Here is a 144179-nt window from a genome sequence, read left to right on the forward strand (position 1 = left end):
AAGATGCTCCTACGAGGATCGGAGGAAACTGCCAAAGCTCACCAGATATCACCATTGTGACACCAGGTCTGATAAATGACGTATCCTGGCAATCCGTCATTTCCCTTAGTTCGGACCACCTCCCTATCGTCGTCTCCCTAAACAGACCACCCGACTTCATAACTTCTGAACGCCGTACTTTCCTGAACCATAGGAAAGTTAATTGGAAAGGTTTCAGAGAATCTACCAATCACCGCTTCAGACAATTGCCCATCCCCTCAGATCCTCGGGTAGCTGAGAGAACTTTCCGAGACATCATCACTAAAGCAGCCGCTCGCTACATACCTGCTTGTCGAATACCCGAAATAAGACCAAATTTCCCAGCAGAGGCGACGGAACTAGCAAATGAATGTGATGAGCTTCGTCGTACGAACCCCGAAGACCCAAGAGTTAGAGAACTTACTCTTGAAGTCAACAGGCTAGTGGGCGAACATAAGCGGAAAAAGTGGCTAGACCTACTGAAGCAATGCAACATTGGTGCAGGAATAAGTAAATTGTGGGCAACGGTTAAATCACTCTCGAGTCCGGAAAAGAAGGATGACAGAACAGCTGTTACTTTCAACGGCGTGACAGTAACTGACCCAAAGAGGTGCGCGTGTTAATTTAACCGGCAGTTCATAGAGCACCCCGAGAGTGATAGGGCGAAGAGAAGTGTGCTACGCCGTATAAGAAGAACTCTTCCAGCCGAGGAGGTACCACCACAATTTACGATGAGCGATGTTGCAGATGCCACCCGTAACGCTAAATCATCCAAAGCGTTGGGCCCGCACCGAATATCGATGGTAATGCTTAAGCAGCTGGATGAACCTGGAGTTGAGTATTTAACAAGTGTTCTCAACCTATCTTTAGCCACCCATGTTGTACCGGATGCCTGGAAAGTTGGCAGGGTGGTCCCGCTACTGAAGCCTGGCAAGGATGCCAGCAGAGGTGAATCCTACAGGCCGATTTCACTCCTGTCGCCAGTAGCAAAGTTTCTAGAGGCGCTACTCCTCCCCAAGATGAGAAGATGTTTTCCAGTTGCCCAACATCAACATGGATTTCGGAAAATACATAGTACTACAACAGCATTAGACGCCATATCCACACATATCAGTAGAGGACTGAACCAGAAAAGGCCGTGCGACCGAACAGTCATGGTGGCTCTTGACCTATCGAAGGCCTTCGATACCGTCAACCATGCCAAGCTGTTCGAGGATATAGAGAAAACTAATCTCCAGCCATGTTTGAAACGTTGGGTAATCAACTATATGTGTGGACGCCAGTCGTTTGTAGAATTCAGAAACAAGAAATTCAAAACCCGTAGAGTGAAACAGGGAGTTCCCCAAGGAGGGGTGATATCTCCGGAACTGTTTAACCTCTACCTTTCTGAGATTCCACACCCTCCAGACGGCATAGAGATCGTGATGTATGCGGATGATTGTACGATCTTGGCGTCGGGTCCTATCGTCGATGACATATGTGATAGGTTAAATGTCTACATAGCTGACCTAGTGCAGTTCTTCCATCTGAGGAATATGAAAATATCCGCCGCTAAATCCACAGCCACGCTGTTCACCACTTGGACGGCTGAGATGAGGCTCCCACTGAACATATTGGTCTATGGTGCACTGATTCCGACCACTAACTACCCTAAAATACTGGGTGTAACGTTCGATAGCATGTTCAAGTCGTCCGCGCATGCCACAGCTATTTGCAATAAGATCAGAAGTAGGAACAAGGTTCTCAAGTCGCTGGCCGGCAGCACTTGGGATGCTGATAAAGAAACCTTGTTGACCACCTACAATGCAATAGGCCGGTCTGTGGTAAGCTATGCGGCGCCAGCGTGGGCCGCAAAGGTTAGCGCATCACAGTGGAAGAAGATTCAAACCTGCCAGAATGCCGTCCTGAGGACTGCAACAGGGTGCCTCCTCATGACACCAGTGGACCATCTTCATGAGGAGGCAAAGGTTTTACCGGTGCGTCAGCACAATAAGATGTTGTCGATACAGTACCTGCTTGGGTGTTACCGCAGTGAGCATCCCTGTCACGATTTAATGGACAGGCGCCCCCCACCCAGGCACGTCAGGAGAGACATTCATGATCTAGAGAGGTATAAAAGAGAACCGCTAGATCAACGAGCCTATCAGGCAGGCTTGAATCGCATTCACACCAACATGGTTGCGCAAGTAGTACGAAGATACAGTGTGAATGCCGTACTTGGAAACCATCCCCCATCCATCGCAGCAGAAGAACGACAGCTGCCAAGGCAAACACGAGTGGTTTTAGCTCAGTTAAGATCCGGACGATGCAGCCGCCTCAATTCGTATTGGGCCAGAATTGACGCCACGATACCCAACATATGCCCAGCATGTGGATTGGGACCACACGATACTCTGCATTTATTCAACTGCCCAGCTAACCCCACTCACCTGTCTCCTCATTCTTTATGGACGCAACCAGTCCAGGTTGCAGAATTCTTGAGTCTGGATACAGAGGAACTTGATAACTGAAATAATACACGAACGAACATATATGCGTTGCTACAACAACAACAACGAAAGAACCCGCTGCAATCCCACACCAATTTTTTGTCGTCACCGATTGTTAATTTCTACATGGGATTCGATAGTAAAAATATTGAAACTAAGGCGATCTCCTAAAGAGACATTTCTTTGTTAGATAGGTAGGATCGCTGGCTTTATGAACCGTTTATTAAATTACCGTAGCCTTTACACAAAGCGAGTAACTTTATTTTTCCTCAGGTACTAAATTTTAGTGAAATTCCAAATATAGTGGACTAGAACTTTTACGGAACAGATTAGAACAAAGCTCCGTTTTCACAGAAGGATGCCCAAAATGTCCTCTTTCAGCCCATATACACTTTTGTAACAGTCCCGTACCGTCCGTTTAACACTTTTTAAATTTTTTGAAATTACGTGGGTAAAAAAGTTTTTTTTTCCAAACCGTTAAATTATAGCTTTTTTACGCAAATTAACATTTTTAATATTTGAGTTTTTATAAGAGTTATAGAGTATTTTTTATTTTGGAAAAAAATTAAATTTTTTGAAAAAACATTTTTGAATTTTTTTTTAATTTTTTCCATTTTTTTGTAATTTTGTATTATTATTTTTTGTTTATTGGTGTTTGACCCTTTTTAAATAGTTAGAACATATGAAGAATTCAAAAACACTCATATTTTGACGCAAAATACGAAAAAACTACAATTTTTAACTTCGACCTTGAATTCCTCTGGCCGAATTCGAATTGTTTTCATGCATCTACTATCTGTCGAACAAAAATTATGAAAATATCTATATCCGTTCAAATGTTACAGAATTTTGACCAGGAAAAAACGATTCTGAACCACTGTGTGGCGGTCATAGGTTATTACGTCGGGTGGTATGTTAACGGAGACGATGACAGGAGGGATGTGGTCTGAGCCAAGAGAAATGACGGGTAGCCAGAACACGTCATTTATCAGACCGGGTGCCTTCTTATAGGAGCATCTTCACTTTGTTATGACGTCGGTTTATCTGTTAACGGAGATGATGATCGCAAGATGGTTTGAGGCAGGAGAAACGACGAGTTGCCAGGACAAGTAATTTATCAGACGGGGTGACCCAATGATGATGTCTGGCCTTTAAAAAAATATGGATATGTTGCAGCCCTTTAAGATCTGTAAAATATTAAAAAGAAACTATCATTAATTGAGGAACTTGAAATCTCCCAAAATCTCTAAAAATCACATTTACTGTAGACTGCTGCTTCCCCTATTAATCTTAAAAATTAACTTTTTATGAGCACTCCCAAAAAAAAAATAACCTCAATTTTACAAAAAGGAAAATGTTATGCTCATTTGCTATTATTGCAAAATTACCTTAACTTTTTCGTCTGGCATCTCTACTGCACATATCCCAGAAAACCACAAAGAACAAAACAAAGAGAAAAACATCCTCCACAAACTATTAAAAATAGTAATAAAAATATTTACGATCATTCTTAAAATATATTTATTCTTCTCCACAAAGTACAATAGAATTTGTTGGCCCAAAATGTAAAGAAATTATTTTGGGAAAATGACTAAGACTAAGTGTATAAGAACATTTTGGAGGCATGTAAGCGGACAATGGAAGAGACATTTTACAATGTATGTGCAAATATACTCAATAGTGGGATTTGTTCCCGTTGGCGTATAAAGAACAAGATTTGGTACATCACAATATAACTTATACGCCACAATATGTGAAAGCTAACATTCACCACACATGGCGTATGATTAATAAAAATACAAAAATGCTAAATTAATTACAGTAAATTGGGACTTTAACTCAACTTAATAAAAATTGTTCCACAGACATCGCAGAAGGCACGATTTATCGTCATTTTGACGATTTTTGGGCCCCAAATTGGAACATGACGATTTGACGATTTCATGCCCTGAAATAGCGATTTTTCTCGTAAGCGAAAATTACATGAAATAAGACAGGATATCTTTATTTCCACCAAAAACATATCTGGAATACAAGTAGTTTAAGCTTTTTGAACTTTTTCGTTTAAGATAGCAATAAAATATATATTTCCGAAATATTAAAAGCCACAAAGTTCGGTCTAGTGGTTGCAGAGAAATTCACGGTCAAAGTTGAAAATAAAATAAAAAACACATTTGCATTTGAAAAACCAAAAGTTCTAGGACAGAGAAGCCATCCCACAGTCGATACGTCTGAAGAGCTGCTCAACTAACAGCGAAACCAGGCCACGTACTTTGGTGACTGTGTGGGTTCGAGTCCTTGGCTTTCCCTTTTCACTTGCAAACATAATAAAAATCATTAAAAATGATCTTCGCCCTAACAGGCAAAATTTCAAAAAATAAAAATCAAAGTAAAAGTACAACAAATTTTAAAAAATTTGTAAACAAATTTTTTACAAAATTTTTTGTCCGAAATCGAAAAAATACTCCTTGGGTTTTCATAAAACTCTTATAAAAAGTCATACATTAAAGAAAATGTCCATTTGTGTAAAAAATCTATAATGTATACGAGGGTTACTCGAAAACCTAGGCCACACGCAGTGCCAACAGATGTCATTTGACATTTTTTTTAAGTTTGACTGTTTTTAGCCTAAGCGTACTCAGGACAGAATCGTTTTTTTTTCTAGTCAAAACTCTGTAACTTTTGAAAGGATAGAGATGTTTTCATAATTAAAAACCACAAAATTAGGTCTAGCGGTTGCAGAGGAATTCAAGGTTAAATTTAAAAATTTTAATGTTTTTATATTTTGCATCAAAATATGAGTGTTTTTGAGTTTTTCATATGCTCTAACTATTTAGAAAAGCTCAAACCCAAATAAACAAACCATACAAATACAAAAAATTAAAAAAAAAAATGGCAAATTTTTTTTACAAAATTTATTTTCAAAAAATTTGATTTTTTCCGAAATTGAAAAAATACTCCTCGGGTTTTCATACAACTCTTATAACTCTTATAAAAACTCATACATTAAAGAAAATATCCATTTGTGTAAAAATCTATCATTTATACGAGGGTTACTCGAAAACCTTCTGGCCTAGGCAACACGCAGTGTCACCAGGTGTCATTTGATTTTTGGTTTGGTTTTTGAAATCTTTTGCAGCATTTTCTGGCGATTGCTGCTATTTTTCAGGTTTGTACGCATAGTTCCATGATTCGTCACCTGTATAACGTCTTCCAAAGCACCGCGATAGTATTTTTTCCAAATTTCTTGCACCGATCAACATGGGATCCAACGAGAAAACCCACATTTTTGCCGGCAAGTGTTCATGCAATATCGAATGTAAGTTGGTGGAATAAATTCCCAAGGATGTCTCTATCTCACGGTATTTTACATGGCGATCTTGGATTATCCACACACGCACGGCTTAATATTTTTCTGACACAACGGCCATTTTCGGACGACCCTCACAATCTTCGTTTTTTAGTGAGTGTCCACCACGATTGAATTCATTGCACCAGTTTTTCATAGAGATATAGGATGGTCCTTTATACAAAGATTTAGTTTGATCGATGTACTCTTAGCGTGATTATCCACGTCGAATGTTATGAAAAATTATCGAAAGAAAATGTTCACATGTAAATTCCATTTTTTTTTTACAAAGTGTCGTTGTAAACAACTCAACACACGGTCATATGTCAAACTGACCTGAATACACCTAGGTTAAAAACTGTCAAACTTTTCCAAAACATGTAAAATGACACCTGCCGACACTGCAAGTTGCCTAGGCCAGAAGGTTTTCGAGTCACCCTTGTATGGGAAACGATGTGGAAAAAAACACACACATTTTTACTCATGTAATTTCAAAAAAATTAAAAAAGTGTTAAACGCACTAAACGGCACGGCTAAAAAAAAGTATATATGCGCTGAAAGAGGACACTCTGGTGCATCACTCTTTGAAAACGAAACTTTGTTTCAAACTGTTGCACAAAAAGTTCTAGTCCACTAAACTTGGAATTTCACTAAAATTTAGTACCTGAGGAAAAATAAAATAGCTCACTTCGTGTAAACGCCACAGTCATTTATTAAAATGACTCTTAAAGGAAACAATCTGAACTACCTAACTGAAAAACAATGAACACAATATCTGTTATAGTTTATGAGAAATAGCTGTTTCTTTATCCAGAAATTGGCAAAAATTACATATTTTCCAAAATTGGAAAAGATTTTTCGTCTTTAGGAGCACGCCACACCAGAATTTTAAACGAAGCATATATCCAGCAGTGGATAGTATGTGAATTTATAGAAAGATGAATCCAAGTCTAATCCTTTGAATTGGTTTATGTTCCCCCATTGTATATGACGAGAACTTTGCATGCAATACTTATCTGACCACAACAACATCAAAGAAATATGGCGTATGATTTATACGGCGTACAGAAATTAGAGTTGGGCAATCTCGTTCAATTGAAAGATCCGGATCACTAACTCGTTCAATGGACACCGGTAATTTCTTTGAAAAAAAACTGCGTATACTTAATTTCACACGTTGTTTTTTATAATGTAACTCATTCGTCTTTGAACGAAGACACTGTTCCGGATCGTTCAATTGAACGTGATTGCCCAACTCTAACAGAAATAAGGCCCCATGAAAGAACACGCCAAATTGAAAATGAAAATAGGCCCCAAACAGGTATATGTTTAGGGTCCAAATGCAATCCAGTGTTTAACAGAAAAAATTAATTGGGGTGAATTTTTAGGATGTAATTTTATAAATTTTATTAAGAACAAAAAAACGGTGCCCGGACGTAACTCCCCAAATTCGTTGGGATTTATGTCCGTGAAGCAAAGCGGACATAACTACAAAAAAACGCGGACATAACTCCCAACGATTTTTTCTTACAGTCAGAGTTATTTTTTTTTTCTTTTCGAAATTTTCCATTATTTTCTATTGATTAGAATATAAAAGTATTTGAAAATGAAATTATATTTGAATTTGTCAGTAGCAGTTCGGAGAAATTTACCAGACTACGGTATTCCACGAAGACATTTCGTATATAGAGTATATTAATTATTAAAATTAAAAAAAATAAAATAACATAAGTCGGGAAATTTTTATGAGCTTGCATTTTTACATAAACTCTGTTTTTTTTTAAATAGCAAAAATATTATTGTAAAAACTCGGGCTTTTTTTTTTAAAAATATTTTTTCCTGAGGCGTTTTTCGGTTTTATAAAATTATTTACAATTTTTTTAGAAAAACTTTATATTTTATAAAACGTTGAAAATATTTTTGCGCGATTTTGTCAAAAATATTTTCGCTTGTGGCGCTTGTCGGTTTTATAAAAGTATTTACAATTTTTTAGAAAAACTTTGTTTTAAGTAAAACTGTGAAAATATTTTGTAAAAAATCGCCCGATTTTGTCAAAAATATTTTCGCCCGTGGCGCTTGTCGGTTTTATAAAAGTATTTGCAATTTCTTCGAAAAAACTTTGTATTAAGTAAAACTGTGAAAATATTTTTGTAAAGAAATCGTGCAATTTTTTCATAAAAATATTTTCGCCTGCGACTATTTTCGATTTTATAAAAGTATTTGCAATTTAAAAAAAAAACACTTTGTATTTTCTAAAATTGTGAAAATATTTATGTGAACAATAGCCCGATTTTGTCAAAAATATTTTTGGCTGCAGCGCTTTTCTGTTTTATAATACAGTTTTAAAATATTTTTATAAAAACTTTGTATTTTCTAAAATTTTTTTTAATATATATTTAGAATATATATAGAAGTGTTTTAAATAGTAGTCGGAGATTCTAACTCATTTTTTTGGTTACTGAAAAAAATCGGTGTAATTAAAATGCTTAAAATTTGTATAATTAGTGAAATTTCTTGGGAAGTTACCGACCAAAATAAAGTTGTCGCAAAGTCCCACCGGTAGCAACGATGTTGTCAACACTTATTGGTACCTTTTATACCCTCAGCATTTATGCTAACGAGGGCATATACACTTTCATACGGGCAAAATGTGCCTCATCGAAATAATGTTTTTGGACCCCAACTATGTTTGGACGAAATCCATTTCAAACAATTTGGACAATTTGGCTGGCTGGAGCGCACGATAACTCTCGAACAGATCAACCGATTCGGTCCAAAATTTGGCTTTCATAATATTTTGTCCAAACTTAGTTTAAGTTCGAAGATGGGTTATATCAGCCCATTCTTTCCGATACCTCCCCCACAAAAGTTCGAAAATGTTCGAAAAATTTGTGCACTCGATAACTTTTCAATGGGGTAACCGACTTGGTCCACACTTTGCACATTGTGAAATTTCTACCAGACTTAGATGAGGCTCCAATATGGACTCAATCGGTCCACTGCTTCGGGTAACTCCCACACAGAATTTCGGATAAGTTCGGTTTAGGACCTGCTCTCGAATCGCTTTGATTTTTGTTGTAACAACTTGTATTCACTGCCCCTCATACGGCAGTACAATTTTCATCAGGGACAAGTCTATACTTCCTGAGAAAATAGCCTGAAATGTGTAAAAAAAAACCCTATTATACTGTGTGTAGTGGTTGGAGCGCAAGATAACTCTCGAACGGATCTGCCGATTCGGTCCAAAATTTGGCCTTCGTAATATTCTGTTCAAACTTAGTTTCAGTTCGAAGATAAGCCCTATCTGCCTACTCCTTCAGGTACCTCCCCCACAAAAGATCAAAAATGTTCGGAAAAATTGTGCGCACGATAACTCTTGATGGGAGTTACCGATTTGGACCACACTTTACACATCTTAATATATATATATAAGGTTCGAATATGGACTATATTTGTCCACCCCTTCGGGTACCTCCCACACAAAATTGTGTGGGACCTGCTCTTGAATTACTTTAGTTTTTGTTGAAGCAACATGCATTCGCTGCCTCTATTACGACAGTAAATTTTTTTTCAGGGGTAAATCCACACTTCTTAAGAAAACAGCCTGAAAGTAGTAAAAAATCCCTATGGCAACCTACATATGTAGTGGCTAGAGAGCTCGAACCCATACTTTGGATATTGTAATATTTCTTCGAATAGTAGATGAACTTTGATGGTGGTGCTTATAGGTCCACTCCTTCCGGTACCTCCCCCACAAAAGTTTGAAACTATTCTCTAAAATGGTACGCGCTATTTTTCATAGACGTAGCAACCGATTTGGTTCAAACTTTTGATCTCTAAATGTTGTCTAAACTAAGTTTATGTTCATATTTGGGCCCTATCTGTCCCATCGTTGTAGTATTTCCTACACAAATCTTCAAAATTTTTGTGTGGTTAAGGGTTCGAGGATCCTTTGGACATTTTTACCGAAGGCTTTCCTAGTGTCCGTGTTTACAGCGATATTATATTTTTCGTAGGCTAGTGTGATAAAAAATCTATATCTATCGATATCCCCGCAAATTTTTGAGCTTTAATCCTATCCATACTTTTGTCGGTTCATACGCCCAACATTTTGAAAACCCCCCCTAAATACATAATTTTTTTGGGAAAAAAGTATTTCAATCCACACAGGCTGAGGGTATATCTCTGTCGGCAAAGCCGACTGATACTTTTTTACTTGTTTTAGGGACAAGTTCATACTTCTTGAGAAAACAGCCCGAAATTTGTAAAAAACCCCTATATATGTATATATGTAGTGGCTGGAGAGCGCGATAACTTTCGAACTGATCAACCGATTTGATCCAAAAATTTGCCTTCGTCATATTTTGTCCAAACGTCAGTTTCCGATCGAAGATGGGCAATACCGGTCCACAGCTTCCGGTACTTCCCCCAATATTTAAAAATGTCACTAAAATGGTATGCACGATGTCTCTTGAACGGGTCAACCAATTTGGTCTAAACTTGGGATCTTAACATTTTGTCCAAATTTAGTTAAACTTCTAAAATGGCCCATACGGTCCTCTCCTAAGGATACCTCCCCTACAAAAGGTTAACTTTTGTGTCTAAGTGCAGCTTAGGGACTGTTCGAATCGATTTTTTCTATAGAAAAACACAATCCAGCGAAGTTTTTCTACAGAAAAACGCTATTCAGTGAAGCTATTCTATAGAAGAATACTATTCAGCGAAGTTTTTCTACAAAAGAAATCTATTCAGCAAAGTTCTCCTATGTAAACACGCTAATCAACCATGTTTTCTTTTACAGAAAAACGCTATTCAGCGAAGTTTTTCTATGGAAAAAAGCTTTTCAGCGAAGTTTCTCTGTAAAAAAACGTTATTCAGCGAAGTTTTTCTATAGAAAAACATTATTCAACAAAGTTTTTCTAAGAAAAGCGAAAAACGCTATTTTGCCAAGTTTTTCTATAGAAAAACGCTATTCAGGGAGGTTTTTCTATAGAAAAACACTATTTAGCGAAGTTTTTTTATAGAAAAACTCAATTCGGCGAAGTTTTTCTAAAGACAAACGCAATTCAGGTACGTTTTTTATAGAAAAAAGCTATTCAGCGACGTTTTTCTATAGACAAACGCAATTCAGCTACGTTTTTCTGTAGAAAAACGACATTCAGTGAAGTTTTTCTATAGAAAAGCGCTATTCAGCGAAGATCTTCTGTATAGAAACGCTATTCAGCGAAGTTTTTCTATAGGAAAACGATTTTCAGCGAAGTTTTTTATAGAAAAACGCTATTCAGCAAAGTTTTTTGTTTTGTAAAAACGCTATTCATCGAAGTTTTTCTATAGAAAAACGTATTCAGCGACGTTTTTCTATAGAAATACGCCATTCAGGGACGTTTTTTCTATAGAAAAACTCTATTCAACGAAATTTTTCTTTAGAAAACGCTATTCAGAGAGGTTTTTGTATAAAAGAACTCTATTCAACGTAGCTTTTCTATAAAAAACAATTCAGATAAGTTTTTCGATGAAAAAACTATTCAGAGAAGTTTTTCACAAAAAATGCTATTTATTGAAGGTTTTCTATTGAAAACCACCACCAAAAAATTCTATTTAAGAAACCCGTATTCAGCTAATTGTTTCTCTTTTAAAAATATCTGTTTCAGCATCATCTACCTGCAAGGTAAGTAAAAAAATTACGATAAGGTTTCATTATGAATAATTCCAAAGTCCCACTGGTGACTCAGAATTCCCATCGTCACCTCAAAATACAAAACAACACAACACCTAAACTCAACTAATCTGAAATTAAATAAATAATTACTTCATAATTCTTGCGTTTAGTCACCTTGTTTCTGCATAAATCACAACAGCATTTGTTATTTAATTTATTACCAACTTTTTTGTATTTGGTCTCTATATTTCTAATTGTTATTCATTGTTGGTAGTGGTGGTGGTGGGCCGAGAAATTGTTGTTGTTGTGTGTTTTTTTATAAATTATTCAAGTGTACGGCTGGCTGACATACCGGTATAATGTTGTTGCTCTTGTTGTTGTAATAGATACAACATTTCTTTCTAATTCAAGGCAAAATATTTGAGATGCAATTCTGTTTTGTTTGAATTTGTTGTTTATTTTTGCATTTTTCGAAACACGAGAATGATTTTGAAACAAAACACTTAACCAGTGATTTGCGGATAACTCACAATTCCCCAATATTATGTTTGTGCGATTATTAATAGCCAAACAAGTAAGGAAGGGGGGATTTTAATTAATAGTAACAAATTTGACTCACTTAAGAAGATAATTGGCGTTGAAATGCGTTGTTGAGATAATAAAATTTTTTACAATCTGAGACAATGTGATAAGTCAAAATCACACTTCAAGGCGACGGGTAAAAACACACACCGTTGACAGATAAGGAAGTTGCTGTTGAAGCAATGTTAGTCAGTCGTCGTCTGTCTACGATAAGGTCGTCTTCATGTGAAAATTTTACCCTAACATTTTGATTTGAACATAAAGAAAAACTTACTTGAATGGACTTTTTCTATAAAAAACTTTGCTGAGTAGAGATTTTCTATAGAAAAACTTTGCTGAATAGTGTTTTTCTATAGAAAAACTTTCCTACATAATGTGTTTTCTATAGAAAATCTTAGCTGAATTGGGTTTTTCTACAATAAAACTTTGCTGAATAGAGTTTTTCTATAGAAAACCTTTGCTGGATAACGTTTTTCTATAGAAAAACTTCGCTGAATAGCGTTTTTCAAAAGAAAAACTTCGCTGAATATCGTTTTACTATAGAAAAACTTCGCTGAATAGCGACTTCCGCTCTTCTATAGAAAAGAATCGCAGAATAGCTTTTTTATAGAAAAACTTCTCTGAATAGCTTTTCCTATGGAAGATTTCGCAGAGTTGGGGTTTTCTTTAAAAAAAACTCCGCTGAATAGCATGTTTCTTTAGAAAAACTTTGCTGAATGGCGTATTTTCATAAAAAAACTTGGCTGAATAGAGTCTTTCTATAGAAACAATATAGCTGAATAGTTCTTTTCTACAGAAAAACATTGCTGAATAGCATTTTCTATTCAAAAAAATTGGCTAAGTAAAACTTTTCCATAAAAACTTTGTTGAATAGTGTTTCTGTATAACACTTTGCTGAATAGTGATTTGAAAAAAAAAACTAGTTGAATAATGTTTTTCTATAGGAAAACTTTGCTACATAATGTGTTTTCTTTAGAAAATCTTAGCTGAATTGGGGTTTTCTATAACAAAACCTTTGCTGAAAAGAGTTTTTCTATAGAAAAACTTCGCTGAATAGCGTTTTTCTATAGAAAAACTTCGCTGAATGGCGTTTTTCTATAGAAAATCTTCGCTGATTAGCGTTTTTCTATAGAAAAACTTCGCTGAATAGCGACATGCGCTCTTCTATAGAAAAAATCGCAGAATAGTATTTTTATAGAAAAACTTCTCTGAATAGCTTTTCCTATGGAAGATTTCGCTGAGTTGGGGGTTTCTTTAAAAAAACTCCGCTGAATAGCATGTTTCTTTAGAAAAACTTTGCTGAATAGCGTATTTCCATAATAAAAACTTGGCTGAATAGAGTCTTTCTATAGAAACAACAACAAACTTTGCTGAATGACGATTTTCTATAGAAAACTTCGCTGAATAGCGTTTTTCTATAGAAAAACTTCGCTGCATATCGTTTTCCTACAGAAAAACTTCGCTGAATAGCGTTTTTCTATAGAAAAACTTCACTTTGCTGAATTTTGTTTTATAGAAAATCTTAGCTGAATTGTTTTATTCTATAGAATAACATTTTCTATAAAAAAAAACTTCGTTTAATAGGGCTTTTTTTATAGAAAAACTTCACTGTTTCTGTATAAAAACTTCGCTGAATAGTGTTTTCTATTGAAAAAACTTAGCTGAATAATGTTTTTCTATAGAAAAACGTTGCTAGATAATGTTTTTTCTATAGAAAATCCTCCGTGAATAGTGTGTTTAATAGCCTTTTCCTTTCGCTGAATAGCGTTTTCCTATTGAAAACCGTCGCTGAATAGCGTTTTTCTATAGAAAAACTTTGCTGAATAGCGTATTTCCATAATAAAAACTTATCTGAATAGAGTCTTTCTATAGAAACAACATAGCTAAATAGTGCTTTTCTACAGAAAAGCTTTGCTGAATAGCATTTTCTATTGAAAAAACTTTGCTGAGTAAAGCTTTGCTATAAAAAAAACTTTGTTGAATAGTGTTTCTGTATAATACTTTGCTGAATAGTGCTTTCTATAAAAAAACTAGTTGAATAATGTTTTTCTATAGAAAAACGTTGCTAAATAATGTGTTTTCTATAGAAAATCTTAGCTGAGTTGGGTTTTTCTATAACAAAACTTGGCTGAATAGAGTTTTTCTATAAAAAAAACTTCGCTGAATAGAATTTTTCTATAAAAAAAAACTTGGCTGAATAGGGTTTTCTATAGAAAAACTTCACTGAATAATGGGTTTCTATAGAAAAACTTTGCTAAATAGCGTTTTTTATAGAAAAACTCCGCTGAATAGAGATTTTCTATAGAAAAACTTCGCTGAATAGCGTTTTTCTATAGAAAGAATTCACTGAATATCGTTTTTCTATAAAAAAAACTTCGATGAATACGATTTTTCTATAGAAAAATTTTGTTCAGTTTCGTATTTCCATAAAAAAAACTTGGCTGAATAGAGTTTTCTATAGAAACATTTTAGCTGAATAGTGCTTTTCTACAGAAAAACTTTACTGAATAGTGTTTATGTATAAAAACTTCGCTGAATAGTGCTTTTCTACCGAAAAGCTTTGCTGAATAGTTCTTTTCTACCGAAAAACTTTGCTGAATAGTGTTTCTGTATAAAAACTTCGCTGAACAACTTTCTAGCTTAACTGAATACTACTTTTCTCTTGCAAACTTTCGATGAATAGATTTTTTACATAAGCACTTTGCTGAATTTTTTTATAGAAAACCTTAGCTGAATTGTGTTGTTCTATAGAATAATGTTTTTTATAGAAAAAATTCGCTGAATCGGGTTTTCAGTGCAAACAATCCTCTGAATATTGCTTTTCTACCGAAAAAAAAATTTGCTGAAAAACTTTCTTAAAAAAACTCAGCTGAATAGCATTTTTCTTTAGAAAAACTTTGCTGAATAACGTATTTCCATTACAAAAACTTGGCTGAATAGAGTCTTTTTATAGAAACAACAACAAACTTTGCTATTCGGTAGAAAAACTTTGCTGAATAGCGTTTTTCTATAGAAAAACTTCGCTGAACAGCGTTTTTCTATAGAAAGACTTCACTGAATATTGTTTTTCTATAGCAAAACTTCGCTGAACAGCGTTTGTCTATAGAAAGACTTCACTGAATATCGTTTTTCTATAGAAAAACTTCGCTGAATAGGCTTTTTCTATGGAAAAATTTTGCTGAGTTTTTTTATTTCCATAATAGAGTTTTCTATAGAAACATTTTAGCTGAATAGTGTTTTCCTAAAGAAAAACTTTGCTGAATAGTGTTTTTGTATAAAAGCTTCGCTGAATAGTGCTTTTCTACCAAAAAACTTTGCTGAATAGTGTTTCTGTATAATTGGAAAACTTCGACGAATAGTGTTTTCTCTAAAAAAAACTTCTTTAAATATCGATTTTCTATAGAAAAACTTCGTTGAATAGCGGTTTTCCATAGAAAGACTTCGCTGAATAGAGATGTCTTCTATAGTAAAACTTTGTCTAATAAAGTTTTTTAATGCTTAATATTGATTTTCTATAGAAAACTTCGCTAGATAGAAGGCTTCTATAAAATAACTTCGCGAATAACGTTTAAATAGATATTTACGTTAAACAGCTATTTTCGTTCTCAGATTACATCTGCAACAATAAAGAGTACGTACAACAGCAATTAAATTTTATATAAAACTATCAAAAAACATAAATAATAAATATTTTTCTATATTTTTGCATTCAACAATTATAAAGAACTGTGTCTAAAAGTTACAATAACCACCAAGCAGAGAAAATAGCAATCGTGACAAAACCCTTTCTTTGCCGAACGGAGATCTTAAACAAGGCACCAGCGAAACAATTAGTCGTAGCTTTGTAACAAAAAAAAAACACACACACAGAACTACAGCAACAACAAATATTTGCTTAAATTAAAACAAGAACTAACAACGACTTGAATGTTTACTCTCGTTTGTTGTCGTCAGCATTTTATTTGCCATTGTTGTTGTTCTTCTTGTTGTTGTCAATGGGTGCTAATGATTAATTTTTATTTTTTGATACGAAATCACCATCAACGCGCTCTGAGTCATATCATTTGTAAGTAATGCCGTCACAGCTTTCAACTTTCGAAGCCACACCGAGCGACCTGTTTGCTGCAAAACGATCCGAGAGACAAGCTAATGTTATTTGATATTCGTCGTTGTAGTTGTATTTATTCCACCATTGACGGCAATCAAGCAAAAGTGAAATAAAATACAACAAATTCTCTCAATTCCAAAACGAAGATCGAGCCAAAATCAAACAATCAAAAATAGAATGAAACAAGTATGTAATCGATATGATTCGACAGAGAAATGGAATTTACACATACAGTGAGGGGCAAGAGTATCATAATACTTAGTATGGTATTGCGAATTGAGAGAACAACAAAAAATCCATCTTCAGAAGTTGATGATAACTTCAATCAATTTTGACAATTAAAAAATCATTAAAAGGAGTTTGTTATAGAATAACTTTATTCTGCAAAATTATTTTATGGAAAATTCCTGTTCGAAAAGGGTATTTATTTTTTAGAAAACGCCTACTCAGACAAGTTTTTCTATAGAAAGTCGTTATTCAGCTAAGGGTTTCTATAGAAAAACGCTATTCAGCGAAGTTTTTCTATAGAAAAACGCCACTCAGCGAAGTTTTTTCTATAGAAAATGCTACTCAGCGAAGTATTTCTATACAAAAAACGCTATTCAGCTAAGTTTTTTTTATAGAAAAACGGTATTCAGCGAAGTTTGTCTATAAAAAAACAATATTGAGCAAAGTTTTTCTATACAAAAAACGCTATTCAGCTAAGTTTTTCTATAGAAAAACGCTATTCAGCGAAGTTTTTCTATAGAATAACTTTATTCAGCGAAGTGCTATTCAGTGAAGTTTTTCTATAGAAAACCGCTACTCAGCAAAGTTTTTCTATAGAAACCCGTTATTCAGCGAAGTTTTTCTGGAGAAAAATGCTACTCAGCGAAGTGCTATTCAGAGAAGTTTTTCTATAGAAACCCGCTACTCAGCGACGTTTTTTATAGAAGAACGCTATTCAGCGAAGTTTTTCTATAGAAAAACGCTATTCAGCGAAGTTTGTCTATAGAAAAAAACTCTATTCAGCGAAGTTTTCCATAGAAAAGCAAAATTCAGTGAAGTTTTTTTTTGTAGGAAAACTATATTTAGCAAAGATTTCTACAGAAAAATGCTATTCAGCGAAGTTTTTCTATAGAAAAACGCTATTCAGCGAAGTTTTTCTATAGGAAAGCGCTATTCAGCGAAGTTTTTATATAGAGAAACGCTATTCATCGAAGTTTTTCTGTAGAAGAACACTATTCAGCGAAGTTTTTCTATAGAAAAACCCTATTCAGCGAAGTTTTTCTATAAAAAACGCTACACAGCAAATTTTTTCCATAGAAAAGCTGAAAAACGCTATTCAGCGAAGTTTTTTAACAGAAAAACACCGCTACTCAGCAAAGTTTTTCTATAGAGGGCCGTTATTCAGCGAAGTTTTTCTAAAGAAAAGTGCTACTCAGCGAAGGTTTTCTGTAGAAAACCCCTATTCAGCAAAGTTTTTCTATAGAAAAACTCTATTCAGCGAAGTGCTATTCAGAGAAGTTTTTCTATAGAAACCCGCTACTCAGCGTAGTTTTTCTATAGAAAAACGCTATTCAGCGTAGTTTTTCTATAGAAAGCAATATTCAGGGAAGTTTTTCTATAGAGAAACGCTATTCAGCGTAGTTTTTCTATAGAGAAACGCTATTCATCGAAGTTTTTCTATAGAAAAACGCTATTCAGCGAAGTTTTTATATAGAGAAACGCTATTCAGCGAAGTTTTTCTGTAGAAGAACACTATTCAGCGAAGTTTTTCTAAAGAAAAACACTATTCAGCGAAGTTTTTCTATAAAAAAACGCTATTTATCGAAGTTTTTCTATAAAAAACGCTATTCAGCGAAGTTTTTCTATAAAAAAAACGCTATTCAGCGAAGTTTTTCTATAGAAAAAACGCTATTCAGCGAAGTTTTTCTATAGAAAAAACGCTATTCAGCGAAGTTTTTCTATAAAAAACGCTACACAGCAAAGTTTTTCCATAGGAAAGCTGAAAAACGCTATTCAGCGAAGTTTTTTACCAGAAAAACACTATTCAGCGAAGTTTTTCTATAAAAAAACGCTATTCAGCGAAGTTTTTCTATAAAAAACGCTACACAGCAAAGTTTTTCCATAGAAAAGCTGAAAACGCTATTCAGCGAAGTTTTTTTACCAGAAAAACACTATTCAGCGAAGTTTTTAACAGAAAAACACTATTCAGCGAAGTTTTTCTATGGAAAACCGCTACTCAGCAAAGTTTTTCTATAGAGAGCCGTTATTCAGCGAAGTTTTTCTAAAGATAAGTGCTGCTCAGCGAAGGTTTTCTATAGAAAAACGCTATTCAGCGAACGTTTTCTATAGAAAAACGCTATTCAGCGAAGTTTTTCTATAGAATTCATCGAAGTTTTTCTATAGAAAAACGCTATTCAGCGAAGTTTTTCTATAGAAAAAAACTCTATTCAGCGAAGTTTTCCATAGAAAAGCAAAATTCAGTGAAGTTTTTTTTTTGTAGGAAAACTATATTTAGCGAAGATTTCTACAGAAAAATGCTATTCAGCGAAGTTTTTCTCTAGAGAAACGCTATTTATCGAAGTTTTTCTATAGAAAAACGCTATTCAGCGAAGTTTTTCTATAGGAAAACGCTATTCAGCGAAGTTTTTATATAGAGAAACGCTATTCATCGAAGTTTTTCTGTAGAAGAACACTATTCAGCGAAGTTTTTTTTAGAGAAAAACGCTATTCAGCGAAGTTTTTCTATAGAAAAACGCTATTCAGCGAAGTTTTTCTATAGAAAAACGCTATTCAGCGAAGTTTTTCTATAAAAAAAACGGTACACAGCAAAGTTTTTCCATAGAAAAGCTGGAAAACGCTATTCAGCGAAGTTTTTTAACAGAAAAACACTAATCAGCGAAGTTTTTAACAGAAAAACACTATTCAGCGAAGTTTTTCTATGGAAAACCGCTACTCAGCAAAGTTTTTCTATAGAGAGCCGTTATTCAGTATTTCTAAAGAAAAGTGCTGCTTAGCGAAGGTTTTCTATAGAAAACCCCTATTCAGCGAAGTTTTTCTATAAAAAACGCTATACAGCAAAGTTTTTCCATAGAAAAAAACTGAAAAACGCTATTCAGCGAAGTTTATCAACAGAAAAGCACTATTCAGAGAAGTTTCTCTATGGAAACCCGATACTCAGCAAAGTTTTTCTATAGAAAGCCGTTAATCAGCGAAGTTTTTCTAAAGAAAATGCTGCTCAACGAAGGTTTCTATAGAAAGACGCTACTCAGAGAAGTTTTTTCTATAACAACACTATTCAGCGAAGTTTTGCTATAGAAAAACTCTATTCAGCGAAATTATTTCTATAGAAAAATCCTATCCGGCTAAGTTTTTCAATAGAAAACCTCTAGTCAGCGAAGTTTTTCTATAGAAAAACCCTATCCGGCTAAGTTTTTCAATAGAAAACCTCTAGTCAGTTTTTCTGCAGAAGAACTCTATTCGGCGAAGTTGTTCTATAGAAAAACTCTGTTCAGCGAAGTTTTTTCTATAGAAAAACTCTTTTCAGCGAAGTTTTTCTATAAAAAACTCTATTCAGCGAAGTTTTTCTATAGAAAAACGATATTCAGTGAAGTATTTCTATAGAAAAAATCTGTTCAGCGAAGTTTTTTCTATAGAAAAACTCTTTTCAGCGAAGTTTTTCTATAAAAAAACTCTAGTCAGCGAAGTTTTTCTATAGAAAAACTCTATTTAGCGAAGTTTTTTCTGTAGAAAAACTCGTTTCAGCGAAGTTTTTCTATAAAAAAACTCTATTCATTATAGAAATACTCCATTCAGCGAATTTTATATAGGAGAACGGTATTCAGCTTTTTCTACATAAAAACAAGGTTCAGCTAAGTTTTTCTATAGAATAAGGCTATTTATCGAAGTTTTTTATATAAAAAAGCTATCCAGTGAAGTTTTTCGATAGAAATACATAGTTCAGCGATGTTTTTTACAGAAAAAACGGATTTTAGAAAAAATTTTGTATAGAGCTTTCAATAAAAAAAAACTATTCAGATATGTTTTTTCTACAGAAAACTATAATTTAGTTATGTTTTCCTATATAAAAAACCCAATTCAGCAATGTTTTTCCACAGGAAAAAAAAAATTCAATAAATATTTCTAGAGATAAAACCTATTCAGCAAGGTTTTTCTATAAAATGCGAAGACAAATTATGGCGCCCAACGTTAATATACCCCAGAATGAAGGCAAAGAACTATGCAATTTTGCTTTGGCCCTCACGGCAAGTCATTTTTAGGATAAAGTCATTGACATAAAAATTACGAGAATATACACCGGAAATAGAATCGAAGCAAACTATCTTCGAATAACTTCACCACTATATAATTGTTGGATTAATGACAAATCGAACACAACCATTGTCAAGGCATTCAACTTAACGAACATGTTCATGATTGCGACCTTTTGATCCAATCCGTTACCATAGAACTGTAGCCATAAATATTTGTAGATTATGGCGCCCAACATTAGCAAACCTCAGAATCAAGAATATGAGACTATACAATCCAGCTATGACCCTCATGATCAAAATGTTGAGGATAAAGGCCGGGTCATCATCAAATAAAAATGTGAAAAATAACAAATTCACGAAGGCATTTTGTATGTCATATGTATATGTTTAAATTATAGCGCCCAACGTTATTAAGTTAAAGAATCAAGCCAAAGTGACTGGGTAATCCGTCGGAAGATCAGTTTACAGTTTACCTTGATTAATTGTCCAAAAATTCTATGACTTTTTTATCAAAGAACGTTTCAAATTGTTGAAAAAAACGGCATATACATAGGTGCTTTGTTGGACTCAGTGGTTGCTGAACTTGTTGTTTGGGATCTGCCCTTTCGATTCCCATAAGGACATCCTCAGATTTCATTATAAAGGATATAATGGCTTTAATAGACGTTTGACTATCCATAAAGTTATTCACCGGTTCAAAGATCTCAGCATGCAGATTTTTTACCAATTCTGCTGTTTTCCTGATAGCGAAGATCTTCTTCTTCAAACCTCAAGACAGGTCGCTGGATTTCCATCGATGATCCAATTTAAAGTATGCTCATAATTCCTTAGGATACATCCATTTTCATTGATATTTCCCTGACATTTAATGTTGAGTCCTATAGTCTCTAGCTGAGATTTTGGTAGTTCTGTGTTGGTAGTTTCAGTTGATTCTTCTCGGATTTATATGAGAAATTTGGCAAACTCCATTAAAAGAAACTTTGAAAAGTGTTTCCATATACTCCGAAATAGAACGACGTTACATATCCGCATCTTTTATTTCAGCATCTTGCGACCACTCAGTTTCGGTGGAGTAGATTCAAAACTGGAGTGTGACTTTCACAGTATCATGCTGCAGTCTTACCGTACACATGTCTCCATTACTGTAATTAGATACAAAAAATAAATTTAAGCTCTTCATACCTACTACCCAAGACCTCACCTTGTCCAACTGGGACGAACCGAAGACGTCACAGTTGACATTTCATAGTCCAGAAATTATATTCTTGAGCAATATATCTGATTCCTGTTCTACGCAATGTCTACTTCATAATTCGGAAGGAACAAGAGTAGTTCGGCTGTAACGGCTTTACAACTGTCCACGAAGTGAAACGCTTGCCGCTTTCCTCTTATTAATAAATTGTTTAAGGTGGATTCAGACAAAACAGAATCCATACAACCCGTAATTCAAATTTCCCTCCCGCTTCCTTAAACACTCCTATATAGAGTCCACACCAACCTTGATATCTATACCATCATTCCTCTTGAAGAATTTTAGGCTAGCACTAGTCCAGCCAAATATAAGAAGATCTGGATCCTAAAGCTCCGGTATTTTCTGTATGAGCTCCTTGTCCACGGTAGGTGAAATAATCGCAGAAATAACAAGCAACCAGTGACTGTCCCTGATTTTCATCTGGGTCAGCGGGCATCAAGAAGGCGATGGTTTATCAGGTAGTGGATCGATCCGTCGAACTCCTATGCGGATGTCCTTGACCAAAGAGCCAAGCAGTAAAAGCCAGTCCAGTTAACCCATCGACCTTCTATGATCAAAAAGCCAAGCAGTAAAAGCCCAGTACTGAGAAAACTGCTACCTCCTTGGGAAAAGCGACCTCCAATTCGAATGAAAAAATACTCAACAACCGTCGTCACTGGTTCATTTGGGGCCTGCACCGTAACTTTTTCCCTTTTATTTTTCTTTCCTATCGTAGTTGTTTATTTTAAGGGAGCTATTACGATATCCCAGATTTGCCGTATTCAGAGGAAAGAATATCGAACATTCTTTAGAGATTACTCTCTGTTCGATGCGACTTTTCTAACCGCAGCATATCCAATGTCCAAGAGATCCCCAAGGTTAACGGAACATGTTGTATCAGCTTTGTCGAAGGCTGCTCTCAGACAGCTTTGATTCAACATATCACAAAAACTGCCACCCGCCAACCGGAAAGACGAGCGCAGCAGGAGAATGACAACTCCCTTGTGCCGCCCAACGTTAAAAAACCGCATAATAAAGGCTTAGAGGCCAGGATTAAGGATCAAGACAGTTTCGAATATCAATTCATTGGAAACTACTTCACAAATATAGACGCCGAAATCCAGGGCTGCGAAGGAATTGTCTAATATAGCCAATATTTGAACGTGATTGAAGTTTGAGGAAATATTACGATGTGTAAAATTTGGACCAATATCAGTCGCATATTTCGATAGTTATTAAGACCACCTGTCATTTTAGTTGGTCATCGTAGGATATTTTAGAGCTTTTGAACTGGACCAAACAGCACCACAGGAGTATCTCTGGTTAACAAAAAAAATCAAAACAATCCTCGAAGAGCCTTTAAACTCCACTTAAGACAACAAGTAAGAAAGGCCGAACTTGTTATTCCCTCCACGACGAGTTGTATTGAAGTAAAATGGAACAATTAAGTTCCCTTCGTTTATGAAGAAGACTAAAGACCAAATTTCTGCAATTTGAAAATACCAAAAATTGGAAAGTACCTTTCTATGTAGTTATAGCCGATCTATACCGAAAAAATTCTGGCGGAAAGTTTTTAGACTCAAAGGAGACTACATACCAAACTTCCGATATTTCGGTAAGATAATGTGGCTAAAACTTTCAAAATACCGAAAATCAAGAGGTACGCTTCTATGGGGGATATAGGAAGACGTGGACCTGTACTGATAATTCTCTTCTGGAATATTTTATAACCCGATGGAAGACTAAATACCTAATTTGAGTCATTTCGGTGGGATATTGACCGCACAACCCTATAAATTACGAAAATCGGAAGGTACCGCCCTATGGGGTCTATATCGAAACTTGGCCTATACTGAGAATTTCAGTCGGAAAAGTTTTTACCTCCAACGTAGACTAAATACCAAATTTCAGCCATTTCGGTGCCCGATTTTTGGTATTTTGAAGGTTTTAGCCACAAATCTTCAAAATTCCGAAAATCGGGATGTACCGCTCTATAAGGGCAATCTGAAGGCGTCGACCTATACCTAAAAATTGCAAGTGGACAATTTTGTACCCCCAACGAAGACTAAATACCAAATTTCAGCAATTTCAGTTGAATATTGAGACCACAACCTTCAAAATATCAAAAATTGGGATATACCGTTCTATGGAACTATATAAAGGCGTGGACCTATACCGACAAATTTAGAGGGGAAAGTTGATAAGACTAAAACCAAATTTCAGACATTTCGGAGGAATATTGAGGCCACTTTAATTACTGATTTTTGTTATTTTGAAGGTTGTGGTCACAAACCTCCAAAATTCTAAAAATCCGGAGGTACCATTCTATGGGGGCTATATGAAGGCGTGGACCTATACCGACAAATTTAGAGGGGAAAGTTGGGGGTATTCAACGAAGACTAAATACCAAATTTCAGCCATTTCGATGGATTATTGTGGTCAAAACCTTCAAAATACCGAAAATCCGGAGGTACCATTCTATGGGGCCTATACCGACAAATTTAGAGGGGAAAATTTGAATACCCCTAACGAAGACTAAATAACAAATTTCAACCCTTTCAATGGATTATTGTGGTCACAATCTTCAAAATACCAGAAATCAGGAGGTACCATTTTATGGGGGCTATATGAAAGCGTGGACCTATACCGACAAATTTCTGGGGGAAAGTTTTGTACCCCCAACGAAGACTAAATACCAAATTTTATCCATTTTGGAGGAATATTGAGGCCACAACCTTCAAAATACCGGAAATCTGGGGGAAAGTTTAATACTCCCAACGAAGACTAAGTACCAAATTTCAGCCATTTCGGTGGAATATTGAGGCCACAACCTTCAAAATACCGAAAATCGGTAGGTATTTTTCTATGGGGACTATATGAGGGCATGGACCTATACCGACAAATTTCATATGGAAAGTTTTGTACCCCAAATGAAACCTAATTACTAAAATTCAGCCATTTCAGTGGAATATTGAGGCCACAACCTACAAAATACCGAAAATCGGGAGGTACCGTTCTATGAGAGCTATATGAAGGCGTGGCGCTATACCAACAAAATTCTGGGGGAAAGTTTTATACCCCCAACGAAAACTAAATACCAACTTTCAGCCATTTCGGTGTGATAATGAAGCTAAAAGCATCAAAATACCGAAAATCGGTTGGTACCGTTCTATGGGGGCAATATCAAAACGTGGACCGATATAGCCCATTTGCAATACCAAAAATCCTAGTAGTAATAGAAATTTCTATACCAAGTTTTATTTCAACAGACGGCAGACAGACGGATAGACGGACATGTTCATATCGACGTACAATTTTACCCTGATCAAGAATATAAACAGTTTATAGGGTCTTTGATTTAATTATACCCTCCATATTAAGGTGGAGGTTATAAAAAAGTATTTAAAAGAAATTTTACGATGTTCAAAGTTTCTGCCAAATAGGATACTCAATTTTCAAGTTGTCGTGTTTATCAATCATTTTAGTTATTATCGGCAGGGTTTTCAGCTTTTGGCTATTATCATGGGAAATTTGTCCTTGCTCCCGAAAAAAAGTAATTTTGTAATAGGGATAGCGAAGAAAACCTTGTGCAAAAAATGTCAAAACGGTCAGAGGCATTATTGCCAAAAAAATTTGATGTTTTACGACCGATATGGTCCATATTCGAATCTAATCTGTGTCCGGAAAAAATATTACGTTGTGAAAAGTTTGGTAGAAATCGATGTTTGTCTTCCAGAGTTATCGTGCACGGCATTTTAACGAAAAAAATGAACTTTATAGGAGACGTTCTTGATCTAAGTTTGGACAAAATATTGGACCAAATCGGCTGACAGACATCAAACTCCATATTATCTGAAACAGATTTTGTCCAAACGTACTTGAGGCCCACAACCATTATTTCGATAAGGCACATTTTTGATCGTATCTAAGTGATTATAACCATATTAGCCTGAAGGCTGAGGATACAATAATCCTAGTTTTGCTGATCGCTATTCTTCTTGAAAATATTTCTAGAGTAAAATTTAATCAGAAATTTTCAATATCATCAAAAGCACTTAACACGTGTTTATATAGCGTGCAAATATGGCGCCCAACGTTAATTAGCCCTAAAAATCGAAGCTAGAAGTCCTGACAATACACTGTGACTGCCTCTGCAAAACTATTTTAAGGACCAAGGCGGTTTTGGGCATTACTTAAAACAAATACAAGAATTTACGAATATTGGCGCCCAACGCAAACACTGCAAAAACTGCGAGACCAACTATTTTATAACACGACCACGAGACACACTCTCGCGTCATGGGCAATAACTCTGGGGTGTTGGCAAATTTTAATTTCGGCTATTCTTTGCGAAAATATTTTAAACAGTTCTCAGAGGATAAATTTTCCTATAGTAAAATTCCTGAGGACCCTTAAGATAAATTCACTCACATTCCTTACTCACTTTTGCTCCTCACTGTCAATAACATCAAGCGCACTTGATGCGTTTTATCAGCAACAGCATTTGTTTGAAGCTTTCAAGTGACAGTTGTGTTTGCTTGATTGCTTGAACAGAAAAACAATAGCAGTGGCAGCAGCAACAACAACTACAACAACAGGGCATATGTATGATGCCATAAATATTGTAGATGGCTTAGGCCAAATGTTTGTTACACCTTTTACCAAATGTTTTTCGGTGTTTTTGTTTTCCGATTTTTGTTGGTGGGGGGAAAGTCCTTTGCTCATGGTTAGCTCTTTTTTTTGTTGTTGTTGTTATCATGCTGCTTTTTTTTTGTTTGGGGTGTACATAATTTGTCTATGTCAAACACATACACGCACTCTGCTTGGCAAACACTCACACGCACACACATACCCCCCTCCTTACATATTTATTGGGGGGTTTCTAAAATTAAACCATGCAAGCGTTTTCTTGCAAGCTTTTTTGGCGATTTTCTTTGCCTTCACCATATTGGCAACTCTGACCAAAATACTTGTGAACGCCAATGAGTGTTGTGTTGGATAGATATGTGTGTAAGTTTGTATGTGCGATTGTTTCAATAAGTTATTTGTACTGCTCCGCCGTCCGTCGTATGTACGAACGAATGTGTGCCACACTGAATGCTGAGTATTTGGTGTACTACTGCTGAGCTCCGTTCGCTGGCTGGTGTCGCTGGTGTCTATATCTAGTATCGTGAACTAAGTACAAGCGAGACGTCGTTTCGTGCGGAGAGCGCTGTGAATTGAATTTGAAGCGAGCAAAAAAAGAAGCAAATTTAGCAAAGGAAAAAAATTAGAAGAAATATTCAAAGAGCAAAATAAGGTTGTGAAACAGAAAAATAAAAATAATTTTGCAGTGTAAAGTTTTCGAAGACGTCCGACGAAAGTTGAAAAAAATTTAGTTTTTTTTTCGTAGAAAAAGTGCCGTTCACGGAATAAAACGGAAAACGTCAAATATGCAATAACTTGAAACTTCCCAAACGAATTTTGTTTTGGTGGAAAAACCCCTCCAAGGTGTTTTTTCCTTTGGCCGATTTTTACTCTTCTTCTTCTTTCTATATGAACCAGTGACGACAAAACAAAAAAAAACAAAATCGGCGACCGCGGTAACGACATCAGATATAACAGACGGGGCAGCACATACCAAATATCCCCCAATATTACATTTGTACAAAAAAAAAACACACACACACTCCTACATACATAGATCCAAATAAGAAAAATAAAAAATAAAGTGAAAAAAGAGAACCCACAACAACAAAAATAAATAGTAGCAAACGGGAGCGTGTGTCTCAGAGCCCAGCACACACACACAGCACTTAGTCAGCTGTGTGTGTTTGGCTCTCCAACAACATAAACAGCTGATTGGAGGAGTAACAACAGCAGCCCCCCCAAACAACGGGAGTATTATAACGTGAGAGAGTGGTGAGAGCATACAACAAAAGGTAATTCTTCAAAGCAAAATCAAAATGAAAACCAGAGCCATCTGGTGGTGAATAGTGTTAATAAAAAGAGGAAATACAAGTGTGGTGTGAAGCCAATAAAACAACAACAAAAACAGCATCAACAAAAAAAGCAAACACAAGAAGCAAAAAATACATAACACAATAAAATGGAAAAAGTGAAACGATAACACAACAACAGTAATAACAAAAAAAAAGTAAAAACGTGTAAAATAAACACAGCCAAAGAGAGGCAAAAATAACAAAAACAACAACAATTAAATAACGTGCTAAGTTTATTAAATGCCTGAGTGCTATTTTAAATAGAGTAAAGCAATTCCCATTAGGTTTGCTGTTTTGCTCAGTTTTCTTTTTTTAAAGAGCGGAAAAAGAGTTGATAACATCATCGGTATGTGTGTATGTGGGAGCTGCTTATTTAGAACACCCACAACAACACCATTGTAGGCAGTGAAACAATGAATGTGAAATCCGAATATGATGACATCCACCCACACTAAATAAAGCATTGGGAGAAACCTGCACACATTGAGAGCGAGCAGAGAGCAGCGATATGCAATGCTATCTTTGCATATGCTCCCCTTTTTCTCGGTGTGTGTGTGTTTTAGAGTAGAAAATGTGTAAATTCTGATAATATTTACAATGTTTGCAACTGTTAATTTTTTCTTTAATTTTTTTGTGGTATTTTGGAGGGAAAGTTTTTGACGTCAATTTTGATAAAAAAAAAATTATTTTTTATATAAAACAAATGTCGTTTAGGGGCACCTCTCGGATGGGATTGAAATTTGTTATCATATATAGTTATCCGGATCACAACAATATATATTTCTCCTCCGGGAGGAAGCACATAGTTCCCAAAATACGGATCTTGACTTTTTTTTGCTTTTATCACCATTATTACGATAACATATGCAATATGGGTATAGTTTTAAAACCCATGGAGAGTACTTACTAATGCTGTAATTCGATTTTTTACAGTGTTTTATTTAACTTGCTTTGGTGTCCGTTTATTTCAAATCTGGTAAATCATCGAACTAAAACTTTGCACACTTTTCAGATTTGGATGACAATATATGAATATGAAATCAAAACAAGTAAAAAAGTATCAGTCGGCTTTGCCGACAGAGATAAACCCTCAGCCTATGTATATTGAAACAATTTTTTTCCCAAAAAACGCATGTATTTAGGGAGTTTTAAAAATTTTGGGCGTTTGAACTGACAAAAATGTTGATTAGGATTAGAGATCAAAAGTTTTGCGGAGGAGATACCATAAAGAATGGATCTCCAGCCACTGCATATGGTACCATAGGGGTTTTTTACAACTTCAGGAATGTTTGCTCAAGATGTATGGACTTGCCCCTGAAACAACTTTTACCATCGCAATTGAGGCAGCGAATGCAAGTTGCTTCAACAAACATCAAAGCGATTCCAAAGCAGGTGTTAAAGTGAACATGTTTCCGAAATTTTGTGTGGGAGGTACCGGATGGAGTGGACAAATATAGTCCATATTTGAACCTGATCTATATCTGGTAGATATATTAGGATGTGTAAAGTATGGACCAATTCGGCCACTCTCTTCAAGAGTTATCGTACGCACAATTGTTCCGAACATTTTTGAACTTTTGTGTGGGAGGTACCTGAAGGAGTGGACCGATATGGCTTATCTTCGAACTTAAACTATGTTTGGACAAAATATTACTAAGGTCAAACTTTGGACCGAATCGGCAGACCTGTTCGAGAGTTATTCTGCCCTTCAACCTCCTCACACGGTGTCATAGGGGTCTTTTGCAACTTTCAGGCTATTTTCTCAGGAAGTATAGACTTGCCCTTGATGAAACTTATACCGGCGTATGGAGGGCAGCGAATACAAGTTGCTAAAGCAAAAATCAAAGCGATTCGAGAGATGGTCCTAAGCTGAACTTATCCAAAATTTTGTGTGAAAGGTACCCGAAGGAGTGGGCCGATTGAGTCCATATTGGAACCTCATCTAAGTCTGGTATAAATTTCACGATGTGCAAAGTATGGGCCAAATCGGTTACTCCCTTCAAGAGTTATCGTGCCCACAAATTTTCCGAACATTTTGGAACTTTTGTGGGGGTGGTACCGGAAGGAGTGGACCGATATAGCTCATCTTCGAACTTAAACCAAGTTTGGACAAAATATTACGAAAGCCAAAATTTGAACCGAATCGGTTTATCCGTTCGAGAGTTATCGTGCGCACCAGCCAGCCAGGCAGACAGACGGACAGACAGAGAGACGGACGGACATAGCTAAATCAACTCAAAATTGTCTGAAACACATTTCGTCCAAACATACTTGGGGTCTAAAACCATTATTTCGATGAGGCACATTTTGCCCGTATGAAAGTGTATATACCCTCGTTAGCATAAATGCTGAGGGTATAAATATAAAAATATAAGTTACAGTGTTTTATTTATAAATGCACTGAAAACTAAAAAATAATTTTTCACTTATAGTACGTTTATGTATAACCAGATTTAACAAACCCACTGGGTTTCAAATGTCAATTCCATTTGGTATATGTCAAATAAATCCTCATAAAGAGGGTTAACCATGCAAAAAGGTATAATATAAACAGGCTGTTAGTTTCAATATGTATATTCTTATTCATGATGGAATCTCTCAAATTAAACGCAACCCCGACTAAGATAAAATATATATGTATATATGTGTGATATTTAATTACATTAATTATTATACCCTCCACCATAATATGGAGTTTGTAACACATCGAAATATTCATCAGAGACCCTATAAAGTATATATATTCTTCATCAGGGTAAAATTTGTCAGTATTGGCCCACGCCTTCATATAGCCCCCATAGAAAGGTACCTCCCGATTTTCGGTATTTTGTAGGTTGTGACCTCAATATTCCACCGAAATAGCAGAAATTTGGTACTTAGTCTTCGTTGGTGGTATTAAACTTTCCCCCATAAATTTGTCGGTACAGGTCCATGCCTTAATATAGCCCCCATAGAACGGTACCTCCCGATTTTCGGTATTTTGAAGGCTTTAGCATCATTATCACACCGCGTTAGCCAAATTTAGTATTTAGTCTTCGTTGGGGGTATAAAAATTTCCATATGAAATTTGTCGGTATGGGTCCACCTCTGCATATAGCCCACATAGGACGGTACCTCCCAATTTTCGGTATTTTGAAGATTGTGGCCACAATAGCCCACCGAAATGGCAGAAATTTGGTATTTAGTCTTCGTCGGTGGTATAAAATTTTCCCCCAGAAATTTGTCGCTACAGGTCGAAGCCTGCATTTAGCCCCCATAGAACGGTACCTCCCGATTTTCGTTATTTTGTAGATTGTGACCTCAATATTCCACCGAAATAGCTGAAATTTGGTACTTAGTCTTCGTTGGTGGTATTAAACTTTCCCCCATAAATTTGTCGGTACAGGCCCACCTCTGCATATAGCCCACATAGAACGGTACCTCCCAATTTTCGGTATTTTGAAGATTGTGGCCACAATAGCCCACCGTAATGACAGAAATTTGGTATTTAGTCTTCGATAGTGGTATAAAATTTTCCCCCATAATATTGTCGGTACAGGTCGAAGCCTGCATTTAGCCCCCATAGAACGGTACCTCCCGATTTTCGGTATTTTGAAAGCTTTAGCATCATTATCACACCGCATTGGCTAAAATTTGGTATTTAGTCTTCGTTGGGGGTATAGAAATTTACATATGAAATTTTTAGGTATGGGTTCACGCCTTCATATAGCCCCCATAGAAAGGTACCTCCCGATTTTCGGTATTTTGAAGATTGTGGCCACAATAGCCCACCGAAATGGCAGAAATTTGGTACTTAGTCTTCGTCGGTGGTATAAAATTTTCCCCCAGAAATTTGTCGCTACAGGTCGAAGCCTGCATTTAGCCCCCATAGAACGGTACCTCCCGATTTTCGTTATTTTGTAGATTGTGACCTCAATATTCCACCGAAATAGCTGAAATTTGGTACTTAGTCTTCGTTGGTGGTATTAAACTTTCCCTCATAAATTTTTCGGTACATGTCCACGCCTGCATATAGCCCACATAGAACGGTACCTCCCGATTTTCGGTATTTTGAAGATTGTGGCCACAATAGCCCACCAAAATGGCAGAAATTTGGTATTTAGTCTTCGTTGGTGGTATAAAATTTTCCCCCAGAAATTTGTCGGTACAGGTCGAAGCCTGCATTTAGCCCCCATAGAACGGTACCTCCCGATTTTCGGTATTTTGAAGGTTGTGGCCACAACAACCTATCGAAATGGCTGTAATTCATCGGTATAGGCCCACGCTTATATAATAGGCCCTATAGAACGGTTCCTCCCGATTTTTGTAATTCTGAATGTTGTGACGTCAATATCCCACCGAAAGACTGAAATTTGTTATTTAGTCTTCCATGGGGTTATAAAATATTCCAGAAGAGAATTATCAGTATAGGTCTACGTTTTCCTATATCCCTATAGAAGCATACCTCTTAATTTTCGGTATTTTGAAGGTTTATCTTACCGAAATATGACTTGGTATTTAGTCTACTGTGAGTCTAAAAACTTTTCGCCAGAAATGTGTAGGTATACAGCTATATAGGGCTATACAGAGTGAAGGCGGACGTGCTTACCATTGCATCACGGTGGCAACCTTTTAAGGGGAAGCTTCTCAACTTAGTTAAAATTTATTTGTGTACGAGTATATCAACTTGTTAACTACACCTTTTTCAGATGTTATTCGAAACATTCCAGTGGTAATTCGTAACATTTTAATTGTAATTCGATTATTCCATTTGTAATTCGAAACAATTTAATTGTTATTCGAGAATTCCATTTGTAACTCGAATTATTCCATTTGTAACTCGAATTATTCCATTTGTAATTCGAATTATTCCATTTGTAATTCGAATTATTTCATTTGTAATTCGAATTATTTCATTTGAAATTCATATGTTTCTATTTGTAATTTGAATTATTTAATTTGAAATTTGAAAATTTTCGAATTACATATGAAATGTTTCGAATTACAAATGGAATAATTTGAATTACAAATGGAATAATTCGAATTACAAATAAAACAATTCGAATTGCAAATAAAACAATTCGAATTGCAAATAAAATAATTCGAATTACAAATGGAATAATTCGAATTACAAATGGAATTCTCGAATTACAAATAAAATATTACGAATCACATATGAAATTCTAGAATTACAACCAAAATGATTCGAATTACATTTGAAAAAGGTGAATGTTGAGAAGTCTCCAATTGACCCTTGCGAGAGGTGTTTGGAATGATGAGGATATGCCTTATACCTAAAGAGGGTGTATACCCTTTGATACGATAAAAACGTTGGCTCATCATAATAATGATTTTAGATCCCACAAAAAATTTAATATTTTAGTGTAGTTTAAGGAATGTTCGAGGATCGTTTTTAAAATGTTAGACCAATCTCAGTCTATGGAAAGTAGAGACTGATAATAGTCTATCCTGAGCACATCGTAAATCACCGAAGCTTAAATCAAAGTCGAAGATATCCTATATTGGTACGTTCTAACAAATGTTCAAAATTATCGCTTATGTATAGTTTAAGGACTGTTTGTAGATTCTTTTGGAATTTTTACCGAAGGTAGTTATTGTAGTTTTGATTGCAATCATGTAATTTTTTTGTATAGTCTAAGGACTGTTCGTAGATTCTGCTGGAATTTTTACCGAAGGTAGTTATTGTAGTTGTGATTACAATCATGTAATTTTTTTCACGGCAAGCCTCAGATAATGGCCCAAAAGCTCCAAAATCCCTACGATCGCCAATTAAAATTGGTCTAAACTTTGCACATCGTAATATATCTTCCAACTTAACATCGAATTCAAGATGGTCTATATCGGTTCACTGCTTCTGGTACGACCCCCACAAAAGCTCAAAATGTTCGCAAAAGTGCAGTTTAAAAATATTTACCGAAGATAGTCCTTGCGGTTCTGATTACAACGATACAAAAATGGCTTGTGAGCGCAATAAAGAGGATACGCATTGTTACAGCCGTTGCACATTGTAATATTCTTCTCAATCTTAAATCAAATTCGAAAATATACTACATACATATATCAGGCAACTTTGTCCGGTAGAAGCAAGTCCATCTGATTCTGATTGTAACGACATAATTTCTTCGCAGGCAAGTCCATGTATCCAAGAGCTCTAAAAAATCCACAGTAATCAACTAAAATGGCTGGTTAGCACGAAAATTATCGAAACAAATGTGTCCCAAAATTAGATCCACTTCCAACATGGACTATGTCCGTTCATTTCCTTCAGGTATTCCTCCGAAAAAATCCAAATCGAAATTATTGGCAAAATATCCCCATTTATTTAGAACGTCCACAAGAGTTAAAATTAAGGTTCCAAAAGTTTTAATATTTTTGTCGGCAAGTTCATAGACCCAAAAATGTCACATAATTCTGAAAACCTCCTAAATACATACTGTTTGGAAAGAAGGATTTCAGTTGTGTTACAGTCCACCGTCCATTGATGAATGTCTGAATTTACACAGGCTGGCATTATATCTCTGCTGGTAAAACTTTGCGAGAAATTGGTCCCGAAATGTCCCCAAACCTTCTGGCATCATGTCAAGATTGTGTTTTTTGTTAAATATTAGGGAACTTAAAATTTAAAAAACCCTCCTGGTTTTTAAAATTATTTGAAGGGCACTCAACCCTCCTGGTTTTTATACCCTCAGCATTTATGCTAACGAGGGTATATACACTTTCATACGGGCAAAATGTGCCTCATCGAAATAATGGTTTTAGACCCCAAGTATGTTTGGACGAAATGTGTTTCAGAAAATTTGGAGTTGATTTCGCCATGTCCGTCCGTCTGTCTGGCTGGCCGGATCGCACGATAACTCTGGAACGGAGCAAACTATTCGGTTCAAAATTTGGCTTTCGTAATATTTTGCCCAAACTTAGTTTAAGTTCGAAGATGGGTTATATCGGTCCACTCCTTCCGGTACCTCCCCCACTAAAGTTCGAAAATGTTCGGAAAATTTGTGCGCACGATAACTCTTGAAGAGAGTAACCGATTTATCCCACACTTTGTACATCGTGAAAGTTCTACCAGACTTAGATGAAGTTTAAATATGGACTCAATCGGTCCACTCCTTCGGGTACCTCCCACACAAAATTTCGGAAATGTTTAGTTTAGGACCTGCTCTCGAATCGCTTTGATTTTTGTTGTAGCAACTTGTATTCGCTGTCCCCCATACGACGGTACAAGTCTCATAAGGGGCAAGTCCATACTTCCTGAGAAAATAGCCTGAAAGGTGCAAAAAAAAAAACCCCTATGACACCGTGTGTAGTGGTTGGAGCGCAAGATAAATCTCGAACGGATCTGCCAATTCGGTCCAAAACTTGGCCTTCGTAATATTTTGTCCAAACATAGTTTAAGTTCGAAGATAAGCCATGTCGGTCCACTCCTTCAGGTACCTCCCTCACAAAAATTCAAAAATCTTCGGAAAAAATATGCGCACGATAACTCTTGAAGGGAGTGACTGATGTAATCCATACTCTGCACGTCCTAATATATCTACCAGATATAGGTGAGGTTCGAATATGGACCATATTTGTCCACTCCTTCGGGTACCTCTCACACAAAATTTCGGATAAGTTAACTTTAAGACCTGCTCTCGAATCACTTTGATTTTTGTTGAAGCGATTTGCATTCGCTACCTCCATTACGACGGTAAAAGTTTTTACAGGAGCAGGTTTATATTTCTTGGGAAAACTTCCCGAAAGGCTCTCGGTGAAACATTTGGTCTTCGTCATATTTTATCCAAACTTAGCTTCGTGGGGCAATACCGGTCCCCAAACTCCGGTACTTCTCCCGAATATTTAAAAAATTTCACTAAAATGTTAGGACGATATCACTTGAATGGTGCAACCAGTTTGGTCCAAACTTTGCATCTCCTAATATTTTGTCAAAATTTAGTTTAACTTTTAAATTGGCCCATATCGCTCCTCCCTAAGGGTACCTCCCCCACAAAAATTCAACATTTGTGTTAATTCCTTATCTACATCCATTCTGATCCATTCCACAAAATTCTGAAGAGACGCTAAATACATTCTATCTGTCCGTAGATGAAAGTTTCAATTCACATTGGCTGAGGGTATACCTCTGTCGGCAAAGCCGACTGACACTTTTTTACTTGTTAATGCAGGTAATCACTGCGGTCTTTATTGCAGCGGTCTAATTTTATTATCCGTCCCTGGATAATGTTCCGAACGTTCCAAAAACCCCAATCAGTTGCTGCTCTTTACTAAAACGGGCCGAACGACGCCCACTCTCCTCAGATTAAAATTATGTAATCCCTACTTAAGGCCGTCCGAAATCCTATGGGCCGCTAAAGCAAGACATCGAAACCAGTCATTTGAAAACATATATGGCTCTCACGCCTAACAATTTTAAAGACCGAAAACGCTACGGTTATCATTCCAATCAAAATGTCAAAGATGTAGTAGTAATGGCGCCCAACGTAAGCGGATTCAACACTACGAGGTCAGACATTTAAATGTTGATATTTAAGTAAAGTACAAAAAAGGGGATATATGGAGTTTCCTGGATCAAAATTCTTGGGTCTATTCCAGAACTTGTAACAAGGCGATGGTTAGATCAATGTTGGATTTATAAGATATCCCTACGGTTGTTTGATATGGCTTTAGTCATTCATACAATGTGCTGGAAACTATTTTAGAAGGGAGAAAACCTGTGCACTTGTAATTCAAGAAAACCGTCTCATCTCCTCTGGGGTATGAGTTCCTCTAACCAGTTCTCGCTAATAAGCTAATGCATACCCTTTATTAATTTGTCGTCGTCGGCCTTGGAAAGTTCAGCTGGTTCTTCCTTGCATGTCCTTCTGTGGAATACAAGCAATACTGCTGTTGAGAATTTGTTATTGGGCATTCAGAACGGCTTCAATATTTAGTACCAAAGGCTTTTTGTAAGCCTTCAAACTTTTCCCCCTTCCAAGTGTCTAATTAGGCACCAAGATAAGTCCAGATTAACTTCCTTTCTCTAAATCACCAAGTTTTTTCTTTTTTGTTGGTCACTGATGATTATAATGTCAACTCATTTCTCACTTTTTGAAATGAAGAGACCATTAAACTGACCTAGGATACCCAACTTACATCAAACTCCCAACCATGATCTCAAAGTGTTACAATTTTGTTTAATACATCATACATACATAATATTAATTTATTTATAAACCCCGTGCGATTCTAGGGTATAAACAAAACACACAAGTTGTCATCATTCAGAACCAAACCCCAAGTGAGTGACTGACTTGCTGTTTAGCTGGCTGACAGATTGGCGAGTTGGCTCGCTGGCTCACTGAGTGACAACAATGACTGGATCTCTTTCTGGCCAGTATTGTGTTTGAATATTAATAGAAATACAATGAAACCAACAAAAAAATGACAAATCACAAATACACTCAATTCGCATTCCGAGAATGAAATCATCAGCGGCAGCAGCAATAACAAAAAAAGCAACAACGACAACAAGAACAACATCATCATCATCATCATAATAAATGTTACCGTCAACAACATCAACGCCACACCATTGTATTAAAAAACAACAACAATAAAAAGTACATAAATAAGTTTGAGGTTCTCCGAGGTTCGTCATTATTGTTGGTTGGTGGGTTAGTTGTTGGTTGGTTGGTCATACATTCCACTCCACTGACTTGACTGGCTATGGTGAGTGATGATGATGGCCTTAATGCCAACCAAAACAAAAAAACAACAAACTTCTATAAATCTCCTCCCTCACCGCTACCACTACCGCCCGCACTCTCTTCCAATTACATGTATTACAATTTTATCGTTGTTATTTTTTGTCACACTCCACAAAATTCTTGCTGGCTAGCTAACTGGCGTTGTTAATACATCCACATGGTTGACTAAATGGGGTAGGGGTGGGTGGTGGCAGGGAGAAGCAACTGCAACAATTTCACGTTTCAATGTGAAAGCCGAACCGAATCATTATGTGAGGTAGGACATAAAAATTACAGAAATTTGCAGATTAGTCACAATAATTGCATCAACGTCAATGGAAACAACGTTAAGTTGAACAAATAAAAAACAGAAATAAACGTGCCTAAGATTTTATTAAAAAGCAAATCAATTAACCACGGAGAAATTAGGTAAATATGAGTAAAAGATACGGAGATTTAGAGGGAAGGGCAGCTATATAGCATCAGCTTATGATCATAAGAAAAAAAAAACAATACAAAAGTGGAGGACCTAAATTTTAAAAATAATGTTAATTTAACAACAATTAAAAATCATTAAGGGGTGACCCCCTCCCACTTGTAAGGCCCAGTTAAAGCCATTTTTCGTGAATTTTTTCTAAGAAAACTATGAAAAATTTTTAGTAGATCTTTTTTTTATCTGAAAGAGCACATCTTAGTCTACGTTCTGAATTTTTCTTGTTGAAAAATATTACTTGGTTTTGTGGCAATTGGCCGTCTTACAAACCCTGTTGTTATTAAAGCGTTTTTCGGTGCCAACTCTAGCTCGAAAACTATTGAACCGATCCACAGCGTCCAATTTTACGAAAAACCTGGCCAAAAATCGAAAAATGAATGCATTTTGACCTAACCTTGGGTTCTTATGTTTTTCCTTCTCCTAAAAAAATGTGATCGTATCAGATCAAAATATTCTACAAATTTGTTCGCCATCAATTTTTACTATAGGTCCTAGAATACACCAAAACTCTATATCTTACCGGAACTCAAGAAATATGCAAAATAAAAAAAAAAACACATTTTAGGGTTAAGGTCGTACGTCATGTAAGTTTTGGCAAAATCGACATAGAAATCATTATTCTAGAAGAATGGCGCCAAAGACAAAAATGTTTTTCGCTAAATTTCACTATAAGTCACCAAAGAAATGAAATCTCTATTTGCATTACTCACCAAGGAAATGCCGGTATCAATTTGTCGAAAAATCCAAGAAACTAAACAATTTCTACAGTTTTGGAAATATTTGAGTTAAGATTAATTGGAATCCTTGCACTTTCGGTATATGGTGTCTTCGGCAACTTTACTGACTAAAATGCGAGGAATATTTTTCTTAAAAAAAATTAACCCTCGTGGGTCTTTTTGGTTCCTTTTTCCACTAATCGTTAAAATCTCCTATAAAATGTGATCGTATCCAATCAAAATATTCTAGAAATTTGTTCGCCATAAAATTTTACCTTAGGTCCTAGAATACATCTAAACTCTACATTTTACCTAAATGCCAGGAAGTTACCCTATACTATATTCTGACATTCTGAATCAACGAAAATATGTACAGTATCGGCCAAAACTAAAGCACCCCCTCAGTACATATTTTTAAAATGAAATTTTTTTTAAGAAAACAAAGTTGTAATTTGTATTTGTATTTTTCGTTTTCTTTATTTATATCCATATTAATAGAAAACACAATCAGAATGTATTCAGAATGTAATAAACAAAAGTTAAAATTCAAAAATCATTTTAGGTCGAAAATGTAATCGGACAAAACTAAAGCACCCCCCTATTTGAAGTATAACAAAAACCATTGAAATCATATTTCGTTGGGCCTCCTCTATTCTGGATGACACAATCACATCTTTTAGACATAAAGGATTCTAAATAATTAATTATTGCAGGCGAAATAATTGATTTTCGGAAAATTTAGCTTAAATCCTCAAAATACTGAAAATCGGAACTTATCGCTATATGGGGGCTATACCCAAACGTGGACCTAGGACAACGATCTTTGGTGGATAGGTTTTGTGACCACTAGGAACCCTAAGTACCAAATTACAGCTAATTTAGTGGGGAAATATGGCTTAAAAATTCAAAATACCGAAGATCGGAAGGTACCGCTATATGGATGCTATACCAAAACATTACCCGATATTGTTTATATCCATTTAAAAAAGATACTACAGCCTCTTCTGTTCAAATACAAAATCGCTTAAGTTTAAAAATTAGCAAAAGAACGATTCACAAAAGAACGGTAGACGTCGGCTTATTCAGTCGACGACGACCAACAAGCAATATTTAGGATTTAACAGTTGCCCACTTGGTACACGTCTTTTACCATCTGAATACATTAAATTAAATATAGCTTCATCGGAAAATAGCAGTATCCTCCATTTTCTAATCCAATTCACTTTTAGTCGATATTAAAGGTTTCTTGCTGGTCGTCGACTGAATAAGTCGACGTCTACCGTTCTTTTGTGAATCGTTCTTTTTCTAATTTTTAAACTTAAGCGATTTTGTATTTCACCAGAGGAGGCTGTAGTATCATTTTCGGATGGATATGAACAATATCGGGTAATGTTTTGGTATAGCATCGTTATAGCGGTACCTTCCGATCTTCGGAATTTTGAATTTTTAAGCCATATTTCCCCACTAAATTAGCTGTAATTTGGTACTTAGGGTTCCTAGTGGTCACAAAACATATCCACTAAAGATCGTTGTCCTAGGTCCACGTTTGGGTATAGCCCCCATATAGCGATAAGTTCGGATTTTCAGTATTTTGAGGATTTAAGCTAAATTTTCCGAAAATCAATTATTTCGCCTGCAATAATTAATTATTTAGAATCCTTTATGTCTAAAAGATGTGATTGTGTCATCCAGAATAGAGGAGGCCCAACGAAATATTGATTTCAATGGTTTTTGTTATACTTCAAATAGGGGGGTGCTTTAGTTTTGTCCGGTTACATTTACGACCTAAAATGATTTTTGAATTTTAACTTTTGTTTATTACATTCTGAATACATTCTGATTGTGTTTTCTATTAATATGGATATAAATAAAGAAAATGAAAAATACAAATAAAAATTACAACTTTGTTTTCTTAAAAAAATTTTCATTTTAAAAATATGTACTGAGGGGGTGCTTTAGTTTTGGCCGATACTGTATATATATATATACCTGCAAGACAAAATATCACATAAAATCGAAAAGTGCAAATATGTGCGGGATGTTTTCATGGAAATTGGTAAACAACTCTTCCCTTTTAATGAAATGATAAGGTACACAGTCCAACTCGATCTTACTCACAACTATTTTCATCATTTATTGTGAAAATGAATCTTGAAAAAAATCAACAAGTACGGACTTAAATTTTTAAAGAAACGCACACTTCATTGCCGAAACAGGACATCATAAATACGTTTCACAAACCTTTCATTACCATTACAAAAAAAAATATTTAAAACCCGTTGTTTATTTTGGATATTGTTTTATGAACAACCTAAACATTGAGACAAAAAATGCCAAATAGGGTCACTTTGACCAGTGTTTATACCCACTTATTAAACAAAAAACGTATATATTTTTTTCCATTTGCATTGGGATCTTTTAAACAATATCTGACCTTAATTGGTGTGAATCGATAAAAATGTTTTCCCGATTTTTGGCCAGGTTTTTCGGAAAATTGGACACTGTGTGATCGTCATATATTTGTGTATGCCTATTTAGAACATAAAGATCTAGTCCTTTATCTATCGATTTTAAAAAAAAATACTACTTTTACCGAAATGGTGGAACCAAAAAGTCAAAATTTCAATTTTTGGCTTAAACAACCGTAGTTTTTTTTGACATAAAACGGGCAAAACAATTTTTAAAAATTAATCGATTGATGAATGGCTAGTATATACCCTTTCTAGCCTAAAGGCTGAAATAATGGTTAAGGGTCTGTTCGAGAATCCTTTGGACATTTTTACCGAAGGTTTTCCTAATGACCTGTTTACAGCGATATTATATTTTTCGTAGGCTAGTGTGATAAAAAAAAACCCTATCTATCGATATCCCCGCAAATTTTTGAGGTTTAAGCCTATCCATACTTTTGTCTGTTCATACGCCCAAAATTTTGAAACCCCCCTAAATCCATGTTTTTATACCCTACACCACTATGTGGTAAGGGGTATTATGTGTTAGTGCATTTGTATGAAACATACAAAAGGAAGCGAGATAGACCCATAGTTCCTTCTAGGGATATACATAGAATCACTTTCTGAGTCGATTTATGCATGTCCGTCCATCCGTCCGTTCGCAACATACAGGTCGCATTTGTTGACCGATTTCGCTTAAAATTGGGGAATACCATTTTTTTAGCCGTCGGAAGATCAAGTTCGAAGATGGGCTATATCGGTACCAAGTTTTGGTATAGCCCCCATATAACGGTACCTCCCGATTTAAGGTCTTTTAAGGATCTTAGCCGCATTTGTTGCCCAAACTAGCTGAAATTTTACATTTGAGTTTCTCAGTGGCCGCGAAATTGCTCCACTAAAAATTGTCAAGATAGGTCCACGGTTCGGTATAGTCCCCATATAACGATACCTCCCGATTTAAGGTATTTTAGGGATCTTAGCCACATTTTTTGCTTGAACTAGCTGAAATTTTACATATGTGGTTCCCAGTGGCCACGAAATTTCGCCACTTAAAATTGTTAAGATAGGTCCATGTTTACATATTTCGACTGGTGTAGGGTATTACATAGTCGGCCCCGCCCGACTTTGGTCTTTTCCTACTGGTTTTTTTTGGGAGGGGGAAGTACTTCAACCCACACAGATTTTGATCTAAATCTAGTTCTTCATCGATCGATTTTTAAAAAATACTATGTTTTACCGAAATGGTGGAACCAAATAATCAAAATTTCAATTTGTGGCTTAAAAAATTGCAGTTTTTTTTTTTGTCATAAAACGGGCAAAAAAACATTTACAAAATATGTTCTTGGTTTTCTGAAATTTACAAGTGGGGGTCACCCCACGACCTAGTTCATTGTCCTAGTTCAAAAACGTATGAGTAACGTCATAAAAACTAGCGTGTGATATTAAGTATACACAGTTTGTTCGTACAAACGACCGGTGTCCACTGAACTAGATATTGAACTAGATCGTTCAATATAGTTCAGTTGGCACAACTCTACCCTTAAGTTCGGTCAAGCCGAATTTTTATAGTCTCCATCAATAACATAAAATATTTTGGTGGGGAAGTTTTGTGGCCACTGGGAACCTCTAATGTAAAATTTTATATAGTTCGGTCAACAAATGTCGCTAAATTTCTCAAAATACCGAAAATCGGGTGATACCGTTATATAAGGGCCATACTTAAACATGGACCTACATATGTCGACAATTTTTAATCGAAAATTTTTGTGGCCACTGAGAAGTTCAAACGTCAAATTACAGCTAGTTCGGACACAAGATGCAGCTAAAACAGTAAAAATACCTAAAATCGGTAGGTTTCGTAATATGCGGGCTATACCAAAACATGGACCTATGTTGCCAATTTTTTGTGGAGAAGTGTTGTGACTACTAAGAACCTTAAATCTCAAATTACAACCAGTTAGGTTAAACATTTTAGCTAAAATCCTCAAAATACCAAAACTCGGGAGATACCGTTATATGGGGACTGTATCAAAACATGGACCTATGTTGACTATTTTCGGTGGAGAAGTTTCAAGGCCACTGAGAACATAATACACAATAATAATAATGGTTCCACAAACATCCCAGACGGGACAGGGGAGACTTCTCTCATATCAATGAGTGCACCCCGATTCATATTAGCTCAATGATATGGGACCTACTGTTTATCGCCGAGTCCGAACGGCGTGTCTTACGACACCACTTTATAGAGAAGTTTTACATAGCCGAAATACAGGAAATGTCGCCAACATTACTGAGGAGTATTTTGCCATCGTTCAAAATTTCGATGGCCTGGCCTGGCCTGGGAATCGAACCCACGACCTTCTGCGTGCAAGGCGGGTGTACATACCATTACAGCACGGTGGCACCCGAGAACATCAATTGCCACTGAGAACATCAATTGTGAAACTACAGCTAGTTCGGTTAAAAATTGTAGCGAAAACCCTGAAAATACCCTGGAGGTACCGCTATATGGGGGCTATACCGAAACATATACATATGTGCACAATTTTCGGTGGAGCCGTTTTGTGAACTCAAAACACCTAAGATCGGAAGGTACCCTTATATGGGTGCTATACCAAAACGTGTACCAATATAGCCCTTAGGGACCCTCTATAGCTAAGAAGACTCCCAATGCGGCCTTTATAGGGCCTTATATTGCAAAGAAGGTCTTTATAAAAAATCCTTAGCAACAAATATCTCGGAAGTGGTATTCTATAAATTGAATATCTACATAGGCGTAACAAAGAAGGCCTCAGTAGGTGTTTTCAATAGCAAAGAGGTATGATATAGAATATAAGACCTTCAAAGAGGTCTATACAGAATATCTTTTTAAGAATAGATGAATAACAACGCGGCCTTTTATATAATAGAAGACCTCCGAAGGTCTTAGAGAAACTCCAACGGGGTCTTCTATGGAATAGAAAAATACCTTTCAAGAGGTCTACTTTGAAATAGAACGCGTCCAAAAGACTATACTAAAGAATAGAAGACCTTTGAATGGGTCTTGTTTAAAGTAGAGGACCTTCGAAGGGGGGATTTTATATAATGGAAGACCTCCGAAGAGAAACTACAAAGGGGTATTCTATGGAATAGAAAAATACCTTTCAAGAGGTCTACTTTGAAATAGAACGCGTCCAAAAGACTCTACTAAAGAATAGAAGACCTTTGAAGGGGTCTAGTTTAAAGTAGAGGACCTTCGAAGGGGGTTTCTGGGTGCACAACAGAATACAACAATTTCGAAGGGGCCTTCGTTATACTAAAAGACCTTCGGTCTTCTTTAGAATAGAGGAACTTTAAAGGGGTCTTCCATATAATAAAAAAAACCTCCGAAGGGGTCTTCGCTATGATAAAATACCTCCAAAGGGGTTTTCTGTGTAATGGATGAACTCCAAAGGGGTTTTCTAAAGAATACAAAACTTCCCAAGGAGTTTTTTAATAGAGAGGTCTATTTTAGACCTTCGAATTTAACTTCTTTAGTATAAAAGAACTCCATAGGAGTTTACTACAGAGTAAATGGCCGTCTATGTAGTGGTCCTTAGAATAGAAGACCTCCGAAGGATCTTGTTTAGAATAGAATATCCCTAATAGACTTTCAGGGGATTTTTTTAAGCTAAGATATCTCTAAATGGGTTTTAAGATAAGGTTTTTTAAGATAAGATATCTCTAAATGGGTCTAATGTATAACAAAGACCTCTGAAAATGTCTACTTTAGAGCTGAACACCTAGGAAGAGATCTACTTTAGAATAGGAGCCCCCTGAAGGCATTTTCTTTAGAGTAGAAGATTAATATCGTGGTCTTCTAGAAAATAGAAGATCTCCGAAATGCTCTGCATAGAAAAAAAGACTTCAAAGGCCGTCAACGTGGTGGTCCTTAGTATAGAAGACTTCCGAAGGATCATGTTTAGAATAGAATAACCTTAATAGACTTCCCAGGGGTTGTTTTTAGGACAAGAATGGGTCTAATGTATGACAAAGACCTCTGAAAAAGTCTACTTTAGAGTTGAACACCTCGGAAGGGATCTACTTAAGAATAGGAGCCCCCTGAAAGCATCTTCTTTAGAGTAGAAGATTAATATCGTGGTCTTCTAGAGAACAGAAGATCTCCGAAATGATCTCTATAGAAAAAAGACTTCAAAAGGGGTATTCTACAGAATGGAAGCCCTCCGAAAGGGTCTCTTTAGAAAAAAAGACATCCGAAGGGATCTTCTATAGAATAATAAACTACCAATTGGGTCTACTATAGAACACAAGACTTTCGAAAGGGTCTTCTATACAATAAAATAGTTACGAACTGGTCTTCTTTATAATAGAATAACTCCGAAGGGTTCATCTGTATAACACTGTGCAACATTTTTAAGGCGATCTTGTGCAAACAATTCGAACTGAGGATTTTTTTAAAGTACGGACCCAAACGACAAGAAACCCTAGTTGGGTTTTGTTGTGTCAGATCCAGCTCGGATTTTATGGTCCCATCTAAACATGGTTAAATATTGAGTTTTTAAAGAAATTCGGGGCTATATCTCTGAAACCAATGTTAATCTCCTTCTGACCTCTGAAGCAAATTTGTAGATAAGGACAAGAATAAAATATTTGGAGAAATAATGAACTCGAAAAATACATTTATTGCCTCAAATTTCAAAATATATACAAAAATTCCACAATTTTTATAAATTTCGCACCGTATCTCCAAAACCGTTAATTTTTTCTGAATATATTCTTTAGGAAAAATATTCCCTGGAATGTAATACACAACTATTCAGAACATGTCATTGTTGTAAAATGCCTCTATCCCGTTGTTTTCAGTACATTTTTAACGACGATTTAATAAAAACGTCAATAATGTGGTGAAATCCGAAATGCGAGAATTAACTGTTGGTGTGAACTGTGTTTGAAATACGTGTTGTAAAAGATATGATGCAAAATACCGCTGAACCAACATGAAGAAATCATTTTATAGTTTCAGAATGTTCTAAAGAACTGTTGTGAACTTTATTTGGAAGATTTTTGCAAAAGGTTACTTGGTTCAACTCCCAATAGTTTAGTCGATACTGACCAGAATTTCAGCAATTATGTAAAATTTTCTATATATTATAGATTTTGATGCCCTAGGTGGAGTTTTTCTTATGTGGTTATTTCAAAAGATAAGTTCTACTAGTTTTGGGCTACAATATTGCTAAAGACAGCAAGGCCAAATTCGTATTCGTTTCTGAGATAAAGCCCTGATAAATGCAAAAAAGTGTAGATTTAGCCTGGTTTAGTTACTAGGGCTTTTATAGTCTAAATATGTACTTTCAAAAAATGCATACTAGAAGTTGTTTGCATTTTCAGTGTTGCATAGTGTAATAGAATACCTTCGAAGGGGTTTTCTGTGTAAGTGGAGACCTTCTTCGAGGTCTTCTGTATAAGTAAAGACCTTCGAAGGGGAATTGTTTAGAATGGAGGAATTTCAAAGGAGTCTTCTATAGAATGGAAAACCTCCCAAGGATTTTTTGCAGATTGAATGCCTTTGAATTGTTATACCATAGATGAAGGGCCTCTGAAGATTTATTTTATAGAGTAGAAGACCCTCAAAGGGATCTTCTCTAGAATAGAGGAACTCTATTTGGGTCTTCTACAGAGTAAAAGGCCGCCAATGTGGTTTTCTATAGAATAGAATACATTCGAAGGTGTTTCTATAGAGTAGAAGACTTTTCAAGGGTCTTTTTTAAAATAGAACAACTCGAATCGATTTCCCCATGCGTTTTTTAATTGATAAGATATTTCGAAAAGGCTCTAACACAGAAAAATTACCTCTGAAGATGTCTACTTTAGAGTAAAACACCTCCGAAGGTGTCTATTTTGGAAAAGGAGCTCCCTGAAAAGATCTTCTTTATAGTAGAAGAATACTATTGTTGTCTTCTATAGAAGACAAGTGCTCTCTATAGAAAACAAGAGTACCAAAGCGGTCTTCTACAGGATGAAAGACCTTCGAAGGGAGCTCCTTTAGAAAAGAAAACCTTCGAAGGTATCTTCTATAGAACAGAAGAACTCCGAAGGGGTCTTCTATTGAATAGAACTCTTTCGAAGGGATCTTCTCACCGAAGGACGACAAATTCCAAGCTCCATCATATATTCAACTTCCTTCTTTACAAAGTTCAGCTTTTCAGGAAACAATTTTCTGGACTTGCTATGGACGGGCAATCCTTTTGTTTCATTATGATGTGTCACGGAATGTTTGACAGGACACAATTTATTAGACGGTTTAGTTATAACTTTGAATTCTCCTATTAGAAAGTGGAAAGATCTCCGAAGGGGAGAATAGAACTCTTTCGAAGGGATCTTCTCATCGAAGGACGACAAATTCCAAGTTCCATCATATATTCAACTTCCTTCTTTGCAATGTTCAGCTTTTCAGGAGACAATCTTCTGGTTTTCATGTTCGTTTTCTTGTCAATTAGGCAGTGTATTCTAACATCAACTAGCAAATCGAAATGCTTCAGAATATCGGACCCAATATTTGGTTGTTCAGCTTTTCAGGAGACAATCTTCTGGTTTTCATGTTTGTTTTCTTGTCAATTAGGCAGTGTCTTCTAACATCAACTAGCAAATCGAAATGCTTGAGAATATAGGACCCAATAATTGGTTGTGGTACGTCAGCAATAATAAATGACCAAACAAAATTTCTTCGCAAACCAAGATTCCGCTCAAGGATTTTTCACAATAAGTTCTTATAGTAGTGTTATTGGCGGATTGGAGCTCAATGTCATGAGGGGTTGAACGTTTTTGCAAAATTGAAGCGGGTATCACAGACACATCCGCGCTGGTATCCACGAGGAAATGCTGATTATAATGTGTGTCTCTTAAAATTAGGCGACATAGCTTCAAGCCCCCTTCATCCGTCTCCATAGACGAAGGAGTTTTTAGTTTAGCCAGCTTATATGTACACTAGGGTAGGGCGCCCACCACGGGCGCCTGGATTTTCTGATTATTTTGATTGTACTGAGCAAAAAAGCCCACTAGACCATATGTCTACGGTGAAAATTGGGGCCCGGATTTTTACTTGAAGTTTCTTTTCAAGGCTTTTTGGATGTTTTGGCATGTATGTAACAGCCAAACCACTGAGATTTTCGATCCAACACAAAGACAAAAATTGTAGCCAAGGCAATAATTATGAACTCTCTAGTACATCGCAAAAGCATTGAAACACTCCTTCAGGCAGTTATGGCCCCGAGAAAGTGCACATTTTTCGGAATATATCGATTAATTACACTGTGCTACAAAATTTGACTCAAAGTCAGTGGGTGGAAATTTCCGTTTGGAGATCAAAGCCCTTGGTGAGTGTACTAAGAACGCAAAAGGAAATTTTCAGGATAGGTCAAGTTTCTGCGATATGGTTTGGCCAAAATATCCTTGAAAAAAATTCCGGGGCTCGATTTTGACCGTAGACATATGGTCTAGTGGACTTTTTTGCTCAGTACAATCCCAAGAATCAGAAACTCCAGGCGCCCACTATCACTTTTTTCCTTCCATACAATTCGCCCCGGCCTAATGTACACGGTGGACGACACTTGGTTGCCTTACTTCCAAACATGAGCATAGACGTCCAGAAGCATCACGAGATTGAGTGGAATTTCGATTTCTGCTACTGCTTTTTGTACGAAGTCCAGCGTTCATTGACAGCTTATCATTTCGTGATATCGATGAATTGCCGAGTTGATCATTAATTTTATCCGCCATGACTGCAAGTTTGTCTAGGCTGTCGGTACTTACGGATAAAACTGTTTTTGTCATGGTTGGTAGACGTTGAAACCTCAAAGATTTGAGCATTTCGTCTGATACTTTCCCTGATGATAGCTGGCGCATCTCCCTTAGTACGGCGGATGGTTTTCTATCGCCCATTTCGCCGTTTTCTAACAATTTCTGTAATCTCCTTTCTTCGAAATCTTGCTAGCATTGCCGTCTTTAATGCTTTATACTTATTGCTAGATGGGGGATTCTCGATGATATGACTTACAGCGTTGAGAATATTCCTCTCAATTAATCCAAGCAATGTATGGTATTTCGTCTCATCCTGCGTAATTTCAGCGTTAAAAAATTGGCATTCAATTTTCTGGAACCAAAGCTTAGGATTTGTTTTCCAAAATGGTGGGATTTTTACACCAACACGAGATATTCCAATCGGTGGAGATGAAGAAGCACAGAAAAATTGTTCATCGTCAGAATTCGCCATTACTAATCAAATTGGGTGCCACCGTGGTGCAATGGTATGCACACCCGCCTTGCACACATAAGGTCGTGGGTTCGATTCCCCGGCCAGGCAACATCAAAACACTTTTCAACGGTGGCAAAATACCCCTCAGTAATGTTGGCGACATTTCCTGAGTATTTCAGCCATGTAAAACTTCTCTATAAAGTGGTGTCGTAAGACACGCCGTTCGGACTCGGCGATAAGCTGTAGGTCCCATATCATTGAGCTAATATGAATCGGGGTGCGCTCATTGATATGAGAGAAGTCTCCCTTGTCCCTTATGGGATGTTTGTGGAACAATTATATATAATCAAATTGTCGCGATTCACCAATGTAGAAAACGAGGGTTTAATATTTTCTTACAAAATTTATTTCATTTATTTGATAAAAATTCCGAATTACATGAACGAATGTTTCCAACACACTAAAATTATTTTGGAAAATTTCATAACATTGGCAAACAAAAATAAATATCAATGCCTATGTGAATGAAAATATTTTTCAACTTAAAGTGGAAAATTGAAAAGTAATATTCCCATAGTTTCCTATTCCACCAAAGTTAACTTATACTAAGGGCTCACAATTATGTCTCTGTGATCTGTCTGCTCAATCGACAATTTTAGAGAAATATTTATACAAAACTTAGTGGGATGAATTGAATTAACCTATTTTAATTTTTTTTTTTTTTGCTCCATAGAATTAGTCCAGATTTAAAGACATCAGGTTATTTTTTTGCGGCAATTCTAAGTTTTGTGGAGAGAGCGAGAGAGAAGTGAGGGTCCTCTCTCACTCCAATGTGACAATTGCCGTAATTTCTTTGCGATACTTAAAAATAAAATAAATACTTTTGGAAGTCAAAAAAATATTTTTTTCGCAGACGACTTATAGGGAAATTTCATACTAAAAAAATTTTACAAATTAGAAATAGGCGCAAAAAATATTCATTATTTTAAAAAAGTCTCTTGAGATTCCTAGAATTTATTTTTATAGACTATAAGGGTTTCTTTTACTTAGAGTTCGTTTACACTGGCGCTCATTATAATGATAAAGGGTCTATTTTGAGTTGATTGATCGACGTTTTTAGACATTTCACATCAAATGAAATCGAGATAGACCAGTTACTAGATTTAACATGTCATTAACTTCTCCTTGAGAAATCAATCACCTTACAAACGTGTAATCTGAAATACTCTCCAAAAGATTCATATTTCGTGTGTAAGATTTTACGACAATAAATATTTAAACTTGTTTACAATTTTTTTCTACTTTTATTTAACAAAATTTGAAGGGAGGTGATATTTATCATTTTAAATTCTTTTCTAAGTAACCAAACCAGCTTTTAGTCTCCGAGACAAGATGATCATCAATGAATAACGAAAATACACAATAAAATACAATAAACAGAATAATCGATCACAGTGAAGTGGGTAGAAATGTTTTTTTATGACTATACATTTTTAGTATATTAACCTAAAATGAATGCATGCATGATTGGAAATACATGTATACATGTATGTGTGTGTATGTACTTATACAATTAATTAAAGTGAGTGACGAAATCAGATGAACGAGCTTCCATATTGGTATTTAAAACGTAATATTTTTTCGTATGAAGTTACATATAAAGTTAATGAGAATTATTTGCAGGTACATTAACTTATAAAACATTCCCCTCCATCAGATAGTAAAGGAAAATATTTGGTGACTAAAGTATTTCATATTTTTTGTAAATTTACAATAAATGAATTCGTTATGTTTTCTTTCTAAATCTAAAAAAAAAATATTTTGTGGCTTAGCCACAAATGACCTCTGTTATGTTTTTAATCCTAAACAAGTAGATAAATGTGGTTTTATCGGAAACAAAAACAAAATTTTGACATTGATCTTTTTATACCCTCCACCATAGTATGGAGGGTTTATTTAGCTTGTTTTTCCGTTTGTAACGCATTGAAATAATCATTTGCAACCCTATAAAGTATATATATTCTTGATCAGGGTTAAATTCTGAGTCGATCTATGCATGTCGGTCCTTCCGTCCGTCTGTGGTAATCTCTCTAGCATCCACAAAAATGGAGATAGGACGCTGAAATTTTGGTTAGATGCGTCTTTTGTTTGCAGGTAGGTAAAGTTCATTGATGGGCTATATCGGTCCACTTTTAGGTATAGCCCTCATATAACGATACAGCCCAATTTCAGGTATTTTGGCGTTTTTAGTCACATTTTCAAACCGAATTAGCTACAATTTGACATTTAGGGTTCCTAGTGATCATCAAACTTATACATATTCCAAAAATTATGAGTATAGGTCCATATTTTGGTATAGCCCCCATAAAATACCGCCGGATTTCAGGTATTTTTACGTTTTTAATCACATTTTCATACCGAATTAGTTGACATTTAATTTGACATTTAGGGCAACTATCAATCAAAAAACTTATATTGCAAAAATTATGGGCATAGGTCCATATTTTGGTATAGCCCCCATATAACGGTACCTCACGATTTTTAATATTTTAAGGATTTTTGCTACAATTTTTAACCGAGCTATCTGTAATTTGACAAGAGGTTCTTGGTGGCCACGAAACTTCTCCGCCAAAAATCGTCAATATAGGACCATGTTTTGGTATAGCGCCCATATAAAGGTACCTCCCGATTTTGGGTATTTGGAGGATTTTAGCTACAATCTAATTATTTTCCAACAAAAAAACCTTTAAATATTTCCGAGTGCTTCGGATGCTGATAAGATGGAACATAAAAAAAATATGAAAGTCGTCCAAAATTCTTATATGAATATAATAAATAAGTCTGCGTTTAAAGGTTTTGGAAAACACTCGCCTTGTGACTTCATACCCTTACTGAATATCTAAGGCGCAATCAAACAAAATTGTTGTTGTTGTAACAGTGTTTTTGTTATGTTTATTTGTTCGTTCCTCTGTTCAATCTGGCTCTGGGTCCATCTCCAGTTCCAGAAAAGTGGCTGCTTCGATGGGATGTAGCCACAGATCCACTGGAGTTAGATGGGTAGGTTTGGCGGTGCAGTTAAAAAGGTGTTGTGTGTCGTGCGGGCCCATGCCGCATACTGGGCAGATGTCTTGCACGGCGCGATCGATTTCCGCCCAATAAGAATTTAGGCGACTGCAATATCCCGAGCGTAGTTGAGCCGAAACTACTCTAGTTTGTCGTGGCAGCTGACGCTCCTCAGCTGCGATAGATGGAGGATGTACTCCGAGTACTTTATTCACACTATAATTGCTTAAGGCCTTGGCAACTGCGTCCGTGTGAATGCTATTCAATCCTGCTTGATATGCTTGTTGATCTAGTGGTTCTCTCCTGTATCGTTGGACCTCTCCCTCTAGAGCATGGATATCCTTCCTGATCTCCCTGAAAGGGCCGGGCCTACCCACATCCAAGCAGGTACTGCAACGAGATTTGAGGAGGCACCCTGTCGCTGTTCTCAGGGCGGCATTCTGGCAAGTTTGAATCTTTCTCCAGTTCGAATCACACAATCTCGGGGACCAGACTGGAGCCGCATAGCTTACCACAGACCGACCTATCGCGTTATATGTGGTCAACAAGGTTTCTTTATATGCACCCCAAGTGCTGCCGGCCAGGGACTTGAGGAACTTGTTCCTACTTTTCAACTTGTCGCAGATAGCTGTGGCGTGTGCGCACGACGTGAATGTAGTGTCGAATGTTACCCCTAAAATGTTAGGGCAGTTTGTGGTCGGAATTCTGTTACCGTCGACCACGACATTCAACTCACGTCCAAACTGCGCTGTCCATGTGGTGAACAGAGTGGCTGTAGATTTTGTGGGGGAAATCTGCATATTCCTCGAATGAAAAAAGGTGGTAAGATCAGTTAAATAGTTGTTCAGTCTCTCACAGATGTCATCAGGATAGGTACCCGACGCCACGATCGTGCAATCATCCGCATACGTCACGATCTCAATGCCGTCTGGAGGGGGTGGAATACAGGAGAGGTAGAGGTTAAACAGTTCCGGAGATATCACCCCACCTTGGGGAACTCCCTGTTTCACTCTACGGGGTTTGGACTTCTTGTTTCTGGATTCCACGTACGACTGGCGTCCACACATATAGTTGACTATCCAACGTTTCAAGCTTGGCCGGAGGGTTGTCTGCTCAATATCATCAAACAGCGTGGAGTGCCTGACTGTATCAAAGGCATTTGATAAGTCAAGCGCCACCATCACTGTTCTATCGCACGGCCGTCTCTGGTTGAGTCCTTTACAGATATATGTGGTAATGGCGTGCAGCGCTGTTGTCGTGCTGTGCTGCTTACGGAATATAGCTATTTCTGATACTGGGGAGGATCAAGGCCTCAAGTGTCTCTGCTACGGGCGACAAAAGCGAATTCGGTCTGTACGATTCACTTTTGCTGGCATCCTTGCCTGGCTTCCGTAGTGGGGCCACCCTGCCCATTTTCCAGACTTCGGGAACAACGAGGGTGGCTAGCGACAAGTTGAAGACTTTGGTGAGATACTCGACTCCCGGCTCATCCAGCTGCTTCAACATTACCATGGAGATTCCATCAGGGCCCAACGCTTTGGATGATTTAGCGTTCCTGGTGGCATTGGCAACATCATCCATTGTAAATTGTGGTGGTTCATCCTCGACAGGAGGAGATCTGATGCGACGTAATACTCTTCTCTTCGCCCTGTCACTTTCGGGGTGCTCGACAAACTGTCGATTGAAATTACTTGCGCACCTCTTCGGGTCAGTCAACGTAACGTCGCCAAGCGTGACTAAGGTCCTATCTTCCCTTCTTCCAGGGTTCGAGAGTGACTTAACCGTTGCCCACAATTCACCTATACCGGCTCCAATGTTGCAGCTCTTCAGATGATTTAACCATTTGTTCCGCTTATGCTCGCCGACCAGCCTGTTAACTTCCAGTGTCAGCTCCCTGACTCTGGGGTCATTAGGGTTGATACGACGAAGCTCATCACGCTCGTTTGCCAATCCCGTCGCCTCTGCTGGGAAATTTGGTCTTACTTCGGGTATTCGACCAGCAGGTATATGGCGAGCGGCTGCAGCTGTGATGATGTCCCGGAACGTCCTTTCCGCTACCCCAACATCAGAAGGATTGGGCAATTCTCTGAAGCGGTGATTGGTGAACTCTCTGAAACTCGGCCAATCAGCTTTTTTATGATTGACGAACGTGCGGCGTTCAGAGGTGATGAAATCGGGTGGTCTGCTAATGGAGACAATTATGGGGAGATGGTCTGATCCAAGGGAAATGACGGGTTGCCAGGTAACGTCATTTGTCAGACCAGACACGATGGTTATGTCAGGCGAACTGTGACACTCTCCTCTAATTCTGGTAGGGGCGTCCTCATTGACCGTGCAAAACGTAGAGTTATCAATCTGCTCAGCCAGCGCCGTACCTCTCTGGTCGTTTCCAAGGGCCGAATGCCACATCTCATGATGCGCATTAAAATCCCCCAGGACCAGACGATTATGACCTTGCAAGAGCGGGCTAATGTCAGGCCTATAATCAGGGATACAGCTATTTCTCGGCGGGATGTATACATTCAGCAATTCTATCTCGGCAGCTCCACACCTGACTGCTACCCCCATACATTCCATGTATGGGTCATTAGAGACAGGCTCAAGCGAGATAGGTCTGTATTGGACAGACTGGTGCAATAGGAAAGCCAATCCCCCACCTCCACTTCTGGTGCGATCTTTCCTCAGAACATTGAAACCATCACAATGCTCTAAGCTGTGGTTGTTGTTCAGCTTAGTTTCCTGCACCGCCGCGACCTTGATGTTCTTCCGACTCATAAAATCTACTATCTCCTCGATCTTACCTCGGAGTCCATTGCTCGGACCAATAGAATTCGGAGCAGGCATTCCGGGATATGCTGCTCCCAACACAGAAAAACGAAACAAATACGAACATGTACACACTGAGGTGGCAGCCGCTGGCCGGAACATGGTTTTGTGTTGTTCCGGGTCAATGCGGTACGAAAGAACCCGCTGCCGTGGGATTGAACAAAATTGTTTGTGAGGTGCTAGTTTGTGTAGTCCTTATTGTCGTTTTTGATATACAGTTAAAAATATCTTCTCTGGTCCCGGTAATGTCGCCTAGTCTTCCAACTGCTTCCAACGTTAACAACTCTAGAGAGAAACAGATTCTCGGTCAAGTCCCTGTACTAATTTTTATGGTTTATTCCTTTACCCCAGGATTTTTACAGTCCAAGATTCCATGATTAAGGCAATATGTATATTACCTCTATTAATTTTCTTCATCAGTGCTTTGTTTTATGTCGTTTGGGGGTTTAATCTGATGACTGTCATATTAGGCATCCCCAGCCTCGCCGATTCTTGCCCTAACTACTTTGAAATTATTAAACCTGAAGCAGAGTTCCATCCTCCTTCTACGCCCAGTACAACACCTCCCATATTTTCACTTTCACGTCACTCCATGCTTGCAAAAGGCTTCGAATCTGCATTCCGTGCCGCGATTGTCTTAATGTAGCCCTCTACTGGTGTCGATCACCGCAGAACACAGTAACTTCTTCAACCGCTTCAATTTGCCACCTTCCTAAGGAGTTATAATACTGCTAATTAGCTCCATCTTCTGTGGGCCCAAGTGCAACATTAATAGGCACACTGCAGATGTAGGATATGGTCCAAAAGATTATCGATTACCATTTTTTAACGGTTTTCTGATGTCTGCCAAACCCTCTACTGGTATTGATCACCGCATAACACAGTTCGTCCCTGTATAGCCTTTTGCCTACTAAGACGGCTCCTTTCCTGTCTCCCTCATCCGAAAGCTCCGGAATTTCCTTTCATATCCCCTAGGATATGAAAAGGATTGTCGGGACAATCTCCTCTGCGTGGTTCTTGACGAGGTTTACTCGGAGCATTTGAAGACAGTAAGCTATTTTTTTCTTCTTCGCTGGTTGCACAGTGTTTTGTGTGACATTCGGAAAACCTTTTCCTCTTCGATGCTTCCGAGGAAGTCGAGGGAGTGTTTTTCATCCCCTCGAGAATATCCTGCTGTTTTCTATTTGTCTGCTTCCGGTTCTTCTTGCTTCCCTTTCGTAGTTAGTTTTGCGACACTCTCGCTTATTTCATTTACCATCTTGTGGACATTCTCTTTAGTGGGGTTTTCCACGACAATGGTATTTATTTTGTTGTTGTTGTGAGATTCGAAGTCAGGGTGGCCTCCAGTCTCTGATGGTTGTGTCAAAATGAAATTCTCCCTAAGCTTCCCTGTCTCGTCTTTCCTTTTTACCAGAAGGTTGTGAGCTTGTAGGAGTACCTTCGACCACAGGAACACAGGGGAACACTTGTGAAATGATCTGCATACTGTTCTGATCACCTGCCTCTTGAAACCTGACTATGGGAGTTTTTTGTCTGCGGGTTTCAAGAGGCCGGTTATCATATTATTCTAATCCAAGCAAATCATTTCAGAAGTGATTTCTTCGATTTTATTTTTTCGGAAAATGTACAGGTAATATTATTATTTATCAAAGTTTCATTGTTTGTTAATCACTCAAAAAAATGTTTATATTTTTTTTGTCGCCAATTTTCTTAAATAGTAACGAATTTTTGTAATATATTTTATATTTTTTTAATAGTTACGATTTTTTGTAATATATTTTATCACAGATTTTCTTATAAAAATATGCATGCATTTGTCTAATAGCCCTTGACACACTATTATTAAAAATCATTCAAAAAAACAATATTTCGGCTATAAGATAACTTCTAGTTCAGTGGACCAGTTGGCGTATGACTAATATCAATTTTTGTCAACATTGGGAAAAGCTGAGATTTGAAGAAAATACGAATTGATGTGGGCGTGCAGATAATGCAGTTTTCTTATCTGGGTTTGCCTTTATCGAAAACATTTCGAACTGTCTAAGTGTGCACAAAAATCAGGCACTTTTTTGCCCTACATACTCATGAAAAAAAGGAATGTTCCATATATAAAGGAATTGATCTACCCTCGTATAATCTAAAGTTTTTTATTTCCACAAATCTTAGCCTCTCTTGAGGTTTCCTTTGGAGGGAAAACTTGCCCAACGTATTGGCCTCACATGGTATGCATAAATAAATAGGGGATGAAAGATAACAAGCAACGGTCCTGACCGGTTTTAACGTGGCAAAGCCCAGGATTTATCTTGGTCCCTCTTTCATCTCAAGTGGACACTGACCTCCCCGTGGTGTCACCTGGGGAACTGCCTTTAACACCCGTTAAAGGTAGTGAGCTAACATGTGCCGCGCGTTCTCCCATAAAAACGTTAAAAACTTGGGTTTGGGCGTCGGGTTAGTAACCCTCCCCTAGAAAAAACAGCATACTATGAAAAAACGAAAGAAAAGAAAAACAACCCCCTCTAAAGTTGACGAACCCCGCAAACGTTTTAAGGACCATGATCTGCGAATCTGCAACTGGAATGTTCGCACTCTTTATAGAGAAGGTGCAGTCTTCGCATTGGCAGACGTACTTGAAAAGTACAAGGCCGATATTACTGCCATACAGGAAATACGATGGATTGGGAAAGGCGTCACAACAACACCTAAAGGTGACGCACTGTATTATAGCTGCCATGACGTAAAGCATGAGTTTGGTTGCGGATTTGTGGTTCGTCAGAGACTAAAACATCTGGTATCCAGCTTCACCCCAGTAAATGAAAGACTTGCTGCAATTCGAATAAAAGCTAAATTCTTCAACATCAGCTTTATTTGCGCTCATGCTCCCACTGAAGAAAAGGACGAACAGACCAAAGATATATTTTACGAGCGCTTAGAAGAAACATATGACCGTTGCCCTGCCCATGACATTAAAATCATTCTAGGCGATTTTAATGCCAAAATTGGAAAGGAGAATATCTTTGGCCCAACAGTCGGAAAATTCGGCCTCCACAGTGAAACATCTGACAATGGTATTAGGCTGATAAACTTTGCAGCTGCAAAAAACTTGGTAGTTAGCAGTATCAGATTTAATCATCTCGATATTCATAAGGGCACCTGGCTGTCTCCAGATCAAAGAACAAGTAATCAAATTGATCATGTTGTGATAGATGGAAGACATTCATCGAGCGTGTTGGATGCATATTCCACTCAACTAGCCCAATTGCTTAATCAAAGCACTCCTCATCCCGATAACATATCAGCGCAATGGCAAAGCATTGCCCACTCCATGCAAACAGTCGCAAAATCCATACTTGGATACCAGAGGCCTCCACCAAGGAATCCATGGTATGATCAGAAGTGTCGTGCTGCCACCGAAGAGAAAAATGCGGCATACAGGGCTACTTTACAATCCGTAGCAACGCGTAGCGCACGAGAGAGATACAGGGAGAAAAGGAGAGAGGAGAAACGTCTTTTGCGTAGGAAAAAGAGAGAGAGATGGAAAAGAGGGAGGGTAAAAAAATAGAGAAGCCAGAATGAAGTCCGAAAATTCTACCAAAGAGTCAAGCATCAAACTGATGGCTTTCAAAACTGTTGGTATCCAATAGCAGCGAAGACGACGAAGATACCACAATCCCAATCCCAGAAGATGGTATTGAATGTATACCGCCCAGCCAAGATGAGGTAAAGACAGCAATAAATCGGCTGAAGAATAATAAGGCAGCAGGAGTCGATGGCTTACCAGCCGAGCTGTTCAAAACCGGAGGCGACACGCTGATAAGGTGTATTCATCAGCTAGTTAGCACCATCTGGCAGGAAGAACGAGTACCCGACGATTGGAACCTGAGTATCCTGTACCCCGTCCACAAGAAGAGAGATAAGACTGTATGCTCTAACTATAGGGACATAATTCTACTCCCTATTGCCTACAAGATCGTGTCAGGGATATTGTGCGAACGACTAAAGCCTATGGTCAACGAGAAAATTGGACCATACCAATGCGGCTTTAGACCTGGCAAGTCCACCATTGACCAGATATTTACCCTGCGGCAAATCCTGGAGAAGAACCAAGAGATGCAGATCGACACCTACCACCTTTTTGTCGATTATAAAGCCGCCTTCGACAGCCCGCTGCGTTCAAAGGTATTCCAAGTCATGTCTGAATTTAGTATCCCCGCAAAGCTCATCCGTCTTTGCAAAATGACTTTAACTGACACGAGGTCCTCAGTTAAAATAGGAAAGAACCTCTCCGAAGAGTTTGGTACCAAAAGAGGTTTCAGATCGTGTGATTTCGTGTGATCTCTTTAACATCCTGCTGGAAAAGGTTATACGAGAGGCAAACGTCAAAAGAAGTGGCACAATCTACACCAATAGCCACATGTTACTTGCTTATGCTGATGATATAGACATCATGGGACGATCAGTAAAAGAAGTAACCGATACCTTTATGAAGGTCGAAGAAGAATCAGGAAAGTGGGTCTGGCGGTAAACGGTGAGAAGACCAAGTTGATGGTGTCGACGCGCAATGCGTCCATTGAGCTCGGACCGACTGTGGAAGTTGGTTCCTATAATATTGAGGTAGTAAAAGACTTCGTCTACCTCGGCACCTGCGTAAACACAACAAACGACATCAGTTGTGAAATAAAAAGAAGAATTGTATTGGCCAACAGATGCTACTTTGGTTTAAGTAAGCAGTTTAAAAACAAAGCCACATCTCGTCAAACAAAAATAACGCTCTATAAAACACTGATACTACCCGTGCTGATGTATGGCTCCGAAGCCTGGGTACTTGCGCAAGCAGACATGGCAGTGCTTGGTGTGTTTGAGAGAAAAATTCTTCGAATGATCTACGGACCAATCTGCGTTGACGGTGAATATCGACGTCGCATGAACCTCGAGCTGTATCTGCTATACAACGACATCAATGTAGTTAAACGTATCGAGATGCAGCGATTGCGTTGGCTAAGCCATATCATAAGAATGAGCGATGATGACCCAGAATTGGCACGCACGCAGAATTGGCAGGCCAAGGAATAGATGGCGCAAACAAGTGGATGATGAGATGAAAAGGCGCGGACAAATAGAGAGAATTGGAGATCTTTTCTTAGTTCGGCCTATAGAACAAATGTTCTATAATGGGCGAGCTAAGTAAGTAAGTAATTGCTTATTTAGTTTAGTGGACACCTTTGCGTATGAATAATATTAATTTTTGCCAACATTGAGAAAAGCTGAGATTTTAAGAAAACATGAATTGATATGGGCATGCTGGTAATGCAATTTTCTTGCCTAGGCTTGACTTTATCGGAAACAATTGGAACTGTCTAAGTACGCAAAGAAAATTAAGCATTTTAGCTGTCACTATCACGTGAATTAAGAAAAATTTTAAATATATAGAGGTCAAATATTTTATTATTCCTATATAGCCCTTGAAAACTATTATGAAATCCTCTGAGCTAAAACCATCAGATAAAAATATCCGTAAAATAATTTTTAAATTTAAAAAAAAAATCCAAAATTTCTGCTATAGAATAAATTTAGTTCAGTGGACCAGTGGGCGTATGGCTAATATAAATTTTTGACAACTTTGGGAAAAGCTGAAAATTTAAGAAAACACGAATTGATATGGTCATCCTGATAATGCAGTCTTCTTGTCTAGTCATACCGTTAACAAACCCCATTTCCACTAATCAAGTGTGTAAAGAGAATCAGGTACTTGTGGACCCTACTTTCTCATGAAATAGGAAAAAATGCATATTCTAAAAGAATTGGTCTACCTAAATACAATTTAAATTATTTTATTTCCACAATTCTTAGTGCCACTTGAGTTTCCTTTGGAAGGAAAACTTGCACCACATATTGGCCACACATGGTATGAATGAATAAATCGACATCATTGCTTTAATGTGTACTGTAAAATAATTTTTAGTTCTGTGGACCAGTTGGCGTATGACTAATTTTAATTTTTGCCATCTTTGAGAATAGTGGAGATTTTAAGAAAATACTAATTGATATGGGTTTGCTGGTAATGTAATTTTCTTGCCTAGGCTTACCTTTATCGTACACCATTAGTACCGTTCAAGTGTGCAAAGAAAATCAGGCCTTTGTGGACCCTACATTCTCATAAAATAGCAGAAAAATTGCATATTCAAAAGAATTGGTCTATCCCAATACAATCTTAAATATATTATTTCAAGATTTCTTAAGCCTCCTTGAATTTTCTGTTGAAAGAAAAATTTTGCTTCCCATGGACATGGACATGATTTCTTTGCTTTGTGCCATAAAATAATTTTTGGTTCAGTGGACCAATGGGCGTATGACAAATTTTAATTTCTGTCAACTTTAAGAAAAGTGGAGATTTTAAGAAAACACGAATTGATATGAACGCGCTGCTAACAGCATTTTCTCGCCTAGGCTTACCTTTATCGAAAACAAATACAAATTTTCAGGTGTGCAAAGAAAATCAGGTCGTTTTGGGCTCCTCATTATCATGAAATAGGAGAAAAATTGTATATTTAAAATAATTTGTCTACCCTAATACAATCTAAAGTGTTTTATTTTAAATGTTCTTCTTTTCAAGGGGGGCTAGAGTTTTGTACTGACCTCACAAGACTTGAAGAAATAAGTCGATAAAGTAATTACTTTGCTTTGTGCTATAAAATAATTTTTAGTTCATGGGTCACCATGGCGTATAACTAATATTAAATGTTGCTAACATTGAGAAAAGCTGAGATTTTAAGAAAACACGAATTGATATGGACATGCTGGTAAAGCAATTTCCTTGCCGAGGCTTCCCTTTATCGAAAACCATTAATACTGTTCAAGTGTGCAAAGGAAATCAGGTATTTTTGGGACCTACATTCTCATGAAATAAAACAAATGTTGCTTATTTAAAAAAAGAATTGATCTACCCTAATACAATCTATAGCATTTTATTTCCACATTTCTTAGTGTGCAAAGGAAATCAGGTATTTTTGGGACCTACATTATCATGAAATGAGAAAAATTTTGCTTATTTAAAAAAAGAATTGATCTACCCTAATACAATCTATTTCTTAGCCCTCCTTGAGTTTTCCTTTGGAGGGAAAACTTGGCCAACGTATTGGCCTCACATGGCATGAATAAATAAATCGACATAATTGCTTTGGTTGTGTGCTTCGTTTGGGTTTGAATTTCATGTACTCAGTCATTCGAACATTGGATACTTTGTGAATGAACTTTAGATATAGAAAGGAAAACAAAAACAACATGTACAGATAGTTGTTGTGACTAAAAATAGAATAGAGTGCCGTGGAAACCTTTTCCATTTGTATAGTGCTACTGGGGTATGGGAAGAAGGGGGAAAGACATTTGCCGGGTTAATGAACTACAAAACGTTTTAGAAATTCTTTGGTGTTTAAAGAAACGATTTTTTCCCCAAATTCTGCCAATAAATTCTTATAAAAGGTGAAGTGAAATTTGGCGGGGCAAAATATTTTTAAGTATTGCCTATGAACAGCAGCAGTAGTTCATTCAATGATGGCCAAATGGAATTATAAACAACAACAACAGAAAATTTAAAATAAAAAATACAAATTCAATGACCAAGAAATATTCAGTCAAGCAAATGAACCCCACCACCACCACAGCCACTCAATGATCAGCTATGACGATGTGGCATCGCCAATTATTGCCAAACAACAAATTGCGTTAACAGAATAGTTAATAACTTTGCATTGTGTTGTGATATGCATACATACATACTGTGCATAGAAGATACTTTGGCGGCTAAGTCAGCTAGACAGACAGACTTTAAGACACACAGACAAATGGACAAACTGCCGGCATACAAAAACACACACATGGTGTTTATTATTCTTGGCCATAAGCCAACAAAAAAAAAGAAATATATTTTTTGTTGGTATAACAGCACTACATTATGAGTTAGCCAACAAAACAGTCAGCCAGCCATTATTTTTGCCCCCAATACTTTGCTCCTAGCCTTCTCTCTGCTCTATTCTTTCTCTCACGCGCCCAAAATGTTTGTGTGTAGTTTTGCACATGCTCCTATTAAACAAAGATGGGAGATTAAGGGAGCTCCAGAAATCCAAAAACTTAGTAGGAGTAAATTATACTACACGAGAGAGGAAATGATGGGCAAGCCAACAAATGGGCTTTCTGTTTTGGCCAAAAGCAAATTAAACGAAAACTAAAAGAAAAGGAAATGCTAAAGGCAAATTGTGGGTCACATGCGGGTCAATTGAATTTCTTCTTTTGTAGATTTTTTTGCCAACTGCACGCAAACGTCAAGGTAATTTAACCACATGGAGAAGACCAAACTATTCCACTACAGGATGAGCTAAGTTTATTTAATCTAAATATCGAATTTCCATCTCCGCCCACCCATGGCTCTAGTTAATTGTGGAAAGTAAATGTTTTCTCTGCTTGGACTTAATTGAATTAAAATCTATTAGCAGCCAGGCGCAAGGTGTGGTAACCAAGATTATGACAAATTTGCATGAAAGTATCAAATGTTTGGCAAGTAGGTAGCCTTTATTGGTAATTGATATTGTTGGAGGCATCATGACGGGGGACAGGAACGAGGTAGAAAGTGAAGAAAGCTAACACCATGGCATATGTCATCATAGAAGTTTTAAGGTGGCAAAACATTGAATTCATTAAAAGACAATTTGAGAAAAACTTCGGATATTTAATAAGAACTACTTTTTACTTCAGCGTACACCAGTGCGTATTAGTATTATTATTTATTTGATAACTTCAATAAATTGCTATTTTTATACAAAAATGTAATTGATATTGTGAATCTAGGAACGATGAATTATACCTAAGGAAACTGAAAACATGGTCCAAGCGAATACTATCAAGTATGCAAAAGATTTTGCAATATTTTGGTGGTAAATCTGGGGGAAATATGCAACAACGATCAATGAAATTCTAATATTATGGGTTTTAATTTAAAAATTTAGTCTGAAATTAACACAAAATATTCTCTTTGAGAACAACTCTCTATAGACCGAACATCTTCTAGAAGATCTAGAAGGTCTTTTAAATGTCATATATCTAAATAAGAAGGGATTCTATTTGTAGAAGATATTTTAAAGATCTGGCGAAGGTCTAAGAAATATGGTCTAAACTCTACCATATTTAAAAGAAAATAATATAGTATACAAGAGAAAATAATATACATTTAACTTCCGAACTTTTGGCAAGCTAGAGAGGACTACAGATGATTTATAACAGAAACTATTTAAAAATGTTCCTTGGTAATTGGGTGCGTATAAGTAATATTATTTTATTTCAATTTTTAATAAGCCAAGATTTTACGATCAATCGCATTAATACGATTAGACTGGGAATGGAAAATGTCAGCTAAGAGACCTCCTAATACAGATCTATAAAGGAGGTCAAAGTGTGCACGCAATAAGAGGCATTTAATAGGATGGCAGGTAGGCATCTCATTTCTTTCTTTGATGCTAGCCATAATTTTCATATAATTTCCAAAACATTTTATGAGAAATTTCCTACAGAAGACCATCGTAGGTTTTTTCTAAAGAATAGAAGGCCTTTGTAGGGAAATTTTTAGAAAAGAAGACCATCGAAAAGTTCGTCTATAGAACGGGAGATCTTCTTCTACAGCATATAAGTCGTACATATGGCTCTCTTAAAAAATGCGATGCTCGTAAAGGTGTTTTGTAGAATAGGAGACCTCGGGAGTGGCCTTCTATAAAATAGAGACATCGAAAGGGGTCTTCAGTAAATGTCAGACCCCGTAGGGGCCTTCAATAGAATAGAAGACCTACGTAGGAATCTTCTATAAATTAGGAGACATCCATTGGAATCTGTTATAGGATAATAGACTTACTTAAGAGACTTCTATAGAATATAAAGCCTCTGTAGTGGTCTTTTATAGTATAGAAGACCTCCGTAAGGGTCTTCCATAGAATTTCAGACACCCGTAGCGGTGTTCTCAAGAAAGGAAGACCTCAGTAGGGGTCTTTTACAGGATATAATACTTCCGTACAAAATGGAAGACTACCGCAGGGGTGTTCATAGCATAGAAAACCTCAGTAGTAGACTTCTATAGAATAGGAAAACCTTGAAGAGGTCTTCTATTAAATAGACCCCTACTTCTATAGAATAAAAGACCTCCGTAGAGTTCTTTTTATAGAACAGAAGACCCTTACGGAGGTTGAGTATAGAATAGAAGACCTGTGTAGGGGTCTTATATAGAATAAGAGATCTGCGTAGGTGCCGTTTATAAAAATTAAGACCTTCGCAATGTCTTCTGTAGGAAAATACCTAGGTAGACATTTTATAGATTCGGAGACATCCATTGGGGTCTTCTATAGCAAATATTCGTAGGGGTCCGTAGATAGAAGATATTCCTTATGGCTTTCCTGTAGAATGAGGCTCGTCTATAGAATAGAAAACCTCTTTAAGGGTCTTCTTCAGAATAGAAGACATCCGTAGCCGCATTTTATACAATAAAAGGTATTCGTATGAGTATTCTTTAAAATAGAAGGGTAGGGGTCTTCTATAGAAGGATAGGGGTCTTCTATAGAAGAGTAGGGATCTTCTATAGAAGGGACGGGGTTTTCTATAGAAGGTAAGGGGACTTCTATGGAGCAGAAGACCTCCGTAGGGGTCCTCTATAAAGTTCAAGACTCCGCACGGATTTCTATAGAATAGAAGACCTCCGTAAAAGTATTCTTCGCAGGGGTCTTATATAGAATAAAAGAGGAGACTTCCGTATCGGTCTTTTACAGAATAGAAGACCTCCGTAGGGGTCTTCTATAGAATAGAAGGCCTCCATTGGGGTCTTCTATAGAATAGAAGGCCTCCATTGGGGTCTTCTAAAGAGTAGAAGACTTTCGTGGGGGTCTTCTACAGAATGGAAGACATCCGTTGGGGTCTTATTTTAGAATAAAATACATCCGCATGGGTTTTATGTAAATAGCAGACCACCTTAGGGGTCATCGAGAGAAATGCTGGTACATGCAACGGTGTACTCTAGAATAGAAGACCTCCGTAAGTGTCTTCTATAGAATAGAAGAGCTCCGTAGGAGTCTTGTATAGAATAGAAGAGCTCCGTAGGGGTCTTCTATAGAATAGAAGAGCTCCGTAGGGGTCTTCTATAGAATAGAAGAGCTCCGTAGGAGTCTTCTATAGAATAGAAGAGCTCCATAGGAGTCTTCTATAGAATAGAAGAGCTCCGTAGGAATCTTCTATAGAATAGAAGAGCTCCGTAGGAGTCTTCTATAGAATAGAAGAGCTCCGTAGGAGTCTTGTATAGAATAGAAAAGCTCAGTAGGAGTCTGCTATAGAAAAGAAGAGCTCCGTAAGAGCTCCGTAGGGGTCTTCTATAGAAAAGAAGAACTTCGTAGGAGTCTTCTGTAGAATAGAAGAGCTCCGTAGGAGTCTTCTATAGAATAGAAGAGCTCCGTAGGAGTCTTCTATAGAATAGAAGAGCTCCGTAGGAGTCTTCTATAGAATAGAAGAGCTCCGTAGGAGTCTTCTATAGAATAGAAGAGCTCCGTAGGAGTCTTCTATAGAATAGAAGAGCTCCGTAGGAGTCTTCTATAGAATAGAAGAGCTCCGTAGGAGTCTTCTATAGAATAGAAGAACTTCGTAGGAGTCTTCTATAGAATAGAAGAGCTCCGTAGGAGTCTTCTATAGAACAGAAGAGCCCAGTAGGAGTCTTCTATAGAATAGAAGAGCTCCGTAGAAGTCTTCTATAGAACTGAAGAGCTCCGTAGGAGTCTTCTATAGAATAGAAGAGCTCCGTAGGAGTCTTCTATAGAATAGAAGAGCTCCGTAGGAGTCTTCTATAGAATAGAAGAGCTCCGTAGGAGTCTTCTATAGAATAGAAGAGCTCCGTAGGAGTCTTCTATAGAATAGAAGAGCTCCGTAGGAGTCTTCTATAGAATAGAAGAGCTCCGTAGGAGTCTTCTATAGAGTAGAAGAACTCCGTAGGAGTCTTCTATAGAATAGAAGAGCTCCGTAGGAGTCTTCTGTAGAATAGAAGAGCTCCGTAGGAGTCTTCTGTAGAATAGAAGAGCTCCGTAGGAGTCTTCTATAGAATAGAAGAGCTCCGTAGGAGTCTTCTATAGAATAGAAGAGCTCCGTAGGAGTCTTCTATAGAATAGTAGAGTTCCGTAGGAGTCTTCTATAGAATAGAAGAGTTCCGTATGAGTCTTTCAGAGAAGAGCTCCGTATGAGTCTTCTATAGATTAGAAGAGCTCCGTAGTAGTCTTCTATAGATTAGGAGAGCTCCATAGGAGTCTTCTATAGAATAAAAGAGCTCCGTAGGAGTCTTCTATAGAATAGAAGAGTTCCGTATGAGTCTTCCAGAGAAGAGAAGAGATCCGTATGAGTCTTCCAGAGAAGAGAAGAGATCCGTATGAGTCTTCTATAGATTAGAAGAGCTCCGTAGGAGAGGTTTTCTATTGAACAGTAGTGTGATTCTCCAACACATTTTTGGAGTTACCGATAAAAATCGGTAAAATTAAAATGCTTATAATTTCGCTAATTAACGATATTTTTCTGTAAGTTAGCGACGAATAAAATGTAATCGTAAAGTTCTACCGATAGCAAGAGTGTTGCCAACTTTTATTTGAACTTTTCATTCATAATTTTGCGTTTTAATTTTTACGACTTTTGTCGTTAACTCAAAAAATGAGTTAGAGAATCGCACTACAGGTCTTCTACAAAATTGAAGACCTCCGTAGGGGTCTTTTGTAGAACAGTAGATTTCCGTAAGCGTTTTCCACAGGGAAGAAGACATCCTTTGGAGTCTTTTGTAGAACAGAATAGAACTCACTAGGGGTCTTCTATATAATCGACGGCCTCCGTAGGGGTCTTCTATATAATAGACGTAGCCGGGATAGCCGGTCAAAAATATTCTCTAAAAAATCCAAGTTTCTTGGTAGGATATGCGGTCAAAAACATTCTTTAAAAAAAATCCACGAATCTTAGTAGGATAGGCGATCCAAAATATTCCTTAAAAATCCACGTTTTTTTAGTATAGGCGGTCAAAAATATTCCTTAAAAATCCACGTTTCTGGCTAGGATAGGCGGTCAGAAATATTCCTTAAAATTCTAAGTTTCTTGGTAGGATAGGCGGTCAAAAATATCCCTTAAAAATCCATGTTTTTTTTTTTTGGTACGATATCCGGTCAAAAATATTCCTAAAAAATCCCTATTTCTTGGTAGGTTCAAAAATATTCTCTAAAAATCCACGATGCTTGGTCTGATAGCCGGTCAAAAATATTCTTGAAAAAATCCACGTTTCTTGGTAGGATGACCGGTCAACAATATTCCATACAAATTTACGTTTCTTGGTCTAATAGCCGTTCAAAAAATATTCTTTAAAAAAATCCACGTTTCTTGTTCTGATAGCCGGTCAAAAATATTAATTAAAAAATCGACGTTTCTTAGTAGGATAGCCGATCAAAAATATTCCATAAAAATTTACGTTTCATGGTCTGATAGCCGGTCAAAAAATATTTTTCAATTGTTGGTCTGATATAAGGTAACGAATAACCTTTAAAAAAGCCACTAATCTTGATTTAATACAAGGTGAAGAGATGTTTTTTATGATCCACATAAGTCAGATCCAAAAGGTCAACAAATATTCTAAAAAATAAAATATTGTGTAAGATTCTACATTCTCAAAACTAGAGAATAAACTCTAAATTTTTTGGCAATTCATCCAATAAGTTTCCGTAAAACAACATTTTTATTTGTGGTGCCTTAGTGCGTATAAATAATAATAATTATTTGGTAAATTCAATAAAAACGTATTTATATCAACAAAATAATTGATACTATCAAACTGCGAATGGCAGGTGACAGTTGAGAATAAGGAGAGAAGGACCCAAACAAAGCTCTGCAAGTGTGCATTAGAGTTTGTGATATTTTGAATTGAAAATTAGGAGCCTATTTATAGAGAACGTATGAACGTTGTATGTAATATATTTTGAAATGTTGTTAATAAAATCCATTTTTTTGTTCCTACATGGACATGATAAGTCTGTAAAATCCTCGCTTCACTTCTTTACACATTCCACACATCTTGATTTATTTTACCTTTCAAATTCTTTATATCATTAAAATGAAAAAAAAAAAACTGTGAGGAATGTCTGTGCAAACTTCAAATTGTTTATTTTTTATTCGTTCTCTTCCTATTTATTTATTTTAGTTTATTATGTTCTAATGTTTTTCTTTTAGAGCTTTGATATTGAAATCCATACACCAAAGCAGAAAAAATAAATAAATCTCATTGACCACAATGATGTAAACACTTTAACATAACATCTTTTAAATACACAGATGGTCTTCTAAAAGTTTATTTTTTTATTTAATTTAGTTTCTTCTTCACAATTGCTAAATTCATTGCTTCAGCTTCTTTTACCCAAAAAGTCATGTTAATATTTACACCATTGTGTTAACTCGTCGTCGTCGTTTTGTTGCACTTTACATGTGCCGACCAACAAGGCAATACACATTGAGACATTCATTTAGAAAAACGTTTTTGTTGAGATTTTTGTTTTTTGCTTCTTTCGATTTTGTTGTTGTTGTTCGAATCACATGCTCGCCCCCTTCACGTGGCGAGCGTAAATGCAATAAATTGAAAGAACATCAACAGCAGCAATAACAACAACAAATGCCGAAATGTGTTAAATCATCGATTGCACAACAACGATGCAGACCATGCAACAACAGCAAAAACAATATTCCAATATACGTCATAATGTTAGTTGTGCCAATGCATTACACTGTGCCACAAATTCTTTAAAATAGGAGCATTATAGGCTTGAAAGACTGAGTTGTAAAATGAAATTTTCATTTGGAAATTCAATCTACTTCCGCGGTACTTGTGAATTACTTCAAATTGTGTTGCTCAAGGATGTGAAATCATTTCTTATCGCCGAGTTTGAAAAGTGTCTCAAACAAATAAAACATAAGAAATTTCAAAAGATGGCACTGTGCCGTATACCTTGTGGCAACACTTATACGCCTAAACCAAAAACAACTAATAAATTCATTTGGAAATTGAATCTACCTCCGCACTACTTGTGAATTACCTCATCGCCGAGTGTGAAAAGTGTCTCAAACAATTAAAACATACGAAATTTCAAAAGAGGACACTGTGCCGTATACATTATGGCAACACTTATACGCCTATAGGAACTCTTGAAATGTGTAGTGAATTGCCCAAAAACAACTAAGAAATTCATTTGGAAATTCAATCTACCTCCGCACTACTTGTGAATTACTTCAAATTGTGCTGATCAAGGATATGTAATCATTTCATATCGCCGAGTTTGAAAAATGTTTCAAACAAATAAAACATACGACATTTCAAAAGAGAACACTGTGCCGTATACATTGTGGCAACGCTTATACTACACTCTTGAAATGTGTAGCGAATTAACCAAAAACAACTATAAATATATTTGGAAATTCAATATACCTCCGCACTAATTGTGAATTAATTCAAATTGTGCTGCCCAAAGAAGTGGAATCTTATTTTTTATCGCCGAGTTTAAAAGGTGTCTCAAACAAATAAAACAGAAGAGATTTCAAATGTGTTCACTGTGCCGTATACGTTGTGACAACACTTATACGCCTATAAGTACCCTTGAAATGAGTAGTGAATTGACCAAAAACAACTAAGAAATTCATTTGGAAATTGAATCTACCTCCGCACTACTTGTGAAGACTACTACGGAGGTCTTCCATTGTATAGAATACGCATACATCCATGAACAATTTCTATAAGACCTTTACGGATGTCTCCTCTACGGAGACCTAGAGCCTTATATTGTATTGTAAACCACGGCAAGGTATTCTGTTAATTCGAATACCCTACAAGGTTTTTTCTTTCTCTATAAAACCCCTAAGGAGGTCTTCTAGCCTATAGCAGATTCCTACGGAGCTACTCTATTTTAAAGGAGGCTCACATTTTCTCTATAGGAGAACACTATGGAGATATTCTATTCTATTAAAGACCCCTACGGAGGTATTTTTTTCTATAGAAGACCCCTATGGAGGTCTTCTATTATATAAAAGATCCATAGGCAGGTCATTTCACAAAAGCAAAAACCCAAGTGGATATATTATACACTATAGAAGACCTTTGGTCTACTATTTCGCAGAAAACTATACGGAAAAGAACTTCTTTTCAATAGAATACCCCATCTTACATTTTATGTTCTATAGAGGCCACCTACGGAAGTCTTCCATTTATGCAATACCCCTACGGATATATTCTATTCTATTGAAGACTCCTAGGGATTTCTTCTAGTCAATAAATGAGCCGAACGGATGTCTTCTATTCAATAGGAAAACCAAACGGATGTCTCTTCTCAAGAATTCTATTCAATATAAGACCCCTACGGACGCATTATTTTCTAAAAAAGACCTTTACTGAGGTATTCTATTCTGAAGAAGAGCTCTACTGAGTTCTCCTATTCTAAAGAAGACCTCCACGGATGTTTTTTGTTCTATAGAAGGACCCTAAGTACATCTTCTATTCTATAAAAGAGAATTACGGAGGTCTCCTATTCTGTAGAAGAACCCTAAGAAAGAATTCTAGTCTATAAAAGATTCCTATGCAGGTCTCCTATTCAATAGAAGACGCCTAGGAGGTTTCCTATTCAAAAGAAGACCCCTACGATGGTCTTCTATTCTAAAAAAATCCTAAAGAAATCTCCTATTCTAACCTCTACGGATGTTTTTTGTTCTATAGGGGGCCCCTACGTACATCTTAAGAAGAACCCTGAAAAAGAATTCTGGGTCGCCTGGTCGCCTATCCTATAGTAGTCCCCAATGGAAGACGCCCAACATATGTCTTCTATTCTACAGAAGACGCCCTACAAATGTCGTCTATTCTATAAAGACTCCTACGGAGCTCTTGTATTCTATCGAAAACTCCTGTGGAGCTCTTCTATTCTATATAAGACCCTTGGAAAGCTCTTCTATTCTATAGAAGACTGCTAAGGAGCTCAACAATTCCTTAGAAGACTCCCTTGGTGCTCTCCTATTCTATAGAAAACTCCTACGGAGCTCTTTTGTTCTATAGAAGACTCCCGCGCAGCTCTCCTATTCTACAGAAGACTCCTGCGGAGCTCTCCTATTATACAGAAGATTCCAGCCGAGATTTTCTATTCTATAGAAGAAGCTTTTCTATTCTATTCTATAGAAGACTCCCGCTGAGACTTCTGCAGAGCTCTTCTATTCTAAAGAAGACTCCTGTGTAGCTCTTCTCTTCTATAGAAGACTGCTGCAGAGCTCTTCTATTCTATTGAAATCTCCTGCAGAGCTCTTCTATTCTACGGAAGACTCCTGCGGAGCTCTTCTTTTCTATTGAAGACTCCTGCGGAACTCTTTTATTCTATAGAAGACTTCTTCGGTGCTCTCCTATTCTACAGAAGACTCCTGCGGAGCTCTTCTATTCTACAGAAGATTCCTGCTGAGCTTTCCTTTTCTTCAGAAGACTCCTGCGGGCTCATCTATTCTATAGAAGACTACTGCGGAGGTCTTCTATTCTTAAGAAAACTTCCTAGAAGATCTTCTTTTCTATAGAAAACTGCTGCAGAGCTCTTTCATTCTATAGAAGACTTCTGCGGAGCTCTTCTAATCTATGTAAGACTCCTGCGGAGCTCTCCTATTCCACATAAGACCCCTGCGGAGGTCTTCTATTCTATGGTTGAATCTAGCGAAACTTTTCTATTCTATGGATGACTCATGAGGATCTCTTCTATTCTATAGAAGAGTCCCGCGGAGCTATTCTATTCTATTGGAGACTCCTGCTTAGCTCTCCTATTCTATAGAAGTACAGTTGTCTATATTCTATAGAAGAACTCTACAGAGATCTCCTATTCTACAGAAGACCCCTACAGAGGGCTTTCATTCTACCGAAGAATCTTACAGAGGTCCTCTATTCTACAGAAGACCCATACACAGGTCTTCTATTCTATTGAAGATCCCAACTAAGCTCTTCTTTTCGATAGAAGACCAGATCAGAATCCCACCATTTTGTAGAAGACTCTTTCGAAGACCTTCTATTTTATAGAGAACCGGAGGGCTTTTATTTATAGCAAATCCCTTGTGAGGTTTTCTATTTTATAGAAGACCCGTTCGGAGGCTTTCTATTTTATAGATCTTCTATTATACAGAAGTCCCCTTCAGAGGTCTTCTATTCTACTGAAGAGCCCAACTGAAGTGTTATTTTCTATAGAATACCCCTTTCAGAGTCCCACAATTTTATAGAAGTAAAACTATTCTTTAATAAATCCGCGCCTTGAAGGGCCAAGTAAAACTATTCTTTAATAAATCCGCGCCTTGAAGGGCCAAGTAAAACTATTATTTAATAAATCCGCTCCTTGAAGGGCCAAGTAAAACTATTCTTTAATAAATCCGCGCCTTGAAGGGCCAAGTAAAACTATTCTTTAATAAATCCGCTCCTTGAAGGGCCAAGTACAACTATTCTTTAATAAATCCGCTCCTTGAAGGGCCAAGTAAAACTATTCTTTAATAAATCCGCTCCTTGAAGGGCCAAGTAAAAATATTCTTTAATAAATCCACGGCTTGAAGGGCCAAGTAAAAATATTCTTTAATAAATCCACGGCATGAAGGGCCAAGTAAAAATATTCTTTAATAAATCCATGGCTTGAAGGGCCAAGTAAAAATATTCTTTAATAAATCCGCGCCTTTAAGGGCCAAGTAAAAATATTCTTTAATAAATCCGCGCCTTGTAGGGCCAAGTAAAAATATTCTTTAATAAATCCACGGCTTGAAGGGCCAAGTAAAAATATTCTTTAATAAATCCGCGCCTTTAAGGGCCAAGTAGAAATATTCTATAATAAATCCGCGCCTTGAAGGGACAAGTAAAAATATTATTTAATATATCCGCGCCTTGAAGGGCCAAGTAAAAATATTCGTTAATAAATCGGCGCCTTGAAGGGCCAAGTAAAAATATTCTTTAATAAATCCGCGCCTTGAAGGGCCAACTAAAAATATGCTTTAATAAATCCGCGCCTTGTAGGGCCAAGTAAAAATATTCTTTAATAAATCCGCGCCTTGAAGGGCCAAGTAAAAATATTCTTTAATATATCCGCGCCTTTAAGGGTCAAGTAAAAACATTCTTTAATAAATCCGCGCCTTGAAGGGTCAACTAAAAATATTCTTTAATAAATCCGCGCCTTAAGGGCCAAGTAAAAATATTCTTTAATAAATCCGCGCCTTGTAGGGCCAAGTAAAAATATTCTTTAATAAATCCGCGCCTTGAAGGGCCAAGTAAAAATATTCTTTAATAAATCCGCGCCTTGAAGGGCCAAGTAAAAATATTCTTTAATAAATCCATGGCTTGAAGGGCCAAGTAAAAATATTCTTTAATAAATCCGCGCCTTTAAGGGCCAAGTAAAAATATTCTATAATAAATCCGCGCCTTGAAGGGACAAGTAAAAATATTCTTTAATATATCCGCGCCTTGAAGGGCCAAGTAAAAATATTCTTTAATAAATCCGCGCATTGAAGGGCCACGTAAAAATATTTTTTTAATATATCCACGACTTGAAGGGCCAAGTAAAAATATTCTTTAATAAATCCACGCCTTGAAGGGCCAAGTAAAAATATTCTTTAATAAATCCACGCCTTGAAGGGCCAAGTAAAAATATTCTTTAATAAGACATATCGGAGTTTTTTATAACCAATAGAAGACTTCAATTGAAGTCTCCTATTGTGTAGAATACCTCTATAGAAAACCCATAAGGAAGACTTGTATTCTATAGAATATCAAATTACTTTTGTCCTATTACGTAAAGAATTTGTCTAATTTTGCGCCCAGACGTCCATAAAGGACTTATTAGCCATAAACTCCGAAAACTTCCATGAATTGTTTCGGAATGGTCATGTAAAACCTATAGCCAAAATGCCAATTTTTGGATGCATACTTTGACTTCCTTATATGATCTGTACTAGGAGGTCTCTTAGCTAACATTTGCCATGTGCAGCCTACTCCGATTATTTCGTTCGATGATAAAATCGAGGCTTTTTTTAATTTGAATTAAAATTAATATTACTTATACGCACCCAATGACCATGGACAGAGTCAATAGTTTTGTTGTTGTACTTCCTTGATTTCTTTCTTCTCTAGTCCTCTTTTTCCTTTTGTTAAAGTTCAAAAGTGAAATTTCATTGCTATTTTTTTTTTTGTTGTTTTTTGTTTTCTTTTGAAAATCAAATTTCAATTTCGAAATTCCAATGTGTCCGTCACGTGCCTAATTAGACTCACAACCACATTCCTGTTAAACAGTGTTATTGCACAAATTGATCACTTTTAATTTGTTGGTTGGTTGGATGGTTGTTCGTTCCGTCTGTCTGTTGGTATTTCGAATTTTTTGTTGTTGTTTTTTTGGTGTGTGTGTGTTTTGTTGCCCTACCAAATGTGGCATTGTTTTGTCATTGGCCTGCCATGAGCTTTGGCTGGCTGAACACAGCAGACAACACAGAACTGAACAAATTTGAGTGTCTGCGTCTGTGATATTTGCAAAAAATTGAAAATATTTTTAGTACAAAAAAATATAATTATAAGGTCATGGCAAATGCAAAAAAAAAAAAAAACAAATAATTATCTACATATTTTTTGATTATGACAATAAAAAAAAAAAACAAAAATATTGAAATTTGTTTCAAGATTCTCACAAAACATCACGAGATAATTATCAAAAAATAAAACGAGTGAATTTGTCCCACCCCAAACACCGCTAAATTTTCCATTTTCACCATTACCAGTTTTGTTTTGCCAAAAATCCACAACAAAACCTAGGACAAAACCACAAAAGAAGCAAGAAAAAAATCATTCTAGACACAACGCAACACATAAAAAAAGTCATGGCCTGGGTGACGGAATTTTCTAATTTTCATTTTCGCATAACAGCTGCTGGGTTGACCTCTTTCCGAGGAAAATTCTTGGTTATTGGAAAACGTTAAGAGAGAGAGAGAGAGAGCATTAATAAGAGAGTAATGGAGAGCGAGAGAGACCAGAGTGTGGGAAATTGCCCCTAAGTAATCCAATTACTTACAGCTCAACGCCACCTAGCGTTAAATAGTCAAAAACTAATGTTTTCCTTGATTGGTGTGGTGGTATTGGCTGGGGGGCAAAACAAGAACATAACAAGATTTCCACCTCCGGTTTATGGTGTGTGTTTCGTTTTTCTTTTTGGAAGAGGAAGTTAGTGTTCTAGCCAGTCGGTCGGCCTTAGCCACGGACGAATGAGTGTGCTGTGTGTGGGAAAACGGCCAAAACAAGAGAAGAAGAAGCAGTAGCAAAAATCAACAACCAAATTTTGCTGAGGAATTTTTTTCTTCGTTCTTCTCAAAGAAACATTGCTGCCATCAGCAAGCATAGCAAAGTCAGCCAGGCGGCCAAACCACCAACAAGAAGAAAAATAAAGAAAACCTCCCAGCGGGCCAACAACAGCAGCAGCCAGCCACTGACGTAATATTCATTCGTTTTTTTTTTTCATTTCATTCTCAGTGATTTGTTTATATACAATGAAAAAAAAAAGATTTGTGTGAAAAAATAATAATAGATATTTCTGCTTGTAGTGAAATTTTTTATAACAATTTTGAAAAAGATAAAATTGTGAAAAAAGCGAAAATTTTTCATTATTATAAAATGTACGAGCATAAGAAATGGAAATGTGGAAAAATCTTGAAAAAAATATTCAATGAAAATTGTGTGGAAAAAGTGAATGAAGAAAAAAAAATTATCTTGTGATAGTTATGGTGTTGCAAAATCACTACAAATTCGGAAAAAATAGAAATTAAAAACAAGAATTTTCCTCAACAGCATGGAAATCTGAGAGAAAATACCAAGGAAAATACCAACCTTAAAATATTTTTTCGGCAATTAAAAAGTAAAATCTGTTGAATTGTGATATGGCATAAGGTCTATAGTGGTGAAAATTTAAATAGGGCCTGTGATAACGAAATAGACCGGTGGTAGACCGAAACAGAGAAATGGAAGTCTCCAGAACTGTTCAAGGCCTACCTTTCTGAAATTTCCGAGCACCAAGTCCCGGACTGCATAGGGTGATAACGTTGATGACATACATACGAATATGTGATATGTTCAATATCGGCATAGCTGATTGAGTAAACTTTTCCTAGCTGAGAGCTGTAAATCTACTGTCGCATTATTCGAACATGGACTGCTATCCTCCAAAAATTATTGATTGATAGTGACATGACTCCGATCAGCAACAAACCATGATATTGGGTGTAATGTTCGACAGCATATTCTAGCTACTGATATTGATGGTAACTCAAAATGCGGTACTATGAAGGTCTTAGAAGACTCCTACAATGTTCTATTCTACAGAAAACCACTACGGAGGTTTCCTGTTCTAGAAAAGACAGAGGTCTTTTATTCTAGGGAAGACCCCTACGGAAGTATTCTATTCTATGGAAGACCCCAACGACATTTTTATATTCTATAAAAGACCCCTATGGAAGTCTTCCGCCTATTTTATAGAAGACTCCTCCGAAGGTCATGTATTCAATAGAAGACGCTTACGAAAGTATTTTGTTTCTAAAGAAGACCCCTAAGAAGGTTTTCTATTTTATAGGCGATCCCTACCGTATTCTTCTATTCCATACCTTTACGGAGGTATTTTATTCTATAGGAGACCCCAACGGTATTTTTATATTTTATAAAAGACCTCTATGGAGATATTCCTTTATATAGAAACCGCTCATTTCATAGAAGACTTCTGCGAAGGTAATTTATTCAATAGAAGACGCTTACGAAAGTCTTTTATTCTAAAGAAGGCCCCTACGGAGGTTTTCTATTCTATAGGCGATCCCTACGGTATTCTTCTATTCTATACTTTCTTTCATTCTATAGAACCCCCTATAGAGGGCATTTATTCTATAGAAGACCGGAGGTCTTTTGTTTCATAGAAGACTCCCACGGAGTCTATAGAAAACACCTACGGCGGTCTTCTATTCTAAGAAAGACCCCTACGAGGGTATTCTATTTTGAATACGACCTTACTGAGGTCTTCCATTCCATAGAAGACATCTAAAGAGTTATTCTATTCTATCTAAGACTGCTGCGGAGGTATTATATCCTAATAAAAACCTTTTTGGAGGTTTTTTCTACTACAGGAGCGCCCACGGGACCTTCTGTTCTATAGAAAACAACTACGAAGGTGTTCTATTCTCTAGCAGACATGGAAGTCTTATATTCTATATAAACGTCGTACGGAAGTTGTCTATTCTATAAAATACCACTGCAAAGGCCATCTGTTCTATAAAAGGCCCCTATGGAGGCTTTCTGCAGTCTATAGAAGCCCTCAAGGGAACTTCTGTTACCTGTTGTTGCCTATTGAAGACTTCAAGTCCTAAAGAGGTTGTCTTTAAAAGACCTCAGAAAGTGTGCTGTTGTCTTTAAAAGACCCCAAGAGATCCTCTGCGATAGGAATAATACCTCATGAGATCTTCTGTTGTCTTTAGAAGACTTTAAGAGATTTTCAGTTGTCTTTAGTGAATCTCTGGAGGGCTTCTAATGTCGTAAGAAGTCCTCCAGTGGTCTTCTGTAACCTATAGAAGGCCTCAGGAGGACTTCTATTGCCTAGTTTCTGTTTTCTAAATGGCCCCACAGATCTGTAACCTATAGAAGGCCTCAGGAGACTTCTATTGCCTAGTTTCATTTTTCTAAATGATCCCAGAGATCTTCCGTATTCTCGCGAAGACCCCAAGATATCCTCTGCGATAGGAATAATACCTCATGAGATCTTCTGTTGTTTTTAGAAGACTTTAAGAGATTTTCAATTGTCTTTAGAGGATCTCAAGAGGTCTACCATTGTCTTAGGAAGTCCTCCAAAGGTCTTCTGTAACCTATAGAAGGCCTCAGGAGAAGTTCTATTGCCTACAGAAGACTCAAGAGGTCTTCTGTTGTCTTTAGAAGTTCCCAGGAAGTTTCTGTTGCCTATAAATACCTCAAAAGACTTTCTGTTGTCTTTAGAAGACCTCAAAAGATCTTCTGTTGTCTTTAGAGGACCTCAAGAGATCTTCTGTTGTCTTTAGAAGACCTCAAGAGATCTTCAGTTATGTCAATAATACCTCAGTAGGTCTTCTGTTGCCTATAAAAGACCTCAAGATGTCTACTACTACCTGTAGAAGACCTCAAGAAGTCTTCTGTTTCCTACAGAAGATATTTGGCTGTATACAAAAGACCTCCAGAGGTTTTATGTTGCTTATAGAAGGCCTCAGGAGGACTTCGATTGCCTACTGAAGATCTTCGGTTGTCTATAGAAAACCTCAAAAGATCTTCTGTTGCCTATAGAAGACATGCAAAGGTATTTGGTTCCTTATGGAAGATTTCATGAGATCTGCTGTTACCTATAGAAGGCCTCAAGAGGTCTTCTGTTGCATATAGAAGACGCCACGTGGTCTTATATTACCTATAGAAAAATATCCAGAGGTTCTCTGTTGCCTATAAAAGGCCTCCGGAGGACTTCTATTGCCTATAGGTAGACTCCAAGAGGTCTTCTGTTTCCTAAGAAGACCTCAAGAGGTTTTACGTAGCCAATAGAAGCCTTCAAAGGGGTTTCCGTTGCCTACAGAAGGTATCAAGTGGTATTTTGCTGCCTTAAGAAGACCTCAAGAGGTGAAGCTGTTTCTTGTTGACTATAAAAGATCTCGTTTGCTATTGAAGACTTCGGTTGCTATTGAAGATCTCAAACGGTATTCGGTTCCCATTGAAGATTTCAAAAGAACTTCAATTGCATGTTAAAGGCCTCAAGAGGTATTCTGTTGTTTATAGAAGACCTCAATAGATCTTCTGTTGCCTATAGAAGACCTCAGAGGCCGTTTGGAGACCTCAGAAGGTTTTCGGTTGCCTATTGAAGGCCTCAAAATGTTTTCGGTTGCCTTTTGAATACCTTAAAAAGTTCTGTTGCCTATTGAAGCCTTCCGTTGCCTTAACAATACCTGGAAATCTTTCGTTGCCTATAGAAGACCTCAACTGATCTTCTATTGCTCCTGAGTTTTTTTGTTGCCTATAGAAGACCTCATGAGATCTTCTGTTACCAATAGAAGACCTCAAGAGGTTTTCTGTTACCTATAGAAGACGTCCGTAGGTATTCTGTTGCTTATAGTAGGCCTCAAATAGATTTCGTTTGCCTATTGCGGACCTCAAAAGGTTTTCGGTTGCAAAAAGTCTTCGTTGGTTGCCTATTGAAGACCTTGAAATGTCTTCGGTTGCCAATAGAAGCCCTCAAAGGGTTTTATGTTTTCTATTGAAGACCTCAAAAGGTCTTCGTTGCCTATTGAAGCCTTCAAAAGACCTTCTCTTGCCAAAACAACAAAAGGTCTTCAGTTATTTATTGAAGAGCTCAAAAAGCCTCCATTTGCCTATTGCGGACCTCAAAAGGGGTTCTGTTGTCTATAAGTGACCTCAAAAAGTCTTCGGTTATATATTGAAGACCTCAAAAAGTCCTCGTTTGCCTATTGTGGACCTCTAAAGGTTTTCGTTTGCCTATTAGTGACCCCAAAAAGTCTTCTTTTGCCTATTGCGGACCTCAAAAAGTTAGGCTGCCTATTGAAGACCTCAAAAGGTTCAGTTGCCAATTGAAGACTTCAAAAGATCTTCGGCTATCTATTGAAGACCTCAAAAAGTCCTCGTTTGCCTATTGTGGACCTCTAAAGGTTTTCGTTTGCCTATTAGTGACCCCAAAAATTTTCTTTTGCCTATTGCGGGCCTCAAAAAGTTCGGTTGCCTATTGAAGACCTATAAAGGTCTTCAGTTGCCTATTGAAGCCTTCAAAAGACCTTCTCTTGACTAAACAAAGCCTCAAGAGATATTTTTTCGCCTCTTGAAGACCTGAAAAGGTCTTCAGTTATTTATTGAAGAGCTCAAAAAGCCTTCGTTTGCTTATTGCGGACCATAAAAGGTTTTCGGTTGCTTATTAGTGACCTCAAAAAGACTTCGGTTATCTATTGAAAACCTCAAAAAGTCCTGGATTTCCTATTACGGACCTCAAAAGGTTTTCGATTGCCTATTAATGACCTCAAAAAGTCTTCGTTTGCCTATTGCGGGCCTCAAAAAGTTCGGTGCCTATTGAAGACCTCAAAAGGTCTTCGGTTGCCTATTGAAGACCTTGAAATGTCTTCGGTTGCCAATAGAAGCCCTCAAAGGATTTTCTGTTGTCTATTGAAGATCTCAAAAGGACTTTGTTGCCTATTGAAGCCTTCAAAAGACCTTCTCTTGACTAAACAACGCCTCAAGAGATATTTTTTCGCCTCTTGAAGACCTGAAAAGGTCTTCAGTTATCTATTGAAGAGCTCAAAAAGTCCTCGTTTTCCTATTGCGGACCTCAAAAGGTTTTCGATTGCCTATTAGTGACCTCAAAAAGTCTTCGGTTATCTATTGAAGATCTCAAAAAGTCGTCGTTTGCCTATTGCGGACCTCAAAAAGTTTTCGATTGCCTATTAGTGACCTCAAAAAGACTTCGTTGCCTATTGAAGATCTCAAAAGGTTCAGTTGCCAATTGAAGACTTCAAAAGATCTTCGGTTATCTATTGAAGACCTCCAAAAGTCTTCGTTTGCCTATTGCGGACCTCAAAAAGTTCGGTTGCCTATAGAAGACTTCCAAAGGTCTTCGGTTGCCTATTGAAGACCTTGAAATGTCTTCGGTTGCCAATAGAAGCCCTCAAAAGATTTTCTGTTGTCTATTGAAGACCTCAAAAGGTCTTCGTTGCCTATTGAGGCCTTCAAAGGACCTTCTCTTGCCTAAACAACGAATCAAGAGATATTTTTCGCCTCTTGAAGACTCAAAAGGTCTTCAGTTATCTATTGAAGAGCTCAAAAGCCTTCGTTTGCCTATTGCGGACCTTAAAAGGTTTTCGGTTGCCTATTAGTGACCTCAAAAAGACTTCGGTTATCTATTGAAGACCTCAAAAAGTCCTCGTTTTCCTATTGCGGACCTCAAAAGGTTTTCGATTGCCTATTAGTGACCTCAAAAAGACTTCCTTGTCTATTGAAGGCCTCAAAAGGTTCAGTTGCCAATTGAAGAACTCAAACGGTCTTCGGTTGGCTATTGAAGACCTTGAAATGTCTTCGGTTGCCAATAGAAGTCCTCAAAGGGGTTTCTGTTATCTATTGAAGACCTCAAAAGGTCTTCGTTGCCTATTGAAGCCTTCAAAAGACCTTCTCTTGACTAAACAACGCCTCAAGAAATATTTTTCGCCTCTTGAAGACTCAAAAGGTCTTCAGTTATCTATTGAAGAGCTCAAAAAGCCTTCGTTTGCCTATTGCGGACCTTAAAAGGTTTTCGGTTGCCTATTAGTGACCTCAAAAAATCTTCGTTTGCCTATTGCGGACCTCAAAAAGTTCGGTTGCCTATTGAAGACCTCAAAAGGTTCATTTGCCAATAGAAGACTTCAAAAGATCTTCGGTTATCTTTTGAAGACCTCACAAAGTCTTCGTTTGCCTATTGTGGACCTCAAAAGGTTTTCGGTTGCCTATTAGTGACCTCAAAAGTCTTCGTTTGCCTATTGCGGACCTCAAAAAGTTCGGTTGCCTATTGAAGACCTCGAAATGTCTTCGGTTGCCAATAGAAGCCCTCAAAGGGGTTTCTGTTGTCTATTGAAGACCTCAAAAGGTCTTCGTTGCCTATTGAAGCCTTCAAAAGACCTTCTCTTGCCTAATCAACACCTCAAGAGATATTTTTTCGCCTCTTGAAGACCTGAAAAGGTCTTCAGTTATCTATTGAAGAGCTCAAAAAGCCTTCATTTGCTTTGTGCGGACCTCAAAAGGTTTTCGGTTGCCTATTAGTGACCTCAAAAAGTCTTCGGTTATCTATTGTCTTCAAAAAGTCCTCGTTTGCCTATTGCGGACCTCAAAAGGTTTTCGATTGCCTATTAGTGACCTCAAAAAGATTTCGTTGCCTATTGAAGACCTCAAAAGGTTCAGTTGCCAATTGAAGACTTTAAAAGGTCTTCGGTTATCTATTGAAGGCCTCAAAAAGTCTTTGTTTGCCTATTGCGGATCTCAAAAGGTTCGCTCTATAGAAGACCTCAGAGGTCTTATATTGTGTATTAAAGACCTAAAAAGGTCTTCGGTTGCCTATTGAAGACCTCAAAAGATCTTCGGTTGCCTATTGAATACTTCAAAAGGTCTTCTATAGCCCATAGGAGGCTTCACGGGGTATTCTGTTACCTATAGAAAACCTCAGCAGGTCTTCTTTTGCCTACAAAATACCTCAAGAGGTTTTCTGTTGGCTATGGAGAACCTCAAGAGGTCTTCTGTTGCTTATATAGAGCCTTTAGAGGTCTTCCGTTGCGTATATCATAACTCAAGAAACACCTCAAGAGGTGCACAATAGAGTTGGGTAATCTAGTTCCTAGTTAACTGTACTAGTTCCGAAACGCATGAGTAACGTTATAAAATCTAACGTGTGATATTACGTATACGCAGTTTGTTGGAACAAATGATGTGGGCCATTGGAACTGCGTAGTGAACTAGATACTTCCATATAGTTCATTTGGCACAATTCTAGTGCACAATAGTTGTGTTCCATTACTTGCCTGAGGTTACAATTTTTACCACTTATTACCACTTTTAACCTGCTAAGCGTTCCTTAAACTCCAAAAAGTGGTAAAACTGGAAGCAATTTTTAAGAAAGTGAGAGATAAGATAGAGCAAAAATGCCTTTCTCTTCTATCACAGGCTACCAGGCAATTTCTTCAGGTAAAAAATGGTACAACTAATTTTTCGACATTTGTTTAACGATTATTTGACAATGAAGAAAAATATGAACAAAAACAGAAGAAAAAGGCGAAGGCTGACAAAACAAAATTAAAAACTGTGAAATAAAAGAAGAAAATTGAATTTTTATGTTTCTTTTTGACATTGCTACCAGATCTACCATTTTTTCGTTCCTGTTCATGAGAGAGCAATTTTGACAGTTTTCTCTTTTACCACTTTTACCATTAAAACGGTAAAGGAACAAAGCTAATATAAAGTCGACTTTGATTTTATTTAGGCTTTCCACACAACACGAATTCCGACTTGGTTGCTCAATATTGAACTTAACTCAATTTTGACCAGATGTATTCCTCTTCCTAAGAAAATTATCACTGGACAAATTGTTTTATGGTCAAACTAACATTGATCGTGAATTCAAAAAATTTTGGATTTTTTCTACATAAAATAATTATCAGTTTATATATAATTATTGATATATTTATATCCAATACATTATCTGCATTATGACGTTTGACACAGCGCAAAAAAAAAACAAAACAACATGAGATCACACTGTGTTAATTATTTTTATGACGCCCCGAAGAGAATTCATTAATTGAAACTTGCCAATTCTAGTTTTTAACAGATTGCGACGACAACGACGAATGACGGCATTGTGGTGGGTGTTGTGTTTAGACCTGATAAATCTAGTCTTGACCAATATTTCATTCAAGAAATTCAAACGAGTTGACAAAATTCACTGCAATGACGTCGCATTTGGCTTATCTTCAACCGATTACAGCTGATTGCCAAAAACACCTGATTGATAAATGGCCAAGCCAAAGATAAAAGCGTTCCAGTAATATCAGGTTTATTTTGTTTTTGAACGTTTTTGAACAGATTTGAATTTGTGGGGAAATATTATTTATATGCTTATGGGTAAATTTAATCACAAGTGAAGGCCGAACTATATTTTCGTGTTGAAATTTCTATTCAGTATTAAAAGGGCGCTCCATGAGCGTAGATACTCTAAATTTAGTAGCTCATAAAATAGTTTTTTTTTTATTCTTTAATTTCCTAACAAAAACGTGAGTTGTTGCTTTTTCTAATTATAATAAAAAATTTTAAATTCATTATTCGAATTCCGCCATAAAGTGCCGGTAGCAAATGTCAAATCCTGTCGTAAGATTTGTGTCATACACCACACACACACACAAAAATCCCCAAGGTCTTGGATACAGAACGTTTTCTGTTTTTTGAGATTTAATGGGTTAGTCGTCAATGAATGACCGACTGGCCGGCTGCCTGACTGCTTGGGTGACTACTCCCAGATCAGATTATTTTAATTAACATGGCAGTGGTGGGCAGTACAAAGAAGAAAAAAACAAAACAATTGCAAATAGTAAAACAATTAATGACTCTGTTTGCTCTTGGCATGCAGGTGAATACCACCACCGGCGCATTAAAGTTATTTAGCCTTTTGGCCACATTGCGTGGCTAAAAAGGGTGGATTTTCGAAATTAGTGGTGATACGATGGCGTCTGGTATTTGCAAAAATAAAAACCCCAAGCACCTCAGAACATAGTAAATTGTAATGAATAGTCAGTCATTTGCTTTCGGTATTGCTTTTAATGGTATTTTAATGTACGCCAAAACAAAAGTAATTTAAAGAAAATATTTGGTAATTTATTTTATTGGCTAATTCAGCCAAGCTGAATTGTTAGCAAAAGTCTTTAAAAGTAGATATTTATAAACATTTATATGAATTGAAGGGAAAAAAATTAATTCAGCTAAGCTGAATTCAATCTCACAAAAAGAAAATGTACAAAGGAAACGGAAATAGGTGTTCGGTGTAGGAATATTTGTAATTTACAACTATTCTGCTTAGCTGAATTGAAAAAGAGTGGGTGTAAAATAATATTCTTAAAAAAATTTTGTGAATTGAAGTCAAAAAATGTAATTCAGCTAAGCTGAATTTATGAAAATGTAAAAAGTAACTCTAAATAGTTATTTGTTCTAAGAATTTTGGCAAAATACAACAATTCAGTTCATCTGAATTGACGAAGAAAGTGTATAAAATAAAATTCATTAAAAAAATTATGTAAAATTATCTTAAAATAGTAATTCAGCTAAGCTGAATTAAAGAAAATTTGCAAAAAGCAGCGCTTGGTACAACAACAGTTGCAATAAAACACAATTAAGCTAATTCAGCAAACTTGAAATTATGACAATTGCCTCTAATATATAATATCTATGAAAATTCATGGGAATTTAATACAAAAAATATAATTCAGCTAAGCTGAATTCATGAAAATTTTGAAAACTAACCGGAAAAATAAGTTTTTTTATGATTTTTGTGTTATACCGCTTAGCTGAATTAAGAAATGTTATGTAAAAAATAAAAATCTTCACAAAAATTATGTTAAATTAGCTCAAAAATGTAATTCGGCAAGCTGAATTAAAGAAAAAAATGGAAAAGAATGCAAAAGTCGGTGTTTGGTATAAAAATTTTTGAAAAATAACACTATTCAGCAAAGCTGAATTTGTGAGAATCGCCTTTAAAACACATTTTCTATACAAATTGTTATAAATTAAAGTCAACAAATGTAATTCAGCTGAACTAAAATGTAATTCAGCTAAGCTGAATTCATGAAAATGATAAAAGTAACTCGAAATAAGTGGTTTTCTATGAGAATTTATGTAATATACAACTATTCAGCTTGGCTGAACTGACAAAGAATTTGTACAAAATAAAATTATCTTAATAAATCTTGAGAAATTAGCTCAAAAATGTAATTCAGCTAAGCTGAATTAAAGAAAATTTGCAATATAATGCAAAAGCCGGCGTTTGGTATAAGAATTGTTGCGATGTAACACAATTCAGCCAATTCAGCAAAGCTGAATTTGTAGCAATAGCTTTTAAAACATAATATCTATAAAAATTATGGGAATCAAAGTCAACAAATGTAATTCAGCTGAGCAAAAATGTAATTCAGCTAAGCTGAATTCATGAAAATGTGAAAAGTAACTCGAAATAGGTGTTTTTTATAAGAATTTGTGTAATATACAACAACTTATCTAAACTGAATTGACAATTTGTACAAAAAAAATTATCTAAATAAATCTTGAGAAATTAGCTAAAAAATGTAATTCAGCTAAGCTGAATTAAAGAAAATTTGCAATATAATGCAAAAGCCGGCGTTTGGTATAGGAATTGTTGCGATATAACACAATTCAGCTAATTCAACAATGCTGAATTTGTGACAATCGCCCTTAAAACATGATATCTATAAAAATGTATACGAATTAAAGACAACAAATATAATTCAGCTGAGCTAAATTCATGAAAATGATAAAAGTAATTCAAAATAAGTAGGTTTTTATAAGCACTTGTGTAATATACAACAATTCAGTTTTGCTGAATTGACGAAGAGTGTGTACAAAATAAAATTCTTTTAATAAATCATGTGTAGTTAGCTCAAAAATGTAATTCAGCTAAGCTAAATTAAGGAAAAATGTGTACAACAAAAATTCAATCGTAAATATTTTGAAGCTTTTTGTGATATTAGCCCAAAAAAACAATATTCAGCTAAGCTATATTGATGACAACATCAAAAAAATATGAAAAACAACCTGAAAGCCGGCGTCAGGTGTAAAAAGAATTGCTATTCATTACAATTCTGCTCAGCTGAATTGCAGAAAAATATGTACAAAATTAAATTGTTTAAAGGTTTATGTGATGTAAGCTCGAAAAACTTTATTCAGCTAAGCTGAATTGATAAAAACATCAACAGAATCTGTTCTTTTCACAAAATAGGTGTTTGGTATGAAAATTGTTGCAATCTACAATAATTCAGCTCAGCTGAATTGAAGAAGAATTTGTGGAAAATTTAATTCTCTAATGAATTATGCGAAATTGGCTCCAAAAACGTTATTCAGCTGAGCTAAATTGATGAAAATGTAAAGAAAATGTGAAAAGGAACTAAGAATTATGCAATTTACTACAATTCAGCTCAGCTGAATTGAAGAAGAGTTGGTAGAAAATGAAATTCTTTAAAAATATAAGGGATATTAGCTCAAAAAACATTATTCAGCTAAGCTGAATTGATGAAAACTTTAAGAAAATGTGAAAAGTAACTCAAAATATGAGCTTGGTATAAGAATTATTGTTATTTACAATAATTCAGCTCAGCTGAATTTCAGGAAAATGTGTAAAAAATAATTTTTTAAAGATTTATGTGATGTAAGCTCGAAAAACTTTATTCAGCTAAGATGAATTGATGAAAGCACCAACAAAATCTGAAAAGAAACTCAAAATAGGCACTTGGTATGAGAATTGTTGAAATCTACAATAATTCAGCTCAGCTGAAATGGAGAAAAATTTGTAAAGAAATAAATTCTCTAATAAATTATGCGAAATTGGCTCCGAAAACTTTATTCAGCTGAACTAAATTGATGAAAACGTAAAGCAAATGTGAAAAGGAACTAAACCCCGGTGTTTGGTATGAGAATTGTTGCAATCAACAATAATTGAGCTCAGCTGAATTAAAAAAGAATTTGTAACAAATATAATACTCTAATAAATTAAGCGAAATTGGCTCCAAAAAAAATTATTCAGCTAAGCTGAATTGATGAAAACATCAACAAAATGTGAAAAGCAAATGAAAATAAGTGTTTGGTATAAGAATTGTTGCAATCTACAACAATTTAGCTCAGCTGAATTAAAAAAGAACTTGAAAAAAATTTAATTCTCTAATGAATTATGCGAAATTGGCTCCAAAAACTTTATTCAGCTAAGCTGAATTGATGAAAACATCAACAAAATGTGAAAGGAAACTCAAAATAATTATTTGGTATGAGAATTGTTGCAATATATAAAAATTCAGCTCAGCTGAATTACAGAAAAATGTGTAAAAATTGTTTTTTTTTTAAGATTTGTGTGTGATTTGCCCAAAAATGTTTATTCAGCTAAGCTGAATTGATTAAATGTGAAAAGAAACTCAAAAAAGTGCAATGAATGTGAATCGTTGTAATTAACTACAATTCAGCTTTGCTGAATTACATAAAAGTATATAAAAAATATTTTTCTTAAACCTGTATGTGATCTTAGCACCAAAAAACTTTATTCAGCTCAGCTGAATTGATGTACATTGCGAAAAATATGCTTTTCATATTTTATTATTTTATATAACTAACTTTCTCATCAATTCAGCAAGGCTGAATTATCTTATTTTATGATGTATTTCAAAAAAATTGTACTAAATTTTCTAGAATTCAGCAAAGCTGAATTGATGTAATTTGAAAAAAAAATCCATGCAGCAATGAAATATTTTGAGTTCGCTTTTATATTTTATTGCTGAATTACATAAAAACTAGATATTTATAATTTTTTTTTTTTTCAAAAATTACTTCAAATAACGCAATTCAGCTTAGCTGAATTGATGTAATTTTGCTTTCTAAATCTTCTTGGATTTTTCGTCAATTCAGCCTTTCTATTATTAATTCAGCGTAGCTGAATTGGCTAGTTGAAGAATACTTTAAAATATTAAAAAATAAATATTTTTCTTGAATTTAACTAAACTGAATTTAAATATACTGTAAATATTTTCAACTACACAAGCTGCAAACATTACTTAATGACCACAGAAATCAATTTAGCAAGGTTACATTTATGTTAATTTATTTTCCAACTCATAGTTATAGTATCGAATATCTTAAAGGTGTGACAAAATCTTTCCAAAATAAATCTATACAGCATTGAAAATATGTCATTCATGGAAACGGGCCATAGCTTAATTGTTGAAAGATATCTCAATAGACACCAGATAATTTATTTTTAGTGAATTTGTCGTAATAACACTTATTCAGCTTAGCTGAATAACTGTGTTATCATTGACATCACCTAAATAAATAACAAATTTACAATTTTATGCTTTAAATTGTAATTCAGCTGTGAAAAATTGTGAGATTTATAGCTGAACTGTTCACAGAAAGCTATAACAATTAATTTTACGGGGAAATGTCTCTTACTAGCACTAATTCAGCTTAGCCGAATAACTATATTATCATTGTTAACAGTATTATGGTCATTAAAATTACACATACATGCTTTAAATCTTAATCTTAATTCAACTAAGCTGAATTCAGTAAATTGTAGGTGAAGTGCTGAAAAATGTTAGTTTTTACTGAAATTTCTTGTGTTAGCACTAATTCAGCTTAGCTGAATTGCTATTTTACCACAGTTATAACCTAAATAAATATTAAAATTGCAATTTCATGCCATAAATCATAATTCAGCTAGGTAAAATTAAGAGATTTGATGATGATTTGTTCAAAGAAAGCTTAAACATTCACTATAGGTGAAATATCTCTTACCTAGCATTAATTCAGCTAAGCTGAATAACTATTTTATAACATTAAACAGTAATATGGTCCGTCAAATTTCACATGCATTCATGAAATCTTAATTCAGCTTAGCTGAATTGTGCAAAACATGAATAGAAACAACATAAATTATGGCTGAGCTTTTTTGCAACATTATGTAATATACACATAAAGCACCTTGCACTATTCAGCACAGCTGAATTACATGAAATCTCTTGAAAATTTCAGAAAATGTTTGTTGTTGTTTCGCTCAATGTGTCTCAACTTTATTTAGCTTGGCTGAATTACAGAAAATTTTGTTTTACTAACTCAAAACTGCTTCACAAAGTATTTTCCATAAAATATCTCTAGAATTTGGTATATGTATTTTTAGCCTCAAACTGCATTTTTTATGAAGTTCACCACAGCAGAATTACATAAAACTTTTAAAAATTATTTAAAAATGTCTATAGAAGCTTAATTTAAATGTTTCGACACAATTCAGCTAAGCTGCTTTGAAGTGAAATCTTCAAAACAACATTTTTAAATTATTTTGAGCTTTTTTCACAACATTCAGCCCAGCTGAATTATACAAAACTTCTAGAAATTGTTAAGAAATGTCTATAGAAGCTTCATTGAAATGTTTCAACTCAATTCAGCTAAGCTAATTTGCCTCAAAATGTATTCAGCAATGCTGATTGGAAGTAAAATAACCAAAACAATGTTTTGAAATTATTATTGAAATAATATAACGAAATTCAGCTCAGCTGAATTACCTAAAACTAGCCAACAACTCCTATAGAAGCTTCATTCAAATATTTCAACACAATTCAGCTTAACTGAATTGCCTCAAAATATATTAAGAAATGCTGATTTGAAGTGAAATCTTCAATGCTATGTTTTAATATTATTATTAAACTTTTTTTACGAAATTTAGCTCAGCTGAATTACACAAAACTTCCAAAAGATGTCAAAAAAATGTCTATAGAAGCTTTATATAAATTTTTCATATCAATTCAGCTAAGCTAAATTGCTTTAAAATGTATTCAGCAGTGTTGATTTGTAGTGAAATCTTTAATAAAATATTTTAAAATTATTATTAAACATTTTTTGCGAAATTCAGCTCAGCTGAATTACATAAAAACATAAAAATAATGTTAGTGAATAGAACAGTTATTTTTATAATTCATTACTCAACAAAAATGAAGCGTTTTTCTTCTATTCAGCTAAGCTGACTTTCACAAAAGCAACAAAAAAGATATTTTAAAGGAATATTTGTTTTATATCAACCATAAAACGTATTCAGCATAGCTGAATTGAAGAAAAATTTACTCAAATAATTTAAAAATTACACATTAATTAAGAATTCGAAAACATAAAATTTTTTTCTTAAATTCAGCTCAGCTGAATTGCAAGAAACTTCAGCAAATTCAAAGAATCTTTGCACAAAAGAAATAAAAATGGAAATTATCTTAATTCAGCTTTGCTGAATTGCATTTAAATTGATAGCAAACGGAAAAGCTATTTTGTAGAAGATTATATTATTTTTTACAAAATTTTTTCTTCCAAAAATATGTATTCAGCATAGTTGAATAGAATGTAAATTGTGTATGATATGTTTTAAATTTATTTAATATTAAAATTTGGGAGTTTTTGTATAATTCAGCTCAGCTGAATTGCAAGAATCTTCAACAATCTCAAAGAAACTTTGCACAAGTGCAATAAAAAGTGAAATTATCTTAATTAAGCTTTGCTGAATTGCATATAAACTTTTATTAATCATGCAAAAATCAATAAAAGATATTTGTATTGAATATTTGCTCTATGTAAAACATTTTAATAACCAAAAATGTCTTAAATATTATTTTTTGTCTTAATTCGGATCAGCTGAATTGCAAGAAGTTAATGTTTTCTTCATTCAGCTTTGCTGAATTGCATAAGAATTGTTAAGAATTTAGTTTATGTTATAGTTATGACCTTTTTGTCTAATTCAGCACAGCTGAATTGCAAAACACTTGAACAAATTTACAACAAATTTGGTAAACAAGAGTAACAACTTTATTTTATGTCAATTCAGCTTTGCTAATACTACTAATATTAGTTAGGCAAATGTCGATAAAAAAAATTGTATTTATTACTGGCAAGATATAAAATCTTTAAAAGCAAAAAATAAGTATTCAACTTAGCTGAATTGCGGGAATTTTACGAGAAATGTGTTAAGTATTGGTTAAATATCAACATTTTTGAATTCAGCTCAACTGAATTGCAAGAAAATCGGCTATAATTAAGAAATCAATTTTTTTCTAAATTTAACTTTGCTGAATTATGTTAAATTGTATATTAAATGGTATTGATATAATATTAAAATTTTCAAATTCAGCTCAGATGAATTGCAGGAAACATCAAGAAAATCTATTTATCTTGGCATGAAACTATGAAGAAGCTAATTTTTTCTCCATTCGGCTTGCTGAATTACAGAAAATTGCATATACAGCTTAGCTGAATTGCAAAAACATATTTTGGATTGGTTATTGATTAAAATTTTAAAATTCAGCTCAGCTGAATTGCAAGAGAATTTAGGAAAATCAATTATGTACTTTCAGAAATACATTTTCTTTCTATTCAGTTTAGTTGAATTGAGGAAAAATGTATATTCAGCTCAGCTGAATTGTAAAAATATGTTAAGAATTGATTTAATATTAAAATTTTCAAATTCAGCTCAGCTGAATTGCAAGAAACTTCAAGAAAATCGATTTATCTTGGCATGAAACAATGAAGAAGCTAATATTTTCTCCATTCAGCTTGCTGAATTACAGAAAATTGCATATACAGCTTAGCTGGATTGCAAAAAAAAATATTTTTAATTGTTTAATGATTAAAATTTTGAAGTTCAGCTAAGCTGAATTGCAAGAAACTTTATGAAAATCAATTATGTACATTCAGAAATACATTTTCTATCTATTCAGCTTAGTTTATTTACAGAAAGTTGTATATTCAGCTTAGCTGAATTGCAAAAATATTTTTAGAATTGGTTTAATATTAATATTTTTAAATTCAGCTCAGCTGAATTGCAAAAAAACTTTAGGAAAATCAATTATGTACATTCAGAAATACATTTTCTATCTATTCAGCTTAGTTGAATTGCGGAAAAATGTATACTCAGCTCAGCTGAATTGCAAAAATATATTTAGAATTGATTAAATATTAAAATTTTCAAATTCAGCTCAGCTGAATTGCAAGAAACTTCAAGAAAGTCAATTAAACTTGACATTAAACAATTAATAAGTTAAGTTTTTATCAACTAAGCTTTGCTGAATTACAGAAAATTGTATATTCAGCTTAGCTGAATTGCAAAAACATATTTAGAATTGGTTAATGACTAAAATTTTTAAATTCAGCTCAGCTGAATTGCAAGAAACTTTAGGAAAATCAATTATGTACATTCAGAAATACATTTTCTATCTATTCAGCTTAGTTGAATTGCGGAAAAATGTATACTCAGCTCAGCTGAATTGCAAAAATATATTTAGAATTGATTAAATATTAAAATTTTCAAATTCAGCTCAGCTGAATTGCAAGAAACTTCAAGAAAGTCAATTAAACTTGACATTAAACAATTAATAAGTTAAGTTTTTATCAACTAAGCCTAGCTGAATTGCAGAAAATTGTATATTCAGCTTAGCTGAATTGCAAACACATATTTAGAATTGTTTAATGATTAAAATTTTGAAATTCAGCTCAGCTGAGTTGCAAGAAACTTCAAGAAAATCATTTAAACTTGGTATGAATCACTTAACAAGTCAATGTTTTATCCATTTAACTTTGCTGAATTACAGAAAATTATATATTTAGCTTAGCTGAATTGCAGAAATATTTTTAGAATTGGTTTAATATTAATATTTTTAAATTCAGCTCAGCTGAATTGTGTAAATTTTTAACAAAATCACTTAAACTTGATATGAATCAATTAGGACATTAACATCTATTCATTCAGCTTTGCTGAATTGCAGAAAATTCTTTAAAATTTGGCTTCACCCCACACTTATATAAACTTTTTTCTCCTTCCGTATCTTTTCTCTTAGCAGACAAGGTTTTAATTGCTACCCTTTTTCTCTTTTACAGTTTTAACAAATGGCCACCATTGATGGACGACCCGCACAATATGGGATATCACTTAGACAATTGCGCGAGCTCATGGAACATCGAGGCCGCGAAGGTGTTCACATGGTAGATGAATTGGGCGGAATCAATGAAATCTGTAAAAAATTATACACTTCCCCCACAGACGGTAAGTAAAATGATTGAATAACTCTCTTTGAGTCACTAAATTATTCCTTCTCTCCCCCTCTCTTTCTCACGCTTTTGTTTAGGTTTAAGTGGATCGAAATCCGACATCGATCATAGACGAGAAAATTTTGGCTCGAATAGTATACCACCGAAACCTCCGAAAACATTTTTAACTCTAGTCTGGGAAGCATTACAAGATGTTACCCTTATAATTTTAGAAGTAGCTGCGATAGTCTCCTTGATTCTATCGTTTTATAAGCCCGCCGATGAAGATGCTCGTAAGTTGACTAACATCCATTAAGATTCTCTCTCTTCTGTTCTTATTGAATATGATCTTATCCTCGTTACAGCTCTTTTGCAAGAAGAAGATGACCACTATGGTTGGATTGAAGGCTTAGCCATTTTAATATCCGTTGTTGTGGTTGTCCTTGTGACAGCCTTCAATGACTACTCCAAAGAACGACAATTCCGTGGTCTGCAGAATCGTATAGAGGGTGAACACAAATTCTCCGTTATACGAGGAGGAGAGGTGCGTCAAATCTCTGTAACGGATATTGTGGTTGGTGATATTGCCCAAATCAAATATGGTGATCTATTGCCCGCCGATGGTGTGCTCATTCAAAGTAATGACTTGAAGGTAAGTCAAAAAAAATTCCTTCCCAGCATGAATCAAATTTCTATCTACTTCTTAATTTACAGGTGGATGAATCGTCGTTGACCGGCGAATCCGATCATGTCAAAAAAGGTGTCGAATTCGATCCCATGGTATTGTCTGGTACTCATGTCATGGAGGGTAGCGGCAAAATGGTTGTTACCGCTGTCGGTGTCAACTCCCAATCTGGTATTATTCTCACTCTTCTGGGTGCCACCGACGAAGAGTCGCAAGGCAAGAAGAAGAAGGTGAAGAAAGGTATGTCGTGTAAAAAGATAGCTTTAAACCTGCAAATTTGTAACTTATTTTGAAACAAAGCTTTCTAAGCTTTAACTGTGTATCTTCAAAACTAATCTCTTTCTAAATTTTCTCATATTTTGTGTTGAATAACAACTTTTTTGTTTTAACTACTAACACTGAGTGCAAGAGAAAACAAAACAACAAAGACTAAACATAATTAATATTATTAATTTATTTTTCTTTAATAATTTTGTTTACCAGACTCTTTAAATTCTTGAGGAAGCTGATATAAGGCCTTATTCTACAATTCAGCTGAGCTGAATTGTAATATAAGCGCAGCAAGATCATGAAAATCATTTAAAATCTTCTTTTCCATTAAAATGGAATTTGTTAGCTTTGCTGAATTAAGTTTTTGTAGGTTATGTTTCAATTCAGCTCAGCTGAATTGCAATTTTAGGTCATAAAAGATATGAAAACCACCAGAGAATTTGTTTTACATTACAATATAGCTATTCAGCTTTGCTGAATTGAGAATTTTTGGCAAATAACATGTTTTCCATCAAAATATAGCTATTCAGCTCTGGTGAATTGGGGTTTTATGGTTTTCTCATAAATTCAGCTAAGCTGAATTGTGAGAAAAAATCACAAAAGGCATGAAAACGAATTTAGAATTTATTATTAATGGTAATTAGCTTTGCTGAATTGCGTTTTCAATATTAATTCCAAGTAAAAATCAGAAAATGTAAGAAAACCACCTTAAAATCTGTTTTTCATCGAAATATAGCTATTCAGCTTTGCTCAATTGACGTTTTATAGTTTGCTTATTAATTCAGCTAAGCTGAAATGTAAAATAAAGTCCCCAAAGGTATTAAAATTAATTTAGAACTTTTTATAAAATGTATTTAGCTTTGCTGAATTGGGGTTTTATTACTATGTCTTAATTCAGCTTAGCTGAATTGCAAGGCAGGATCATAAAAGGAGTGAAAAACACGTGAGAAGTGGATTTTCGTTCAAAATTATTTATTCAGCTAAGCTGAATTGTAAGATAGAAACACAGAAGACTTGAAAAACGTATTTCGAATTTATTATTAAAGGTATTCAGCATTGCTGAATTGCGTTTTCAATATTATTTCTTTATTCAACTTAGCTGAATTGCATGTAAAGTTCTTAAAAGGAATGAAAACCATCTGAAAATGTGATTTTCATCAAAATAGAGCTATTCAACTTAGCTGAATTGAGGTTTTATAATTGTTTTTATAAATTCACCCAAGCTGAATAGTGAGATAAAATCACAGAAGACATATAAACGAATTTGGAACTTATTAATAAAGGTATTCAGCTTTGCTGAATTGCGTTTTTAATATTACTTCCGTATGCAGCTCTGCTGAAATTACAAGTTAATATCATTTAAGGTAGGAAATCCTATTGAGAACTGGTTTTATTTGAAACGGAGTTATGCAGCTTTGCTGAATTGAAGTTTAGAAGTTTTTTTATAAATTCACCCAAGCTGAATTGAGAGATAAAATCACAGAAGACATATAAACGAATTTGGAACTTATTAATAAATGTATTCAGCTATGCTGAATTGCGTTTTCAATATTATTTCTTAATTCAGCTGAGCTGAATTGTGAGATAAAATCACCAAATTTAAATCTACTAAAAAACTTTTTATAAATGCTATTCAGCTTCGCTGAATTGCGTTCTTAAGATTATTTCTTTATTCAGCCAATCTGAATTGCAAGTTAAGATCGTAAAAGGATTGAAATCCTCCCGAGAACTGGGTTTTCATTAAAAGTGACTTATTCAGCTCAGCTGAATTGAGGTTTTATAGTTTATTTCTAAATTCAGCATTGGTGAATTACAATTTCACAAGTTGTTTTGTAATTCAGCAGAGCTAAATTGCCAGTTAAGTCCATAAAATAACTAAAAACTAGTTTAAAATGTAGATTCTTACAACAATTTCATAATTCAGCTCAGCTGAATTGCAACTAAGAGTAAACTTGTGTTTAATTTTTTCGGAATTTCTTAAAGTAATACTTTTTTCATCAAGTTATTTTGTTATTCAGCAAAGCAGAATTGATTTTATTTGAAAAAAGCATTAATTTTTTTTTTGGCATTTTTAAGCGAATTTTAACATTCTGAGTAAATTCAGCTAAGCTGAATTGCATAAAATCGATATTTTATGGAAACATATAGTCATAAAAGTAAATATTCTGTAATTCAGCTCAGCTGAATTACATTAAAAGTTGTCATTTTGGTTAAAATGTTAGGTAATTCATTGTAAGACGTGCTATTTCTTAAATTCAGCCAAGCTGAATAGAACATTTCGGAATTCAGCCAAGCTGAATTGCTTTTGAATAACGATAAAATTAAAATTTTGAACTTTTTAAGCGAATTATAATATTCTGAACAAATTCAGCTTAGCTGAATTGTAAAAATTTATATAAAATGTATTCAAAAAGTCAGCTGAATTCCATTTAAGATTAAAATTTTGGTTAAATTTTTAGGTAATTCATTGTAAGGCGTGCAATTTCTTAAATATATCTAGTTGAATAGAACATTGCGTAATTCAGCTAAGCTGAACTACATTTAAATGAAAGAAACAGCTGAATTACATGAAAATTAGATAAAATGCTGAAATAAAGTCATAAACGTGAATATCCATTGTAAGACTTGTCATTTCTTAAATTTAAACCTTTTTACCAGGCTGAACATATAATTTTGAGATTCAACTAAGCTGAATTGCTTTAATATAAAGAAAACATTAATTTTTGACATTTTAAGTGAATTTTAATGTATTTTGAACAAATTCAGCTCAGCTGAATTGCATGAAAATTATATAAAATGCAAACATAAAGTAATAAAAGTTCCAATTTTACCATTCAGCTCAGCTGAATTCCATTTAAGAGTACAATTTTGACTAAAATTTTTTGGTATTTCATTGTATGACGCGCTATTTCTTAAATTCAGCTAAGCTGAATAGAAAATTTCGTAATTCAGCTAAGCTGAATAGTTTTTAAATTGAGAAAACTTTAAAATTTTGACATTTTAAATCGAATTTTAACATTCTGAACAAATTCAGCTGAGCTGAATTCCATAAAAATTACCTTAATTGAAAATATAAAGTCATAAATGTAAAATTTTTGCAATTCAGCCCAGCTGAATTAGGTAATTGAGAGGATTTTTTCTGAAAATTTTAGGTAATTCACGTTAAAATGTGTTAATTTGGAAATTATAACTTATTTCAGTTCAGCTGAATTCTGAAGTTTGTAATTCAGCTAAGTTGAATGTACTATTTTACAATTCAGCTAAGCTGAATTGGATAATGTTGGATTTCAGCTTAGCTGAATCACTCTTAAATGACGATAATTTTTAAATTTCATTACTTTTTGAGGAGATTATTCCGCTTAGGACGTATTCAGCTAAGCTTAATTGAGGTTAAGCTTGTTTATTTAAAGGCCATAATTCTTTTCCATAAATTTCCACCTAAATAATTGTTTTCTAATTCCATAACCTGTGAAAAATGGCAACACTGTAACATATTTTCTAAAATTTTCCTATAAGTGATAACGGTACTTATTTATTTTGAATCTTATTCTTATTTCCCCCTTACACAAAGGAATGCCGCAACTTCTGCCAATAATTTTTTGAAATCTTGGTTGAAAAATTGATAGTCCTTTTTTGGACCTGGTTGTGAGTCTATGAACCTTGTAGTTTTAGCACTAATGCATAGGTGGGGCTGCTAATACCTTAGGTATTGGAGGCCAGTAGTGATCCCCCCGGTAATCGGCAAACCACGCTTGTATGAAAAATTATCTTAACACCAGAGTCATAACAAAGCCCTCCTTCCCAAAAATTAAACTAAAATTCTAACCTAACCTCAATGTCTTTCTAACCCACCATGTGTCTAAACTTTAAAAGCAAAGGGACCCAACAGGATCCATTCTTCATGTCTAAAATTTAAGCCTAGCATTATTTTTCTTAATTTTTTTATTTTATTTTATTTTTTTCATTTAATTTTTTATTTTTTTTATAAAAATTTTCCCCTGACTTCCACCTGCTATGCCCTGCTGCATTACCCCCAAAAACAAAAAATTGAAAACATTTTTTAGTTATTGAAGAAGAAGAAGATGATGTGGAGAAACAATTGCCACCACCCAACAAAAGTATTCCTCATATTTCAGATGGTCTCAAGTCTGAAACTGAAGGTAATCATGTCCAGACGAACACTGGGTCGACCAGCGAACCGGAAGGCAAAAAGGAGAAATCTGTATTACAATCGAAACTCACCAAGCTGGCCATACAAATTGGTTATGCCGGTTCCACCATTGCCGTTCTAACGGTCATTATTTTGGTTATACAATTTTGTGTTCAGACATTCGTTATCGAGGAGAAACAATGGAAAAATACCTACGCCAATCATTTTGTTAAGCATTTGATTATTGGTGTTACCGTATTGGTTGTTGCTGTACCTGAAGGTTTGCCATTAGCTGTTACCCTGTCGTTGGCTTATTCTGTGAAGGTAAGTTAGAAAAAAGGAATCTTATGCTCACATTGGGCGGAATTGATTCTGTTCTCAGCCCCTATTACTGAGAACTTCCCTCTCCAACTTCAAGACCTAATTCTCATTCTCTCTCTTCCCCCCTTTCTTCCAGAAAATGATGAAAGATAACAATTTGGTACGCCACTTGGATGCCTGCGAGACCATGGGTAATGCCACTGCCATTTGTTCCGATAAGACTGGTACGTTAACAACAAATCGCATGACAGTTGTCCAATCGTATATATGCGAAAAGTTATGCAAAGTCCTGCCGAAATACAACGACATACCACAGAATGTGGCCAATTTAATTACCCAAGGTATTTCGGTTAATTCCGCCTATACGTCCAATATTATGGTGAGTATCTCCTCTACTCAGCCCAAAACGCCAACACAATTAATTTTTCAAAACTTTTCCTTTTTGTGCTCTAGGCCGGACCCACACCCGAAGATCTACCCACCCAGGTGGGTAATAAAACCGAATGTGCCCTATTGGGCTTTGTCCAGGGTTTGGGCATAAAATACCAGTCCATACGTGATGAGATCACTGAAGATAAATTCACCAGGGTATATACCTTTAATTCGGTGCGCAAGAGCATGGGTACTGTGATTCCTAGAAGCAATGGTGGTTATCGTCTATTTAGTAAAGGTGCTTCCGAAATTATGCTCACCAAGTAAGTAGCAAAAACAACAACAACAATTTCCATCCTTACACTCTTTACTCAAATTCCTCTCTCTCTCTCTCTCTCTCTCTCTTTGCTTAGATGTACCTACATTTTCGGTCACAACGGTGTCTTGGAACGTTTCACCCCCGACATGCAGGAGCGTTTGATCCGTGAGGTAATTGAACCCATGGCCTGTGATGGTCTCCGTACCATTTGCATTGCCTATCGTGATTTTGTACCCGGCAAGGCAGCCATGAATGAGGTATCGATTGATCGTGAACCCAACTGGGATGATGAGGCGAATATTATGTCCAATTTGACATGCCTGTGTGTTGTTGGTATTGAAGATCCTGTCCGTCCTGAAGTACCCGAGGCTATACGCAAATGTCAGCGAGCCGGTATTACGGTGCGCATGGTTACCGGTGACAATATCAATACGGCCCGTTCCATTGCCACCAAGTGTGGCATCTTGAAACCGGAAGATGATTTCTTGATTTTGGAGGGTAAAGAATTTAATCGTCGCATTCGTGATAACAATGGCAATGTAAGTATGAGTGTTATGGGAGAAAAGAGAGAGAGAGGGAATTAAGGAACATTTTGTTATGGTTTTCAGATTCAACAACACTTAATCGACAAAGTATGGCCCAAGTTGCGTGTCTTGGCTCGTTCTTCCCCAACGGATAAATATAATTTGGTTAAAGGTAAGAATTTTCCTCAAAATACTGGACGACTGATTCCCTCAGGGATTTAGAAACAGAGAAGAAATCCTCTCGAGGAAGTTTTTGTCCTATAAACAAAAAACTTCTTGAGATTTGAGAGTTTTTTTAAATAGGTTGGTTCCTTCGAACAATGTGGTTAAGACCCTCAAAATACTGAAAATCGGGAGTTACCGTTATATGGGAGCTATACCAAAACATGGGCCAATTTTGACGATTTTTAGTGAAGAAGTTTCGTGGCCACAGAGAACAAATTACAGCTAGATTTGATAAAAATTATAGCTAAAATCCTCAAAATACCGAAAATCGGGAGGTACCGTTATATGGGGGCTATACCAAACCTTGGACCTATGTTGATGATTTTTGGTGAACAAGTTTCGTGACCACTGAGAAGATCAAATGTCAAATTGCACCTATTTCAGTTAAAAATTGAGGCTAAAATCCTCAAAATACCGAAAATTGGGAGTTACCGTTATATGGGAGCTATACCAAAACATGGACCTATGTTGACGAATTTTGGAGAACAAGTTTCGTGACCACTGAGAACATCAAATGTCAAATTACAGTTAGTTCGGCTAAAAATTTTAACTAAAATCCTCAAAATGCCGAAAATCGGGAGGTACCGTTGTATGGGGGCTATACCAAAACATGGACCTATGTTGACGATTTTTAGTGGAGAATGTTCGGTAGCACAGAGAACATCAAATGTCAAATTACAGCTAGTTTTGATAAAAATTTTAGCTAAAATCCTCAAAATACGGAAAATCGGCAGGTACCGTTATATGGGGGCTATACCAAAACGTGGACCGATGTTGATGATTTTTGGTGGAGAAGTTTCGTAACCACAGAGAACCTCAAATATCAAATTGCAGCTAGTTCGGTTAAAAACTGTAGGTAATATCCTCAAAATACCGAAAATTGGGAGTTACCGTTATATGGGGGCTATACCAAACCTTGGACCGATGTTGATGATTTGTGGTGAACAAGTTTCGTGACCACTGAGAACATCAAATGTCAAATTACAGCTAGTTCGGTTAAAAATTGTAGCTAAAATCCTAAAAATACTGAAAACCGGGAGGTACCGTTATATGGGAGCTATTCCAAAACATGTGCCTATGTTGATGATTTTTGGTAAAGAAGTTTCGTGACCACTGAGAACATCAATTGTCAAATTACAGCTAGTTCGGTTGAAAATTGCAGCTAAAATCCTCAAAATACCGAAAATCGGGAGGTACCGTTATGTGGGGGATATACCAAAACATGGACCTATGTTGACGAATTTTGGTGGAGAAGTCTTGTGACCACTGAGAACATCAAATGTCAAATTACAGCTAGTTTTGATAAAAATTGACCTGTCTGCAAACATCTTCCCAAAATTTCAGCGTCCTATCTTCATTTAGGTGGATGCTAGAGTGATTACCACGGACATACAAAGATCGACTCAGAATTTTACCCTGATCAAGAATATATATAATTTATTTATAGATAAAAATTGACCTGTCTGCAAACATCTTCCCAAAATTTCAGCGTCCTATCTTCATTTAGGTGGATGCTAGAGTGATTACCACGGACATACAAAGATCGACTCAGAATTTTACCCTGATCAAGAATATATATAATTTATAGGGACGCAAACGATTATGTCAATGCGTTACAAACGGAAAAACAAACTTAGTATACCCTCCATAATATGGTGAAGGATATAAAAAAGCCTATCACTGTAAAAACTTGCATTTGAGAAATGAAAAGTTCGATGAAAGAAAAGCCACTCCACAGACGATATATCGAATGATCAGCTACAAACAGCGAAATCGGTCACATGATGGTGGTTCACTTGCAAAAAATCGTTGGTCATTAAGCTCTACTCCAACGAGAATTTAATTAAAATAAAATAATATATAACGAAAAAATCTATAAGTCCCCACCTTGGGCGCCACTTCGTTATCATTATTCATTAAAAATTCACAATACAAAACGAAATTCCCTTAATTGGGCGCCAGTAAATTGGACGTCAATATTTAAGGTATTTACCGGCCATAAGAATAAATCAGCCAACTCATGCAGCTTCTGTTTCGACTGGCGGTATATATCTCCAAAGCCCCTCAATATTTCGATCAGATAGGAATTAGGAATATTGAACTATTGAACTAAACTGTGCTAAGATACAAAATAAAAAAACGATAAATAACGAAAATCGATAAGGCCCCACGTTGGGCGCCACTGCGTTACCATTATTCATTAAATTTCACATTTAAGATAAAATGTCCTTAATTGGGCGCCAGTTGTGGCTGTCTAACTAATTAGGAACCATAAATATTCTTCAAATTCCCAGTAAGTTTTAAAAAATAGGATTATAGGAATTAAGAATTCCTACCAGTCTGATCTATACTGTGCCAAGATTAGTAAATAAAGTAAATCTAAATAAAATAATAAACAAAGGCGCAATGCCGATCCAATAACAACCATCATAAAATGGAAGTGGGCACATGTTAAAGAAAAATAACGATGAACTATGTCGTCAAGTACTAGACTGAAATCCCCAAGGAAGCATAAAAAAGGAAGGCCTGAAAACTCCTGGAAAAAAAGTCTTGTGAAGGAGTTACAATCCACCAGAAAATTCATGGAGCGAAATAAAAGCAATGACAAATGACAGATCATCTTGGAGGATGTTTGCCGAGGCCCTATGCTCCTCAAGGAGTTAAGCGGAAAAGAAGAATAAATAAAATAATACATTTTCCGAAAGATGTAAAAAATGGTACCGCTCCACACACATTGGGCGCCACAGTATAAAGCTGAATTATCATAAATTGGGCGCCAATTATGATTGCCTGTACCTTTTATCTCTTTCAAATTATCAAAAAACGTCGCCCAGATCAGATCTAAACTGTGCTTATTCAAGTCGCAATTCATTAAATAAATATGAATTATCCTTAATTGGGCGCCATTTGATATTGTCTGACTAGTTAAGAGCTTTTCAAAGGGTTCAAGGGAACCATTGAATTTACAAGTGCCGCCGGCCTGTGACTTCAGGGCCTTGTTCCTACTTCCAATCTTGTCGCTAATAGCTGTGGCTTGCGCGAACGACTTAAACATCCTATATCTTGGGATAGTTAGTGGTCGAAACCAGGCCACCATCGACTATACTGGGCAGACTAGTGTATGAGAAAGGCAATTCCTCCTCCTTCAGCGCTTCTTATACAAGCCTTCAGTTACAGGTGATGAAGGAACAACGTATTCCCGGAACGCTCAACAACAATATGGTTGGGAGTTCATCTCTATCCCGACACCCATCAAAAGATCTCGGAGCAGGCCTTCCGGGATAAATTTGCGCTGCCATGGTGAAAAAATATGAGAACACAAACACATAATTGTTGAGGTGAGGGGTCCTGGTCGAAGACTCTACCGAGTCAATCCGGTGTGCAGAGCCGGTTACCGTTGGATTTGAAAAATTCCAAAAAAAATAATTTGAATTTCTTCTAATTTAACCACGAGTCGGTAAATAAACCAAAGTGCCATCGCCGCCGAGAAACTAGTTCGGCTTCGATGTCTGCTTTCCAAAACCAAAATTTGCGCTGCTCTCCTAGAAATTTTCGATTAAATTCGTATTATAGCTTTCACTTCTAATTACAAATCCAAACGAAGCAGAAAAGAGATGGGCGCGTGTTGTACTCGTGTTTTTTAGTAAAATTTTAAAAACCACGTAACATGCGTGTCACGATCGTGCCTGATTTCTGTTTTCAAAAATTTTAATTTAAAAAACAGGTAATAAGATTTCTGTTTTCTAGTTTCTATAGAAGGCCTGAGATCTGTTGCCTATAGAGAGCCTCGAGCGGACTTCTTTTGACTATGGAGGACCTTAAGAAGGTTTATGTTGCCTATAGCACACTTCAGAAGATCTTTTGTTGTCTTTTGCAGACGTAAAAAGGTCTGCCGTTGTCTTTAGAAGACTTCAAGAGATCTGTTGTTTTTAGAAGACCTCAAGAGGTATTCTGCTGCCTACAGAAGACGTCAAGGGGCCTTCTGTTGCCCACAGAAGCCCTAAAAGGGGTTTATGTTTTTTATGGAAGGCCTCAAGAAGTCTTCTGTTGCCTATAGAAACCCTCAGGTGATCTTCTTTTGCCTATAGAAGGCCTTCGGAGCACCTCAAGAGGTCACCTGTATCCTACAGGAAACCTCAAGAGGTCTTCTGTTTCCAATAGGAGACCTCAAGAAGTCTTCTGTTGCCTGTAGAAGACCTCAGGCGATCTTCTTTTGCCTATAGAATACCACAGGAGATGATCTTTTGCCTTTAGAGCACTTCATGAGGTCTTATGTTGCCTATAGGAAATCTCAAGAGGTATTCTGTTGCTTAAAGAAGACTCCAAAAGGTCATCCTTTACCTAAAGAAATCCTCAATAAGTCTACTGTTGCTTACAGAAGACCTCAAAAGGTCTTCGTTTGCCTAAAGAAATCTTCCAGATGTCTGCTGTTCCTTACAGGAGACCTCAAAAGGTCTTCGTCTGCCTAAAGAATCCCAAAGAGGTTTTCGGTTGCCTATACAAGACCTCAATAGGATTATGTTGCCTATAGAAGACCTCAGGTGATCTTATTTTGCCTATAGAAGACCTCAGGATGTGTTCTTTTGCCTTTAGAGCACCTCAAGAGGTCTTCTGTTTCCAATAGGAGACCTCAAGAAGTCTTCTGTTGCCTATAGAATACCTCAAGAGTTCTTCTGTTGCCAATAGGAGACCTCAAGAAGTCTTCTGATGCTTAAAAGAAGGCCTCAAAAGGTCTTCGTTTGCCTAAAGAATCCCCAAGAGGTTTTCAGTTGTCTATAGAAGACCTCAAGAGGCCTTCTGTTGCCTGTAGAAGACCTCAGGCGATCTTCTTTTGCCTATAGAAGGCCTCAGGAGATCTTCTGTTGCCTATGGAGCACTGCAAGAGGTCTTCTGTTGCCTATAGGAGACGTCACGAGGTCTTCTGTTGCTTAAAGAAGAGCTCAAAATGTCTTCGTTTGCCTAAAGAAATCCTCAAGAGGTCTGCTATTGCTTACAGAAGATCTCAAAAGGTCTTCGTTTGCCTAAAGAAATCATCAAGAGGTTTTCGGTTGCCTATAGAAGACCTCAGGTGATCTTATCTTGCTTATAGAAGACCTCAGAAGATGTTCTTTTGCCCTTAGAGCACCTCAAGAGGTTTAAAGTTGCCTAAAGGGGACCTCAAGAGGTCTTCTGTTGCCTACAGGAAATCCCAAGAGGTCTTCTGTTGCTTAAAGAAATCCTTAGTAGATTTTCGGTTGCCTATAGAAGACCTCAAAAGGTCTTTTGTTGCCTATAGAATACCTCAGGTGATCTTCTTTTCCCTATAGAATACCTCAGGAGGTGTTCTTTTGCCTTTAGAGCACCTCAAGAGGTCACCTATTGCCTATAGAATACCTCAAGAAGTCTTCTGTTGCTTAAAGAATACCTCAAAAGGTCTTCGTTTGTCTAAAGAAATCCTCAAGAGGTCTTCTGCTGCCCATAGGAGACCTCATTTGATCCTCTTTTGCCTATAGAAGACATCAGGTGATCTTCATTTGTCAATAGAAGGTCTCAGGAGATCTTCTGTTGCCTTCGGAGCACCTCAAGAGGTTACCTGTTGCCTATAGAATACCTCAAGAGGTCTTCCGTTGCTTAAAGAAGGCCTCAAAAGGTCTTCGTTTGCCTAAAGAATCATCAAGAGGTTTTCGATTGCCTATAGAAGACCTCAGGTGATTTAATTTTGCCTATAGAAGACTCAGGAGATGTTCTTTTGCACTTAGAGCACTTCAAGAGGTCACCTGTTACCTATAGAATACCTCAAGAGGTCTTCTGTTGCCAATAGGAAACCTCAAGAAGTCTTCTGTTGCTTAAAGAAGACCTCAAAAGGTCTTCGTTTACCTAAAGAAATCCTCAAGAGGTCTTCTGTTGCATATAGGAGACCTCAGGTGATCTTCTTTTGCCTATAGAAGACCTCAGGTGATCTTCTGTTGCCTTCGGAGCACTTCAAGAGGTCACTTGTTGTCTATAGAATACTTCAAGAGGTCTTCTCTTGCGAATAGGAGACCTCAAGAAGTTTTCTGTTACTTGAAGAAGGTCTCAAAAGGTCTTGGCTTGCCTAAAGAATCCTCAAGAGGTCTTCTGTTGCCTATAGGAGGCCTCAGGTGATCTTCTTTTGCCTATAGAAGACCTCAGGTGATCTTCTTTTGCCTATAGGAGGCCTCAGGTGATCTTCTTTTGCCTATAGAAGGTCTCAGGAGATCTTCTGTTGCCTTCGGAGCACCTCAAGAGGTCACTTGTTGCCTATAGAAGACTTCAAGAGGTCTTCTGTTGCCTATGGAAGACATCAGGTGAACTTCTTTTACCTATAGAAGACCTCAGGAGATGTTCTTTTGTCTTTATGGTCTTATGTTGTCTATTAGAGACTTTAAGAGGTCTTATAGGAAATCTCAAGAGGCCTTCTGTTGCTTACAGAAGACCTCAAAAGGTCTTCGTTTGCCTAAAGAAATCTTCAAGAGGTCTGCTGTTCCTTACAGAAGACCTCAAAAGGTCTTCGTTTGCCTAAAGAGATCCTCGGATGCCTATAGAAGACCTCAAGAGCTCTTATATTGCCTATAGAAGAACTAAGTTGATCTTCTTTTGCCTAGAGAAGACCTCAGAATATGTTATTTTGCCTTTAGAGCACCTCACGAGGTCTTATGTTGCCTATAGGAGAACTCAATAGGAGAACTCAAAATGTCTTCTGTTGCTTAAAGAAGACTTCAAAAAGTCTTCGTTTTTCTAAAGAAATCATCAAGAGGTCTTCTGTTGCCTATAAAAGACCTCAGGTGATTTTCTTTTGCCTATAGGAGACCTCAAGAGATCTTCTAATACCTTTATAAGACCTAAAGTGGTTTTTATGTTGACTATAGATATGTTCAATAGGCCTTCTGCTTCTTTGGAAGAGCTCCAGAAATCGTCTCTCACCTCTAGAAGGCCTCAAGAGGTTTTCTGTGCCCTGCCATGGGGTACTCAGTAAAAATTCTCTCTATTTCCCTATCTGGTTTTCTATATTTTTTGGAGACTTTCAAAATCTTGGCTTTAGATTTAGTTCTCTTTATTTAATTTTTTTCGCTCTCCTCATATGTTGCTCCCTCTCTCTCTCTCTCTCTCTCTTCCAGGTATTATTGATAGTACTATCAGTGACAATCGTGAAGTTGTTGCTGTAACTGGTGACGGCACAAATGATGGTCCTGCTTTGAAAAAGGCTGATGTTGGTTTTGCCATGGGTATCGCTGGTACTGATGTTGCTAAAGAGGCTTCCGATATCATTTTAACCGATGATAACTTTAGCAGTATTGTTAAGGCTGTTATGTGGGGTCGTAATGTCTACGATTCGATATCGAAATTTTTGCAATTTCAATTGACCGTCAATGTGGTGGCTGTTATTGTGGCATTCATTGGTGCCTGTGCTGTGCAAGATTCACCATTGAAGGTAAGGCGGTGTGGAAATCAAAAAAAAAAAATCTGTTACTTATTATAATGATGTTTCTTTTTATTCTCTAGGCCGTTCAAATGTTGTGGGTCAACTTGATTATGGACACCCTGGCCTCCTTGGCCCTGGCCACCGAAATGCCAACGCCAGATTTGCTGTTGCGTAAACCCTATGGTCGTACGAAACCCTTGATTTCGGCCACCATGTTGAAGAATATTTTGGGCCAAGCCTTCTATCAATTGGTTATTATTTTCGGTCTCATGTTTGTGGGTAAGTGAAAATCTAGCAAAATTTCGTAACGTATAAATAACGTACATTTGCTCTCTTTTTTAAGGTGACTGGATTTTGGATATCGAATCGGGTCGTGGCCAACCTTTGTCGGCAGGTCCCACCCAACATTTTACCATTATCTTTAATACTTTTGTTATGATGACATTATTCAATGAAATCAATGCACGCAAAATCCATGGACAGCGCAATGTCCTAGAGGGATTCTTTACAAATCCCATTTTCTACAGCATTTGGATAGCCACTGTTGTATCACAGGTGAGATATATAAGTCTATAGCATAAGTCATTTAAAGAAATTATTTCTAATCCTACCTCTCTCTCTTTCTCTCTCTCTCTCTCTTCTCCCTTCCAGGTCGTTATTGTTCAATATGGCAAAATGGCCTTCTCCACAAAAGCTCTCTCGCTCGATCAATGGTTGTGGTGTATATTCTTTGGTCTGGGCACCCTAGTGTGGGGACAACTCATCACATCACTGCCTACCAAGAGTTTCGAAAGGATGGTATCATCATCGTCGTGAACATCTGCAACCTCTCAAACTCACGCACACACTTCAAACTAACTAAAACAGAAAACACGAAACAGAAGCAGAAGAAGAAGAAAAAGAAGAACGAACGACAACCACAACAACAACGTGTGCAGCATAACACCACCAACAGCAGCAGCAACAACATCCAAAAATGAAAAAAAAAACATTTAAAAATTTCTGGACCTGACAAAATATCACAAAGTTAAATCAACAAAGAAGGAACCCAACCAAGAAGATAACCTAAAACAAAAAGAAAATCCCCCTAAAACTAAAATTTAACCTAAAAAAACCAGCAACCAGTCATACTCTCTTCTCTCTACTCTACTTTATACATTAAGCTATCCAAACAAACAAAAACAACCCAAAAAGAAAGAAGCAAAAAAGAAGAAAGATTGAAAAAAATAGCAAAAATTTTTCTCATCATGTTATTCATTAAAGCAAATGTTCAAATGTTTAAATGTTCAAATAAAGTGAATTTATTTTTTATTTATTAAGAAGATTCATTTTTCAACTACTGAGGGTAGGTATTACTCATAATACTTGGCTTGGCGATTGATAAAAAAAGGCTTATGGTTCAAACACTTAATAACAAAATAGGCGTTTATAAAGTACCACGTTGGGCACCACTAAACCCATCACGATATTTTTCTTCAAGATCGGGGTATCCACGTCATGTTGGGCGCCAACAAAGATATCACCAGTTCCTCTTCTGGCAAGTTCGATTGCCGCTTAGGATTGGCTTCATTTTAAAAATTTTTCCGAATTCCATAACATAGGCATTAGTAACAAAAAAAAAAAAAAAAAAAGAAATACAAGTAATAAAGTATCAGACGGCTTTGCCTTCACCCTGTGTGAATTGAGATTTTCATCTAACGACTACATAACAGAAATCCTTTCCCCAAAAATTATGTATTTAAGGAGGAGGAGGAGAATTTGGCGGCCTTTCATTGGAAAAAATATAAAGAGAAAGTGATTGGGTATTTATCTTAACGATTGTGCACGTTCCGAATAAATACGGACGTTATGCTAATGAAAGCTCCGCAGTGTTCGGGGTTCTTCTCTATCCCGCTATGCACTAAAAGTGCTCGGAACAGGCCTTCCGGGATAAATTTGCGCTGCCATGATGAACAAATATACGAACGCAAGCACATAATTGTTGAGGTGAAGGGTCCTGGTCGAAGACTCCAACGAGACAATCTGGTGCGCAGAGCCGGCCGACGTTGGATTGATCCCAAAGCGTGAGTGGCGTTGGTGTAAACTTCGGACATACTAAGGCCGAAAAATTAAAAAAAAAAAAATTTGAATTTCTTCACGAGTCGCTAAATAAACCAAAGTGCCACTACCGCCGAGATACTAGTTCGGTTTCGTTGTCTGCTTTCCAAAACCACAATTTGCACCGCTCTCCTAAAATTTTTCGATTAAATTCGGCTTATAGCTTTCACTTCTAATTTCAAATCCAAACGAAGCAGAAAAAAGATGGGCGCGTGTTGTACTCGTGTTTTTTCTTGTAAAGTTGTAAAAAGCACGTAACATGCGTGTCACGGTCGTGCCTGATTTCTGTTTTCAAAAATTGTAATTTAAAAAACGTTTTTCCTATGGAAGAACTCAAGAAGTCTTCTAGTTCCTACAGAAGGCCTGAGGTCTGTTGCCAATACATGACCTTAAGAGGTCTTCTGTTGCTATAGAGGACCTCAGGGGGTCTTCTGTTGCTTAAAGAAGACCTCAAAAGGTCTTCGTTTGCCTAAAGAAATCTTCAAGAGGTCTGCTGTTCCTTACAAAAGACCTCAAAAGGTCTTCGTTTGCCTAAAGAAATCCTGAAGGGGTTTCGGTTGCCTATAGAAGACCTCAGGAGATGTTCCTTTGCCTTTAGAGCACCTCAAGAGGTCTTCTGTTGCCAATAGGAGACCTCAAAAGGTCTTCTGTTGCTAAAAGAAGACCTCAAAAGGTCTTCGTTTGCCTAAAGAAATCTTCAAGAGCTCTGCTGTTGCTTACAGAAGACCTCAAGAGGTCTTCGTTTGCAAAAAGAAATCCTCAAGAGGTTTTCGGTTGCCTATAGAAGACCACTAGAGGTCTTCTGTTGCCTAAAAAGGTCTGCTCTTACTTGGGGAAGATCTCAAAAGGTCTTCGTTTGCCTAAAGAAATCCTCAAGAAGTTTTCGGTTGCCTATAGAAGACTTCCAGAGGTCTTCTGTTGCTTATAGAAGACCTCAGGAGATGTTCTTTTGCCTTTGGAGCACCTCAAGAGGTCTTTTTTTGTCTACAGAAAATCACAAGAGGTCTTCTGTTGCTTATAGAAGACCTCAAAAGGACTTCATTTGCCTAAAGAAATCTTCAAGAAGTCTGCTGTTCCTTACAGAAGACCTCAAAGGGTCTTCAATTGCCTAAAGAACTCCTCAAGAGGTCTTCTGTTGCCTAAAGAAGACCTCAGATGATCTTCTTTTGCCTATAGAATACCTCAGAATATGTTCTTTTGCCTTTAGAGAGTCTCAAGACGTCTTATGTTGCCTATAGAATACCTCAAGAGGCCTTCTGTTGTTAATAGGAGACCTCAAGAGGTGTTCTGTTGCTTAAAGAAGACCTCAAAAGGTCTTCGTTTGCCTAAAGAAATCCTCAAGAGGTTTTCGGTTGCCTATAGAAGACCTCAAGATGTCTTCTGTTGCCTATAGAAGACCACAAGCGGTCTTCTGTTGCCTATAGAAGACCACAAGCGGTCTTCTGTTCCCTATAGAATACCTCAGGTGATCTTCTTTTGCCTATAGAAGACCACAGGTGATCTTCTTTTGCCTATAGAAGACCTCAGGAGATGTTCTTTTACCTTTAGAACACCTCAAGAGGTCTTTTGTTCCCTATAGAAGACCTCAAGAGGTCCTCTGTTACCTATAGACAAACTCGAGAGGACTTCTTTTGACTATGGAGGACCTTAAGAAGTTTTATGTTTCCTATAAATGACCCAGGAACTCGTCTGTAACCTCTGGTATACTTCAGGAGATCTTTTGTTGCCTTTTGAAAACCTAAAGAGGTCTTCTGTTGTCTTTAGAAGGCTTCAAGACCTCAAAAAAAGACCTCAAAATGTCTTCGTTTGCCTACAGAAATCCTCAAGAGGTCTGCTGTTGTTACAGAAGATCTCAAAAGGTCTTCGTTTGCCTAAAAAAATCCTAGAGAGGTTTTCGGTTGCCTATAGAAGACCTCTAGAGGTCTTCTGTTGCCTATAGAAGAGGTCTGCTGTTCCTTACAAAAGACTTCAAAAGGTCTTCGTTTGCCTAAAGAAAGAAATCCACAAGAGGTTTTCGGTTGGCCATAGAAGACCTCAGGAGATGTTCTTTTGCCTGTAGAGCACCTCAAGCGGTCTTCTGTTGCCAATAGTAGACCTCAAGAGGTCTTCTGTTGCTTAAAGTAGACCTCAAGAGGTCTTCGTTTGCCCAAAGAAATCCTCAGGAGTTCTGCTGTTGCTTAGAGAAGACCTCAAGAGGTCTTCGTTTGCCCAAAGAAATCCTCAAGAGGTTTTCGGTTGCCTATAGAAGACTTCGGGTGATCTTCCTTTGCCTATAGAAGACCTTAGAAGATGTTCTTTTGCTTTTAGAGCACCTTAAGAGGTCTTTTGTTGCCTATAGGAAATCTCAAGAGGTCTTCTGTTGCTTATAGAAGACCTCAAAATGTCTTCGTTTGCCTAAAGAAATCTTCAAGAGGTCTTCTGGTGCCTATAGAAGACCTCAGAATAAGTTCTTTTGCCTTTAGAGCATCTTCGTTTTCCTAAAGAAATCCTCAAGAGTTCTGCTGTTGCCTATAGAAGATCTCAGGTGATCTTCTATAGAAGACATCAGAATATGTACTTTTGCCTTTAGAGCGTCTCAAGAGGTCTTATGTTGCCTATAGAATACCTCAAGAGGCCTTCTGTTCTTAATAGGAGACCTCAAGAGGTCTTCTGTTGCTTAAAGAAGATCACAAAAGGTCTTCGTTTTCCTAAAGAAATCTCTAAGAGGTCTGTTGTTCCTTACAGAGTACCTCAAAAGGTCTTCGTTTGCCTAAAGAAATCCTCAAGAGGTCTTCTGTTGCCTATAGAAGACCTCAGAATAAGTTCTTTTGCCTTTAGAGCACCTCAAGAGGTCTTCTGTTGCTTATAGAAGACCTCAAAATGTCTTCGTTTTCCTAAAGAAATCCTCAAGAGTTCTGCTGTTGCCTATAGAAGATCTCAGGTGATCTTCTATAGAAGACATCAGAATATGTTCTTTTGCCTTTAGAGCGTCTCAAGAGGTCTTATGTTGCCTATAGAATACATCAAGAGGCCTTCTGTTGCTTAAAGAAGATCTCAAAAGGTCTTCGTTTGCCTAAAGAAATCTCTTAGAGGTCTGTTGTTCCTTATAGAGTACCTCAAAACGTCTTCGTTTGCCTAAAGAAATCCTCAAGAGGTCTTTTGTTGCCTATAGAAGACCTCAGAATAAGTTCTTTTGCCAAGAGGTCTTATTTTGCCTATAGAGTATCTCAAGACCTTCCGAATAAATACGGACGTTATACTAATGTAAGCTCCACAGTGTTGATCTTTTACGGAGAACGTATGTAGTTAAAGGAATGGGACAGACTATCAAAGTATCTGTGTGGGACGGAAAATCGAAGCTTCTGTGTGGGACAGAAAACTGAACATCACCTACGGTCTTCCCCTATCATCGTAGTAGCAGTAAATCAGTAAACTACGTCTTTCCGTCGGTATTCTGTCCCTCACAGGAACGTCGGTTCCATGTTCTATGTATCCCAGCCGACGAGAAATCCACTTTATAAATGGCGCCCGAGCGGGAATCCGATTCGAAATCGAACTGCGGAAAACCCGAAAACACCACCAACATGGACGGATCATGCCTGAAATGTGATAAGGAATTGAAACGCTAAAAACCCAAGAAGCAGTAAATCAGTAAGCTTCGGCTTTCCGTCCCCACACAGATACTTCGGTAGTCTGTCCCTCACTTGATCGTCGGTTCCATGTTTATAAAGATACTTAGTAATTTGTATGAGACTTACTCCAGCCGACGAGAAACCCACTTTACAATTGGCTCCCGAGCAGGGACCCGATTCAAAATCGAACTGCGGAAAACCCGAAAACTACCACCAGCAAGTGTCAGAAATGTGATAAGGAATTGAAACCTAAACCCCAAGAAGCTTGTGATTTTGAGACCAAGAAAGTAGTCCACGAATGGAATCTAAAATTTACTGGCGAAGAGAATCTCTCAGAGTTTCTGGTAAGGCTAGAGGAGCTGGCCGGTTGTTACCAAATACCACATAACCTATGTATTAATTTACCGAGCATTTTGGAAGGTAACGCTTTCAAGTGGTACAGAATTAAGAAGAATGACATTGTTACGTTGCACTCGTTTTGCAGGGAACCCGAGAAATTCTTTTTATCGAAGCGATACATGCAGCAGGCGGAACACATACTTCAATAACACTGTACAACACAAAAAATAATTACAAGATAATTCGACCAGATTATGAAAGAGGACCGAAAAAAAGAAGACACGTGTATCGGCGTTTTGAAAGTTTACGTCGGAAACTAACCTAAATAGGCGTGGTAAGTTCCGCCCATTTCTTCAGGTTTTGAAATATTCGACATCAGATTCCTTGGAATCCTTGCATTTTAGGTATAAAGTGTCTTTGGCAATATTGCTGACAACAATACGGGATATCTTTTTATGGAAAAATTTAACCCTCGTTCGAGTCAATAAATGGGTCTTTTTTGTCCCTTTTTTCAAAAACTTTAAAAAACTCCTTTAAAATGTGATCTATCAGATCAAAATATTCTACAAAATTATTTGTCATAAAATTTTACTATAGGTCCCCGAATACACCTAAATCGTACCTAAACGCCAGGAATCTGTCAAAAGTAAAATCACGTTTTAGGGTTAATGTTGTACTTTATCTGAGTTTATTAAGTTTTGTCCCACAAAACTTCATTCTAGATAGAAGACGTCAAAGACAAAAATAATCTCCATCAAATTTCAATATAAGTCGCCGAATAAATGAAATATGTATTTGCAATATATATCAAGAAAATATATACATCAAGTTTGCCAACAAAACACCCAAATATTTTTTGAATAAATTTGTTTTGTTCTTTTTTCGAGTTGATGCATGAAAGTAACATGAAATTTAGTTCTAGACGAAAGGTGTTAAAAGAAGAAATATTCTACACAAAATTTCATTGTAAGTCCCAGATCAAACTAGATATCTGAGTAAAATACTTTGTTACGAAAATGACGTTACAAAATTAGATATTATAGGTAGAAATTATTTATTAATTGTTTCCATAGTGAGGCAAAATCTCCTAAACTGCCTCACTTTTAAGGGGTTGTGTCAAAAAAAGAAATGTTCCAAATCAAATTTCATTATGAGTCTCTGAACAAAAGAAATTTGTAGCTATTATATTTAACATCTCCAGAAGCTTTCGCTTTTTATGTATGATTTAGGACCATATTCTACCTTTTTATTCACATTTTCGTTATCTGCGGTCACAAAATATATTTTATTGAAGTTTTTTGATAATAAATTCTTTCAGAAGATTATGTGTGCTCGATCCAAACTGTTTTTGAAATATCTATGGTGAATATATATATAGGGAAAATATTGATAACCCAGATCGGACTTTGAAAAATTACGTATTTTAGTATTATAAACTAAAATAACGTCATCAGAATAAGTCATAGGTTCCTGATATTGTATGTGAAAATGCGGGGATAGTCTACGGCTATTGTCCAGTGAATATATATTTGACATACGAGTCCTAACATCCATGATTTTGCCATGGTCCTAAATACTCTAGTGATGGCAGATACTCCTGCTCTGATAAAATTGACTGAATTAACCCTTGCAATCGATTTAACTAGCCATATCCTAACTAAATTTGTTATGATCATTCGTGATACACACATGTATGTCAGATCCTAGACACAACCCCCAAAAAGTGAGGTAGTTTAGGAGATTTTGCCTCACTATGGAAACAATTTTAATTAAGAGTCTAAAAGTTTAACAAATAATTTCTACCTATAATATCTAATTTTGTAACGTCATTTTCTTAACAAAGTATTTTACTAAGATATCTAGTTTGATCTGGGACTTACAATGAAATTTTGTGTAGAATATTTCTTCTTTTAACACCTTTCGTCTAGAACTAAATTTCATGTTACTTTCATGCATCAACTCGAAAAAAGAACAAAACAAATTTATTCAAAAAATATTTGGGTGTTTTGTTGGCAAACTTGATGTATATATTTTCTTGATATATATTGCAAATACATATTTCATTTATTCGGCGACTTATATTAAAATTTGATGGAGATTATTTTTGTCTTTGACGTCTTCTATCTAGAATGAAGTTTTGTGGGACAAAACTTAATAAATTCAGATAGAGTACAACATTAACCCTAAAACGTGATTTTACTTTTGGCAGATTCCTGGCGTTTAGGTACGATTTAGAGTTTTGGTGTATTCGGGGACCTATAGTAAAATTTTATAACAAATAATTTTGTAGAATATTTTGATCTGATACGATCACACTTTAAAGGAGTTTTTAAAAGTTTTTGAAAAAAGGGACCAAAAAAACCCCTTTATTGACTCGAACGAGGGTTAATTTTTTCCATAAAAAGATACGCCGCATTCTTGTCAGCAATATTGCCAAAGACACTTTATACCTAAAATGCAAGGATTCCAAGGAATCTGATGTCGAATATTTCAAAACCTGAAGAAATTGGCGGAACTTACCACGCCTATTTAGGTTACTTCCGACGTAAACTTCAAAACGCCGATACACGTGTCTTCTTTTTTTCGGTCCTCTTTCATAATCTGTGTGGGGTTTCTTGTAATTTTAAAAAAAGTTCGATTTTGTTGTACAGTGTAATTAATAATAGCCACACGCAGAAAAATTTATGTTAGAAATAGGTTTGGATCCAAATAAATATATGTTTGGGACCGGTTGCAAACAAATATATGTTTGGATCCAAACATAATATATTTGGGTCCAAACAAATATATGTTTGCAACATTTTGTAACATATCTCAATTTGATATGTTTGGTTAAACATATTTTTTATGTTAGAACATTTTTTTCATGGGTGGAGAGAGGATGTTTGTCAACGAGAGTAATAACAGTGCTCTCGCGGCTGTGGAATGCTGTTTTATAATAAAGAGTTGTGTGTATTGTATAATAGAAGACGTAAAAGCGAAGAAGGGGGCTTTGGTGGCGTGTATGCGTCAAACTCGTGTGTTTCTTGTTTTGTTGTTGTTAACCAACGTAGCAGGCGGAAAAGAAAAGAAGAAATTATATGAATTATATTTTTTTCTTTCTTCGGTGTTTTAGATGCCTTTGTAGAGTCAAGACGCTGAAGTGAGTGAATAAATCAGTGTTTTGTGTTTTCTTAAAGAAATGGTGCTTTTTAGTAAATTAAATGTCCAATACATTTTATAATTGAATCGGAAAGTTGAATGGAATTATTTTATTGGACAAGGAAGAAATCGCATTTAATATTGGTAATTACATACATACTTATGTATATTTGAAATATGGCATATCCATATTTATTTATCACATTACATAATCATTTGATTCCAGATGCCGATTCCCTGCTGATGATTTCAACTATGAGGAAAATTTGTTTTATTTCACAACTAAGGAGAAGCGTTCAACTACGTTTTCATATATTTTTCCTTTTTAAAAGTGTGACTATTTACAAATAATTTCAATCAGTTTTTCTTTTATTAAAGTGTGTTATGTATTTCTTTGGAATTTTGTATGTACCTACATATGTGTTTGTTGTTCTTTTGCCTTTCAATAAACAACCACAACATTTGTGTGTATACTATAGAGATAGCCAGTGAGTTCTTACTGAGAGCAAGTGAGCATACATTTCAAAGTGCTTTACATTGAATTTTACGCTCCCTTGCTCTCAGTAAGCGCCCACTGGTGCATGTGTTTGTTTTATATAAATACTAGCAAATGCCCGCTACTTCGTATGCGGAAAGGGAACAAAATATATATAAACAATGTTTAATACGGGAATGGTGAATACTGAAGATTCTGTTGTACTAAGACCTATTTTTATTAACAATATTTTTTTCGATTGTAGTCAGAATTTACAAAAAAAAATCTGAAGTATCGCATCCCTACACAACTACCATATTTTTTATTTCGAATTTCCAAAACTACGTATCATATTGCAAATTTCAGATTTGACTCCTGGTTTTAACCCTTCACTAACACAGCATTCCATTCCAGTACGAATTTCCAAACACTAAACTTCAAAAACCTTTCATTTTTACTCTTCAACAGTGATTCTCATCCCAAATTTCAGGATTCCAGATCTATCCGTTCACCCAAATCCAAATTGTACTAAATTTAGTATCATTTAGTACTTTTCGTGCACTTATAGCTCGAATTTCTAAAAACCTTTCTTTGTTAATCTCCATCAGTGACCCTCATTACAAATTTCACGATTCAAGCTCAATCCGTTCACCCAAATCCAAATTGTACTAAATTTAGTACCATTTAGAACTTTTCGTGCACTTATAGTTCGAATTTACAAAAACCTTTCTTTGTTACTCTCCACCACTGACCCTAATTTAAAATTTCAGGATTCCAGCTCCATCCGTTCACCCAAATCCAAATTGTACTAAATTTAGTACCATTTAGTACTTTTACCCTTATAGTTCGAATTTACAAAAACCTTTCATTGTTACCCTTCATCGGTAACCCCCATTCCAAATGTCTGTATTCCAGCTCAATCCGTTCACCCAAATCAAAATTGTACTAAATTTAGTACCATTTAGTACTATTCGTGCACTTATAGTTCGAATTTCCAAAAAGTTTTCTTCGTTACTCTCCACAATTGACCGTAATTTCAAATTTCAGGATTCCAGCTCCATTCTTTCACACAAATCCAAATTGTACTAAATTTAGTACCATTTAGTAATTTTCGTACACATAAGTACGAATTTCCAAAATCACCCTCATGTCTCAATCATACACTTCAACAGTAATCTTAATTCCAAATTTCAGGATTCCAGTTCTATCCGTTCACCGTAATATATATTGGAATAAATTTAGTATCATTTAGTACTTTTCGTACACATTAGTACGATTTTCCAAAAACATTTAATTACATCAACACCACTTCCCAACCTTGATTTCCATACCAAATTCCATGATTCTAGCTATATCCGTTCAAAATATACAATTGGTACTAAATTTTGTAAATTTTTGTACTTTTCGTACACTTAGAGGTCGATTTTCCAAAAACCCTTTAGTACATCTTTCTAGATCTCCATCAGTTACCCTCATTCCAAATTTCAGACTTCTAGCTCTTACCGTTTCCCTAATACAAAGGGTACTATATTTAGTACCTTTTAGTACTTTTCGTACACTTCTGGATCGAATTTCCAAAAACCCAGCCTTATCTCACCCCTACACACCAACAGCAACCTACACCCAAAATTTCAACTTTCTAGCTTCAGCGGTTTCGTCTGGGCGGTGATGAATCAGTCAGTGAATACCTCACCTCACTGCTCTTTTATATATATAGATATAAAATGTGTGCACCCAAACATAAAATTGTTTCCACCCAAACATATCTTTGTTTGCACCCAAACATATATATATTTGCACCCAAACATAAATATCTTTGCACCCAAACATATATATGTTGGCACCCAAACATATATTTGTTTCCACCCAAACATATATTTGTTTGCAGACACAAACATATATTATGTTTGGGATTGTTGCAAACATATATATGTTTGCTGCAAAATATGTTTGGGACATATGTTAGAGAGGCCGTTTTTTTGCGTGCAGACAACACCACAACCTCCGTACCATGGATCATCATGGCCTACGACCAGACTACCGCCTTAATGTTGGCCGAAAAGATTTCAACAGCCTAGGCGAAATAATATCGCTAACAGGAGAGTTCGAAGGAACGACTCTGAAGCTGAAGAAGGAAGAACCCCGCAATGAACACATCGAACATGGGGTCCAAAGCGACCGAAATTTACAAACGATCAACCCACTGCTGGCATTTTAAAAGGATAGGATGCATTCGATTCCAGTGTGGAGACATACAGTCTGTCGCAAAAATTAGTATACACCGTTGAAACTAAAATGTATTAGGGATAAATATAACTATAACTTATTGAAAACAACAAACAATTAGTTTTATTTGATAGACAAGAAGGTTGTCTTCCGTAATAACAATTAAAAGTGCGCAATATCTGCATACATTAGCAAATGTACGGTTCGAATCCCAAAAAGACCAAAATTTATGTCGCAAAAGTCAGTATACAACGGAGAATCCTCGTGGAACTGTGTAAAAAATTCTTGATATTTTTGAACAAAATGAAACTAAATCAGTACTTAAGATCATAAAGAGTATTTTTATTGGTTTTAATGGCAGTTATAGTACTTATAATGACTAGTCCAACGTACACAGGATCGTAAAATCCACAAAAATTGGTCATCTACAAATACAACAACTTTAGCGGCAAAATTCCGAGTGTTATGTCCTGTTTATGAATTCTAAAGCCACGAAATGCTCAGAAAAGCTCTAAAGTTTCAATTTGGTGTGATCTTGATCGAGTTTCGACTTGTCCTGTTTGAAAAATCGGAAATTTCTAGAAGGAAATCCATACTTTTGAGGCCATTGTCCTTTTGAAACATGTAATAATCCTTAATCCTTACACATAAGGACTTTCCTTTTGAGTCAATTTTCTCACAAATGTCGCCCCTTTTCATATTCCCACCAAAAGTAAATAGTAGGAGAACCTCAAAGTCCGTTGTAAGCCCTACAGTTATACTGTCCTACCGGCCTTTCAGCAGTATCGGACATGCTGCTCGTATCCTTAGTGTATAATTTACTACTAATGTCTAATGAGCTACTTCTAACTGATCCATTTAGTTGTATTTTGGTCCTAAGTGAAGCGAACACAGCTTTTCAGAACGTTTTTGCACAATCCATGCGTTATAACAGCAGAGAAAGCTCTGTATTAAAATTTTAAATTAGCTATCATATCCTTCTGTGGTGGTGGAGTATCACTGTAGAGCTTACACCAGAACTTGAGGTTCTCCTACTATTTATTTTTGGTGGGAATGTGAAAAGGGACATAATTTGTGAGAAAATTAACTGAAAAGGAAAGTCCTTTTGAGTAAGGATTAAGGATTATTACATGTTTCAAAAGGACAATGGCCTCAAAAGTATGGATTTCCTTCAAGAAATTTCCGATTTTTCAAACAGGACAAGTCGAAACTCGATCAAGATCACACCAAATTGAAACTTCAGAGCTTTTCTGAGCATTTCGTGGCTTTAGAATTCATAAACAGGACATAACACTCGGAATTTTGCCGCTAAAGTTGTTGTATTTGTAGATGACCAATTTTTGTGGATTTTACGATCCTGTGTACGTTGGACTTGTCACTATAAGTACTATAACTGCCATTAAAACCAATTAATATACTCTTTATGATCTTAGGTACAAATTTAGTTTCATTTTGTTCAAAAATATCAACAATTTTTTACACAGTTCCACGAGGATTCTCCGTTGTATACTAACTTTTGCGACATAAATGTTGGTCTTTTTGGGATTCGAACCGTACATTTGCTAATGTATGCAAATATTGCGCACTTTTAATTGTTATTACGGAAGACAACCTTCTTGTCTATCAAATAAAACTAATTGTTTGTTGTTTTCAATAAGTTATAGTTATATTTATCCCTAATACATTTTGGTTTCAACGGTGTATACTAACTTTTGCGACAGACTGTAAGGGGAAATTTTGTTCGTATTGTGGCATGGACGATGTACTGTCAACAGAATGACGTTAACGTCGACGCTGAACACCCCGGTCGGTATTACATCTGGGTGGAGATTAACTGTCGAAATATGTGGGCTTTAGTCGACACCGGATCCCCGATTACTTTCATGGACAAATCAGTTGCCAGTTTCTTAGAGAGTAGTGGGTTATTCCCAGTTGCAGCTAAACGAAGAGTGAAGATGGCCGACCAGTAAACGGTTACGTGTAACAAAGTGTACCCTGTGAACATCAGTTTTAACGCAAAAGTAACGCCAATGAACGCATCGGTACTGCCGAATCTAGCTGAACAGTGGTTTGGTTTGTCATTTTTATTGCTCTTAATTAGTGTTTATTGATACTATATCGCATTAAAATCATTACAAAAATTCCCTTAGTAAAACTTCCGAAAATGTTGGGCGCCACAGATGTTCATACAATTAGCTTTTACGCTGCCATCCGTGTTTTTTCTTTCATTATGTGGATTGGGTTCAAATGTTGGGCGCCACCTTTGGCTATACAAATGGCTTTTCCAGGCCTTTTTCTTTTCTTCATGATATGATTTGTTGGTAGTAAATCTTCTGAGGACCATTGGGCGTCACCGTTGCCTCATCGGCGTCCTTTCCTTTGCTCTGGGTTAGCTCTAGATTATTCTTCGTAAATGCTTCACTCTTCCATTCAGAATCCAGACAAGATGGTCATAAACGGTTAGAAACCTTCTTCACGAAGACATGCGAGACTTATCGTACGAGAACCTCTGTGTCTGTCCACAGGATCTTCTTTTGAAGTAGCAGCAGGTTTTCTCATGGAAGACCAGGGTGAAAGGCAGTTTTCTCATAGAAGGGCAGGAGGAAGACTTGTGGCTTTTCCCATACAGAAGATCTTGCCTTAGAAGATCATAAGCTTGGCTGATAAAAGGATGAAAGGTTTTTTCAGAAAAGATTAGAAGGAACTTCTCATAGAAAATTAGAGGGCCTTCTTATCAAATTCTAATGCGAGCGTGATAAGCTTCGTCTCACGAAACCTGCAGACCCAAGAGTTAGAGAACTTACTCTTGAATCCAACATACTGGTAGGCGTACTTAAAAGTGTGGAAAAAGTAGCTAGACCACCTAAAGCAATGCAACATTTGTACAGCATTAAGGAAATTGTGCGCAACGGTTAAATGACTCTCGAACCTGGGAAAGAAGGATGATAGAGCAGCTGTTACTTTCAACGGCGTGACAGTAAGTGATCCGAAGAGGTGCAGATCGGCAGTTTATAGAGCACCCCAAGAGTGATAGGGCAAAGAGCAACATTCTATGTCATATAAGAGCCCTCCCAGCCGAGGAGGTACCACCACAATTTACGATCAGCGATTTTGTAGACGTCATACGAAATGCGAAATCATGCAAGGCGTTGGACCCACACGGTATTGCTTAAAAAACTGGATAAACCCAGAGTTGAGTATTTGACAAGTGTCCTCAATCTAATGTTAGCCACCCACCCATATTGTACCAGAAGCCTGGAAAAAGTTGGCTGGGTGGTCCATCTATTGAAGGCAGGCAAGGATGCCAGCAGATGCGGTTCGTGGACGCTAAAATAATAAGATAATTGTACGATCTTGGCGTAGGGCCCTATCGTCGATGTCATAAGTGATAGGTTAAATTTCTACATATTAAGATAACTTAGTTCACGACGAGGACAGCTAAAATGAGGCTCCTCCTGAACATATTGTTCGATGGTGTCCTTATTCCGGTCACTAACTACCCCATGATTTTAGGGGTAACATCAGATAGCATGTTTAAGTCGTTCGCGCGAGCCTCAGCAATTTGCAACAAGATCTGAAATAGGAACAAGGTTCTCAAGTCAGTGACCAGAAGCACTTGGGGTGCTGACAAGAAACCTTTTTGACCTCTTATAAATCAATAGGACGGTCTATGGTAAGCTATGCGGCGCCAGTGTGCTATGCAAATGTTAGCGCCACGCAGTGAAAGAATATTCCAAACTGCCAGAATGCAGCAATGAGGACTGCAACAGGATGTCTCCTCATGACGCCAGTGATGGGGATGGTCATCTTCATGGGGAGACGAAGATGTTACCGGTTCCTTCTTAACACAGCAAGATGTTTTCGATGCTTGGGTGTTACCGCAGTGATCATCCCTGTCCCGATCTAGGCTCCCCCCATCCAGACACGTCAGGATAGATCTTCGTGATCTGGAGAGTTAGATGTCCAAGGTTATAAGCGAGAACCTCTAGATCAACGAGCCAATCAGACAGGCTTGAATAGCTTTCACACCGATACAGTCGCGAGGGCAGAACCCGCGGGAGACCACCCCCATTCACAGCAGCAGTAAAACGACATCTGCCAAGGCTAACACAAGTGGTTTTAGACCAGTTAAGATCCGGACGATGCAGCCGCCTCAACTCATATTGGGCCCGAATTGATGTCACGATACCCAACACATGCCCTGCATGTGGATTGGGACCACACGACACGCTGCATATGTTTACTGCCCAGCTAACCCCTTTCACCTTATTCTTTTTGGACGCAGCCATTCCTGGTTGCGGAATTTTAGAATCTGGATAAAGAAGAACAAATATAACGTTCTGTTTCTCCCTTCGAGAGCTATCAAACGTTAAAACCGGCAAGCTTTTTTGAGATTTTGGGCCATTATCTCAGGAAGTACAGACTTGCCCCAGAAAAAAATTGCACCGTGGTAACAGGGCCCGCAAGAAGAACCAGGAAGAGGAGATGTTAAACTGTACTTTTCCCGATATAGACCATATTCCAACCTGGTACATGACTAGATGAAATAATACAATGTACAAAGTATGCACAAATCAGAAACTTCCTGTGGAAGGTGTCAAGGTTTTTTGGAACATTTAGGCCATTATCTCAGGAAGTATGGACTTGCTCCCAAAAAAGTTGTACCGTCGAAAAGGGGGTCGCAAGAACAACCTGCTGAAAAAATACCAAACGATCCGAGAGGAGCTCTTAAGCTTCGAAGCAATCGACCGATATATTCCATATTCGAACTGCGCCATAATATTGCCATATGCAAAGTTATGATCAATTCGGTTACTCCCTTCGAGAGATATCGCATTTTAGCGAACTTTTGTGGAGGATGTACCGGAAGCAGTGGACCCATCTTCGAACTTTAACTAAGTTTGCACAAAATATTTAGGATGCCAAATTTTGGCCCGATCGGTTGATTCGTTCGAGAGCTATGGTGCATTTTTTGGTTGTATCAAAGTGTAGATACCATCAGCCCTTCCTATAGATAACCAAGTGGCTTTCCTATTGAACGCTAAGTGATATTCCTATAGAAGGCCTAGACTTCTATCCAAAATAGATTCAGAGTTCTTTTCATTGAAGGCCAAGCGGTATTCTTATATAAGACCAAGATACTATAGATGACCAAGAGGGCTTCGTATATAAGACAAAGGTGTCTTTTAGGAGGCCAAGCAGTATTCTTATAGAAGACCAAGGAGTCTTTCTATAGAAGACCAAAATGTCTTCCTATAGAAGTCAACGCTTTTTTCCAATTGAAGAGCTTTTCCGATAGCTGACCAAGAGGTATTTTTATAGAAGAGTTATTTTTTATAGAAGAATGATATGGGTGACGTAGGGAATGGAAGGTACCATGGAACGGTCCTGACCGGTTTTTACATGGCAAAACCCAGGATTTATCTTGGCCCCTCTTTCATCTCAAGTGGACACTGACCTCCCCGACTGGTGTCACCTGGGGTACTGCCTTTAACACCCGTTAAAGGTAGTGAGCTAACATTTTCCGCGCGTTCACCCATAAGAACGTTAAAAACTTGGGTTTGGGCGTCGGGTTAGTAACCCTCCCCTAGAAAAAACAGCCTACTATGAAAAAACGAAAGAAAAGAAAACCGAACCCCTCTAAAGTTCACGAACCCCACAAACGTTTTAAGAACCATGATCTGCGAATCTGCACCTGGAATGTTCGCACTCTTTATAGAGAAGGTGCAGTCTTCGCATTGGCAGACGTACTTGAAAAGTACAAGGCCGATATTACTGCCATACCGGAAATACGATGGATTGGGAATGGCGTCACAACAACACCTAAAGGTGACGCATTGTATTTTAGCTGCCATGACGTAAAGCATTAGTTTGGTTGCGGATTTGTGGTTAGTCGGAGACTAAAACATCTGGTATCCAGCTTCTCTGAAGCTGAAAGACTTGCTGCGATTTGCGCTCATGCTCCCACTGAAGGAAAGGACGAAAAGACCGAAGACATAATTTACGAGCGCTTAGAAGAAACATATGACCGTTGCCCTGCCCATGACATTAAAATTATTCTAGGCGATTTTAATGCCAAAATTGGAAAGGAGAAAATCTTTGGCCTAACAGTCGGGAATTTCAGTCTCCACAGTGAAACGTCTGACAATGGTATGAGGCTGATAGACTTTGAAGGAAGGTTGAAGCAGAATCTGCGATAGTGGGTCTGGCGGTAAACGGCGAACAGACCAAATTGATGGTGTCGACGCGCAAAGCGTCCATAGAGCTCGGACCAACTGTGGAAGTTGGTACCTATAATTTTGAGGTAGTTAAAGACTTCGTCTACCTCGGCACTGCCATAAACACAACAAACAACATCAGTTGTGAAATAAGAAGAATTGTATTGGCCAACCGATGCTACTACGGTTTAAATAAGCAATTTAAAAACAATGCCACATCTCGTCAAACAAAAATAACACTATGCAAAACGCTGATACTACCTGCGCTAATGTATGGCTCCGAAGCATGGGTGCTTGCGCAAGCAGATAAGGCAGTGCTTGGTGTGTTTAAGAGGAAAATTCTTCGAAAGATCTACGGGCCTATTTGCGCTGACGGTGAATATCGACGTCGTATGAACCACGAGCTGTATCTGCTATACAACGACATCAATATAGTTAAACGTATTGAGATGCAACGATTGCGTTGGCTAGGCCATATCATAACAATGAGCGATGATGAACCCGCTAAAAAGGCGTATGAATACATGCCACATGGCAGTGCACGCAGAATCGGCAGGCCTAAGCTTCGATGGAGCATACAAGTGGATGAAGAAATGAAAAGGCGCGGTATTCCAGGAAGCGAAGCGAAAAACAGAGAGTATTGGAGATCTTTTCTTAGTTCGGTCTATGGAATAAATGTTCTGTAATGGGCCAGCTAAGTAAGTAAGATATGTCTTCTTATAGAAGATCAAGAGGCTTTTTAGAGAGGACTCAGAGGATTTCTTATAGAAGCAGGAAATGTATTCTCATATAAGAAGATCAAGCGGTATTCCAATATAAAAGCAATCTGTTTTCCTATAGAAGACTAAGAGGTTTTCCCATAGAAAACCAAGACAACTACCGACATAGAAGACAAATATGTCTTCCTACAGAAGTGCAAGAGGCCATCTTATAGAACATCAAGAGGTTTTCTTTTCGAAGAGAAAGAGGTCTTCCTATTGAAGACCAATATGTCTTCCTATATAAAACCAATATGTCTCTGTACGCTTGTAGTTTTCCCCCAAAACCATTCACGGTGTGCCTTAACAAATTTAAATGGAAGGTGCTTACACCTCGGAAGTTTTTGCTGATTCTGAAACTACAATGCTCATAGATGAGAAATATCAAGAAACAACAAAAATCGCCGGAGGGATTTTCAAATAAATCGCGATTTAAGTTCACATTTTTAGGAGTGCATTGTCTCAATTTGAACTTCTATATCTCAAAAACGGTAAAACCTACGAAAATATCATGACGGTCAATCTTGTGGAGAATTTTAGACCCATTTACATAGAACTCGCGGTTTCCAAGCTAAGTCGTGAAAACCTAAAGAACCCCTAAAAATGTGAAATTAAATCGCGATTTATTTGAAAATCCCTCCGGCGATTTTTTTGTTTCTTGATATTTCTCATCTATGAGCATTGTAGTTTCAGAATCAGCAAATACTTCGGAGGTGTAAGCACCTTCCATTTAAATTTGTTAAGGCACACCGTGCATTACCTAACATAACTTTTATTATTTCAACGAATGAATAATCTCCCAATAAACCTTCAGAGAAAACCAATAAACGCCACATTTCACGCAATAATAGGCTTAAAATATCATCTAACATGAATATTTAACTACGTATTCATCAAAGAGCATCAACTGAAGGGTATTATCCCCAGAGATTTTTTTTCAATCTAAGTCGGATAACAGCAGTTCTCAAATTCCCACAAGGCTAACCAGTAACCACTGCAACACGTTTACAACTCTCAACACTTGAGGGGTTGTGGTTGAAGAAAAGTTTTTTGTTTTCAAATCAATTATGTCCAATTATCATCATCATGTCTATTAAAGGCACACACACACATACAAGTACATCCTGTGGTTTGGCGGCATTTGTTCTGCCTTTAAGGATTAACTTGAGAAATAATTTTAGTAGTTAAGCTTTTGCAATTGTTCGGTAATATTAAATCACAAAAGTAACATTATTAAAAGATATTGGGATAAGTGACAACGATTGGAGATATGAATGACTATTGGCTACCTTATAACATATCATTAGTATTAAAATTTTCAAGTGAATTAAAATTCGAATAGAATTTTTATTATTATTATTATTTATTTATTTATTTATTTTTTTTTTTTTTTTTTTTGAAAAATGCCAAAAAACAAAAAAGTACTTCAAATTTATTAAAATCTTCCTAATCATTCCCCATTGTCTGCTTTGAAGCTCTACATGTTACATCAACGCCCATTTGTCTGCAACTTTATGCTCAAATTAATTAGGCATCCTGGCATTATGGCGAATAAAAAATAACTCAATTCCCATAGCTTGTCCATACCCTTAAACTGAATTGAGTTTTCCTTAGACTCCACCCATTTTTGAGTGCAAATTTGTGAAGTGAAGCTAAGGACTTTTAAGGCAGTCAGTCGTTTATTATTATAGCACTGCGAAGTTATAATGGGGTTTAGTATCGTCGGACTATCAGTGCACAAACGTGTTTTTTAGAATATCGGAAAATTCTTAAATCTACCTCTGTGTAATGGTATTAATTTAATGTCTTGACAAGTTACTTCAATACCCTCAGTCTAATCATTTTATAATCGCCTTCCCAGTGGACTCGTATGAAATAAAACATATCATGACAACTGATCCAATATTGGGCGCACATCGTATATACAAGCAGCCACAAGTCGTCCGATCCTTAAAACCCCATATTATTACCACTTGATTTTGGTATTATTGGTTCGTAACAAAGTGTAGATAATATTCTGTCTTATCCAACTTCAACTGGAAACGGTATGAGTTGTTGTTGTAACAGTGTTTGTTATTATGTTTGTATGTTCGTTCCTTTGTTCAATCTGGCTCTGGGTCTATCTCCAGTTCCAGGAAAGTGGCTGCTTCGATGGGATGTAACCACAGATCCACTGGAGTTAGATGAGTAGGGTTGGCTGGGCAGTTGAAAAGGTGTTTTGTGTCGTGCGGGCCCATGCCACATACTGGGCATATGTCTTGCACGGCGCGGTCGATTTTCGCTCAATAAGAATTTAGGCGACTGCAATATCCCGAGCGTAGTTAAGCCAAAACTACTCTAGTTTGTCGTGGCAGCTGACACTCCTCATCTGCAATAGATGGGGGATGTATATCGAGGACTTTATTCACACTATAATTGCTTAAGTAAGGCCTTGGCAGCTGCATCCGTGTGAATACTATTTAAACCTGCTTGATATGCTTGTTGATCTAGGGGTTCTCTCCTCTCCCTCTAGAGCATGGATATCCTTCCTGATCTGTCTGAATGTGTCGGGCCTACCCACAAGATGGTGATTGAGATGGCTCACGCGGTAACATCCAAGCAGATACTGCAACGAAAGCATCTCATTGTGTTGCTTTACTGGAAGAATCTTTGCCTTCTCATGTAGATGGTCCACTGAAGATTTGAGGAGGCACCCTGTTGCTGTTCTCAGGGCGGCATTCTGGCAAGTTTGAATCTTTTTCCAATTCATATCAGATAATCTCGGGGACCAGACTGGGCCGCAGGGTTTCTTTATCTGCATCCCAAGTGCTGCCGGTTAGGGACTTTAGGACCTTGTTCCTAATTTTCAGTTTGTCGCAGATAGATGTGGCGTGCGCGCACGACTTGAAAGTAGTGTCGAATGTGACCCCTTAAATTTTGGGGCAGTTTGTGGTCGGAATTCTGGTACCGTCGACCACGACATTCCATTCTCTTCCAAACTGCGCTGTCCATGTGGTGAACAGAGTGGCTGCTGATTTTGTGGCGGAAATCTGCATATTCCTCGAATGGAAAAAGGTGGTAAGATCGGTTAAATAGTTGTTCGGTCTCTCACAGATGTCATCAGGATAGGTACCCGACGCCAGGATCGTGCAATCATCCGCATACGTTACGATCTCGATGCCGTCTGGAGGGGGCGAAATACAGGAGAGGTAGAGGTTAAACAGTTCCGGAGATATCACCCCACCTTGGGGAACTCCCTGTTTCACTCTACGGGGTTTGGACTTCTTGTTTCTGGATTCCACGTACGACTGGCGTTCACACACATAATTGACTATCCAACGTTTCAAGCTTGGCCGGAGGGTTGTCTGCTCAATGTCCTCAAACAGCGTGGAGTGCCTGACTGTATCAAAGGCTTTTAATAAGTCATGCGCCACCATCACTGTTCTATCGCACGGCCGTCTCTGGTTGAGTCCTTGACAAATATGTGTGGTAAGGGCGTGCAGCGCAGTTGTCGTGCTGTGCTGCTTACGGAATCGAACTTGATAGCTATTTCTGATACTGGGGAGGACTAAGGCCTCAAGGGTCTTTGCTACGGGCGACAAAAGCGAAATCGGCCTGTACGATTCTCTTTTGCTGGCATCGTTGCCGGGCTTCCGTAGTGGGACCACCCTGCCCATTTTCCAGACTTCGGGAACAATGAGCGTGGATAGCGACAAGTTGAGAACTTAAGTGAGATACTCCACTCCCGGCTCATATAGCTGCTTCAGCATTATCATGGAGATTCCATCAGGGTCCAACGCTTTGGATGATTTAGCGTTCCTGATGGCATTGGCAACATCATCCATTGTAAACTGTGGTGGTTCCTCCTCGGCAGGAAGAGATCTGATGCGACGTAATACTCTTCTCTTCGCCCTGTCACTCTCGGGGTGCTCGGCAAACTGTCGATTGAAATAACTTGCGCACCTCTTCGGGTCAGTCAACGTAACGTCGCCAAACGTGACTGAGGTCCTATCTTCCCTTCTTCCAGGGTTCGAGAGTGACTTAACCGTTGCCCACAATTCACCTATACCGGCTCCAATGTTGCAACTTCTCAGATAATTTAACCACTTGTTCCGCTTATGCTCGCTGACCAGCCTGTTAACTTCCAGTGTCAGCTCCCTGACTCTGGGGTCATTGGGGTAGGTTCGGCGAAGCTCATCACGCTCATTTGCTAATCCCGTCACTACTGCTGGGAAGTTTGGTCTTACTTCGGGTATTCGACCAGCAGGGATATGACGAGCGGCTGCAGCAGTGATGATGTCTCGGAACGTCCTTTCCGCTACCCGAACATCAGAACGGTTGGGCAGTTCTCTGAAGCAGAGATTGGTGAACTCTCTGAAACCCGGCCAATCAGCTTTCTTATGATTGACGAATGTGCGGCGTTCAGAGGTAATGAAATCGGGTGGTCTGCTAATGGAGACAATTATGGGGAGATGGCCTGATCCAAGGGAAATGACGGTTTGCCAGGTAACGTCATTTTTCAGACCAGGTGGCACGATGGTTATGTCTGGCGAGCTGTGACACTCTCCTCTAATTCTGGTAGGGGCGTCCTCATTGACCGTGCAAAACGTAGAGCTGTCGTTTCCGAGGGCCGAATGCCACATCTCATGATGCGCATTAAAGTCCCCCAAGACCAGACGATTATGCACTTCCAAAAGCGGGCTAATGTCAGGCATGTAATCTGAGATACAGCTATTTCTCGGCGGGATGTATACGTTCAGCAACTCTATCTCGGTTCCACACCTGACTGCTACCCCCATACATTCCATGTACGGGTCATTAGAGGCAGGCTCAAGCGAGATAGGTCTGTATTGGACAGACTGGTGCAATAGGAAAGCTAATCCCCCACCTCCACTTCTGGAGCGATTCTTCCTTAGCACGTTGTAACCATCGCAACGTTGTAAGCTACAGTTGTTGTTGAGCTTGGTTTCTTGCACTGCAGCCACCTTGATATTCCTCCGACTCATGAAATCTACTTTTTTCTCGATCTTACCTCGGAGTCCGTTGCAATTAAATTGCAAAAAGGATGCATTTTCCGGTATTGGGACAACAACGGCTGGTGTTAAAGGCTGCATGTGCGGTTGTTGTCGAGGGGACTGCTGGGTAGTCTCATAATCAGACGACGAGGGAGTTTCGTAATCCGATGACGACTCACTGGGGACTGTATTCACACAGCATGCAGCAACATAGTCCCTGTCGTAGTCCCTCACGTGGACAAGTCCAGAGCAACCCCTTAGACGCACCCACTCCTCACATCTATTGCATTTCGCCGAAGGCTTGGATGTGGGTGAAGATGCGGATGTGACAAACCGATCACAAATATATTGGTCCTGGGTTTTCCTCCGTCCCAGCACAGACCAAAAGGATACGGAGCAGGCATTCCGGGATATGCTGCTCGCAACACAGAAAAACGAAACAAATACAAACATATGTATGTACACTGATTTGACAGCCGCTGGCCGGAACAATGATGTTGTGTAGTTCCGGGTCAATCCGGTACAAAGAACCCGCTGCCGTGGTATTGCCGACTTAAGGGGTTATGGCCACTTATTGAGCACTAGAAATTACATTTTTCATGAATTTTTTACAAGAAATCTAACAATTTTTTCAGAAGATTTTATTTATGTATATCTGATAGATCACACCTTGAGCTATTTTGAGATTTCTTTTTTTTTTGTTGAAAAATATTGCACAGTATTGTGACAAAAGGCCGCCTGTTTTACTAAAGCAGTTTGCGGTGCCCAGTGCAGCTCGAAAACGAATGAACCGACCAGCAAATGATTTTGTGGGATTATTAGGAACATAATAGTCTTGTGTCTAAGCGAAACGAAATTTAAAAATATCGATTTAAAAAAACAAATTGTGAATTGTCAAAGTCAAAATTTCGATTTTAAGTAAAAAAATTGATAGTTTTTCGCCATAAATCCGTATTTTTTTTTTTTTTTTTGAAAATTTCTCCCGCTTATGTACAAGCTTTTTATATGTACAATAATCCCACAAAAAACATTTAAAAATCGAATCATTCGTTTTCGAGCTACAGTGGGCACCGCATTTCAAAATGCCATTTTGAGAAAACCTCGTTTCAAACTTCAATGTTACATATAAATCACAATGAATTTCCTGTTTCTAACGCTCATATCTCAGCTAATTTTTGTTCGATCGACTCGAAAGTTTTGCAACATATTCTGTTCTACCTACAGTTTAAAATGAGCCAATAATTTTTTTTTTCGATTTTATAAAATTTGTAAGTGGCCGAGGTTGTGGCACGTTACGGAATAATTTTAAAACAATTGCGGAACATTTTGAAATAATGTTCTAGAAAGTTGTTTATTGAAATCTAAGTAACATTTTTGCAGTTAACGGTATCCCCAATTTTTTAGCGGTTGGGTATCTTTGGACCAGAATCTGAGAAAAAAGTGTAAAAATTTAATATTTTCAAAACTTTTTTGCTGTTTTCACCTTTAAGAACCGTTCATAGACATTTCGCATTTTCCAGAAAGTTTTTCATTGATGTCTTTGCTACATTATTGCAGTTGGTTGTTTTCTTGAATATTGAACGGTTTATTATCTGTGGACCAGAACCAGAGAAAACAGGATAAAAATCCCATGTGCTTTGTTATTTTGACCTTTAAGAACCGTCTATACAGAGATCGTATGTTCTAGAAAGATGTTTACTGGGATCTGAGGTACATTTTTGTAGTTGGTTGTTTCCTTCAAATTTGATCGGTTTGATAGCTGCAGACCAAAACCAGAGAAAAATTTTTAAAATTAATTTGACCTTGGCGATTTCAACCTTGCAGATGAAGTTTGATGGATTATATGTGTTCACAATTTTTGTTCCTTAAGACAAGGTCTACAACTTTGCCTCTGAGATAAATTAAAAATTCCTAACGGTGTGGAAGATATAGTCTTGAAAAATTACCCCTTTTTACATCAAAGCCTCAAACCTTTGTAAGCCTATAACCTGTGGAGTCAGAATATGGTTAATAAAACATGACTCAAAAAATTACACACAGTGTTATTGATAATATCCTGGACTAATCAGAGTAACAAATAAGTAAAAAAAAGCAAACACAACACTTCTGACGTCTATTGTGGTTTTTATTCATGGGCCACTTTTTCAGGAAGTATGGATTTGCCTCCGAAAAATTTTACCGCCTTAACTAGGGCCGCATACACAACATGTTTCCAAAAATTTAAAAACGATCCCAGGCAAGTCTTTAGAATGCACTCTTTGCAAAGTTTGTGTGGGAGGTACACGAAAGAGGGGTTCGATGTACTCAATAATCGGACATATATAAGGGCTGTTAGAAAAAATACGATGTTTGTACAACGCTTGGACCAAATCAGTTTCTCCCTTCGAGGGCTATCTTACGTACTACCCACTTTAGTTGGTGCCGGCGGGCATATTTTGCGTCACTATCCCAGGAAGAATGCCAAAGAAAATTGCGCCCTCGAACCAGGGCCCGCAAGAAGAACTTTTTGGAAACAATTGCAAAAGGAACCGAAACGAGCTGCTAAACGACGCCTTTTCCAAACGCTGTGTGGGAGGTACCCGAAGTACAGTACCGATATAGTCCATATTCCAACCTGATACATGACTAGATGAAAAAATACGATGTGCAAAGTTTGGGCCAATAAAACAACTCTTGCGGATTTGTCATTTTAGTTGGTGCCGCCAAGGTTTGTTGGAGCTTTTAGAAGTATGGACTTGTCCCAAAAATTGTTAACATAACGAAAAGGGGGCCGCTAGCATAACCTGTTGAAAAAAATGTTTCAAAACGATCCGAAGACGTTAAAAAACTTTTTCCAAATTTTGTTTGGCATGTAACCGACGGAATGGACCCATATTTTCCATATTCGAACTCGAACTATGTCTGTAAGTAATATTACCATATGCAAACTTATGACCAATATGATTATTCGCTTCGAGAAATATCGTGCGCACCGTTTTAGTGAAAATGATTGCATTTTTGTGGAGGAGGTACCGGAAGCAGTGGACCGGATGCCCAATCTTCGAACTTAAACTAAGTTTAAACAAAATATTATGAATGCGAATTTTGGACCCGATCGGTGGCTTCGTTGGAGAGTTATCGGGCGCACCAGCCAGTTAGACAGACAGTCAGATAGACAGACGGACATGGCTAAATCGAAACCAAATTGTCGGAAACAGATTTCGTCCAATCACATTTGGGGTCTAAACCTTTTATATCGATGAGGCAAATTTGTTGGTCGTATCAGCCTAAAGGCTGAGGTATAATAAGAGGAGCAAAAATTGAAAATCATTTTCACATTTTGGACCATGGAAAATAGGTACAAATGAGTCTTCCGAAGTGCAATCCTTTACTGGATGCTGAATGCTGGGAAAAATTCTTTCGAATCTAAAGTATAATAATAATTGTTCCACAAACATCCTGGAAGGGACAGGGGGAGACTTCTCTCATATCAATGAGTGCACCCCGATTCACATTAGCTCAATGATATGGGACGTACTGTTTATCACCGAGTCCGAACAGCGTGTCTTAAGACACCACTTGTAGAGAAGTTTTACATGGCTGAAATACTCAGGAAATGTCGCCAACAATACTGAGGGGTATTTTGCCACGGTAGAAAATGCTTGATGTTGCTTGGCCAGGGAATCAAACCCACGAACTTCAGCGAAAATATCCTAAAATACTATAACGCTTCCTTTTTACTGAACGAATACCCCCATTCCACGCCGGTTGCAGTCTCATCAATTCTGCATAATGCTCAAAACCGGATGGCTTTGAATAGTTAGAATACCCTAAAGACAACATTACATTGACCCCAAAAAACGACAACACGCCGTAAAGTCAAATAAACAGACGCCAACAAACCAGTTGCAAACCGGTACACTAGGTGTGAGTATTTCCTACCTTAAAGAAGGTAGGAAATTGTGCAGAGGCTCTGGCACTTCAATAATGGCAAAAAAAACTGCTGGGAATTGAGCGTTTTAGTCGAATAATGAAAGACAGGTAATCCAAAGCCAACGCTAGAAATTCACATAAGGCGAACATTCACACCGAAAAGAAAATATTCTCAAGTACCGCAATGTTTCCTTTCCATTTAACTGATTCCCATCGGCGTATACGTAATGGAATTAACATTTGAAACCTATTGGGTTTATTAAATTCGGGTATATGCAAACACACTTCAAGAGTTTTGCAGCAAGCAGGTCTGTAAAAAATGTAAAAAGATATTCTTACGTGCCGAACCCGTTTTTCCATCCGACCGGATGAACGAAACTTGGCCTCTAGCGGTTGTTGCGAATAATTCAGCGGCTAAGATAAACGATACAGGTCGATAGCCACCACAACTGGTATTAAGTCTCCTTAATTGTAACCACTTTCCTCTCTTGCGACTCTTTATGGATGCAGCAACGGTAGGAGTTTTGCTGCAGGCAGTTGTGAAAAATTTGTAAACAACTATCCTCATATACCGAAACGTTTTCGCCCTATTGACTGGATGAACAATGATAATGGGCTATCAACCTTTAAGAGATTGGTTAGCCGATGTTAACCGTAAGGTTTTTGCTGAGAGGGTTTTGGTCATCCTCTTAATTTCTTGTTTCCTGTACCTGTAACTTCTTCAGGACGAATTTCCCAAAACCCAGTCGTTTCCAGGAGCTTCGTAACAACATAAACCACTCTTGTTGCGGAGGTTTAGTCGACATCTGTCTTTGAGGCTATGGCAGTGAAGAAGGACGGGAAGTGTTGAGACGCTCAACTTGATATATAGACTGGTAACCCAGAGTCTCCCCTAAATAAATTGCACCATACAGGTGATTTACACGTATAAGAACATATCCTCACGTATGGAAACACTTCTACACATTTTTCGGATTCCCATCTTAGGATTCTATCAATTCTTGATGGAGCTCAAAAACTAGGATTCTAGTATATCCAAAATTCGAGTTCATGCAAACATCAGTCATGTCTGGGACAGAGTTCTTGCAAGAAATTCGAGTTCTTGCAGACATTGGTCATGTCTGGGGCAGAGTAGGACTATATCAATCCATCGACACTGAAGACAACAAAAACGTCGTCACCTGCCGAGGTGGCTGTCACGATGAAGTTGGAAAAGCTAAAGGGATAAGCGTCCGCAGTCGATTTCAATAACAATGAGTGTGTAGTCCGCTCCTGCATCTTATGCTGTCAGATTTCAGACGGGTAGAAATGGCTCCACTACCAGTATGACAGATTTCTGCGCAGTGGATCGGCTCCGAATTCCATCCCACCTATTCACACGTCAAGATGACAACCGCATTGCAATTAAGAAATCTAAAGGGGAAAACACAGTAGTTCTCAATCACACTGGGAGTGGGAGATTCATCCTCATCTACTTCTTATACACTGTCAGGTTAAAAACGGGTGGGAATGGTTCGGAGGCTTCGACATACTTGTCACAGTTCTGCAGCATCGTATCCCAAATCTTATGGCAATCGTGAAGCTTCAATGAGAGAAAACGGTAATGTTGCGAAGAAATCAGCGGATGAGATGACTGATAGACTATCAACCTCTCTTACCGAAATGATTACTCGAACGGATTACCATCTACGACGGGTAAGCAGAGCTCAACCTTCACGGCTGTTTGTACAAGACGAATAATACATGTCCACAGTCACCAGAATGAGCATCGGATCTGAATTGACAGGAAGATAAGTGTACTCATGCTTTCTTTCTCACGATTTTTTATGGAAATAGCCTGAACATGGTTGCAACACTTTTTTCGGTTTGGCCTTTGTGCCGAACAAAACCAAATAAATGGAATTATTTGAGTTGCAACAAACACTAGTTCGACAAACCAAGGTTGACATAAGAGATTAGCAACAGGCAGGAGTGGAAAATATATAGCCTCCCCATGTTCCACAACCGATTGCTAAGAGGGTTTTGATCAGTCAATATCTCGGTTTCTTGCGAAAAAGGTTATCTCTCAAGACTGGGGAATGGGTTCAATCTGTGATGGTCGAAAAGGCAGCCATTCAAAAAATCTTCCCCTGATATTCAGGAAAGTCCTAACCACAAACAAACCAGATACTAAAGGGATGGGCTTAAGCCATTTTGTTCCTACGTCTTTTTCTTCATTTTTGTTCATAGTCGGACATTTTCCAAGCCTGATTTATGGTCCTCGTTTCAGTCCTTTATCCTGAACGTTGATGATCAGTTAGTCAATGAGTCACTCATCATCAAATATTTTTATAAATATCGGTATTTGTCAATTCGGGTATATCTAACAGCATCGCACCTACAGTGACTCTCATTAGAAATGTCAGTATCTTCACTTCAGCAGATTTTTCCCGGAAGCTAACGATAAGGCGGCCAGTGAGGCAGTAATCACTAAATAAACATTTCGTGGATACAGTTATTTTTACCATTTTATACCCTTCCTTATCCCAAAAACCCATTCTTATGCAAAACCTTGGTCTCATCAGTCAACTTATTGGAAAAATCTCAAAATGACTTCTGGCATATTTCCTGGACGTTCAAAGATAGATATTTCTATATACATACATATATATTAGGCCGGGTCGATTTGAACACCTTAATGGGCGGGTCGTGTTTCTGATTTCCGGGATTGTACTGAGCAAAAAAGTCTACTAGAGCATATGTCTACGGTGAAAACCGAGGCTCCCGTTTTTTAACCTAAAGTTTTTTATCCACGTTTTTTTAATATTTTGGCATATAACAGCTAAACCATTGAGATTATCGATCCTACACTTCATTTTTGTTCATAGTCGGGCATTTTCCAAGCCTGATTTATGATCCTCGCTTTGACTCTCATTAGAAATTTCAGTATCGTCTCTTCAACAGATTTTTCCCGGAAGCTAACGATAAGGCAGTCAGTGAGGCACTAATCACTAACTAAAAATTTCGTGGTTACAGTTATTTTTACCATTTTATACCCTTCCTTATCCCAAAACCCATTCTTATGCAAAACCTTGGTCTCATCAGTCAACTTATTGGAAAAATCTCAAAATGACTTCTGTCGTATTTCCTGGACGTTCAAAGTTAGATATTTCTATATACATATATATTAGACCGGGTCGATTTGAACACCTTAATGGGCGGGTCGTGTTTCTGATTTCCGGGATTGTACTGAGAAAAAAAGTCTACTAGAGCATATGTCTACGGTGAAAATCGAGCCTTCCGATTTTGACTTAAAATTTTTTATCCAAGTTTTTTTTTAATATTTTGGCATATAACAGCTAAACCATTGAGATTTTCGATCCAACACTAAGTCGAAAATGGTAGCCGAGACAATAATTAAGAACTCTCCCGTACATCGCAAAAGCATTGGAAAGCTCCTTCAGGCAGTTTTGGCCTTGTAACAGTGGAAATTTATCGGAAAATGTCGATAAATGACAGTGTGCTACAAAAGTTGACCAGAAAAATATTCAAGCGTTCTGATGCAAAAATTATATCGTGTTTGGGTTCATGGACAACGAAAATACCGTTGGTTTCTTTGGTTCACTTCGTTTTTTTTTCTTTTTTATATCGGTAAATGTAGTGGAAAACGGGGTTTCTAATATATTCAAATTTAAACGCGCGCAACGGATTAAGGTTTTGTCCTTCCATACAAATCGCCCCGCCTTAATGTATCATGTGATTGTCCTGATTAACCAGATTCAGTGCTTGGCCTGATGTTGCTTGAGTTGATCATAGCTTAAAAAAAGACTTACTTAGTTGGCCCATTACAGAACATTTGTTCCATAGACCGAACTAAGAAAAGATCTCCATTCCTCTCTGTTTTTCGCTTGACTTTTTGGAATACCGCGCCGTTCCATTTCTTCATCCACTTGTTTGCTCCATCGAAGCTTAGGCCTGCCGATTCTGCGTGCACCGCCATGGGGCATGTATTCATACGCCTTTTTAGCGGTTTCATCATCGCTCATTCTCATGATATGGCCTAGCCAACGCAATCGTTGCATCTCGATACGTTTAACTATATTCATGTCTTTGTATAGCTGATATAGCTCGTGGTTCATACGACGTCGATATTCACCGTCAACGCAAATCGGCCCGTAGATCTTTCGAAGAATTTTCCTCTCAAACACACCAAGCACTGCCTTATCTGCTTGCGCAAGTACTCATGCTTCGGAGCCACGAGATGTGGCTTTGTTTTTAAATTGCTTACTTAGACCATAGTAGCATCTGTTGGCCAATAAAATCCTTCTTCTTATTTCACAACTGATGTTGTTTGTTGTGTTTATGGCAGTACCGAGGTAGACGAAGTCTTTAACTACCTCAAAATTATAGGTACCAACTTCCACAGTTGGTCCGAGCTCTATGGACACTTTGCGCGTCGACGCCATCAATTTGGTGTTTTCGCCGTTTACCGCCAGACCCACTATCGCAGATTCTGCTTCGACCTTCCTTAATGTATCAGCTACTTCCTTTACTGATAGTCCCATGATGTCTATGTCATCAGCATAAGCTATTAACATGTGTCTATTGGTGTAAATTGTGCCATTTCATTTGGCATTTGCATCTCGTATTACCTTTTCCAGCAACATGTTGAATAGGTCACACGAAAGGCTGTCACCTTGTCTGAAACCTCTTTTGATACTAAATTCTTCGGAGAGGTTCTTTCCTATTTTAACTGAGGACCTAGTATCAGTTAAAGTCATCTTACAAAGCCGGATGAGCTTTGCGGGGATACCAAATTCAGACATTGCATGGAATACCTTTGATCGGAGTGGACTGTCGAATGCTGCTTTATAATCGACAAAAAGGTGATATGTGTCGATCTGCATCTCTTGGGTCCTCTCTAGGATTTGCCGCAGGGTAAATATCTGGTCAATGGTGGACTTACCAGGTCTAAAGACCAATTGGTATGGTCCAATTATCTCGTTGACCATTGGCTTTAGTCGTTCGCACAATATCCCTGACACTATCTTATAGGCAATAGGGAGAAGACTTATGCCTCTATAGTTGGAGCATACAGTCTTATCTCCTTTCTTGTGGACGGGACATAGGATGCTCAGGTTCCAATCGTCGGGTACGCGTTCTTCCTGCCAGATTGTGCTAACTAGCTGATGCATACACCTTATCAGCGCATCGCCTCCAGTTTTAAACAGCACGGCTGGTAAGCCATCGGCTCCTGCTGCTTTATTATTCTTCAGCCGGTTGATTGCTGTTTTTACCTCATCTTGGCCGGGCGGTATACATTCTATACCATCTTCTGGGATTGGATCTGTGGCATCATCGTCTTCGCTACTATTGGATACCAGCAGATTGGAGAAATGTTCCTTCCATATCCTGAGCACGCTGTCTGTATCTGTTACCAGATTACCTTGCTGGTCTCTACAGGAGGATATGCCTGTACCAAAGCCATCTTTTTGATGTTTCACTCTTTGGTAGAATTTTCGGACTTCATTCTGGCTCCTGTACATCTCGATTTTTTCACACTCCCGCTTTTCCATTTCTCTCTTTTTCTTGCGGAAAAGACGTTTCTCTTCTCTCCTTTTCTCCCGATATCTCTCTCGCGCGCTACGCGTTGCTACTGATTGCAAAGTAGCTCTATATGCCGCATTTTTCTCTTCGGTAGCAGCACGACACTCCTGGTCATACCATGAATTCCTTTGTGAAGGTCTCTGGAATCCAAGTATGGATTTTGCGGCTGTTTGCATGGAGTGGGCAATATTTTGCCATTGTGTTGTTATGTTATAGGGACAAGGAGTGCTCGCGTTAAGCAATTGGGCTAGTTGAGTGGAATATGCTGTGGCTATCTGTTGTGTTTGCAGCCTATCGATGTCCAACTTCCGCGTTGAGTCTGTTCGTGCTTTATTTGCAACGTTTAGACGGGTACGTACCTTTGCTGCAACAAGGTAGTGGTCCCAATCAATGTTTGCGCCTCGGAACGATCGTACATCCAACACGCTGGATGAATGTCTTCCATCTATTACAACATGATCAATTTGATTACTTGTTCTTTGATCTGGAGACAGCCAGGTGCCCTTATGAATATCGAGATGATTAAATCTGGTACTGCTAACTACCATGATATTCTCCTTTCCAATTTTGGCATTAAAATCGCCTAGAATGATTTTAATGTCATGGGCAGGGCAACGGTCATATGTTTCTTCTAAGCGCTCGTAAAATATATCTTTGGTCTGTTCGTCCTTTTCTTCAGTGGGAGCATGAGCGCAAATAAAGCTGATGTTGAAGAATTTAGCTTTTATTCGAATTGCAGCAAGTCTTTCATTCACTGGGGTGAAGCTGGATACTAGATGTTTTAGTCTCCGACTAACTACGAATCCGCAACCAAACTCATGCTATACGTCATGACAGCTATAACACAGTGCGTCACCTTTAGGTGTTGTTGTGACGCCTTTCCCAATCCATCGTATTTCCTGTATGGCAGTAATATCGACCTTGTACTTTTCAAGTACGTCTGCCAATGCGAAGACTGCACCTTCTCTATAAAGAGTGCGAACATTCCAGGTGCAGATTCGCAGATCATGGTCCTTAAAACGTTTGCGGGGTTCGTCAACTTTAGAGGGGTTTGTTTTTCTTTTCTTTCGTTTTTTCATAGTAGGATGTTTTTTCTAGGGGAGGGTTATTAACCCGACGCCCAAACCCAATTTTTTAACGTTCTTATGGGTGAACGCGCGGCACATGTTAGCTCACTACCTTTAACGGGTGTTAAAGGCAGTTCCTCAGGTGACACCACGGGGAGGTCAGTGTCCACTTGAGATGAAAGAGGGACCAAGATAAATCCTGGGCTTTGCCATGTTAAAGCCGGTCAAGACCGTAGCTTGGTATCATTCATCCCCTACGTCACCCTTAAAAAAAGACACAACTTATTAACTAGGTAGCTATTCTCTTTCAGTCTTCCACAAATATCGGAGGGACATACTTCCATATTTTAGGGTTTCAGATTCCCTGTGTTAAATCTGAAAAACAATAATTAATTTAAACGTCGGCTTTTAAATGAAATATTGCTTGTTTCTGGCTCTGATTGGCCTTTCAAAAATATTTCTAAACAATTCAATTTCTCCAGTCCTAATAAGATAAAATGCATACATATTTTTCAATTTCAAAAATGTTTTTCAAAATCTACTTAGTCCATTTGCCATTCATACATGGAACGACCCACCATCACATCAATTCCATTCACATGTAGCCACCAGTCAGTATCTATTCAAGAATTGTATGACATATAAAAACAATTTTTATTGTCCTATCACAATTAAGAACCTCAAACATATTTAACAACAACAACAACAAAAACACCCACAAGATAAAAACAAAACAAAGCAACAACATGTTGCGGACAATAACAACAATGACAAGAAGACCGCTGAACTAGTCAAGTGCTCAAATGCACATAAATAATGTTTATTATGGATTCCAAAAAATGTGTTGGTATGTGTTGAAT

The 144179-nt window shown here is 37.0% G+C and overlaps 1 protein-coding gene across 7 annotated transcripts; it reads left to right on the forward strand.

The window, feature by feature from the left end:
* The first annotated feature begins 26676 nt into the window (after positions 1–26676).
* LOC141397760 (plasma membrane calcium-transporting ATPase 3-like) lies at positions 26677–109977 on the forward strand. Of its 7 annotated transcripts, none has more exons than XM_073974440.1 (15): positions 26798–26994; positions 27240–27616; positions 94460–94625; positions 94708–94902; positions 94975–95261; positions 95324–95534; positions 99629–100038; positions 100172–100414; positions 100489–100730; positions 100821–101265; positions 101335–101422; positions 108591–108904; positions 108976–109174; positions 109239–109450; positions 109547–109977. In XM_073974440.1, the coding sequence occupies exons 3-15, from the start codon at positions 94469–94471 to the stop codon at positions 109709–109711; spliced, it is 3168 nt and encodes a 1055-aa protein (XP_073830541.1). In that variant the 5' UTR covers positions 26798–26994; positions 27240–27616; positions 94460–94468; the 3' UTR covers positions 109712–109977. The 7 variants fall into 7 exon arrangements, with proteins under 7 accessions (XP_073830545.1, XP_073830541.1, XP_073830547.1 ...); XM_073974446.1 differs by having other exon boundaries at positions 26804–26994; positions 99701–100038; XM_073974442.1 differs by having other exon boundaries at positions 26859–26994; positions 99638–100038.
* Positions 109978–144179: the final 34202 nt, after the last annotated feature.

This window comes from Musca autumnalis, unplaced genomic scaffold (genome assembly GCF_047663935.1).
Source record: "Musca autumnalis isolate F117 unplaced genomic scaffold, ASM4766393v1 scaffold_3, whole genome shotgun sequence".
Classification (NCBI taxonomy): domain Eukaryota; kingdom Metazoa; phylum Arthropoda; class Insecta; order Diptera; family Muscidae; genus Musca; species Musca autumnalis.

What these genes read in the sequence shown, in the direction of transcription:
- LOC141397760 (XM_073974440.1), top strand. Translation starts at nt 94,469, where the DNA reads ATGGCCACCATTGATGGACGACCCGCACAATATGGGATATCACTTAGA. An exon ending in CGTTGGCTTATTCTGTGAAG is followed by an intron (nt 100,039 to 100,171) that starts GTAAGTTAGAAA and finishes CCTTTCTTCCAG; the next exon opens with AAAATGATGAAAGATAACAA. An exon ending in TCCGAAATTATGCTCACCAA is followed by an intron (nt 100,731 to 100,820) that starts GTAAGTAGCAAA and finishes CTCTTTGCTTAG; the next exon opens with ATGTACCTACATTTTCGGTC.